Source organism: Leucoraja erinacea, chromosome 7 (assembly GCF_028641065.1).
Source record: "Leucoraja erinacea ecotype New England chromosome 7, Leri_hhj_1, whole genome shotgun sequence".
NCBI classification, from domain to species: domain Eukaryota; kingdom Metazoa; phylum Chordata; class Chondrichthyes; order Rajiformes; family Rajidae; genus Leucoraja; species Leucoraja erinaceus.
Genome location: NC_073383.1, coordinates 7178820 through 7296974, shown reverse-complemented (window position 1 = coordinate 7296974; position 118155 = coordinate 7178820). Strand labels below are relative to the sequence as shown.

The following is a 118155-nucleotide window of genomic DNA, read 5'->3' as shown; positions in this document are numbered from 1 at the left end:
TCTTATAGAGGTATACAAAATCATGAGAGGAATAGATCGGGTAGATACACAGAGTCTTTTACCCAGAGTAGGGGAATCGAGGGTCAGAAGACATAGGTTCAAGGTGAAGGGGAAAAGATTTAACAGGAATCCTAGGGGTAACTTTTTCACACAAAGGTTGGTGGGTGTATGGAACAAGTTGCCAGAGGAGGTAGTTGAGGCTGGGACTATCCCATTGTTTGAAACAGTTGGACAAGCACATGGACAAGACCGGTTTGGGGGGAAGTGGACCAAGCGCAGGCAGGTGGGACTAATGTAGATGGGACATTGTTGGCCGGTGTGGGCGAGTTGGGCCTGTTTCCACAGTATTGCTCTATGACTCTAATCATTATAAAAAGATCCATTGGAGTTAATATATATTTATTGGAAGTTATTTTCCATGTATTAACGTATTGACGAATTGGTTGCACATTGTTAGGATTCATAAGTGTAGAATGCAGGCAGCAGAGCAGCAAGTTGAACTTAACTCTTGAACACAACAGCCCAGCAGTGAGGAAAACCAGGCAGGGCACAATCTGCTGGCAGAAAGACAGCACTCAGGGTTCAGTTATTGTAATTAGCCAGAGTTAACAAAATGAATTTGCAAACCAGGCTTGTTGATGGTGTTCTTATGGCGTGGATGGTGTCAGACAAATATTTGCTGATAACTATCTCCACAAATCAATCTTGGCTGCTGAACCCACATGTGCATCAAAATGGAGATGAATCCTTTGAATAACTTAAGCAGCAAATTATACATAGAAATAAATCTGTTTATAGAATGATTTCCCAAACATTGTAGTACTACATTTTCTTCCACAGATTAAAATATGTTTTCAAGTATTATAATACTCAAGCTTTACATCAAATTCATATGTTTATTTGGATTTACACAAATTCTGGTAGACTGGGATCCAAATGCCCATAGTTTAGTTTGTTATTGCCACGTGTACCGAGGTACAGTGAAAAGCTTTTGTTTGTGTACTATCTAGTCAAGAAAAATACTATACAAGAATGCACCCACAAGCCACCCACCACACAAAGATTAAGGATAACGGGTACACAATTTAGTCCAAAGATATAACATTGAAATCTGATTAAAGATAGTTTAAAGGTCTCAAATGAGGTAGATGGGAGGCCAGGACTGCTCTCTAGTTAGTGTGAGGATGGTTCTGTTGCCTGATAACAGCTGGGAAGAAACTATCTGAGCTTGGATGTGGTCAGAGGGTCTGAAGAAGGGTTTCGGCCCGAAACGTTACCTATCTCCTTCGCTCCATAGATGCTGCTGCACCCGCAGAGTTTCTCCAGCATTTTTGTGTACCTTCGAATTTCCAGCATCTGCAGTTCCTTCTTGAACACATGAGCTTGGAGGTGTGCGTTTTTAAACTTCTGTACCTCTTGCCTGATGGTAGAGGGGAGAAGAGAGAATGACTGGGGTGAGACTGGTCCTTAATTATGCTGCTGGCCTTGCCGAGGCAGTATGGTGTTGACAGAGTCAATGCGAGGGAGGTTGGTTGTGTGATGGTCTGCGCTATGTCCAAAACTCTCTGCAATTTCTTGTGGTCTTGGATGGAGCTGTTCCCAAACCATGCGGTGATGCATCCTGATAAAAAGTTTTCTACGCCACATCTGTAGAAGTTGGTGAGCGTTGTTGGGGACATGCCGAACTTCCAAGGCTTTCTAAGGAAGTAGAGGCATGGGTGTGCTTTCTTGGCTATAGCTTGCATGTGGCTGGTCCAGGACAAATTGATGGTGATATTTATTCCTAAGAACTTGAAGCTTTCGACCATCTCCACTGAGGCATCAATGCAGGAAAGCCAATCTTACGTCTGACATAGTGGCTATTGCTACAGGAGCACCTGAGACAGGTGGGGCAGGCAGCATTCCACCACTAACCTTCTGTTCAAAGTGGGTGTAGATGCATGGAGGTCACCGGGGAGGGACCCGTTATGCCAAGTGATACTCCTCCCGTACAAGCCTTGCCACAGTCTACAGGTATCATATCGTTGCCTCGAGACTCCATGTTCGTCCGGAATACCCTCTTGTCATTCTTAATGCCACCGCGAAGGTCGGCAATAGATTTCTTGTACCACCTCACGATTCATCTACATTCTGGTTGGGGAATCCATGGATCATCTTTGGTACTGTCCTCTACGCACTTGCTGATAAAAGTTATCAATTTACCTCCCCATCCAGTCAGGTGGACGGGGTTTTCAGTTTATTGTCACGTCTTACCGAGGTACAGAGTAAAGCTTTCACTGTAAAGTGGTGTAGCAAGTAGGGACAATGGCTCACAGGCCAGAAACTTGATGTCAGTCCTGCCCTCAGATGCTGGCTGTGTGGAGTTTGCATGCCTCCTGCCCATGCAAGTTTCCTTCCACAATCCAAGGAACGCGGGAGTAGGCCATTCGGCCCTTCGACCTTTCTGTCCAGGGCCTCCATTGTTAGAGTGAGGCCCAGCACAAGTTGGAGGAACAGCACCTCATATTTCGCTTGGGTAGTTTACACCCCAGCAGTATGAACATTGACTTCTCTAACTTCAAATAGCCCTTGCTTTCCCTCTCTCTCCCAATTCCCAGTTCTCCAACCAGTCTTACTGTCTCCAACTACATTTTCCCCTGATATAGAAACATAGAAAATAGGTGCAGGAGTAGGCCATTCGGCCCTTCGAGCCTGCACCGCCATTCAATATGATCATGGCTGATCATCCAACTTAGTATCCTGTACCTGCCTTCTCTCCATACCCCCTGATCCCTTTAGCCACAAGGGCCACATCTAACTCCCTCTTAAATATAGCCAATGAACTGGTCTCAACTACCTTCTGTGGCAGAGAATTCCAGAGATTCGCCACTCTCTGGGTGAAATTTTTTTTTTCTCATCTCCGTCCTAAAAGATTTCCCCCTTATCCTTAAACTGTGACCCCTTGTTCTGGACTTCCCCAACATCGGGAACAATCTTCCTGCATCTAGCCTGTCCAACCCCTTAAAAATTTTCTAAGTTTCTATAAGATCCCCCCTCAATCTTCTAAATTCTAGCAAGTACAAGCCGAGTCTATCCAGTCTTTCTTCATATGAAAGTCCTGACATCCCAGGAATCAGTCTGGTGAACCTTCTCTGTACTCCCTCTATGGCAAGAATGTCTTTCCTCAGATTTGGAGACCAAAACTGTACGTAATACTCCAGGTGTGGTCTCACCAAGACCCTGTACAACTGCAGTAGAACCTCCCTGCTCCTAGACTCAAATCCTTTTGCTATGAATGCTAACATACCTAATGATAATGATAGAATCTGAGGGGGGAGGGAACCCACATGAAAAGATAGTCTGGAGGTGGGGGTGGAGGAGGGAATCTATATGTGTATGGGTGAGTCATAAGTGTCTAGCGGTGGAGGGGGGTGTCCACATGTGCAGGCGAATAGATTCTGGTGGTTGGGGGAATAGATGAGAATGTAGTAAGAAAAAAAAAGTGGATTAATGTAGTATTAGTGAATGGGTAGCGATGGGTGGTGCAGGTAGGGTGGGTGGAGGTCCTGATGGTCACTCCCTAGGATATGATTATTGGGAAATGTGGATAGTGGGTGAAGACAGAATGATGTGTTATGATCTTTGTCGATTGTAATGAATCATCTGGCCATAAATACCAGTGAAATAAGGTACTGAATTATTGGGAGTGGCTGAAGAAATAGACTTTGCCATGAATTATTGCTGTGCAGGGGTGAAAGATTGCAACCTTCGAAACCTGTTTCGAGTCATGCAATCAACTCGACGTGCACACACGGAAGATCAAATAGACCAAGTTGCCCAACAAGTTTAGGCTGTGCACGCAACACAAAAGAAGATTGCTGTGAAAAGTAAAAGAAAACATTTTAAAATGCTGCTCCCTTTATAATAGTCATATTATTATTATAATATACTATTATTATAGGTATAATATATACATTATAACAATGATTGTCTATTATAGAGATAATTGTTGCTTTCACATTCACTTGTTTAAATGCTCAAAGTAATTTTTCTAGCATTGCAATTTTCTACCAAAAATCTTGAAAAAAATCAATGTTGTTCGAAGTCTTACTCTTCTTCTTGCGTACGGCGAGCACAGGCTAACGTTGTAAGACAACTTGTTCCGTTTGATCTTCTGTTTGTGTGATTGCATTCGTCGAAACAGGGTGGACCACGTGAAGGTTGCAATCTCACACCCCAAGTGAGAACCCTTTGCTGTGGAGATCTTCCATTCCTACTCTAAATTAAGCTTTTACCTACCTGGGTCTCTACCTTTCAACCTGGAGCTAAAGGGCCTGTCCCACGAGCATACGACTGCATGCGGCAAGCGCGACCAAACCGGAAGCGGGGGCTGCGCGGAGGTCGAGTGATCCCGTACGAGTTGACGTGAAGTTCGAGCGAAGTCCGCGGGAAGTTCGCGCTAGGCGTACGCCGTCAAGATGCTGCGTACGGCGTCGAGACGGTGCATACGCCCGTCGAGGCGATGCGTACGGCATCAATGCAGCTGCGGGCCGGCAGGCCATCGCCGCGCAGAATTTTTGAACAGTGTCAGTTTTTCGGTGCCCGATGTCGGGACCAGCTCCGCACAACTCCATACGGCTCTGGCGATCGAAGTGGGACCAGCCCCGCTTGGCCGTACGGCTCAGGCGACCACGTTAGGTCGCGCTTGCTGCATGCAGTCGCATGCTCGTGGGACAGGCCCTTAAGGCTCTGACTTGCAGAAGCCTACAGGCAAAGGGAATGTGTGGACTGCACCTTCCTCAAACTGGGGCATCATACAGCAAATTTACATCTTCAAGAATGAATGGAACTTGGAAGGAGACAACGTTTTATCGAGATGCCTTTCATCTTTAACAAAAAATAATGACAGAATGCTTGTAGTGTTTCAAATAATGAAGCCACAGCATTCCTGCCCTCCAGGCTGACGGGTTGAATTTATGGAAGGAATTTACAATCCAGCACATGCAGCAGATTAGAGGCACTGTGCCTGCATCACATACAAACACTGTAAAGCAAGGTCATTACACTTGTAATTCACACCTCACTTTTCGATCCATAAAACATTGTCAGAAATGTTATTGAAGCTCACAGACAGTGTGAGACTTTAGCTTTCTACAGAACAGGACAGATAGTTGATTTATTCACCAGGTACAGCGACACGGATTTGCTGCGGAAAATGTAGTGGCGTGCATTTAATGCATGTTTTCTGTGGCAAAGATTTACTGCTTTGCCATGACGAAATTCCTTTTGCTACTGTAGTTGAAAGCAGAGGAACCAGTAATTCCTGCCTAATGACCCATTATGATATATTTAAAGAAATATATGAATCTGTGTATGTAGATCTATCTGCACTGTATTTTCAATGTGGAACTGTATTACCTTTAAAGCTACTTTTAAGGTCTTGTTCTATATCTTTCATTTTTGCAAATGGTTCACAATGCAGTTAAGATCCTTATTAAACAGTCAAAAAATATAGCACCAAATGGTACCAATAGCAAATAAGCTGAGGTATTTGATAGCAGTTAATAGCATTCAACCATTATTTTGGCGAATGGTTTCAAGAAAGTACTTATATTGAATTACAAATGTAATTAAGAATGATTAGCTGAGAATGTATATAAGTTCCCTCCCATAACATACCCAGAGTATGGTCCTGACCTTCCATCTACCTTGTGTCGGAAAGATCTGAAGATGCTGGTTTAAATCAGTTTGAAGAAGGGCCGCAACCCAAAACGTCACCCCTTCCTTCTTTCCAGAGATGCTGCCTGTCCCGCTGAGTTACTCCATACCTTCCATCTACCTCATTGAAAACCTCCAAACTGCCTTTAATTGGACACTATGTGGTGAACCCTTTATGCGTATACAATGCACAGCCGATTGTCATTATTTATAGTCTTTCCTTTGAATGGATATACGCAACACAAGCTTTTCACTGCACTTTGGTACACGGCAAAGAACTAAACAGACAAGCTGCTCATGCAGCTGCTATGCATGCCTAGCTTAAACTGCAACGTGTTCAAATCTGCACCATCTCCATTTTGTGTTTGCTTAAGTCAGTGAAATTAAACAAATAATCATTAAAAACAGGGTTCAAGTGATTGAAGACTGTGTGTTCATGAACATGCTACTGTTACATGTTACATTGGGGAGTATAAAAAGTGTTTTCAACCTATTATATCTGTTGGTATTTTGCTGGTAACACAAAGGATTCCAGTTCCGTCGTAAACCATGAAAATCAAACTCGCATGCCTCGCTGTATTCTGAATTCTGACGTTTAAGTTACTTTTCCTTCTTTACTCTGTAAAGGTTGTCGTGGAAAACCAAAATCAACTGGTCTCTGGAATGTCATACATAATACTTTGTAAAATTCATACCATCACCTGCGGTTTATGTGTCTTGCAATGAAACATGACTGAAATTAAAAATATTTCTATGTATCATGAGATAAGTACTGTTGGGTGCATGTCTATATTTAAGCTGTTTTAATTAGTGTTTATTTTAATCTAATAAATACATTTTAGTATGTTGCCTATCATATTTTATTCAAGAACCACTGACTTACCGATGCTTTACTGAAAACCAATTAGGATCGCTGTCATCGTATTACAAATGTTTCATGAAATACACTTACATCTTCATGCAAATGAGGATCCCAAACATTGGGGTTGATTATTATTGGTAGCTATCTGGAGGGAACCCAGAATTCAGGGCCAGAAGCTACAACACTTTAACATCACCTCCACATTGGTACCAGAACACCTTGTGAAAGTATATAAACTCTGGGTTAATTTTGCTCGAGTTCAGCTGTGTGGTGCCTTCTACCGAATGCAAGCTTGCAGTTGCAGATGAAGCGTGTTGTGGATCAACTTGTTCACCCACACCTGCTGCGAGGTTCGCAGTGCTCAACTGACCAGAGTCACAGAGACGCAGCATTGTGGTGAATCTCTTCGGAAACAGTAGTCAGCAAAAACAACATGCAGGAGTGCATGCAGCAATGATTTAAAGGATCAAGATGTGGTGCCTGCGGAGGTGGATGCGGGAGACCCTCCTGCAGCTGGGCGGGTGCTGGAGCGCAGCCTGCGGCAGCTGCACGGAGCGGCGGTGGATGGAGCCGACGGCATCTCGCTGGGCCAGGCCCACCCCTACTTCACCCATCCAGTGCCGATAGGACACCGGGCATTAACATGAGGAAATAAGGAATTGTAGATCTCCTTGGGACAAGATCAGACTTTTCACAGTCTTGGACGTTGCAAGATGGCGACTCCCTGCTGTTCCAGAAGAGCATCCATTGTACTCATATACAGTGTGATACGACTGGATAGCACCCAGAACAAGCTCTTCACTGTATCTCTGTACATGTATTAAATAAAGTAAACTGAAGGAGATCTTAATATTTTTCTCAGTTGTAATGCTTCATAATTAGTTTAAATACGAGCAAGAAACATTTACTTTTACACCTTTTGTATGGAAATCAAAGAAATAAGAGTGAAAACGACATCATTATTTTCAGGGGAAAAATATTAGTTTTATGAAATATTTTAGCAAGCAACGCGTTGAACGCAGAAAAAAATATCAGATTCATTAAAGTCTTTTCCAGAAACAAATCTATTGTTATTATTGGACAGCATGTGGGTGACAACTGATCTTCCCTGCCACCAATGTGCTGATGACAGTTACTGAGAAATTAATAGGCACTTGAGAATGGGCATTAAATGACAAGTCTAAAAGCACCATATCCTGCAAATAGGAAGTTGATGGATACAAATTAATCAGTCTTCCCGATGCAATGCAATGGCAGCACGTCTGCACATCTGATGTTAAAAAAATGAAATCAATTCTGGATTCATACTACCAAACTACAGGTGTAGTCAGAGTTTAAATAAGAATGCATTGTACACTGGAACGTGCTCTTAAATAGAATATTTCATCACAGGAACAGGTCCCTCTGCCCATATCTGTGCCGAACATGATGCCAAATGAAACTAATCCCATGTGCCTGCACACAATCCATACCCCTCCAAATCCATGTGCTATCTAAAAGCCCCACCATTGTATCTGCCTGAACCACCACCTTCAGTGGGTCAGGCAGCACCTCAGGTGGTGCTTTTTTCCACGAGTGGTAACTCTACTCAATAACCGAAAATCTGTAGCCTCCTTTTGCTCTGGTATTTTATTGAATTCACATGTTTAACCGATATTTTATTATTAACGTTGAATGTTTTATGTGTAATTCCTAACTGTCACCGTATGTCATGTTGTCACTTGTGGGCAGAGCACCAAGGCAAATTCCTTGTATGTGAATATACTTGGCCAATAAACTTATTCATTCATTGAAAAGGAATAGGTGACGTTTCAGGTCAAGACCCTTCTTCAGACGGATAGACAGATGAAACGGAATGTTCCCCCACTGTTATAGAAATGTTCGTTAGCACAACTAATATTGATCAATTACATTGTCGGCTGCCATTGTTAAGTAACATGGAAAATGAAAAATCTTAAAGAAAATAATCATAACGATGGCAGGTTTTGCAGAATATTTAATTCAACTTTTTGCACACTGGCTGCTACTACTACAACAGGAGTGTCAATTTGAGATTCCTTCAGTGCATTATACATGATTGCAAAATATACAGGATTGTAGTATCAAAGTGGTGCGAGATAATTGATACACTTTGACTTCCATTTCAAAAACAATGAGCAGCGATGTTTTCTGGCTTATCCCACCACTGAGGCCATAGAATGAACTGTCTATGGACAGGACTATGTTCCGCTTCCCGAATATTCCTGCAACAAGGCAAAGTCTTTCCAAGTTCAATCTATTCAGTTCATTACAATTGAACTTTAAAAAAGGTGAAAATGAAGTTTCACACAAATGAATGAAAACTTAAAGGGCCTGTCCCACTTGGCGGTCATTTGCGCGTCATTTACGCGACACCATTTACTCGTCACGACGCGCGCATGGTGCGCATTACGCACGCATGGTGTGCAGTGACATAGACAGTGACGCGCGGTCGTGCGCAGTGCCCCAGGATTTTGGAATGTACAAAATCTTCGCACGCCATCTGCATGACGCGCAAATGGCGCCCAAGTGGGACAGGCCCTTTAGATGACACGGAAGTTGAGTTGATAAGCTATGCCTTACACAAAATTAGAAAAACAAACATCTTTCATTTGTGGTTACATGGAACATAAACAGTTCATGACCGGTGAACAGTGCTCTCATTGTCACAAATCTGACAAAGTGAAAATAAATCCTATGACTTAACATTAAATGCTCGGTAGCAGCTTGCAGCTTGTGGTAATTATTGCAACACTCAGAGCCACACATTAGAGAATCAGCAAAATAAATCTCTGGAGTGATAGTGGGTACTTTCATCAGTGAAAGTGTAACATTTACTTTGTGCCATTAGTAGTCACAGCTTATGGAATTTCTACACACATGAAGCAACATTTTTGTTCCCTTGAACGAAATTCTTTTAAAATCGCTTCCTCTTTGTAAAGCTCGTCTTGTCAGAAGTTTGCCTACCAAGCAGTTTCAGCAAGAAAGTTGAAATAAAATTTATAAAATTCATTACATTTTCAGTACATGATGAAAATTAACATCCACAATTAAGCTACAACAGATAATGCCATACATACTAATTGGAAGTCTATACTAAAAAATAACACAGTGTAAGGCACGCTTTGGAAACAAGTATTCTCGGCTTTCTATCCGCCTCCCTTTATGGGGGGGGTTATTTCTTAATTGCCCGCAATTTTTTAAAGAAATGTACCTAAAGGAACTTCATATGACCAATTCCTCCTGGATAGACTTTTTGTAAAAAAAAAAGCATCTTATGCAATAGATTAAGCCAAAGGGTCACTCTGGCAAATTGTTGTTGCAACAGTTCCACAGGCCGATCAACAGTCCAGCACTTCAGCCGCTTGTCAACTTGTCGAAAGAGCACTCCACTGTGCCAGTTAGAAATAGGTTTTTGTTCGGAGGCAGCAATCATTAACGTAATACTTTTGTCAAATACAGGTGTCAAAATAACACAAGATCCTTGCCAAAAAGTAATTGCCAAAAGGCTTCAGATAAGGTATAAAATGTAGTTGAAGATAAAAACTCACTCATTTTTCCTGTCATTTTAAAGAGTCCTTTCTGCTAACATTCCGAAGTGTGAAGCACTCGCAACATTATATCATAGACACACAATATTGAATAAAAGCAGCTGAGAGATTTACTGCATTTTACAATTTAATATGAAATCAACATTGGTCACAACTCTAGTCGTGATAGCTTTATTACTTAAAACCATGTTGCTGTACTCCAGTTGCACCGAGTCTATGGTGTTGGTGAAGCTACCTCAGTGTTGCCTCTTGTGGATTTCCACAGGGGCTTGTAATAGATCCATCCATCACCCTACAAAAGATAGGGCAAAGAACAACATTTAAATATATTAAGTATAAAACGGATTGTGGAAATGTAGACTATAAAAAGTTGTTTCAGCAGAGTGGTTAATTCACCATCCAAATCAGGCAAAAAATAGCTGGAGAAGTGAAGGAAAAAAGAGTCCACAGAAACCTTCGTCCCAATTCCCATTCCTTCTCTCTAGAGATGCTGCCTGTCCCACTGAGTTACTCCACCATATCGTGTCTATCTTCAGTTTAAACCAGCATCTGCAGTTCCTACATACACAACCTTCGTTCCAACTTGTCCACACCGACCAAGATGCCATCTAATCTATTCTTATTTGCTTGTGTTTGATCCAAAATCCTTCCTATTCGTGGACTGATCCAGGCAACTTCAGAATGCTGTTAACATAGAACAGTACAACACAAGAAAAGGCCCTTCGGCCCACAATGTCTGTGCTGAACATGATGCCAAAACCATCTCATCTACCTACACATAATCCACATCCCTCCATTTCCTGCATTAACACTTGCCTATTAAACACCACTAGCATATCTGCCTCAACCACAATCCCTGGCAGCACATTCCAGGCACTGTGTAAAAAAACATTGCCCTGCATAAGTTGGCAGTAGGAATTAACAGGTCCCTTGCAGAATGGCAGGCAGTGACTAGTGGGGTACCACAAGGCTCGGTGCTGGGACAATATACATCAATGATTTGGATGAAGGGATTCAAAATAACATTAGCAAATTTGCAGATGACACAAAGCTGGGTGGCAGTGTGAACTGTGAGGAGGATGCTCTGAGAATACAGGACGACTTGGACAGGCTGGGGGAGTGGGCAGATGCATGGCAGATACAAATAAGTACAAAGAGGAAGTACAAGGGGAAGTACAACAGAAAGTAAGCATGCGGGTACAGCACGCAGTGAAGAAAGCGAATGGCATGTTGGCCTTTATAACAAGAGGAATCGAATATAGGAGCAAATAGGTCCTTCTGCAGTTGTACAGAGCCCTAGTGAGACCACACCTGGAGTATTGTGTGCAGTTTTGGTCCCCTAATTTGAGGAAGGACATTCTTGCTATTGAGGGAGTGCAGCGTAGGTTTACAAAGTTAATTCCCGGGATGGTGGGACTGTCATGTGCTGAGAGAATGGAGCAGCTAGGCTTGTACACTCTGGAGTTTAGGATGAGAGGGTATCTCATTGAAGCATTGAATCTCATTGAAGATTGTTAAGGATTTTTTACACGCTAGAGGCAGGAAACATGTTCCTGATGTTGGGGAAGTCCAGAATCAGGGGCCACAGTTTAAGAATAAGGAGTAAGCCATTTAGAACAGAGATGAGGAAACACTTTTTCTCAAAGAGAGTGGTGAGTCTGTGGAATTCTCTGCCTCAGAAGGCGGTGGAGGCAGGTTCTCTGGATGCTTTTAAGAGAGAGCTAGATAGGGCTCTTAAAAATAGCGGAGTCAGGGAATATGGGGAGAAGGCAGGAACGGGGTACTGATTGGGGATGATCAGCCATGATCACATTGAATGGCAGTGCAGGCTCGAAGGGCCGAATGGCCTACTCCTGCACCTATTGTCTATAAACTTTAGCCTCAACCAATTAATTCCATATGAGCACCACTTTCTACGTGAAACATAGAAACATAGAAATTAGGTGCAGGAGTAGGCCATTCGGCCCTTTGAGCCTGCACCGCCATTCAATATGATCATGGCTGATCATCCAACTCAGTATCCCGTACCTGCCTTCTCTCCATACCCCCTGATCCCCTTAGCCATAAGGGCCACATCTAACTCCCTCTTAAATATAGCCAATAAACTGGCCTCAACTACCCTCTGTGGCAGAGAGTTCCAGAGATTCACCACTCTGTGTGAAAAAAGTTCTTCTCATCTCGGTTTTAAAGGATTTCCCCCTTATCCTTAAGCTGTGACCCCTTGTCCTGGACTTCCCTAACATCGGGAACAATCTTCCTGCATCTAGCCTGTCCAACCCCTTAAGAATTTTGTAAGTTTCTATAAGATCCCCTGAAAAAGTTGCTCCTCAAGTTCCTATCAAATCTTTCCCCTCTCATCTTAAACCTTTGTCTTACAATTCTGGATTCCGCTACTCTAGGAAAAAAGACTGTTCATCCACCCTATGTATTCCCCTGATTTTGTAAACCGCTATAAAATCAGCCCTCAGCTTCTTATGCTCCAAGGAATAAAGTTCTAGCCTGCCCAACCTCCCCATATAAATCAGTTCTTTAAATCCAGGTAAAATCCTCAAACGCCTTTTCTGCACATGTTCCAATTTAATGGTATCTTTCCTATAGACCAGGAACAGTACATGAACACAATAAGCAAGTGCGGCCTCAACAGCATTATGTACAACTGCAACATAATGGCCTGATTTTATCCTCAGATCCCTGACTGATTCAGGTCTCTGGTGCTGTGAGGCAGCAGCTCTACCACTGCGCTGAGTCTATGGATCACATCGAGTTTCTTTGAGTTCACTTACAAAAAAACGCTGAAGGAACTCAGCAAGACGGGCAGCACAGTGGTAGAGCTGCTGCCTTACAGCACCAAAGACCCAGGTTCGATCCTGTCTATGGTTCTGTATGTATGGAGCTTGTACATTCTCCCTTGAACATTCTAAGGGTGCTCCGGTTTCCTCCCACATTCCAAAGACATGCAGGTATGTAGGTTAATTGGCTTCTGTAAATTTGAATCTTTGAACCTTTGTGTGTTGGATGGTGCTAGTATACAGCTGATCGCTGGTCGGCGTGGATTTGGTGGGCTGAAGGGCCTGTTTCCACACAAAATCTCTAAACTAAACCTGTGGAAGAAGAGGGAGGGTCTACGTTTTGGGTCGAGATCCTGCATCAAGATTCCGCCTTTCAGGTGACGGGACCTGCCTTCTCATTCGGTCTGAAAATAAAAATCAATGTAGCCCAATTATCATTGACTTCTACCCACCCATTCCAACTCCTTCTGACATTCTAGTCGACTGGTCCAACTACAAACAGGCCAACATCGTAGATAGACAAAAATGCTGGAGACGCTCACCGGGTGAGGCAGCATTTATGGAGCGAAGGAAATAGGCAACGTTTCAGGCCAAAACCCTTCTTCAGACTGATGTAGGGTGGGGGGGGGCCGAAGACGCCTGAGGGAGAGCTGAGAAGGGGAGGAGATAATAAGGGCTACCGGAAATTGGAGAAGTCAATGTTCATGCCGCTGGGGTATAAACTTCCCAAGCGAAATATGAGGTGCTGCTCCTCCAATTTCCGGTGGTGCTCACTTTGGCCAAGGAGGAGCCCCAGGGCCGAAAGATCGGAATATATCGTAGATCCATCCTGCCTTCTTTCCCCCCTTTCCTGCCCTTGTTTTTATTTGAGATCCTTATATTGTTGATTCTTTACCACTGATGAGAGTTCAACGACCTTGATTGGTTTTGACACAGAAACAAAGCCCTGTATTATCAGGAGAAAATGATGATGAATGGAAAAGAGATGAGAGACATTGTGAGCGAGAACACGCTACCTGAAGGTTTAAAGGAACCAGAATCAACATTTACAGTCAAAAGATTTAAATAATCTACGGAACAACAATCCCTGTGAACGCCCCCCCCCCCAAATAAAAAGGGATTAATGAGGTATCTCAGCCAAAGAGTTGGCTTAGCCCCAGAGGGCAAAACATTGTCCTTCTGAACCACTATTCTATAAATAATAAATCTGAGGAAGGCATTACGTTGATAGAGAATGCTAAACGTTGGGATAATTTTACACTGGCACATATCAAAAGGCCTTCTGTGTTATAATTTTCCATCATGTTTCATGATCTCATTGTCCAGAATGCAACCTACATCTAGTGGGTATGCATCAGCAACTACCACACAACATGAAAATTAATCTGAGAAAATATGTCTGTACAGAAAATTGTCAAACAATTTAAAAGAACAGCTGGTTAAAATTCTGTATAAGTCGAACATTTCTGGAAATATTTATTGTATTTAGTGTGGAACAACCAAAAAAAAAAAATCAGAGAAGGAAGCAGGTACCAAAGCAGCAGTATGGCCATCCTGCTTTAAATGTTTTATGTAAAGTACTTTGAATTACCTTGTTGTTAAAAGTGCTATACAAATAAACTTGCCTTGCCTTGCCTTACTGACTCCAAAGACCAACAGTGAACGGAGAAAAATATACACAATTCAATAATTTGTTGTTACTGTGAATGGTGGGGCCCTGGGGAGTGTTGTAGAGCAGAGAGATCTAGGAGCACAGGTACATCGTTCCCTGAGAGTGGTGTCACTGTTAGATCGGCTGTTTGAAGACCTTTGCTACATTTGCCTTCATCAGTCAAGGTAATGAGTATTGAAGTTGGGATGTGTAGGAAGGAACTGCAGATGCTGGTTTAAACCGAAGATAGACACAAAAAGCTGGAGTAATTCAGCGGGACAGGCAGCGTCTCTGGAAAGAAGGAATGGGTGACGTTTCGGGTCGAGACCCTTCTTCAGATTCAGGGTTGGGATGTTATGTTACAGTTATACAAAACGTTGGTGAGGCCGCGCTTGGAGTACTCTGTTCAGTTTTGGTCACACTGCTACAAAAAAAAGGACGTAATTGAGTTGGAAAGAGTGCAGAGAAGATTTACCAGGATGTTGCCAACACTTGAGGGGCTGAACTGCAGGGAGAGTTTGGGCAGGTAGGAATTTATTGCTTGGACCATTGGAGGATGAGAAGCGATCTTATAGAGGTGTATAAAATCATGAGTGAAATTGATACGGTGAATGAGTCTTTTACCGAGGGTAGGGAAATCAAATACAAGAGGTTTTTGATATATGTGTAAGGTGTGGGGCAATATTTAATACAACCCCGATGGGCAGCTTATTCACTCTGAGTGGCGAGTATATAGAACAAGCTGTCAGAGGAATAGTTGAAGCAGCTACTATAACAGCATTGAAAATACACTCAAACAGGTATAATGGATGAGAAAGGTTTACAGGAATAAAGGCCAAATTGGGCAAATGGGATGAGCTTGAATGGGGTATCTTGGTCAGCATGGATGACTGGGCCGAAGTGCCCGTTTCCGTGCTACGATACATCTTGCTGCAATTGTGCAATGGTAATATTTATCTATGGTTATGTATATATTTTCCACGAGTAATAGTGTTCCATGTCTAAATGCTTACCTCTTGATAGAAATACTTTGTCTTCCAAAGTGCGCCCGTCTCTGCACGATGACGTGCTTCTGACCTCTGGCGTTCCTCTAGTAAGCTCTTATGTTCAGTGGCCTTCTCTATGTTTTTAACTCTCAAAGCTTCAGTCACATGCTGCCACAAGTGCCTGGTAAACACACACAAATTACATTAGTGGAGACACGATATTGAAATTTGCAGCAACCATTTGTCAGCTGGGAAAGCCTCTATTTATTTCCCCATCTCAAATCACAACCATCTTGAATGCAAACAATCTTGGTTTAAAATCACAACCGCATGCTACTGTAGGGTAGGGAGTTGCAGAATTCTGACCCGGCAACAATGAAAGAATTAATAAATGACCGAATAGTCACTGCAGGGCAGATGAAGGAGGGTGGATGCCACTAATCGACCCACAAGGTAACAACGACCACAATTAGTGTCTAAATTTCTTTCAGGACATTGTCCAAGTATTTTTGAACATTCCAAAGAGCCTCACCACTAATAGGTGCTTTTGCATTATGTTAACTGTTGTACATCGCAGAGCGATTAATTTGCATACACCAGAACATCAAAATGGCACTGCGATCACGTCCAAAATGTGCTTTTTATAGTGATATTAATTAGGACACGGTAAATCTTATCTGCTGTTTTAAAGTTAAGGCAGAGAGTTTTCAAATGCCCACACAAGAACTATTTAATTTTGTCTTATTGAGCATATTACCAGAGAGCCAGTCTATAATTCTGAGCTCAAGACTGTGCTACACTAATGCAGAACCCCCCCAGCTGAAGGAAGGTAGATCCCTTGGTGAGATGGTAATTGGCACTCACGCTGGTGTTCAGAGATGGTGAGGTTTGTGGAACAAAAAAGGCCTGGGCAAAAGCTATTAGGAAGCAAGGCTGCAGTGAGCAAAAAATGATTGGAGTGGTGTGGGGTGATGGGCCTCTGGAGTTCTGGGCAATAATCACAACATACATTTATTTGGACACAAAATAGGTGTTCAGACAAAGTAAGCAACTTAGAAATCTGCTGGATGAAAAATGTTACAGCATCTATATCAATGAATTGGATGAAAATATACATGGCAAGATTTGGAAAGTCTAACATGGGCAGGACCTACAGAGTGAATGGTAGGGCTCTGGGGAGTGTCGTGGAGCAGAGGGATCTAGGAGGTACATAGTTGAAGGTGGCGTCACATGGAGATGGGGTGGTCTTTTGGCACATGGGCCTTCATCAGTCAGAGTATTGGGTATGGACGTTGGGAGGTCATGTTGCAGTTCTATACAACGTGGTGAGGCCGCATTTAGTGTATTGTGTTCAATTCTGGGCACCATGTCGTAGGAAAGATGTTGTTAAGTTGGAAAGGGTGCAGAGAAGATTTACAAGGATGTTGCCAGGACTAGAGGGCCTGAGCTACAGGGAGAGGTTGAGCATCCTGGAACTCTATTCCCTGGAATGCAGGAGGATGAGGGGTGATCTGGCAGAGGTGTATAAAATCATGAGAGGAATAGATTGAGTAGACACACAGAGTATCTTGACCAGAGTAGGGGATTCGAGAACCAAAAAAACATAGGTTTAATGTGTGGGGGAGATTTTATAGGAACCTGAGAGACAAATGTTTACACAAAGGATGGTGGTTGTATGGAATGAGCAGCCAGAGGAGAAAGTTGAGGGAGAGACTATCACAACTTTTAGCAACAATTAAATAGGCACGTGGATAGGGCAGGTTTAGAGTGATATGGGCCAAAGACAGGCAAGTGGGACTAGCGTAGATGAGACATGTTGGTCGGTGTGGGCAAGTGGGCCGAAGGGCCTGTTTCCACGCTGTATCACTCTAATGACTATTGTGAGAGTGCCCTGAAGATTTACCAGGATGGCGAATTTTGGTCAGGAAAAAAAACATTAGTGAAAGTGCTTTATTTTCTTTAGCAACAAAGGAGACCAAGGAGAGTCTTATTTTATATGCATGACATTATTTGAGCCTGTGATGAACAGGAAATACTTGCAGAAACAAGAAATTGGTTTATAAAAAAACTGTTCGAGTAACTCAGCAAATCAGTCAGCGTCCCTGGAGAACATGGATGGGATTGGGACTCTTCGACAATCTTCAGACTGATTGTAGGGGGAAAAGATAGCTAGAAGAGACAAGGGCCAGGACAAAGGCCAAAATTCTACTTGCAGTGGAGTGGTCCATAAATAAGGGACATAAATATTGATGGAGAAGGGTAATGTGGCAGAAAGAGGATGGTTGAAAAACGTTTTCATCTGACAGGGTGTGTGAAGTCTAAATGAAAGCAGAGGTGTGGACCCTGAAACAGCTGTAAGTTACGAAGCCACGATCAAAAAGCTGTACAATGGGATTGTCCAGGGTGGACACAAAATCCAATGCCCAAAGTATTTTAATATTCTGGTTCTATGAGTACGTTGAAAGTATTGCATTTCCTTTAACATGCTTTAGAAAGCACGTGAAAAATGTTACATACAGTAATGTTTTCGATCAGTCTTTTTTTTTTTTAAACACAGCTGCTTCAAGCCTGATAGACACTAGAAGTCTAAAGAAGGGTCTCAAACCGAAACGTCACCCATGCTCCTTCTCTCCAGAGATGTTGTCTGTCCCGCAGAATTACTCCAGCATTTTGTGTCTATCTTCGGTTTAAACCAGCCACTGCAGTTCCTTCCTACATGCTTCAAGCCCGAGTTAGGAAATAATTCCTTGTGGTCAGGAATCCGTCAAAAGACCAGCAATGTCCAATTACTGCCTGCAGTATGAGTTTTCTCCTGCCATTTTCAAGCATTGTCTGCCACCCAAAGGCAGAAAAATGCCATAGTGCAAAGCAATTGTATCAGCTTAGTTCTCTCTAGGAGAAACCAATGAAATTGTTCAAATCAGCTAATCTTTCTGTTCTCAACACCAAAATGATAAAAAAAAAAACATTAAGAATGCACACAGGTATTTTAACAGCACTGTAGGATATCGGTTGCTAAGAGAAACAACAGGACAGTTTGGAGGAGTAAATGATAATTCTGCTCTATAATGAAATCATTTAAAAAAATGATTCACTCAAGTCAAGTGACTGATTTGATTAAAGTAACAGTGAGAAACTTCTGTTAAAACACCCCAATTTTCCCCCCATTTAAAATGGTGGTCCCATTTCAACTGCTGCCTAGTACAGGCCCACCCCCGATTTTCCAGCACTCTTGGTTCCAGAGCCTTTCCGGATTATCAGTTTTGCCAGACCCACAGAATTCACGGCCTCCGAGAGGAGTCCAAAGCCCCTGTCCCACTGTATGGGGTAATTTAAGAGTTCTCAGAGTTTTCCCCCCGAACGCGGAGAATGTCCCTAGCGGGTCCGTAGGAGTTCGTGAATGTCTCGTGGCAGCTTGTACCAGTAAAAAGGTAAAAAAATTTCATCACGAGTATTTTTTTACTCATGGACATTTTTTGCAGGGATGAAAAAACGTCACGAGTTTACCGGATTTCCCGAGTACCTACCATTAGCGTTACGAGTCACTACAAGACATCCACAAACTCCTACGGACATTCTCCGAGTTCGGGTCAGGGGAAAACTCGGGAGAACTCTTGAATTACCTCGTACAGTAGGATAGAGGCTCAATGGTACTGGAACTGAGGTGCCGAGATACCGGCCTGCAAAAGTGACCTCGGAGGTCGGTTATGGGAATGGATCGGTAGCTCCGGTCAGGCCGTAGTTCCAGAGCCCTGGCTGTAGGGGGCAAATTCGACTTGTTGATCAGCGCGGAAGTCTCATATAGACCGAGATCGGCCACCTCACTGGGCCTCGGCCTAAGCACCACATTTTTAGGGGGACTTCCAGATGGAATTTCAAGTGCGCACTCATAATATTGCCCAGAATAAAGGTGACGCCAGACCATCGGTTACTGGAAAAATCAGTTGTGGACCTGTACAACTTACTAAGTATCAAATGAAGATGCTAGGGAATAATGAATTTGGCAAAAGATCATAACCTATTTAATCTGTGTGCCAACTATATCTCCAGATGTCGACAACAACATTTATTTCAGCAATTTTAAAACTTGAGTAATAGATACCATTGCTAAATATGAGGTCTCAATAGGAGAATGAAAGGATAAAAAGCAGAGGAATATTTTTCTTCATTTATATGCTTTATCTGGCAAAATGGTGTGGGATTGATGAGAAAGTAGCTGGCTTCAGCACCTGAGCAGAGATACACTGAAGTGGAGTAACTAACCCAGTTCAGACAATAAAACTCATGTGGTGATCAACATCTTCGACAAGAAACTGTAGCAGAGCCAAATAAGATCTGGCACATCTCCAATGTGTCACCATTCCCAGTAATTACTGCTGCTCATAAGTGCTGCTCAAGAGGGTAAAATCAGTCCTGAAAAACTCAAGGCATATTACAAAGATTTGAAAGTTTTGTATTAAACAGTGTACATCAGTTTAAAGTGTGAAGTCTATTTGCCTTGGGTGTGCCAATACTTTCGGCAAAGATTGGTGTATGCTACAGCTGGATGGTCAATGATTTCTATTGATAACATTGTAGTTCCTGAAATCACTGTTCTGAGTACCACAAAATTAGTTTTGTTACCTGGACTCAAATGGGCCTTGTTTCTCAGTTGGTCGCACTCGCTTTCTGGTGACGGGAAGTTTAGTTACATCTATGACTCTAGTTTCTCCATTGCTGTAAGTGAATTCAAGCACACCGTTCCATTCACCCTGCACTCTGCACACCACCGTGTTTGTTGCATGATGCTTCACTTCAGCAGTCACTCTGGCGGAGGAAGGTGAAATTACCACATCACATCATTATGCCACAACACAGATTTACATTTAAAGATCAATGTTAGTCCCAGCCTCGTCCAATGTGCTATGAGTGTGGCACGGTGGCTCATCTTGGAGAACTGCTGCCTTGAAGTTCTGGGGGCCCAGATCAATCCTGACCCCCAGTGCTGCCTGTGTGGAGTTAGGACATTCTCCCTGAGACTGTGGGTTTAGTTTAGTTGAGTTTTTAGATACAGCGCGGAAACAGGCCCTTCGGCCCACCGGGTCCGTACCAACCAGCTATCCATGCACATTTACACCATCCTACACCCACTAGGGACAATTTTTACATTTACCAAGCCAATTAACCTAGTGTAGGAGAAAACCAAAGATCTGTGAGAAAACAGGGATAATGTACAAATTCCGTACAGACAGCACCCGTAGTCAGGATCGAACCCGGGTCTCCGGCGCTGCATTCGCTAGTAAGGCAGCAACTCTACCGCTGCGCCACCGTGACTGCCCAAAAGCTGGAAACCTGGAGTTTCTTCCGGGTACTCTGGTTTCCTCTGTATCCAAAGAACTATATGGTTGGTAATTTAATTTGCACTGTAAAAGTTTCCCTAAAGTGCAAGTGAGTGGTAGAATCTGAGCAAGAATGGGAACGTGGGGAGAGGTGTCTGCTTCCATGCTGAATTACTCTATGATTATCTGACTCGAACACAAAAATAAACAGCAATTAAATGCACAACTGAAAACCCTGAACTTCTGCTTTGGGGAAAAAAAAAAATTAATGGCAAGACCTGTAACATCATTGATGTAAAAAGGGATCTTGGGATCCAGTCCATAACACCCTGTATGCTTGGCTTTATTGGTCAGTACATTGGAGTCAGGAAGTCACAATGTAGTTTTATAGAACTTAGCTCAGAATGCATCTGGAGTAGAGAAGGCAATTCTCTTCACCCCAATACAGGAAAGATGTGAAGGCTCTGGAAACGGTGCAGAGGAGGTTTACCAGAATTATGCCTGAATTACAGGGTATTAGTAACATGGAGAGGTTGGACATGCTTGGGATTGTTTTCCCTGGAATACCAGAGGTTGTGGGGAGACGTTGAGGAAGGTATATACAATTACTATAAACTAGAACCGTTGTGGATGGCTCCATTGTAATCATGTATTGTCTTTCTGCTGACTGGTTAGCGCGCAACAAAAGCTTTTCACTGTACCTCGGTGCACGAGACAGTAAACTAAAATAATACTAAACTAAAACTTGTTCCAGGATGGAAATATCAAATCCATGAAGGTATAGGTTGCAGGTGAGAGGGGCAAAGTTTGAAGGAGACGTGCAAGGCATGTGCGTGCTACTGGGGGTGGTGATGGAGGCAGATATGATGCTGGCATTTAAGAGGCCTTTGGATAGGTCAGTATGGGATTGGGACTCAGACTAGTGTCAGACTAAACTCTGGGCCTCCTCCATTGCCAGTGAGATCACATGCAAACTGGAGGAAATGCGCCTCATTTGGGCAATTGACAACACAACGTTATGAACAATGAATTCTCCAATTTTAGCTAACTTTCCAACAAACGCCGCACCTCTTTCCCAATTTCATCTCCTCTCTTCTGTGCCCCATCTGCACATGGCCCTTCTTTCTCCCACGATCCCGCTCCCCTTCACCAACCTTGTCCGCTTCCACCTATATCCCTTCATCTGGCTTTACATTTCATGCCTGTTCGCTCCTTATCTTTGTCTTTTCATCTGTGACCTTTGTCCAACAATCTGCCAATCGAGCATCAGCGCAAGAAATAGGTGTACTCCTCTCCTGCCTCCAGCTATCACTTGCCAGGCTTTGTCCTGCCCCCACCGCTCTTCCAGCTTTCTCACCCCCTTCTACAATCAATCTGAAACTGGGTCCTGGCCCAAAATGTTGCCCTATTCATATCCTCCAGAGATGCTACCCGAGTTACTCCAGCACTGTATTTTTTTCCTGTCAATTAATTATGCTGACTCGGCTATGCCACCTCTGAAGGCACAAGGAACTTCAGATGTCGGAATCTGTAGCAAAAGGACAGAGGCTGGGGGAACTCAGTGGATCAGGCAGCATCTGGCCATTCCCTCACAGATGTCAATAGACAATAAACAATAGGTGCAGGAGTAGGCCATTCGGCCCTTCGAACCAGCACCGCCATCCAATGTGATCATGGCTGATCATCCACAATCAGTACCCCGTTCCTGCCTTCTCCCCATATCCCCTGACTCTGCTATCTTTAAGAGCCCTATCCAGCTCTCTTGAAAGCATCCAGAAAACCTGCCTCCACCACCCTCTGAGGCAGAGAATTCCACAGACTCACCACTCTCTGTGAGAAAAACAGTTTCCTCGTCTCCGTTCTAAATGGCTTGCTCCTTATTCTTAAACTGTGGCCCCTGGTTCTGGACTCCTCCAACATCGGGAACATGTTTCCTGCCTCTAGCGTTTCCAAGCCCTTAACAATCTTATATGTTTCAATGAGATACCCTCTCATCCTTCTAAACTCCAGAGTGTATAAGCCCAGCCGCTCCATTCTCTCAGCATATGACAGTCCCGCCATCCCGGGAATTAATCTTGTAAACCTACGCTGCACCCCCTCAATAGCAAGAATGTCCTTCCTCAAATTAGGGGACCAAAACCTGCACACAATACTCCAGGTGTGGTCTCACTAGGGCTCTGTACAACTGCAGAAGGACCTCTTTGCTCCTATATTCGATTCCTCGTGTTATAAAGGCCAACATGCCATTAGCTTTCTTCACTGCCTGCTGTACCTGCATTTTTTTATAGACTGATGTACAAGGACCGCCAGATCCCGTTGTACTTCCCCTTTTCCCGCCTGACCTGCCATGTTTCTCCAGCCGCTCCCTTTTTGCTCTCTCCTCCACTGACACTTTTCCCACCGCAAAACTAATTTTCACTGGCCTACAGGATTGAAAGTTGGAGTGTTAACGTTACCCTTGCGACTACTGATACCTGTAAGCAGGAATAACTACCTGTGAAGCTTTCCACCATAAAATGGCTTTGTGTGAAATGTTATAGCGGCAGAGTAACCAGTCTTTGCACAGTTGACGTTGACTTTCCCTCCGAGCTCCACCCAAGGAACGGTTAAGATAGAACGAGCGTAGGCGCAAGGAAGGGTAAAGGTGTACTCCTCTCCGTGGTCCAAGAGACATAGAAGACCTAAATGATAAATGGATATTCATTAACAACTGTTTAAATCCAAAAGAACCCGTTACAATACAACGTAACAAAAATATTCTTCAATTACTCGGGTATAGTGGAAAAAGATACTAGAAATAACAGTTCAGATTGATAGCTTTGTTAAAACTGAAACTAATCCTAAATTGGGGCAAGGCTAATTTTGGTGGAATTAGACAGGAGGTAGGCTGTTAGCAGGTAAAGGGGGGGTCAAGGAAAGAGCTTTCACGTTGCGGTCCTGTTTCCACCAATCTTTCCATTACCACGCACAAGAAGCGACAAGACAGACACCATTGTACGCAGATGCCGAGAGGTGTGTTCAGCTCTGGCTGAACAACTTCTAATCCTGTGTGTGGACTCGTTAAGAAGCAGCAGCAGGTAGAGGAACACGGAGCACGTGGGAGGCTTTTAAAAGCGAGATAGGGAGAGTTCCAGTTAGAATGAAGGGCACGCCTGGCAATTTTGGGGAACCCTGACTACCGAGGGACATTGAGGCTGTGGTCAGCAAAAAAAGGGGGGCATAGGTCAGGTGCAGGCAGCTGGGAACAAGCAAACCTCGACTCTGAGGGATGTAGCAGTGCAGCAAAGAAAGAAATCATGAGGATAAAAGGGAACATGAGATGCCTTGGCAGATAAAGGTCAAGGAGAACCTCACGTGATTCATGTATATTAATAGCAAGAGTAATCATGCAGAGAATGTGTTCCATCAGAATCACTTTGGCCAAATCTGGGTGAAGCCACAAGAGATGGGCAAAGCCTTAAATTAATACTTCACCTGCATTTACTGTGGAGAAGATCATAGAAGCTAATGTATTCATGGAAGAGGACAATGATTCCCGAGGTATTACTGGTAATATAACGATGTGAGATGAAGGCAGTCTTGAGGCACAAAAAAGGTGAATAAGTCCCTGGGGCCTGACCAAGTGTATCTTTGGACTTTGAGCAAAAAATGCAGGTAATTGCATGTGCTTTGGCAGAAATCTTCTTGATTTTCCTTTGCCAGGTGTGAGGTATCAAAGAACTGGAATGTGCCTAATGGTGTGCTGTTATGTAAGAAGAGCTTACATAACGGAAAACCCAGGGAACAACAGACTTGTGAACTTTCCATCAGAGGTGGGAATGCTACTAGAGGAGATTCGAAGAGACAGGATCTGTGAGTGTGTTTTTTTGAGGAGGTAACCAAGATGATTACTTTGATAGGCGATAGAAGACTTTGTTTACATGGACTCCAGCAAACTTTTGCCAAGGCCCTGCATAGCAGGCTGGCCTAGAAGGCTGGATCACATGGAATCCAGGGCAAGCTAGTCAATTATATACAAAAAAAAATGGACTTGGTGGACAGAGACAAAAAGTAATAGTGGAGGGAAGGTTTCTTTTCCCAGATTTGTGGCCTGTGAGCCGTGTTGCGGCGATCGATACAAAGCTTGTCGTATATATATTAAGGATTTGGATGAAGATATAGATGGCATGATTAGTAACCTTGTGCTGACAGCAACATTGGTGGCATGGTGGACTGTGAAGAAGGTTACCAAGGTTACAACAAGATCTCGATCAAATACAAAGGTGGACAAAGGAATTTACCTCAAGTGCAAAATTACACATTTTGGGAAATTAAACCAGGGCATATACAGTGAATGACAGCACCCTGAGGTGCTATAGGATAGAGGGGCTTAGGGGTACAAGTACGTACAGGTTTGAAACACACAAAACTGCCATTGCTGAAGTCTACAGCAAAAGAATCCTGGTGGAACTCAGCCTGATCCAAGAAGCATCTGTAGAGGGAATGGATAAATGATGATGTCTCAGATCAGGACCCTTCTTTAGTCTGAAGAAGGTTACCGACCCAAAACATCTATCTGTTTCCCTCCACAGATGCTGCCTGATATGCTGAATATTTAAAGCAGTTTTTTTTTGTTTTTTTTAAACACAAAGTCCCCCTCCGCAGGTTAAGGATATGGATCCATCCCCGAGAACAGTTCATAACACAGAACAGTTTGCAAATAGGAATCACAACCCAAACCAAACTCTAACATGGTAGAAGATGCCTGGTTGGCAAAGCCATCCCTCTGTTCTCATGAACGACCGATCCCACATACAGGACATGTGTAACTTGAAACGTTCCTGACCTGGGGAGGACCTGTAGTTCCCCAAAAGTAGACAAAGTGGCAAAGGAGGCATGTGAAGTGCTTGCCTTCATCAGTCAGGGCATTGAGTACAAGGGGCGGACATTATCTCAGATGTACAAGATGTTGGCGAGACTACACCTGGAATATTGTGCGAGTTCGAGTCATCACACTATGAGAAGGATCTAATTAAGTTAGAGGGGGTACAGGAAAGATTCAAAGCAATGTTGCTGGGAAGAGGAGATGGTTAAACTGGGATTTTGTTCCCTGGAACATATGAGGTGCAGGGGTGACCTTCAAGATTTATAAAATCATAAGGGACACGGACAAAATGGATTGTCACACTTATAGGGTAGGGGTGTGTATAGCAAGAGGGTTTACAGTGAGAAGTGAAGATCCAAAGTGATGCAAAGGGAACATTTTCCCACACAAAAGGCAGTGGGCATCTGGAAAGAGCTGCTGGAGAAAGTGGTGGAGGGGGATACAATTCCAATGTTTCTAAAACAATATCTCAGATAAATGGTCAGGACCTGTTTAGAGGGATGTAGGCCAAGTAGAACTGGCTCAGGAAGGCACCTTGGTTGGTGTAGATGAGTTGAGCCAAAGGGCCACTACCTGTGCTGCACAACTCTGACTCTAAAGATAGAGAGAACAAAAGAGAAGCTCTGTGACAGGATGGAGATAGAAATACACAAATAGCGTTGCAAAGATGCACCCTAAGGAAGTGTAAATTTAAGTTAAACAAAATGTGAAATTAGCAGTAAGAGGTAAGGTAAGAGGCACAAGATTTGGAACGACTGGTTATCAAAATGGTTGCATTCAATGTTGAATCCTAATGGCTGCAATGAGCCCAGTTGACGGATAAGGTGATGCTGATCAGGCTAACATTATGGTTTGCTGGAACAGTGTAGGAAGCCCTAGTCAGAGGGGTCTGTGTGGCAATGGGATGGAGAATCATGTACATTTCTTCATTCTGTGCATCGTGTACATTCAAATCAAGGGAGAAAATATGTCCAATTCTTGGTGCAGTTTCTGAAACAGAAACTAATTTGTCAACATGGAAAACAGAAGTATACATCAGTTAACTCTCATAGCATCGTGATCCCAACTTTAATATGGAATAAATAAAGGCACCGAAGGCAGGGGCCATTGCACGACAGGAATTGCACCGAGTCACGCAAGAAAGGTCTGTACTGCTCGATTGTCAGGTTAGAATTATGCCATTGAATTCTCAATTGGCTTATTTAAGGAGGGTGAGAGAAGCGTGAAGTGGCATTTAGATGCCCTGCAGACATTCTCAGCATTTTGAAACTGGTTTGAGAATGGGCAACGGACAGAAAGACAGCCATGATTTATGCACTTCATCAACTTGCCGGAATAGTGTGAACATTTCAGACTTAAAGAAATGTGCAGACTGTAACCTGACGTCACACCAGAAGTCACACTTATAACGTACATCAATCAGAAGTCAAGTCCGAGACACATAACATAGATCAAACACCACACAGTACTCCTGACTGGCAGTGTGATTCACTGCTTTGAGAAGAGTGGAAAAGGCAAGGCAACTTTATTTATATAGCACATTTCATACACGAGGCAGACTCAAAGTACTTCACATAAAAACATGTCATACAATAAAATGAAATAAAATAGAACTAAAAGAAAAGAAAAGCAAAATTAAAAATGCATTATAAAAAGTGCAAAAGTTAAAAGTGCAATGTAGTTAAGATTTAGCTGAAAGCTAAAGTAAACATAAAGGTTTTCAGTCTTGTTTTAAAAGTGGTCAAAGTTGAGGCAAGTCTTAAATCTTCAGGAAGTTTATTCCAGCTATTTGTTGCATAGTAACTAAATCCTGCTTTCCCATGTTTTGTATATACTCTGGGAATCACTAACAGATTGGTTTCAGAAGATCTTAGCGGTCTAGAAGGCTTATATAGTGGAAGCATGTCAGTGATATACTTTGGTCCTAAACCATGTAGTGATTTATAGGTGAGCAGCAGGATTTTAAAATCAATTCTCTGACATACAGGGAGCCAATGTAAGGATTTAAGAATTGGTGTAATGTGTTCAAATTTTTTGGTCTTTGTTAGAACTCTAGCAACAGCGTTCTGAACAAGCTGTAGCTGCCTGACAGTTTTTTTAGGAAGACCTGCAAGGAGACCGTTACAATAATCTAGCCTGCTATTAATAAAGGCATGTACAAGTTTTTCTAAGTCTTGAGCTGACACGAGTCCTCCTAATCTTGCTACGTTTTTGAGGTGATAGTAGGCCGATTTTGTTACTGATCTAAAATCTAAAAGCAACACCCCGACCTTGGATAGCATTCTTCATTTGCATCCTCAACCTATGGCAGGGTTAGCCCAGGTAATCAATACATTAATAAAAATTACAAAGCCCTTTAAGATAGCTTTGACATCCTGGGATCTTTCCTTGTGCCACACCAATGCACCTCCTTGGGCTACTTTGTAGCTTTTAACATAGAAAATCGACCAGGAATAGGCCATTCAGCACTGCTCCAGTATTTAGCATGAACATGGAGGTTCACTTCAGTATCCACCTTCTTCACATGTTCCTTGATCCCCATCACCATTTAGAAATAGATCTACCTCCAGCAATACATGTAATAACCTCCTCCGCTTTACGTAGTAGGGCACTACAGAGGTTCACCCCTTCAGAGTGAAGACTTTTGATGTTGATTCTAAAATGTTGTACACTGTATTCAGAGGTAGCCTGCTGGTTCAAGACATCAGGATCATGTTCCCTGCATCAAGACTGTCTGGACCCAAGATCCTTTCAGTCTTCCGCACTCCTGTGGACACAGCCCTGACCGACTCAACATCTCCTCATATGTCAGACCTGCCATCTCAGGAATCAGTCCATTGCTACACTCCTTTTAGAACAAGAACATTCTGCCATGCACACAGACCAGAACTGCACACAAACTCCACGTGGGGTCTCACTAAAGCACTGCACAACGGCAGCAAGCATTTTTGTTGCTCTATTCAAACCCGTTTGCAATGAAAGCCATCACACCGTTTAATCAGAGGAAGAACAAAGAAATTGTAAAGGCAAAAATGCAGTTGAGCTCACTGTAGATCAAACAGTATTGCTGAAGGTAACCAGTCCCATATCTTTGCAGGCATCATAGCCGAAAAGTGGAAAAACATTGCGGTTGACAACAGATTCTCAACCTGTATGGTTGATCCCCTAAGTGGCACTGCAGCTTCACAATACCGACCATAGTGACCTCGCTTCACCCATATTCGGGATGAGTAACATTGCTGGGTTTTAATAGCTCTGCCTTCCTCAGACGATTAAACTGTTCCCGAGATACAACATTGCATTTCACTCCAGTGTCGATTTTCATCTTGATCACTTTATTGTTTACTGTTACGGTGGCCATTGGCTCACTACTCTGCACCTTTGGCCTCTCGTCCATGCTGCTATCGGACAAATGTGACAGGGGCTCAGTCTGCAGCAAATGTATGGGCTGCTTTGCCTGCTCTGTCAGGTTGGGATCTGCAACATCTCCAGCGAAGGCGCTTGCACCCATGGCAGACTTGACCAAAGGCAGGGCACTTCTCTCTCATAACCAAGTGGGCACCACCACAGTTATTAAATTCTTGAATAAAACGAGCCGCCAGATCATTAAACTGTCTCTGCCTTGTTAATTCTTGCCTGGATTGACTGGGAGACAAGGCCTGAGTGCTCCCAAGTTGACCTTGTAATGCTATCTGCTGCTGCCTTCGTTGCCTTGGAAACTGAGCTAGCACGCTATCAACCCCTATAGGGAGGTTTCACGGCAGTCGGGTCACGACCCATTACCCGTGCTGTTGCTACACTACGCCAAGTGGAGTACACATGATGAACTGCACGTAAGCACTTACCAATGTTTCCAGCGTAGCGGCTTCCGTTAAACCCCGCCAAAATTGTCAATTTTTGCGCTGTAAATAATTATGGAAATCGGGATAAGCGTGAGAGACATTTAGCCTACTTCAGAATTCCAAAAGTGAGGAGAAATGACGGTAGATAGAAGCGAGAGCTGAAAGGACAATTGACCGTTTGCAGACATTTGGCAGACATTGACCGTTTGCTCACTGCATTTCATAGAAACATAGAAAATAGGTGCAGGAGTAGGCCATTCGGCCCTTCGAGCCTGCACCGCCATTCAATATGATCATGGCTGATCATCCAACTCAGTATCCTGTACCTGCCTTCTCTCCATACCCCCTGATCCCTTTAGCCACAAGGGCCACATCTAACTCCCTCTTAAATATAGCCAATGAACTGGCCTCAACTACCTTCTGTGGCAGAGAATTCCAGAGATTCACCACTCTCCGAGTGAAAAATGTTTTCCTCATCTCCGTCCTAAAAGATTTCCCCTTTATCCTTAAACTGTGACCCCTTGTTCTGGACTTTCCCAACTTCGGGAACAATCTTCCTGCATCTAGCCTGTCTAACCCCTTAAAAACTTTGTAAGTTTCTATAAGATCCCCCCTCAATCTTCTAAATTCTAGCGAGTACAAACCGAGTCTATCCAGTCTTTCTTCATATGAAAGTCCTGACATCCCAGGAATCAGTCTGGTGAACCTTCTCTGTACTCCCTCTATGGCAAGAATGTCTTTCCTCAGATTAGGAGACCAAAACTGTACGCAATACTCCAGGTGTGGTCTATCAGTCTGAAGAAGGGTCTTGACCTGAAACGCCACCAATTCCTTCTCTCCAGAGATGCTGCCTGTCCCGCGGAGTTACTCCAGCATTTTGTGTCTATCTGCATTGTATGCAAGGTAGCTTTAACATCTCCTTCTCTGTCCTCCCTCTATGGCAAGAATGTCTTTCCTCAGATTAGGAGACCAAAACTGTACACAATACTCCAGGTGTGGTCTCACCAAGACCCTGTACAACTGCAGTAGAACCTTCCTGCTCCTATAGTCAAATACTCATTTCATCAACTGGCATTATTTGTGTTTTTTCTTGATTCCTTTGGCATCTAAAAAGTTTCAGAAGTGATAAATCTGGCTGTAAATGTTTTAAATCGCCCATGGTTCTCAAGTGGGTTTTTACATACAAAATGAAAATGCATCTGAAGACAAATTTACAGCCAGATTTATCACTTCTGAGACTTTTTAGATACCAAAGGAATCAAGAAAAACCACAAATAATGCCTTGCTGTTGATGAAATGCAGTGAGCAAACGCGATAATTCCCAATATTTGCAATTCCGATATCTGCACAGCAAATGTTCACCAAGCACTTTAGCTGCTGTTGTCCCTTCAGCTCTCGCTTCTCTTTATCTTCATTTCGCTTCACTTTTGGAATTTTGAAGTTGGGGACATGTCTCTCACACTTACCCCGACTTTCACAAATTTGTTCAGCGCAAAAATTCAACATTTTGGCGTTTTTTAACAGGTAGGAAGATACACGTTTCTTGCAATAATAACATATACTGGAAGTTACGGATGTCCTCCAGATGGATTGAGCGGCTCCGTGCGTCAAGCACTCTGACCCAGTGACCTTACGTGCAACCCCCCTAAACAGGAAAGTATCCTATCTACTCCCATGTTGGAATGCTGTGCTTGAGTGAGCGCTTGAGCATTGCAAATCGACAGTTCGTAATTCGCAAAGGAATGGGATTTTAAGCACATCACCAGCAGTCCGGAGTACCCCCAAACAGGCTGGCTGAGCGAGCTGTCCGCAGTCCAAAGGAGCTCATGGAGAAGTCGAGCAGGGCCAGGTTTGACGTGTTTTTAGATGTTCTCAATCTCCGCAACATTCCACGCGATCCCACACTCGGTTTGCCAGCTAAGCGACGCATGTCCAGACAGACCAGGACTACTCTTCCCGTTTCGAAGTAGCTGCTCCAGCCGCAAGTCTGCGAGCCGGAGGTGCACTGTAAAAGACTGATGCCGAAGGCATAGTATTACCGTTCTAGTTGTCCTCTCAACCATTGTCGGAGGGCCAGGTGGTCAGTCTCCAAACCCAGACAGCGTATGACTGTATGGGCACGGTCAAGGCGGTGTGACCGGAACCAAGGTCTCATTTGATTCAATCTGGTGGTGGAGGTCTCTACAGACAAAACCAGACCCAGATCAAATCAGCAATAATGCCCCGAGGCAGGATGTAAACTGCAGCCAGGATGACAGCAGTGATCTCCCTCGGTAAGTGGAACAGTCGCCGCTTTCACAAATGTCTGGCAGTCACAACTGCCAGACATTTCAGGCCAGGGAAACATGTACAAGACAAGATTGCCACGTCCGAGCACCTCGATTGATCTATCATGAAGCAGGTGCCACCACCTCCTCCTTTTCCTGACTTTGCATTTGGCCCATACGGCTAGTGGGAACTTTGCTGTCATTTCCTGTTTGTTACATGCTGTGTCATTGCAAAGATGCATAAATAATTTTATGAACAACTGAATGCTAAGCTTACCGATATGCTCTGAAGGGTGGTTATTAGATGGATCGTGTATTTTTCATGAATATAAAACAAGCATTATTCAAAATATCTGTTGAATCTGGGATAAGTAATTCTGTTGCAGAATATAGTGCAACAAAAATATTTATCCTACATTCTGTAGACATTTATGATATTCCAAGTCAACCAAAGTAAAAAAAAAAATCATAACTTTACCTCCATGTTCTCGTTTTCCTTTCATAACTTCATAAGTCATAGAAGCAAATGTAGGCCATTCGGCACGTCGAGTCTACTCAGGGGCGGAAACCCCGGGGGGCCCCACCCCCCATTTTTTCTAATCCGGATTTTTAAAACTTGGTGAAATCTCCACTTTCCGCGAGACAGTGGGGGTGGGACTGCTGATCGAGGGCGCCGATGAACGAGAGAGACGCGGTCAGCAGGCAATGGGGGCGGGACATGACGATTCAGTGTGATGATTGGAGGGAGGTGTCGGTCAGAGGCGGAAGTAGGGGGGGGTCGGACTGATCATAGAGCGTGGTGATTGGAGGAGGGAGACGTCCTGGTGGAGCAAAGATCATAGAGCGGAGCTTGAATTGCATGCCCAGGTCATAGGTCACAAACAAAAAACACACTCGACAGCCCTGGACACAGACCTGCGCCTCATCCGCAGCCAGGATCGATTCCGGGTCTCCGGCGCTGTAATTTCTGCCGAACCGCAACTGGACCATCCCCGTCCCCACCCGACTGCCCCCAACCCCCACGCCTGGGGGTGGCCAGAGACGTTGGTAGTCAGACGGGAGCGGTGCCCCCAGGCCCACAGCCAGCACAGAGATGCAACGCTAATTCCGGCTCAACTCTGCCTGTCCCGCCAGGTTAACCTACAGCCCTGCCTGAACTTACGGGAACGTCGGCCCAGGTTTACAGCCAGCGCGGAGAAGCAGAGCTAGCTCCACGCAGGGCTCTCGCTTAACCTTTTTTCCCTGTGGCCAGCCGGGCAACCTTGGTAGCTTTTTAGGTTGCCAAATGACAGTTTAGGTGGTCATTTAAGACGGCTTGCATGATGCGTGCGATAATGTGCTCGGACAAAGTGCGTAGTTACCAGACGGAATTATACTCAATGAAACATTCACATATTATTTCTGCTTCAAATAAAGTCACAAACTAAACATTCACCAATCAAGACATGATATTTCCCACAATGACATGCAGCAAAATTATAAGGTAGTATCTCAACTCTTTTTACACATTGCAATTAATGCAATTTCTATTAGTTCTTTCCACTTCCAAACAAAAATGTGGTTGAATTATTCAGCGTATGATCAACCTGTGTCAATAAATCCTGGACCATGGTAACAAATATGCGTACGTATAGTTGTGAATGTTGCTCATTAAATAACTGATATTCCATATTAAGAGCATTGATTTGCCGTTAAAATGAATTCTGTAATAACGTGTCAATGGTAGCAGTGACAATCGAACACTGCAGTTTTAATGTTTCATGTGTTCACAATTTAGAAACTCAGCGGGTGAAGCAGCATCTATGGAGCTAAGGAAATAGGCAACGTTTCGGGTCGAGACCTTTCTTCAGACTGTTCCCCCATTCTTCTTGAATGGGAGGATCAGTACAGGATGGATGGGGGGAGATCAGCGCAGGATGCATGGGGTGGGGGTCAATACAGTGTGGATCGGAGGGTCTGTGCAGAATGAATGGGGGATCGCTACAGGATGAATGAGGGGAAGGTGCAGGGTAAATGGAGGGTGGGTCAGTATGGGATGAATGCGTTAATTAGTACAGGATAAATGGGGGAGGCAGGATGGATGGAGGACAAGTGCAGGATGGATGGGAGGGATAAGTAAGAGTGGGATGTAGGGGATTGAGCACAGAAGGGATGTCATGTTAAAATTGTACAAGGGGGGGTGAGGAGAGGTCTGGAGTATGGTGTACAATTTTGGTCGCCCAATTATCGGAAGGATGACAACAAAATAGAGAGAGTACAGAGGAGATTTGCTAGAATGTTGCCTGGGTTTCAACAACTAAGTTACAGAGAAAGGTTGAACAAGTTAGGTCTTTATTCTCTGGAGCGCTGAAGGTTAAGGGGGGACTTGATAGAGGGTTTTAAAATGATGAGAGGGATAGACAGAGTTGACGTGGAAAAGCTTTTCCCACTGAGAGTAGGGAAGATTCAAACAAGGGGGCATGACATGAGAATTAAGGGACTGAAGTTTAGGGGTAACATGAGGGGGAACTTCTTTACTCAGAGAGTGGTAGCTGTGTGGAATGAGCTTCCAGTGAAGGTGGTGGAGGCAGGTTCGTTATTATCATTTAAAAATAAATTGGATAGTTATATGGATGGGAAGGAATGGAGGTTATTAGTAGCGCAGGTATATGGACTAGGGGAGAATGTACAGTTCGGCACGGACTAGAAGGGTCGAGATGGATGTTTCCGTGCTGTAATTGTACATGGTTATATTTGGGAAAGTACAGGGTGAATTGGGGAACCAGTGCAGGATGGATGGGGGGGGGGGGGGGGGGGGGGAGGTTTCGGCGTGTCGGAGGGGTTTGTATTGAAAGCGCGGATTTGCAAGCAGCGGCCCTTATCAGGGCGGGCGGGGAGGGAGGAGGAGGAGATGAGCCGCTGTCGCTCGCAGTTCAGCGCCCGTCATTCGCTCCGACCCTTCCTCACCCCGCACCTAGAATCTTTTCCACGCAATTTCCAGCCATCACCGCCGACACAAAACGTCGCGGTCTTTTGTCCAGGGATGCTGCCTGACCCGCGGAGTTAGTCCAGTTTTTTTGTGTCTATCTTCGGTACAAATCAGTATCTGGTTGTCAAGCCGGGCAAAATTACTTGGTGTTAAGTTGCCCGGCGGCGCTTTGTGTGGTCAATGGCACCTGGGCAAACCGTTAATTTCGAGCCCTGTCCACGGTTCTGGACTGGTATCCCGTCAGTCCAGGCAGGGCTGTAGGTTTACCCGGCGAGACGGGCAGAGTTGAGCTGATCTATCGTTCTCACTCAACTCTGCTCTCCTGTCTTCTCCCCATAACTGTCGACACCCTTACCAATCAAGTATCTGTCAATCCCAGCCTTAATAATACTCAATGATTTGGCCTCCACATTTTTCTAAGTGGTCACCCTACAATTGCATTCCACAGAACTTTATATGTAACTGCCATGAGAAAAAAGGAGAAATCCAGTCCCAACACCAATTTGTGCTTTGAGGCCATCAGTGCTCAGGGTGACTAGTTTCCTGACCTACAAGCTCCTTAGAAGATATGTCATAAGTGATAGGAGCAGAATTATGCCATTCGCCCCATCAAGTCTGCTACGGCATTCAATCATGCCTGATCTATCTCTCCCTCCTAACCCCATTCTCCTGCCTTCTCCCTACAACCTCCTACACCGCTACTGATCAAGAATCTATCTATCTCTGCCTTAAAAATATCAATTGACTTGGCCTCCATAGCCTTCTGTGGCAAAGAATTCCACAGATTCATCACCCTCTGACTAAACAGATTCATCCTCATCACCTTCCTAAAGGAACGTCCTTTAATTCTATAACGAAATATTTCAGAAAATGAGAACTTCAAAATATCTAAACGAACTCTTTTTAGCAATGTTAGTGAACAGTAAACTCTTTGGGTTTTCATTAAATCACTTATTTCACGCAATGGCTCTGCACTGAGCTGCAAGAAAAATGGTGTCCAAAATCACATGCTCATAATATTGTCGCAATGCCAAAATGGATTAATGATTCGTGGAGCTAGTTGGGAAGTAAGACTTGAACATTAAAATAATTTTACAGAAATAATTGTTGATTTCCCAATGTACCAATTCAGACAAGGTCACCTGACCACCAAATATAATGTTAGCAGCAGTTTTCTATTTAAGCATCAGCAGAATGCTAAGCATATTTTTTTCCTTATGTTTGAATATTATGTGAAACATGATAACAGACCACAACACTGCCGCCCTCGGCATAAAATTAAAATTAAGAAACCAAATTATTTCAGCAGGATTGTCTCAATGAAGCATAACTTCATTCCTCTTTCGGCCTTTTCACCAATGCGAGTGAACATCAGTTCACAGAAAGGGCATGTGTCCCCTTGGATGAGATCATTTTGGTACAACTGCTGAGTTTATAGACAGCAATTTATGGAAGTATCTTGCCATTTCCCATTCACTGTCTAATCTTCACAATTTTGTTAACCTTTTGAATCATAAGGTTTTCTCTTGACAGAGAGCAGAGGTTATGAAAAAGATATTGGCCTTATTATGACCCATCACATTTATTCCCCTAGAACTTTTCTTATAGATCATAGGCCCCAGAAGCATTCCTTAAAGCTTTTGGGTCTTCAAGATTCAAGAGAGTTTATTGTCATGTGTCCCTGATAGGACAATGAAATTCTTGCTTTGCTTCAGCACAACAGAACATACCAGGCATGACTACAGAACAGACCAGTGTGTCTATATACCATTATATAAATATATACACACATGAATAAATAAACTGATAAAGTGCAAATAAACAGATAATGGGTTATTAATGTTCAGATTTTGTCCGAGCCGAGTTTAATAGCCTGATGGCTTTGGGGAAGTAGCTATTCCTGAACCTGGACATTGCAGTCTTCAGGCCCCTGTACCTTCTACCTGAAGGTCGCCGGGAGATGAGTGTGTGGGCAGGATGGTGTGGGTCCTTGATGATGCTGCCAGTCTTATCGCATGAAGCAAATTTTAGCTTCCGTTCGAGTATCTCAACACATAGAATTATTATATTAGCATCCGCTCATGCTACTGCCGCTCATGGTCACGTGAAAATTAAATTTAATTTCTATTTTTGTCAGTAAGCCAGCTATTGTAAATTTGTCATTTCATAACCGATACCCAATTTAATAAGAAACATTTAGTCACTATTTCTTACTTTGAGACAGAAACAATGCATCTTACCTTCGCCAATCATTACAACTCCAATGGACATGCCCATGAACTTGCTCTTTGTCCATACATGAGTGTTTGCACATATGTTTTTCTCTTCGCACTCGACATAAAATCCTGAGACAGGTGGGTGATGAGACACCTGTTCTGACACAAATCTTAAAAGATAGTCTGCTTGGCCTCTTCCCTCTGAACCACCGGAGCACTCTGTCGTTTGCCAGCAATTCTGTGGTGAGCTGCTACATGATTTGCCACTTGTGTTTCTCGGTACATTCCATGAGCAGTGAAATGTTTCACCAATAATTGGATTGTACGGTTTCTTGGCCACAGCTCCTTTACGCCCTTCGTGGAATGAGGTGAGGTAATACTCGACAAAGCGGATCATTCTCTCTTCAGGATTTGCACCATCCGTGATAGCAATGAAGAGATCTGGGTGGGACATAAAGTCTGCATACATCTCCAGTAACGAACGTTTCTCCAGAATAAAGGTTGGAAGAACCACCTACAGGGGAACCAGAAAAATAAACTTTTATATGCACCCTTCATAAGCATTCAATTTTGGTAAAATTGTTACTAAATGATATCCGACAACTAACGACACTTCGCCAGGTAATTATAGACTAGGAAAGTTATTAGTTTATTCCAACATTTCACTGAAGTGCCATTACTAGCTGCAATAAAGTTTCATTGCAAAGTCCTTCAGAAATCAAGTTAAACCCCTGTCCCACGGTACGAGTTCATTCCAAGAGTTCTCCCGAGTTTGCCCTGATTCGAATTCGGAGATTTACGGTAATGGCCACTCGTCGGTACTCGGGGCTCTCGTGGACATTTTTCAACGTTGAAAAATCTTCACGAATCTTCCCGTGCTTACCTGCCGTTAGCGAGTCTTCTCGAGTACCTGCCGTTAGCGTAACGAGCCGTCCCCGAGCTCCAATGTACCCGCTACGTTCATTCTCCGTACTTACCACGGGTTTGAGATTTTTTTAAACTCGGGAGGGCTCTTGGAATGAACTCGCACCGTGGGACAGGGCTATTAGAAGTCCAATCAGCTCAACATGCTATTTCCTTGAAACAGTGAACCAGTTCACCTCCTGGTTTCTGCCCACGGACGTGAGTTTGAATACAATAAACCCTTGTTATAACGGACCACAGAGGGGGAGGAATGGTGTCCATTATTGCAAATTGTTCGCTATAACCGAATAAGGTATTATCATTGTATGTAGTTGAAACAAAGAACTGCAGTTGATGGTAATACACAAAAGGACACAGAGTGCTGGAGTAACTCAGCAACTCAAGCAGCATCTATGGAGAACAAGGATAGATGCATCAGGACCCTTCTTCAGGCTGATACGGATTGCTGTTATCCCAGCACCATGTGTCGTTTCACCTTAAAACTAGACGCCGATGCCGCTAGTCTACACCAACGAGCCCTTCTTCACCGGTTGATGCGCCTGTTGTTGCGGCTTACATTGTAGACCCCGTCAGGTTGCCGCTACCGACAGGACACACTCGGTCACCGTGAGGTTTCCCGCACCACCACCGACTCCTCCTCTATCTCCCCCACAGTCTCCGACATCTTCCCAGGTGGAATATATCAGCAACTCCAGGGGGGAGAGAGGACAAGGCGAGGGTGGGGGGGGGGGGGGGGGGGGGGCGAGGTTGAGTGGACAGAGCGATGGTAGGAGGAGGAGGAGGCAGATGCTGTGGAGGAGGGGAGAGGCTGAGTGGACAGAGCAGCGGGAGAAGGTGGAGGAGGCGGTGAGAGGATGAGTGCACACAAGCGACGGGAGCAGGAGGCGGCGGCAGTGGTGGAGTGGACAAAGCGATGAGAAACGGAAAAGGCAGTGTTGGAGGGAACAGACGCTGAGTGGACAAAGCGATGGCCAACAGAAAGAAGCAGCAGCTGGTGAGAGGGGAGGGAACCCCACAGTGACCAAGCTACAATGTGAGCTGCAACAACAGTGCTGTCAACCGGACGGTGGGTGAAGAAGGGCTCGCTGGTGCATGTTGTAAGCTGTGTGTGGCGTGGAAGCCAGGGCTATAAGTGGACGGAAGGTTTTCAAGTTTTCGTGTACCTTGTTGTGTGTTGTGACTGCTGACAGACCAATTTCCCTCCGGGATGAATAAAGTTCTATTGTATTATATCATAAGTGAGAGGCGAAAATAGAAAGTAGAAAGTTACTTTGGCAGGTGGAAGGGTTTGTGGGAGGGGGTAGGGTTGGTAACCAAGATAGAAGAAATGCGAGATCGACACAAAAAGCTGGAGCAACTCAGCAGGTCGGACAGCATCTTTGGAGAAAAGATGCTGTCCGACTCCCAATTCCCCTACTCCCAATTCCTTCGCCTATGCCGCATCTGTTCCCAGGATGAGACGTTCCACACCAGGGTATCGGAAATGTCCTCGTTCTTCAGGGAACGGGGGTTCCCCTCCGCCACCATAGATGAGGCTCGCACCAGGGTCTCATCCATACCCCGCAACACTGCTCTCTCTCCCCATCCCCGCAACGCAACAAGGGCAGAGTCCCCATGGTCCTCACCTTTCACCCCACCAGCCGGCAAATACAACACATAATCCTCCGCCATTTTTGCCACCTCCAACGTGACCCCACCATTCGCCACATCTTCCCATCTCCCCCTATGTCTGCCTTCCGCAAAGACCGCTCCCTCCGCAACTCCCTTGTCAATTCTTCCCTTCTCTCCCGTACCACCCCCTAACCGGACACTTTCCGTTGCAACCGCAAGAAATGCAATACCTGTCCCTTCACCTCCCCCCTCGACTCCATTCAAGGATCCAAGCAGTCGTTCCAGGTGCAACAAAGGTTCACCTGTATCTCCTCCAACCTCATCTACTGCATCCGCTGCTCTAGGTGTCAGCTGATTCACATCGGGGAGACTAAGCGGCGGTTGGGCGATCGTTTCGCCGAACACCTCCGCTCAGTCCGCAATAACTTACCTGAACTCCCGGTGGCTCAGCACTTCAACTCCCCCTCCCATTCCCAATCCGACCTCTCTGTCCTGGGTCTCCTCCATTGCCAGAGTGAGCAACACCAGAAATTGGAGGAACAGCACCTCATATTCCGCCTGGGTTGCTTGCGTCCAGATGGCATGAACGTTGAATTCTCCCAATTTTGCTAGCCCTTGCTGTCTTCTCCCCTTCCTTAACCCTCGAGCTGTCTCCTCCCATCCCCCCGCCCTCGGGCTCCTCCTCCTCCTTTTTTCCTTCCTTCTCCCCCCCACCCCCCATCAGTCTGAAGAAGGGTTTCGGCCCGAAACGTCGCCTATTTCCTTCGCTCCATAGATGCTGCTGCACCCGCTGAGTTTCTCCAGCATTTTTGTGTACCTTCGATCTTCCAGCATCTGCAGTTCCTTCTTGAACACGAATAAATGACTTTTCAGGTCGAAACACTTCTTCAGACCCTTCTTCAACGTGACCCCACCACTCGCCACATCTTCCCATCTCCCCCTATGCTTGCCTTCCGCAAAGACTGACTCTAGGGGAAAGGGGAATGTGAGATATAGACGGTGCTATAGAGAGAGAGAGGGATATATAGAACAAATGAACGAAAGATGTTCAGAAAAGTAAAGATGATAAAGGAAACAGGCCATTGTAAGCTGTGGTCTAAGTTACAGTGAACGAAACTCAACAAGATGGCTTTGAGGCTATTACAATGACATGGGTGATGGAGAGAGGGGAATGATGGAGAGAGAGAGAGGGAGAGAGAGAGAAAGAGAGAGAGAGAGAGAGAAAGAGGGGATGCAAGGGTTACTTGAAGCTAGAGAAATCAAATTCATACCTTTGGCTTGTAAGCTGCAACAAGCGAAATACGAGGTGCTATTCCTCCAATTTGTGTTTGACCTCAATCTGACAATGGAAGAGGCCCAGGATAGAAAGGTCAGTGTGAGAAGGGGAATTAAAGTGAAAGTGTTTGGCAACCAGGAGATCAGTTAGGTCCAGGTAGACTGAGCAATGGCCTTCAGCAAAATGATTGCCTAGTCTACATTTGGTGACGCTGAAGTCCACACCTTGAACACCAGATACGGTTGGAGGAGGTGCGGGTGAACCTCTGCTTAACCTGAAGTGACTGTCCGGGTCCCTGGACAGAGTCAAGGGGGGGAGGTATACCGACAGGTGTTGCATTCCCCGCAGTTGCAGAGGAAGGTACCCGGGGAGGAGATGGTTTGTGTGGGAGGGATGAGTTAACCAGGGAGTTGCTGAGGGAACGGTCTCTACGGAAGGCAGATAGGAATGGAGATGGGAAGATGTTGCTAGTGGTGGGATCCCGTTGGAGGTGGCGAAAATGTCGGAGGATTATGTGTTGTATGCATCGGCTGACGGGTGAAAGGTGAGAACGAGGGGGACTCTGTCCCTCGTGCAACTAGGGGGAGGGGGAGCAAGAGCGGAGTAGCGGGGTATCAAGGAGACATGTGTGAGGGGCTCATCTATGATGGAAGATGGGAACCCATATTGTCCTGGTATGGAACACCTCATCTTGGACGCAGATGCAGTGTAGACGGAGGAATTGGGATTTGGGGAGAGAGTCTTTGTAGGAAGCAGGGTGGGAAGAGGTGTAGTCTAGGTAGCGTGGGAAGAAATGCAAATGAATAGCTATGTGGGTGATGGGCAGCTGCAACCAGAGGAGGTAATGCTTGCTAATGAGCAGTGTGGAGAGGAATGAACAAAGTGACCAGGAACCTGGATGGAGACGCAAGGAACTGCAGATGATGGAATCTTGAGTAATAGAACAAGTGCTGGAGTAACTCAGCAGCATCTGTCCAGGGAAAGGATAGACAACATTTTCGGTTGGGACCCAGCCTGGGTGTTTTGGGAAGAGTGGGTAGGGACATCAGGGGTATAGGTTACCTAAATTTTTTTTTTAAATCAATGTTCGTACCATTGTGCTTTATGCTCCCCAAGCAGAATACGAGATGCTGTTCTAGTTTTCATGTTGGTAGTGGAGAAGGCTGAGGTCAGGCATATCAGTGTGTGAATTTGAAGGGGTTGCAGTGACTTGCAACTGGAAGATCGAGATAGCTTTTGCACACAGAGAGGAGGTGCTCTGCAAAACGGTGGCTCAGTCTACACTTGGTCTCACCAAGGAGGCCACATCGTGATCAACAAAAAGTTGGACAAGGTGCATGTGAATCGCTGCCCCACTTGAAGGGCTGGTTATTCCAGAGATGATGATAGCAAGTGCTGCATCTCCTACAGTTGTAGGGGAAAGTGCCAAGGGACAGGGTTGGGTGGATGGGAAGGGATGATTGGACCAGAAAGTCACAGGGAGATTAGTCCCTCCAAAAAGCATAAAAGGTTTAAGAAGACGCAAAATGCTGCAGTAACTCAGTGGGTCATCCATTCCTTCTCTGGAGAGAAGGAATGGGTGACGTTTCGGGTCGAGACCCATCTTCAGACTGATGTCAATGGAGGGGGCAAGACAAAGATGGACTGATTTAAACCAGCATCAGCCGTTCTTTCCCACGCACTAAAGGTTTAAGTTTATTGTTTATTATCATGAGTACTTAGGTACAGGTACACTGTACCTTTGTTCTGCATGCTATGTAATCAAATCAGATAATGCTCTGCATAAATACAATCAAGCCACATTCAATCATCTGCAGTCTGTATTATTTTTATAACTCTGTGATGTTAAAAGCAACACACATCCCCCAAAAAATCTTTGTAGCACTTGGAATATTCCGAGTTGTCATGCTTACCACACTAGTTTCGTTTATTTTAGTTTAGAGATAACAGTTTAGAGCGTGGTAGTATGCACTTCGGCCCACCGGGTCCGCACCGACCAGCGATCCATGCACATTAACACTATCCTACACACACACACACGGGATAATTGACATATACACCAAGCCAATTAACCTACATACCTGGACGTCTTGGGAATGTGGGAGGAAACCAAAGATCTCGGAGAGAAAACCCACGCGGTCACAGGGAGATCGTACAAACTCCGTATAGATAGCACCCGTAGCCGGGATCGAACCCGGGTCTCCGGCGCTGCAAGCGCTGTAAGGCAGTAATTCTACCGCTACGCAAGATGTACTTACTCGTGTCAAATCCATACCCAGCTTCAGCTGAGATAACAAGTGTAGAATCACACTACGCTGTTCTTCAACAACTCCAAGATCATCTTCCTCCTCATCCTCAATGGTAACTTCAGTTTCGTCATCTGGATTTATTTCTTCCGGCTCCTGCAGACAAAAGTAAGTTAATAAAAGTGATGAACAAACTTTTGTGAAATGATTCTAAACATGTACATCATTGAAAAGATTGTTACGATTATGTATCAATATGAATGTTTTGAAAGGAACCAGTATTTCATATACTGGGACTTAAGAATTATTAAAAGACTTGATCCAAAAACTGTAACCAAAAAAAACTTGTCCAACTTATATTAGATGATTGTAAGATAAATACCAAAATGCAACATGGCAATCACGTTAAATTAAAATTTGACACTCCAAAATAGTTTTTGATCAGAAACCTGGTGGCTTGCCTTCTGGAAACTCGTGCCATGAGTGGGGTGGGAGATTGCAACCTTCACGTGGTCCGCCCTGTTTCGACTAATGCAATCACCTCGACGTGCACAATCAAATAAGATCAAACAGAACAAGTTGTCGGACAATTTTAGGCTGTGCACGCCATATGCAAGAAGAAGATGTCATGAGTCATTTTAAAAATACAAACCTGGAGAGTGGGATTCAGTAATATACCACAGAAGCCATTACATCACCATGTAAGTGATATCCACAAATATGCTTTACCAAGCAGGAGCTGTCAGTGAGTACAATTGATAATCATGGCATCTTCAGCCAGACATTGGCTCACACACCACTGCCCACGGATTTGATCTGGTACTTTTACAGTTGTTTGCATCATTCACCTTTACTTATTGAAGCATCGTGTGACTTTATTATAAATATTATAAAGTCCGTGTGACTTTATTACGTTTACACTTACTCCAGAAGCGGTAACTGAGGCTTTTAGCAACCCCCGCACCCCACAAAGTTGCAGTTCCTGTAGTGTCAACATAAGGTCATGGATAGGAGACTTGGAATAGGAGGAAGAAGTTTTGTACTGAGGATGGTTGAAAGCTGAAAGATGTCGAGGGAGAGGCAAGTAATCACAAAACGTTAATATTTAGATGCCATTGTATCGAAGGCTATGGGTCGGATGCTGGAAACTAATATTGGTACAAATAGATATTTTATGGCCAACACAGTCACAATTGGGTGTTATATTGGCTGCCATTTTGAGGCAGCGCCTCCAAGAGGTAGATCCCTCTGATGGTGTGGAGGTCAGTACCGGTGATGGACATGGGCAATATTTACTGTCCAATTTCCATGCTGTATAACTTTACGTGCAGAGCAACTTCAGGACAGGATTGCAGACCACTATCGTCTTTTCCCATGTGTTCATTTTCAGGTTCTTACATACACTGATTCTCAAACGATAAGGCAATTTTATAACAAGTTAATTTTCCCCTCTATTACATCTCATGATTTTCTGTTTATTAATAACAAATTGCATAATAATTCATAAATGAATGGGAATGTAATCTTTAAACTCTTTGTCAAATGGACGGCACGGTGTCGCAGCGGTAGAGTTGCTGCGTTACTGCACCAGAGACACAGGTTTGATCCTGACCACGGGTGCTGTCTGTATTGAGTTTGTACGCTCTCCACGTGACCTGCGCGGGTTCTTTCCGGGATATCCTGTTTCCTCCCACAATCCAAAGACATAAAAGTTGGCAGGTTAATTGGCATGGTGTAATTTGTAAATTGTCCCTGGTGCGTGGTAGGATAGTGTCAGTATGCGGGGATCGCTGGTCAGTGCAGACTTGGTGGGCCGAAGGGCCTATTTCCGCACTGTATCACCAAACTAAATAAAATGTGACATAAATTGATTAAATTATAATAAAATAAGCAAACAAGAGTGCAAAGCAAAGAGCGTTTAGTGGATGGGTGCAGAGGTAAGAAATGGAACAAATGCCGGAGAGCTCTGTCAACAACTGTGGAGAAGCCACGCTGAAGAACTCACTGATGTGGAAGTCGTTATTATCAGAAAAGATGTAACTGAACCACTTGTAATCCAAGTTACCTAATCCCCTGAAATACAGTAAAGAAAAGAATCATATGGACCACACAAAAGTGAGAGTGAAGTGGAAATCGACAATAAAGGGGGCAAGGTGGTGCAAAGGTCTTTGCTGGAAATTAAACAAGGACTGTTCTACCTAATCCATGAATGCGGGGGCATGAGGGTCCCATATGGGTTCCCCACAGCTATAGCTTTGATATGTAGAAAAAGAGCACTCCATAACATGAACATGTTTAACCAAGTGAACAAGGATGTTGCTACATTGGTTCAATCTCCATTCAAAGCAGCATTATATTTACAAAGATGAAATCAGTCAGGGCCTTAGAAGAAAATAAAATGAGCAGAAAAGGACTAAAACAGGGAATTAGGAGCTCCAAGGAACCTTAAAAAAACACTTGGCATGCAGGATGAAAGAGAAAAGATAAAAGGACAAGGTATTTTATATATATATTAAAAACAAGAGGATAGCTAGGGAGAGAAAACAATATTTTACCTTTATTAAAAAGGGAAAGGAGAGTTAGACACAAATTTACTGGCAAGTGAGCTTCACATTAGTGATAAGGAAGAGGATTCTTAGGGATAGGATTTAATCACATTTGGAAGAGAATGGGCGGTCAAAGGATGCAGAAAAATATAGATTAGTTAATGATATGGCCAGAGAAATGGGAGGTGGAGTTTAATCTGGGAAAGTATGAGATGCTGCACATTAAGAGGTTAACTGCAAAGGGAAAGCAATTAATAGCAGGACGTGGAACAGCATTGCCATACAGAGGGATTGTGGGGTCCATGTCCATAGGTCCCCAAAAGAGGCAACACTAGTCAATAGAATGGTAAAGAAGGGCATGATATACTTGCCTTCAATCAGACCGACCACTGAGTACAAGAATCAGGAAGTCATACTGCAGCTTTATAAAACTTTGGTTAGGTTGCATTTGGAATATTGCATGCCGTTTTGGTTGTACCATTACAGGATAGATGTGAAGGGTTTGGAAAGGGTGCAGAAGAGGTTTGGCAATATACAAACTGAATTAGAGGCTATTAATAACATGAAGAGGTTGGGCAAACCTGGATTGTTTTCCCTGGAGTGGCAGGGGGGAAACCCAATAGAAGTTTATAAAATTATGAGGCATAGCAAAAATAAATAGAATTTTTTTCCCCATGGTGCAAATGTCAAATAGTAGAGGGGACGTTTAAGGTAAGACGAGGAAAGTTTTAAAGTGCAGGACAAGGTTTAGTTTTATGTTGAGTTTTCTTTAAAGAGTAGCAATGGAAACAAATGAAGAAGGGTCTCGACCCGAAACATTGCCTATTTCCTTCGCTCTATAGATGCTGCCTCACCCGCTGAGATTCTCCAGCATTTTTGTCTACCTCCAGAAACAAATACAATAGTAGGATTCAGGGGGTTTTATATCGCTCGAGTGCATGCAGATGGGATTCATTTAATTTGACATCATATTTGGCACAGACACCTCAGTCTGAAGGGTCTCGACCCAAAACGTCATCTATTCCTTCGCTCCATAGATGCTGCCTAAGTGTGATGGAACAAGCCAATTACGACAAAAGAACTGTTTTACTGAAAACACTAGCCAGTAGACTAAACAGGTATGTTAGTAGATTAATAAATGGAGATCAAACAGGATTTATACCTAAGAGACACTCATTCAATAATTTGAGACGTTTGCTTAACATAATGCACTCACATAAATCTCACGACCAAGAGTTATCTATTATCTCACTGGACGCAGAAAAAGCGTTTGATCAAGTAGAATGGGATTATATGATTAAAGTATTGCAAAAATTCCAATTGGGAGAAAACTTTATCGCATGGATAAAACTATTATATAACAAACCTACGGCTAGAATATTAACTAATAATATCTTATCCTCGAAATTTGAACTATCAAGGGGCAATAGACAAGGATGCTCATTATCACCGCTGTTATTTGCTTTGGTAATTGAACCCCTTGCTGAAAAAATAAGAACACATCCGGATATTTATGGTTATAATACAAAATACTCAAAGAATAAAATATCCCTATATGCCGATGATGTACTACTGTACATCACAAAACCACAAATTAGTATACCAAACATACTAAACTTAATTGAGGACTTTGGATCCTTTTCAGGATATAGAATAAACTGGAACAAAAGTGAAATTATGTCGATAAAACCAAAAGACTCAACACAGCTTCGGAAATTTCCCTTTAAAATAGCTACAGAAAAATTCAAATATTTGGGAATTGAAATTACTAGAAATTACCAGGATATGTTTAAAGCCAATTATAATCCCTTACTCAAGAAATTGAATAATCTGATTAAATTCTGGAAAACACTTCCGATGTCCTTAATAGGCAGAATAAATGCTATTAAAATGGTTTTCTTACCACAAATTCTATACCTATTTCAATCAATACCTATATACCTCCCAAAAAAGTTTTTCAAAAAATTGGACTCAGACATTACAAATTTTATATGGGATTATAAATCCCATAGAATACAAATAGCACACCTTAATAAACGAAAAGAGCTGGGGGGTCTAGCGCTCCCTAATTTTATGTATTATAACTGGGCAGTAAATATTAAAAATATGATCCACCTGCTGGACAATTCTACACAGCAGGCGGACTGGATGGTAATGGAAAAAGGGGACTGCTCCCCGAGTAATATAGGAGCGACCATCCTCTCACCAACAAATTTGAATAATAAAAATTATAATAAAAATCCAATTATACATAACACAATAAGAACATGGAAACAAATAAAACAGACTTTAAAATTAAGAAACCTATCTCTTTTAATACCAATAGTCAATAATCCATCGTTTAAACCATCAATCATAGACAAATCATTTATACATGGGAAAGAATGGGAATTAAAAACGCTCGAAGATTTGTATGAATTGGGGAATTTACTATCATTTCAACAACTACAACTGAAATATAATTTGAAAAATAACCAATATTTTAAATATCTTCAAATTTGTGATTATCTGAAAAAACACACAAAAGACTATCATAATATGTCTTCCGACTTATTGGATGAAGCAATGAAGACCAAGGCGGAATCAGCTAATTTAATATCGTACCTATATAATATCATTTTAAACATAGAAATACCCACAACAGATGGAATTAGAAAAGATTGGGAACAAGAATTAGCTATAAAAATATCAAAAGAGACCTGGGATAATCATTTACTACAGGTGCATAAATGTTCGATCAACGTACGACATACGCTCATCCAATTTAAAACATTACATAGATTATACTATTCAAAAACTAAATTAAATAAAATCTTCCCTAATGTTTCACCAATCTGTGATAAATGCCTATGTCAAGAAGCTACCATAGCGCACTCTTTTGTTTTTTGTACAAAAATCCAAAAATTCTGGTATGAAATATTTGATATTTTTTCAAAATTGATCAAAATAAAACTGGTACCAAAACCAGAATGGATTATCTTCGGAATATCGGAAGGTAACCCTGAATTAAACGTGTTTCAGAAGAATTTATTTAATTACGGGCTAATAATGGGAAAAAAGCTTATACTTAAATTCTGGAAAAATGCGCCGACACCAACAATAAAAATGTGGATATCAAATATGTTTGAAACATTACATCTGGAAGAGATGAGATTCCTCCTAGCAGGTAAAGCAGACCAATTCCAAAAGACGTGGTCTATGTTTCTGGACCTATTACAAGTATGAGGTGCAATAGTAATCTAAAAAAAACAAATATATAAATAAGCGGAATCAGGACCTGGTAACGGGAGGTAAAATAACAAAAACAGACTTGGTAGTCCCCTTTCTGCGGAGTTTAATGTTATAATAGAGCGATTGTTTCTATTTTCTCTTTCTTTCTTTTCTAGGGTCTATCTTCTCACTTTACTTCCCTCTCTAACTTCTTTCCTAAGGGGCTTTCTTTTCCCTACACTCTTGCACTGCACGACTCTCTTGCACTTTCTTTACTTTCCTTACTTCTACCTTTTTCTTAAAGCTCAAAAAAAAATGAAGCGGTACAAAAAATGTATTAAGATATATGTGTTGTGTAGGATTGTAATTTACCGTACTTCTAATTAAAAAAAAATAAAATAAAATAAAAAATAAAAAAGAACTGTTTTACTGAGCTGATGTTACATTCAGCACTGTGTACTTCAGATTTCCACCAATTGTTGTGTAGACTCTCACATCACCAACATTTGCACTTTTTGAACTCATCTGCCCTTGCTCATCTCCTCCAAACAGATCAGTTGCAGTTGACATAGTTTCACCACTATCGCAATCCTCTTCTCCAGTTTTTGTCCCATTCAGTCTGTTTTTCCAGCATATCACAGACATTCATTTCATTTCGTTGTCTCAAATTGAGACAATGACAATAAATTTGAATACAATACAATAAGAATACATTCATTCCCATATCCTTTCCACCCTCCCCCTTTTCTGCAGCTTAAAATATAAACGTCTTGGTAGTTCTGATGAAATATTATTAAAAAATGAAATTCCACCTCTTTGTCTTTACAGTTACTGCCTGATCTGCAGCGTATTATGAGCATTTATTTGGTGTTTATTCTGTCAAATATTGTTTTTTTCCCCTGCTTAACATCACTATTGAATTGGATGAAACATACTGGAGAAACACCTGAACAAATATGCCAGAGTTATTACTGACCTCATTAGGATGTGTGGACGAGTGTGTTCCCACCAAAACCACCTGAGTGTTCCCCAACCAGAAGGCTTGGATTAACCAGGAGGTCCATAATCTCCTGAGAACCAGAGCAAGTCTGGTGACACAGACTCATATACAAAGTTCAGATATGACCTCAATATTACCATTAAAAAAATCTGAAAGAGGTTTATCGTTCTAAACTGGAGGATGCGATGGACGTTCAGCAACTGTGGCAGAGCTTGCATGCAATCATTTCATGCAAAGCAAAACCAGGGGACAGCTCAGGCGACAGCGAAGCTTCACTCCCAGACTAATTAAATGCGTTTTATTCACTTTTCGAAAGAGAGAACGTTGATGTGTCCTCCAGGACCCTCAGAGCCCCCTGATGGTATTGCAATCACAGTCACCGAAGCCGATGTCAGAAGATCTTTCTGGAGAGTGAACCCTTGGATAACATCTGGACCTCATAGAATACCTGGTCTTCTTCTGCTTCTTCTTGCGTTTGAGGCAGCAGAAGTTACGTAACGCCCTCCAGGCGCTCTAGCCAGTTAGGCCTTCCGCATTCAGCTGTAGCAGGGTGATGCCATCTGGTTCAATATCCGTAGGTGCTTGCCCTATAAAGAGCGCATGCTCCGGGTTGGCGCCAAGCGACTGAAGTTGCATTAGGGCTGCAAGCTGTGTCGACTGAGGTCGCATTATCTCTGCTGCTGTCTCTGTTTGTTGTCGTTCGCCTGACTGAGGTCAGTTGACAGGTCTCACCACGAGGAGGTCGCATTCTTAAAACCTGTGCGGACCAACTGGCTGGAGTTTTTGTGGACATTTTCAACCTCTCATTACTGAGGACTGAAGTTCCCACCTGCTTTAAAAGGGCATCAATAACATAGATGCCCAAGATGATTAAGATGACCTGCCTCAATGACTACTGACCGGTGGCACTAATGTCCGTAGTGATGAAGTGCTTTGAGAGATTGCTTTATGGTACATATCAACTCAGACCTCAGCAACAACCTGGACCCGCTACAAATTACCCACTGCTGCAATAGATCAACAGAGAATGTGATCTCGCTGGCTCTTCATTAGACCACTTGGACAATAAAAATACATACGTCAGGCTATTGTTCATACCACAACTTGGTGCCCAGAACTATCATCTGCTCCAAAATTGTTACCAAGCTCAGGGAACTGGGTCTCTGCACAACCCTGTACAACTGGATCCTATATTTCCTCATCAACCGGACACAAACAATATGAATCAGCAACAAGACTTCCTCCTTGATAACCATCAACACAGGAGCACCTCAAGGATGTGTGCTCAGCCTCCTGCTCGACTCACACTATACCCATGACTGTGCAACTGGACACAGTTCCAACTCCATCTTTAAATTCGCCCACGACACCACCATTGTGGCCGAATTACGAATAATAATCCAGAGGATGGGAAGGAGATCGATCGTCTGACTGCATGGTGCCAGAACAACACCTTGTTCTCAACGTCAGTAAAACCAAGGAACTGATTGTTCATTTTAGAAGAGGAATGCCAAGGATCCACAAAACTGTCTTCATCGACAGGCCAGTGGTGGAGAAAGTTAACAACTTTACATTACTGGGCGTGCATATCTCTGAAGATCTGTCCTGGACCCAGCGCATTGATGCAATTATAAAGAAAGCCCATCAACGCCTCCACCTCCTTAGACGATTGAGGAGATTGGGTATGTCGACGAACACTCTCTTACACTTCTTCAGGTGTGTGGTAGAGAGCACATTGAATGGTTGCCTCATGGCCAGGTTCGGCAATTCGAATGCTCAGGAAGGAAGGAGTTTACAAAATGTCGTAAACATCGACCAGTCCACCATGGGTACTGGCCTCCCCACCATCAAAGGCCTCCCCATCAACCCATCGCCATCTACAGGAGGCGCTGCTTCATAAAGTCCGCCAGCATCATCAAGGAACCACACTCCCATTTCTAGTGAGTACCACGTTTACATACTTATATTGGTGCTGAAAGTAAGAATTTCATTGTTGCATTTTGGGACATAAGACAAAAAACACTCTTGACTTTCCAAGTGTAAACACATAACTTCACCTTATACCTGTGTGCATTCAGAATGTAGGGCACCCTGGTTGCTAAACACTAACTGCCCCTCCCATTCCCACTGATCTTTCTGCCCTGGGCCTCCTCCATTGTCAGAGTGATGCCCAATGCAAATTAGAGGCACAGCACCTTATATATCACATGAGCAGCATACATCCCTGTGGGATGAATATTGATTTCTCTAACTTCAAAAGTAACCCTTGCATCCCCTCTCTCTCTCCCCATTCCTCCACCTAGTTATCTGACCAGTTTCACTCTCCTTCTGATTCATTTTACTGATTGAATGCCTCGTCAGCTTCCCCTCAGCTAACAACGAACCATTCTACATTTCCTTATCATCGTCTGCTCCGAACTGTCGTTTTCACAACTTCCCCCACCATATTTCGAGACTCCCTCTTCCCCTGACTCTCAGTCTGAAGAAAGGTCTCGACCCAAAACATCACCCATTCCTTCTCTCCAGACATCCTGCCTGCCCCACTGAGTTACCCCAGCATTTTGTGTCTATCTACGGCAACATGGTCCATTGAATGAGTCGCTGTGATTCAAATGTACATGAAACCTGAAATGTACAGTGAAGTTGAATCAGTACAAAGACCAATTCTTAGCTTGATAATTTTATCAGATTGTCATGTAGGTGAACAGAAAGACTAAACATAGAAACATAGAAATTAGGTGCAGGAGTAGGCCATTCGGCCCTTCGAGCCTGCACCGCCATTCAATATGATCATGGCTGATCATCCAACTCAGTATCCCGTACCTGCCTTCTCTCCATACCCTCTGATCCCCTAAATATTGCCAATGAACTGGCCTCAACTACCCTCTGTGGCAGAGAGTTCCAGAGATTCACCACTCTCTGTGTGAAAAAAGTTCTTCTCATCGCAGTTTTAAAGGATTTCCCCCTTATCCTTAAGCTGTGACCCCTTGTCCTGGAATATTAGTCATCGTTCCTACTACTCACAGCAAGCTTGTACAACTGATACATCATAACTCAAAGGATTGCAGCAATAAAAGTGAATACATTTTAGCACGAAAATGTGGAAGGGAGTTAAATAGATACTAGAGACACAAGAGACTGCAGAAGCTGGGACCTTGAGCAATAATCAATGCACTCAGCAGGTTATGCAGCATCGATGGGGGAGGAGGGTTGCGGGGGGGAATGAATTGCCAACGTTGAGAGTCGAAACCCTGCATCAGGAGTGAGCGTGAAGAGGGGAGACCACCGGTGTAAATTGGAGGGGGAGGGGGGGGGGACGGGACTTTGATGCTGGCTTGTATTTATAAACAGCAGCATCTATCATGGGTTTGCTTGTCATGGATTTTGCAATGTAGCTCTCCGTTCAAAAACGAACAAGAAGCAATCAAAGAAGTAGACATGAATAAATAATTTGCAAGACTATCATGGCTCACATGCTCATATAAAAAAGAGCAAATGGATTTACATTTGGTCTTTCTAATTATATTTATCCATCTCAACAAAACCTGATCCAGATCAACAGAGACAAATTACTATACAGTTAGCTATACAACACAATTAGCTATACAAGCTTAGAACATAGAACAGTATAGCAGAAGAACAGACCCTTTGGCCCACAATGTCTGTGCTGAACATGATGCCAAAACCAATTCCCAGCTGCCGGAACATAATCCATATCCCTCCATATCCATATGTCTATCCAAAGGCCTCTTAAATGCCGCCATTGTATCTGCCTTGGCCACCAGCCCTGGCAGCACATTCCAGGCACACCATGTTTTGTGTAAAAAAACCCTACTCCAGGCAACTTGCTTTCAAAACCGAAAATGTGATAAAGTTTAACTAAAATTTCAATCAACAACAAAATAACGATTTCTATAGAATAGCAATATCCAATTGTGCTAAAACCTCATGCTGATAAAACATTTAAAAGTACTGCGTCGGAATAATGACATCAAATCCTTTTGTGCAGAATATCGTGTTGCAACGGATTCAGTGACGATGAACCTAGGACCACAAGGTGCCTGTTGTAAACTGTCTTCATGTAATGGGTGTTGACACTCCTTCATATTATGAGCCTTATCTTTTAAAAAAAAGATTGTTTGATTACTTACAATATTAAGTAATATTAAGTTGCTAAAATCATAGGTTAAGAAGAAAGGAACACGAGAAGCCAGGGAAGATTTTTAGGACTGAACAGAACTGGCCTTGCATTTCCATCGTGTTATAATACTATTTAATTGCATTAGACAGCCACGAAGTCACAAAATTGCTGTACTGAGCGATGCAAAGAGTTGTGACATGTATGAAGTACAGGCCATCCTCAGTCACGCAGTTCAGGTAACAGACATTTGCTCCAACAAAATTCACAAACCACAATCTAAAAATCTGGGATCAGAAATGTTCTCGTACAAAATGTGAAACGCAATAAACGAACAGATTTTTCTCAAACTTGCATTTCTTGGTGCATGCTTTACATAGCAAATAATTTTTGTGACTAAAACCCCCAGTAACGCAGGGGTCACTTATAATGAGCTGAATGAACGAGTTATGCAAAAACCTAGGAAAAAAAGTTAATATCAATGAACAGATATCAAAAAAGCAATAGCAAGAATTATAACAGTCTGAGTTTCATGAAGATTCTTCTTTATGCTGATTGACTCTTAAAGCTAATGAACAGCAAAGCTGGTCAATATTCAAATAAAAGGTTTAAATTTAAAAATATCTAAACTTTGTGCGTCATTTCTCAAAGAAACATAATGTACATGAGAGTAATCCACAATAAATTGCAATATTGCTTTTATCTTCCTTTTCCTGGATTTAATGCCTCTTTGAATTGTTAGCTGGGGAAGGACAGGGTAATGGATAACCATTCCTGCATTTTTCATGGACTTCGGTTAATATAAAATGTAACAATGCGTTTACAATTTTGCACGTTTTACAGGATTACAAATTTGTGAAAAAGGTCAGTGGCCACAATCCTACATTTTGCCATTGGCAGTTATGACCAAAGACCTTACTTTTTCTAATACGTTCTAAAAAAAAAGTAGCAGTGATTGTTATTAGTGCCCTGAAAATTACAGGAGGGAAAGAAAAGTGGGGGGAGGGGGGGGGAGGAGAGGGGGAGGGATCCTTTGATGTACTGGAAATAAAAGTACAAGATTTGAAATGAAAAATTACTTCAACATAATGATGCTAGGAGTTGGAGTATGGAGGGCATATTTGAAAAGTATAAGAAACAAGGAAAGAAAGTTAGAGGACTGCATCAGCTACAATAACAAAGCAGTACAATCTTTTAATAAGTTAGCTGGCACAACAGGAAACAGCTCAAGCAGCTCAAATAGATAGCCTGGTGATTCCTGAGAATACAGACCTTAGGAAAATGGTAATGAGGTACCAGAGGGAAAGCTACAGCTTTCTTATTGCCTAATGCTTTCTCCTGTAACCCTGGCTCAGCAAGATTGAATTGGTCATTCCACTTCCCAAAATGATGAAAAAGTATGCATGGGCATTTCTGTAAGGAGAGATTGGATTTCAAAATGTATAATCTTTATTGCATTTTAATTCACATACAAAATTACTGTGCCATTTTGTCTTATGCAGAGTGAAGGCAAAAGGAGAAAATATTAAAAAGTATTTCCTTTACAGTATTTGTGATGCAATTTGGCAAACTTGATTGATTAACTTGAAGATAGACACAAAATGATGGAATAACTCAGCGGGCTAGGCTGCATCTCTGGATAGGAGGAATGGGTGACGTTTCCAGTCGAGACCCTTCTTCAGACTTCTACTTCAGTCTGAACAAAGCTCTCAACCCGAAACATCACTCATTCCTCCTATCCAGTGATGCTGCCTGTTCCGCTGAGTTACTCCAGCATTTTGTGTCTATCTTCAATGTAAACCAGCATCTGCAGTTCCTTCCGACACATTGTTTAACTGGTATTTTGTTGAAATTTTGAATATTTTACTAACAAGGATAGGCTGACAAAATGTTTTGCTATTCTATAATAATTCCTAAATAAATACTTGGCTTTTAAATTGTTAAAAAAAAAGGGAAATTACCAAGCAATAAATGTAAATAACATACTTCAAATTGCAGCTGGAATCAGAATAAAAAAATAATCTTTAAGAATTTGTAGTCAGCCAAGTGAACTTTAAGGTTGTAGGGGATCTTCTACTTTGCCCCAGGGTAAAACAATTAGATGCTTCCTCAAGTAAACCACACCCAAGAACCATCCTACAACAGGAATGAATCCGAAACAAAAGTAAATTCTGAACCATCAAAGACTTTGCAAAGCAAAAACATTGCTAGATTTGAAATATTTGTAAAAAGGCTCAATAGCATTTTCTTGGAATGGATGTTGTCCATCTCAGTAATTTAAGATCAAAGAAACATAATAAGATAATGAAAATTGTGGATTTACTTTGAGAACTACCTTACCCGTGATATTTGGTATTGTTCAGAAATTGGCTGATCTCCGCAAGCAGCGTTTGACAGGGCCTTCTCAGTTGACGACTGGTGTTCGTTTCCATTCTTGAGGTTGTCCGATATTGATAATTTGGGTTCCAACCATTCAATTGTTGTGCCTGAAACAAATGGGAAGCTAGCTTGGAATTTTTTCATAATCGCAAACAGAAGAAAATTGCTACCATTGAAACTGATCACATTTTTTAGTCACCAACTAAAACCTACAAAAGGAAACGCTACGAAAGACTGAGGCAACGCCTACTATCGTCACCAAAGGTATCAAGATACTGACTGGTGCATCCATTTCAATCTCTGTCTGTCACACCTACTGAAACTTGATAGTATCAAGCACAACTTGTAAATCAGCCATGAATGGAAGTACAGTGCAATGCATTAAAGCATTTAGGAACCAGTCAAAAAAAAGATACAGTGTACACTAAAAATATCTAAAATGCAAAACAGATGCTTAAAAAACAGAAAGTAACGTTATAGTTTCGGTCACCGTTATTATCACGTATTGCTAATCAATAATTCATTTTTTTCAGTCACTGCCGGTTGAGCATTACAATTTGGAACTCTGGCAAAATAGCCCAGTTAATGTTTCATGGATCTCAGGTTGCTTCAACTGTTATCAGAGTGGCCTTGCTTTCTAATGAATTATTAAGCTTTCAGTTTCAAAGACACATCAAAATGACAAGGTTTTTCATCTATTGTCAATATAATCCGTATAATTCAAAAATACATAAGGCTTGAGAACGTAATTGTGCACGTATAGAGAATATAGGGAATCTGAAGACCAAGAACTAGCAGCTTATTGGTGGGAAGACCAAGGATACCCGGGAACCTGTATTATTTTCTGTTCTCACGGGGAAACATTCCTCTGCTTTCATTTAGTGATTGTGCAGACGGAAGGAAAGTGAGTGGAAAAAACAGGGGGTTCTTTCCAGACTTCCCACATCGAGAAAAAAAAACTATCCAAGTTTACCAAGGTAACAAAAAACAGAAGTGCTATCAAGGTCAGTCCTGTGCCTCATCTATTTTCAGTGCCAGAGCAGCATGGCAGGTCCTGTTGCCACACAGCTCCAGCAACGACAGGTTTGGTTCTGATCTTGGAGGCTGTTTGTATTGAGTTTGCATCTTCTTACAATGACTATCTGGCCATCCCACCTCATCCCAAAGATGTGGTGCTTAGTCGTTAAATGGTTCCTGTAAATTACCTCTCACGTAGGTGTGTGGGGGCTATTGGAGTTGAGAGACATGAAAGAGGGAATAGGTTGTAGGGAAAACATTGAGGAACTCAGACTAATATGAAAGGTCCGAGAGCCAACATAGACGGTGAATTAATGACTGCCTCCTATGTTGCAAAAATGAAGATGGTGTGGAATCATGCACAGTACTTTCCACATTCAATTCCCGTATGTTGCCTGACGAATCTGTTGGAATTCTTTGAGGAAGTAAATAGCAGGACAGACAAAGGAGAGTCAGTCGATGTTATTTACCTAGATTTTAAGGAAGCCTTTGATACGGTGCCACGAGTGAGGCTGCTAAGGAACATGAGCCCATGGTAGGAAACAGAAAACATGTTCCCGATGTTGGGGAACAGCATCAGGGCCACAGTTTAAGAATAAGGGGTAAGCCATTTAGAACGGAGATGAGGAAACTTTTTCACACAGAGAGTTGTGAGTCTGTGGAATTCTCTGCCTCAGAGGGCGGTGGAGGCCGGTTCTCTGGATACTTTCAATAGAGAGCTAGATAGGGCTCTTGAAGATAGCGGAGTCAGGGGATATGGGGAGAAGGCAGGAAGAGGGTACTGATTGTGGATGATCAGCTATGATCACGGTGCTGGCTTGAAGGGCCGAATGGCCGACTCCTGCACCTATTGTCTGTCTATTGTCTATTGGTATCAAAGGGAAGATACTAGCATGGATAACAGGTTGGCTGGATGACAGAAGACAAAGAGTGGCAATAAAGGGGGCTTTTTCTGGTTGGCTGCCAGTGACTAGCAGAGTTCCGCAGGGGTTGGTGCTGGGGCCGCTACCCTTCACGTTGTATATTAATGATTTGGACAAGGGGATTGAAGGTTTTGTGGCCAAGTTTGCAGACGGTATAAAGATAGGTGGAGGGGCAGGTAGTGTAGAGAAAGCAGGGACTCTGCAGAAGGGCTTGGACACATTGGGAGAATGGGCAGAGAAGTGGCAGTTGGAATACAGTGTTGCAAAGTGTGGAGTCATGCATTTTGGTAGTAGGAATAAAAGCATAGACTATTTTCTAAATGGGGAGAGAATTCGGAAATTAGAGGTGCAAAGGGACTTGTGAGCATTGGTGCAAGATTCCCAAAAAGTTCATTTGATGTTGAACTGGTAGTAAGGAAGGCAAACGCAACGCTAGCATTTATTTTGAGAAGACGAGAATACAAAAACAAGGATGTCATGCTGAGACTCTATAAGGTGCTGGTCAGACCACATTTGGAGTATTGTGAACAATGTTGGGCCCCATATCTGAGGAAGGATGTGCTGGCATTGGACAAGGTCCAGAGGAGGTTTACAAGAATGATCCCAGGAATTAGTGGGTTAACATATGATGGGCCTGTACTCGCTGGAGTTTAGAAGGATGAAGGGGAGACCTTATTGAAACTCACCGAATAGTGAAAGGCCTGGATAGAGTGGATGCAGAGAGGACATTTCCACTAGTGGGAGAGTTTAGTACCAGAGGTCATAGCCTCAGAATTAAAGGACGCTCCTTTAGGAAGGAGATGAGCAGGAATTTCTTCAGTCAGAGGGTGGTGAATCTGTGGAATTCATTGCCACAGACAGCTGAGGAAGCCAAGTCAATGTATATTTTTAATGCAGAGATAGATAGACTCGTGATTAGTATGTGTGCCAGGGGTTATGGGGAGAAGGCAGGAGAATGGGGTTAAGAGGGAAAGTTAGTTCAGCCATGATTGAATAGCGTAGACTTGACAGGCTGAGAGGCCTAATTCTGCTCTTAATACTTATGAACTTATTATCCCTGCTTAGAGTATTAAATGTAAACAGACGCCTTCCAATAATATTTCAAGAATGTGGTGAAAAATAATTCTACCTCTTTCACATGAAGGAAAATAACTTTTCTGGTTGGCTGCCTGCTGAAGGTGAAGAATGTGGAAACAATCACTTAAACAGTTCATTGTTGCCATTGTGGTGGCTTTAAGCATGAGCAGATCTTGGTCCAGTGATGAGATTTGTTCTCCAAAGGGAGGAAGTCCTTCAATAGTTCGGACCAATTCCTTGTGCTGTCCTTCGGCCTGGTTCATCATCTGCTCAAAGCAAAACATAATTGAACAAAACATGGTGTATAATATATTAAATTCCATTGATTCACCTAAAAAACATTCTCCATTAATCAGGACACAGAACCACCTTCACAACTTAAAGCACTTCCTCATTTACAATAACCCCAAACATCTCATATTCATTTTTCAGTTCATGTATCGACACTCCTAGCACATTTCACGATAATAATAGATACTGCTATTGCTGAAGAAAGGAAAACAAAAACACTAAGTAAAAGCAACGAGAAAGCAATTATCATATAACCATATAACAATTACAGCACGGAAACAGGCCATCTCGGCCCTACAAGTCCGTGCCGAACAATTATTTTCCCTTAGTCCCACCTGCCTGCACTCATACCATAACCCTCTATTCCCTTCTCATCCATATGCCTATCCAATTTATTTTTAAATGATACCAACGAACCTGCCTCCACCACTTCCACTGGAAGTTCATCTATCGGAAAATCCAAGTAAGCCAATCTAATATAGCATTAGCATCCCAAAGACCACAACATTACGCAAGAAACTATGAAACTATCAAGATACCACAACATTTCTGCAATTAATGGAGACAAGTAGATGGATTTAAAAGGTTTAGAGGGATATATGCCTGGTACAGACAAGTAGGCCTAACCCAGATCAGCAGCTTGGTCAGCGTGTGCATGAAAAATCTATTTTGACTCCCTATTGCTTCATTTGTCTTCCTTTAACATTAATGCCATGGGAAATATAATTGACATGCCATCAAGAACTACTTATTGTAATCTGCTCAACTGGGTTTTTAAATACCATTACACTAACAGTCCAAGTATGAATAAAAAATTCAATAGCTGAGATAAAGTGACTGATCCTTAACATCATGACAGCCTTAGAATGAGGGTTCACTCATGGAACCCGAGCCAAAATCAAGTTAATAGGAATACTTTGTTGGATGTTCCTGGTACAAATGAAGATTGCTGCAGATGCAGAGAACAATCATCTCAGTTAGAAACATAGAAACATAGAAATTAGGTGCAGGAGTAGGCCATTCGGCCCTTCGAGCCTGCACCGCCATTCAATATGATCATGGCTGATCATCCAACTCAGTATCCCGTACCTGCCTTCTCTCCATACCCCCTGATCCCCTTAGCCACAAGGGCCACATCTAACTCCCTCTTAAATATAGCCAATGAAGTGGCCTCAACTACCCTCTGTGGCAGAGAGTTCCAGAGATTCACCACTCTCTGCGTGAAAAAAGTTCTTCTCATCTCGGTTTTAAAGGATTTCCCCTTTATCCTTAAGCTGTGACCCCTTGTCCTGGACTTCCCCAACATCGGGAACAATCTTCCTGCATCTAGCCTGCCCAACCCCTTAAGAATTTTGTAAGTTTCTATAAGATCCCCTCTCAATCTTCTAAATTCTAGAGAGTATAAACCAAGTCTATCCAGTCTTTCTTCATAAGACAGTCCTGACATCCCAGGAATCAGTCTGGTGAACCGTCTCTGCACTCCCTCTATGGCAATAATGTCCTTCCTCAGATTTGGAGACCAAAACTGTACGCAATACTCCAGGTGTGGTCTCACCAAGACCCTGTACAACTGCAGTAGAACCTCTCTGCTCCTATACTCAAATCATTTTGCAATGAAAGCTAACATACCATTCGCTATTATCTATCAGTTCTATTATCTTTATGCAGAGGTTTTGCATGGTAGGCCCAAACATTTTCAATTTCTCATCCATTGATCCTAACGCAAGAATTGGGAAAGCTTATGTGTTTAAGAAGGAACTGCAGATGCTGGAGAATCGAAGGTAGGGTTTGAAGAAGGGTTTCGGCCCGAAACGTTGCCTATTTCCTTCGCTCCATAGATGCTGCTGCACCCGCTGAGTTTCTCCAGCCTTTTTGTGTACCTTGGGAAAGCTTATGTTGTCTGTACGAATCAATAGTTGCCATTCATTACTCAGCTAACAAAGCAGTTTACATCTGCTTGCTGCGAGAATTGGGGAGCACTTATACACAAGGTGCTAATTGACAAGTAGCATGCTGCATAAACACCAAGTTGCAAACATTTCATAGAAACATAGAAAATATGTTTCTGATCATCCAAAATCAGTAGGTAGACAAAATTGCTAGAGAAACTCAGTGGGTGCGTCAGCATCTATTTCCTTCGCTCCATTGATGCTGCCACACCTCCTGAGTTTCTCCACCAATTTTGTCTACCTTCGACTTTCCAGCATCTGCAGTTCCTTCTTGAACATCCAAAATCAGTACCCTGTTCTGGCTTTTTCCCCATATCGCTTGATTCCTTTAGGCCTAAGAGCTAAATCTAACTCACTCTTGAAAACATCCAGAGAAGTGGCCTCCACTGCTTCTGTGGCAGAGAATTACACAGATTCACAACACTCTGGGGAAAAAGTTTTTCATCATCTCATTCCTAAATGGCCTACCCCTTATTCTTAACCTCTCCAACATCTGGACCATTTTTTTCTTGCATCTACCCTGTCCAATCCTCTAAGAATTTTATATGTTTCTATTAGATCCCACCTCATCCTTCTAAATTCCAGCGAATACAAGCCCAGTCGACCCATTCTTTCATCATACGTCAGTCCCGCCATCCCGGGAATTCTTGTGAACCTACACTGCACTACCTCAATAGCAATAATGTCCTTCCTCAAATTAGGAGACCAAAATTGCACATAATACTCCAGGAGCAGTCTCACCAGGGCCATGTACAACTGCAGTAGGATCTCCTTGCCCCTAAACTCAAATCTTCTCGCAATGAAGGCTTTCCTCACTGCCTGCTGTACCTGCATTTCAGTGACTGATGTACAAGCATTCCCAGGCCTCGTTGCACTTCCCCTTCTCTTAATCTGACACCATTCAGATAATAATCTGCCTTCCTGTTCTTGCCACCTAAGTGGATAACCTCACATTTATCCACATTATACTGCATCTGCCATGCTCCTGCCCACTCACCCAACATATCCAAGTCACCGTGCAGCCTCATAGCATCTTCCTCGCAGCTCACACTGCCACCCAGCTTTGTCATCCGCAAACTTAGAGATGTCACATTTAATTCCCTCGTCTAAATTGTAAATATATATTGTAAACTGGGGTCCCAGCACCGAACCTTGCGACACCCCACTAGTCACTGCCTGCAATTCTGAAAAGGACCCGTTAATTCTTATTCTTTGCTTCCTGTCTGCCAACCAGTTCTCTATCCATGTAAATATCCTACCCCCAATACCATGTGCTCTAATTTTGCACACAAATCTCTTGTATGGGACCTCGTCAAAGGCTTTTTGAAAGTCCAGATAGACCACATCCACTGGCTCTCCTTTATCCATTCTACTTGTTGCATCCTCAAAAAATTCCAAAAGATTAGTCAAACATGATTTCCTCGTCATAAATCCATGCTGACTTTGACCGATCCCGTCACTGCTTTCCAAATGCGCTGCTATAACATCTTTAATAATCGACTCCAGCATCTTCCCCACTACCAATGTATTGGTCTATAATTCCGTTTTCTCTCTCCATCCTTTCTTACATAGTGGAGTTACATTGGAACATTGGAACTGATCCAGAGTCGAGAGAACATTGAAAAATGATCAGCAATACATCCACGATTTCTAAGGCCACCTCCTTGAGTCCTCTGGGATGCAGACAATCAGGCCCTGGGGATTTATCTGCCTTAGTCCCAACAGTTTACCCAACACAATTTTTTGATTAATGTGGATTCCCTTCGGTTCCTTCCTACCACTAGATCCTCGGTCCCCTAGAATTTCCGATTGTTTGGGTCTTCCTTAGTGAAAACAGAACCATTTATTTAACTATTCTGCGATTTCCTTGTTACCCATTATAAATTCACCTGTCTCTGACTGTATGGGACCTACATTCGTCTTCACTGATATTTTCCTCACTACATACCTAAAGAAACTTTCACAGTAAGTTTTTATATTCCCCGCAAGCTTTTTTTCATGCTCTATATTTCCCCCCTCTTAATTAACCCCTTTGTCCTCCTCGGTTGAGTTCTAAATTTCCCCCAGTCCTTCGGTTTGCCGCTTCTTCTGGCCAATTTATATGCCTCTTTCTTGGATTTAACACTATCATTTCCAATTTAACACTTCATTTCCAATGAAAACGGGATATGGCCAACTACCCGACATTTTGTAGTAAAATCCCGGGCACCAACATTGATGGGGTATGACAGAACAGAAAGCTGACTGGGCCGTCCAAATAAATATTGTAGCTGCAATAGCATGTCCAAAGTTGGTCAACCTATGGTGACTTATAATCGACTCCAAAGGTCGTTCCACCATCTGCATGGCATGTTGAAAGAATTAGAAAAACTCCCCAGTTGCCTTGATTATGCAAATGCAAAACACTTCTTGACACCAATACAAATTATTTAATAGGAGTATGGATGACTTTCTACCTAAATGCCAATTTCCTACACTATCCATTCATCCCGTTAATATCCAGAGAAGGTAATCTCAAGCAGCTGTGAAAATGTGCTGCCTGGGCACATAAAGTGTATTCACTGATGAAAGGTAGGGTGGGTAGGAGCCACTTGGGCAAAGTAGGTTCCTGTAAATAACAATTTTCTATTGCTAACTGAGCAATAAATGTTGAAAATAACCAGCAAATTCTTTGCATTTGAGGGCAGACAGGACCTTTGTTTAATATTTATTTTGGAAAATATGACCTGACATTCAGCAGTTTACTTAAGTCTCATCCTAGATGTTATTGTTCAAATTCCTGGGTTGGATTTGAACACTATTGTGACTTCAAAGAGAGACAGTTGGCCAAGGAACCTATAAAATTGCAAATGTTATATATACACCAACCTCTCGAACATCGGCCAAATGGTCTGGTTGCTGGGTGTGGGATCGCTTTGACAATCCTGGAGCCTTATGATGAGTAACACCAAAAAACGCCGCAGCATTTTGACTTGCTCGTCTCTGCGCGCCTGGAGAACTGTTTCCTTGAGAAACCAAGGGGAAGCTTCTCGATTTCAAGGGTGGATTATTCTAGAAGGCAGGAGTAAAACAAGGTGTGAATACTTATTGTTAGACAAAAATTATTTTGGGAGGGGGTCTAATTTCATCAAAGTACAGAGACGGAAAAAAAAGTTATTTAAGTTTTCGTCAAAAGGAATCATGATCAAATTAGTACAGGGTTTTACTTTATTCATTGGATGGCAATATTGAAAGAATGATAAGTAAGTTTGTAAATTGATGGTATTTCTGATAGCAATAATACTATAAGCTACAAGTTGCAGAACTAATGGAATTTAATGCTGGTCAGTGCAAGGTGATTCTCTCTGGTAGCATGAACACAGTGAATGCCAAGAGATGATTGAGGTTCATAGAGGCCTTGGTGTTGAAGTTCAAGGATCCCTGAAGGTGGCAGCACAGACAAGGAAGTGAAAGGGGCAGAAACTGCCGATGTCCCCACTCTCATAAAAAAAGTAGAGGCATTGCCATGCCTTCTTGGGTGTCCCTTTAATGTGATTCGTCCACAACAGATCATTGGTGCCATTAACACAGGAAGTTGAAGATCCCAACTGTTTCCATTCGGGACCACGGATGTTGATTGGGGCATGTTCTCCACCATGTTTCCCGAAGTCAATAACCAGCTCCTACATCTTGCTGACATTGAGGGAAGAGGTTATTGTCCTGACACGATGTTACTAAATTCTCATTCTCCTTCTTGCACTCCGTCTTGTCATTGTTAGCGATTCGGCCCACCGCAGCAGTGTCATCTGCAAACGTGTAGATGAATTAGACTAAAGTTAGCCGTACAGTCGTGAGTGCAAAGGGCGTCTAAAAGAGAACTGAAAACGGCGTTGAGAATTATTGAGGACAATAGACAATAGGTGGAGTAGGCCATTCGGCCCTTCGAGCCAGCGCAGCCATTCATTGTGATCATGGCTGTTCCTGCCTTCTTCCCATCTCCCCTGAATCCATTATCTTTAAGAGCCCTATAGCTCTCTCTTGAAAATATCCAGAGTACCGGCCTCCACCACCCTCTGAGGCAGAGAATTCCACAGACTCACAACTCTCTGTGTGAAAAAGTGTTTCCTCATCTCCATTCTAAATGCCTTACCCCTTATTCTTAAACTGTGGCCCCTGGTTCTGGACTCCCCCAACATCGGGAACATGTTTCCTGCTTCTAGCATGTCCAAACCGTTAATAATCTTATATGTTTCAATAAGATCCCCTCACATCTATCTAAATTCCACGGTATACAAGCCCAGCCGCTCAATTCTCTCAGCATTACGCTCCCGCCATTCCGGGAATTAACCATGTGAACCTATGGTGCACTCTCTCAATAGCAAGAATGTCCTTCCTCAAAATAGGGGAGCAAAACTGCACACAATATTCCAGGTAGTGTCACCTCTCCTCACTGATTGTGGTCAAAGCTTCTGTGGCAGAGTGTGAAGCTGATTCCTAGGTCCCAGAGTTTAGGATTGAGATTAGATGGGATTATGGTGTTGAGGGTGGAGCTATAGTCAATACATAAGAATCTAACTGAGGAGTCCTTTTTGTCTAGGTATTCCAGAGATGAGTTTATGGCCAGGATGATGGTTATGTTGTTAGCTGTTGTGTGGGTAAGGATGATGAGAGGCTGGATGTAATGGGCACCACCACCACTCTTGAAGCACCTGGATGTCAGAGCCACTGCGCAGTGGTCATTAAGGCACCCTACCTTACTTTTCTTTGGTACCGTGATGATACTGGTCTTCTTGAAGCAGGTGGAAACCTCGGAATGGAGTGGTGAGAGCTAAAGAAGTGACGAGCATACAAAGGCGAGATAATACAAAACCTTTCCCATGAGATCTGGGTAAAAGGTTCAGAGAGATTCTGAGGACAATTATTTTTAGGAGGGTGGATTGAATCTGGAATGTATTGCTAAAAGGGCAATGGAGGCAAAAGCAACATTTAATAATCCAGATGCATACGAATCACCAAGGCATGGAAGGCAACCTACCGAGTGTCAATAAATGGGTTTGATTTTAGTATCAATATTTGTACACTATATGCAAAAATAGTGAAACATTTAATCCATTTGATAACACAATGAATTGTGCCTAGATATTTATTGGAAAGTGTTACAAAATGCTACAAAATGTTAGTTAATAAAGAAAATATAGAAATATTAAATTCTGGATTCAATACAAGCTCATCTTACCTTCCCGATAGCTTCCGTATGGTGCTGAGTACAAATCTGAAGTCTACTGACCCAGTGTTGACGTTCTTTTGCATCAGTAGCTGGAAAATATATTTTCTTAGAGTAATTAAAAGTAATTGTTTCTCAGTAACATTTATCTTGCTACCCAATGTCAAATAACATTCCAAAAATGTGCTCCATTAGAAACCAAGTACAGAAAAGCAATAAAATACAAGTGCAGCTCAGGATCGGAAAAGGACAACCGACAGTGCCCTGCATAATGTGTGGGACAAAGACTCCTAATTTATTTATTTGCCTCTGTACTCCACAATTTGAGATACGTAATAGAAAAGAAAAATCACATGTGGTTAAAGCGCACATTGTCAGATTTTATTAAAGGGTATTTTTATACATTTGGGTTTTACCATGTAGAAATTACAGCTGTGTTTATACATAGTCCCCTTCAGGGCACCATAATGTTTGGGACACATGGCTTCACAGGTGTTTGTAATTGCTCAGGTGTGTTTAAATGCCTCCTTAATGCAGGTATAAGAGAGCTCTCAGCACATAGTCTTTCCTCCAGTCTTTCCATCACCTTTGGAAACTTTTATTGCTGTTTATCAACATGAGGACCAAAGTTGTGCCAATGAAAGTCAAAAAGCCATTTTGAGACTGAGAAACAAGAATAAAAATGTTAGAGACATCAGTCAAAACTTAAGCTTACCAAAGTCAACAGTTTAGAACATCATTAAGAAGAAAGAGAGCACTGGGGAGCTTACTAATCACAAAGGGACTGGCAGGCCGAGGAAGACCTGCACAGCTGATGACACAAGAACTGTGAAGAAAAGATGGGATAGCAGCACATTTGGAAAGTGGTGAAATCATTGGACAAAGTCAGCATGGATTTATGAAAGGTAAATCATGTCTGACGAATCTTATAGAATTTTTCGAGGATGTAACTAGTAGAGTGGATAAGAGAGAACCAATGGATGTGTTATATCTGGACTTTCAGAAGGCTTTCGACAAGGTCCCACATAAGAGATTAGTATACAAACGTGAAGCACACGGTATTGGGGGTTCAGTATTGATGTGGATAGAGAACTGGCTGGCAGACAGGAAGCAAAGAGTAGGAGTAAACAGGTCCTTCTCACAATGGCAGGCAGTGACTAGTGGGGTACCGCAAGGCTCAGTTCTGGGACCCCAGCTATTTACGAAATATATTAATGATTTGGACGAGGGAATTGAATGCAACATCTCCAAGTTTGCGGATGACACGAAGCTGCGGGGCAGTGTTAGCTGTGAGGAGGATGGTAGGAGGCTGCAAGGTGACTTGGATAGGCTGGGTGAGTCGGCAAATGCATGGCAGATGCAGTATAATGTGGATAAATGTGAGGTTATCCACTTTGGTGGCAAAAACAGGAAAGTAGATTATTATCTGAATGGTGGCCGATTAGGAAAGGGGGAGATGCAACGAGACCTGGGTGTCATGGTACACCAGTCATTAAAAGTAGGCATGCAAGTGCAGCAGGCAGTGAAGAAGGCAAATGGTATGTTAGCATTCAGGGTCTTGGTGAGACAACACCTGGAGTATTGTGTACAGTTTTGGTCTCCAACTCTGAGGAAGGACATTATTGCCATAGAGGGAGTGCAGAGAAGGTTCACCAGACTGATTCCTGGGATGTCAGGACATTCATATGAAGAAAGACTGGATAGACTCGGCTTATACTCGCTAGAATTTAGGAAATTGAGGGGGGATCTTATAGAAACTTACAAAATTCTTAAGGGGTTGGACAGGCTAGATTAGGAAGATTGTTCCCGATGTTGGGGAAGTCCTGAACAAGGGGTCACAGTTTAAGGATAAGGGGGAAATCTTTTAGGACCGAGATGAGGAAAACTTTTTTCACACAGAGAGTGGTGATTCTCTGGAATTCTCTCCCGCAGAAGGTAGTTGAGGCCAGTTCATTGGCTATATTTAAGAGGGAGTCAGATGTGGCCCTTGTGGCTAAAGGGATCGGGGGTATGGAGAGAAGGCAGGTACAGGATACTGAGTTGGATGATCAGCCATGATCATATTCAATTGCGGTGCAGGCTCGAAGCTGCCGAATGGCCTACTCCTGCACCTATTTTCTATGTTTCTAATTCTCGAATATAATAAAGAAAAATCCCCAAACACCTGTCCGACAGATCAGAAACACTCTTCAGGAGTCAGGTGTGGATTTATCAATGACCACTGTCCGCAGAAGACTGCATGAACAGAAATACAAAGGCTACACTTCAAGATGCAAACCACTGGTTAGCCGCAAAAATAGGATGGCCGGGTTACAGTTTGCCAAGAAGTACTTAAAAGAGCAAACGCAGTTCTGGAAAAAGGTCTTGTGGACAGATGAGACGAAGGTTAACTTATATTAGAGTGATGTTAAGAGCAAAGTATGTAGGAGAGAAGGAACTGCCCAAGATCCTAAGCATACCACATCTGTGAAGCGCAGTGGTAGGGGTGTTATGGCCTGGGGATGTATGGCTGCTGAAGGAACTGGCTCACTTATCTTCATTGATGATACAACTGCTGATGGTAGTAGAATAATGAATTCTGAAGTGGATAGACGCATCCTACCTGCTCTAGTTCAAACAAATGCCTCAAAACTCATTGGCCGACAGCAAGACAATGATTCCAAACATACTGCTAAAGCAACAATGGAGTTTTTCAAAGCTAAAAAATCGTCAATTCTTGAGTGAACCCAATTGAGCATGCCTTTTGTACGGTGAAGAGAAAACTGATGGGGACTTCCCCACCAAAACAAGCATAAGCTTGATGGCTGCAATACAGGCCTGGCAGAGCATCACCAGAGAAGTCACCCAGCAATTGGTGATGTCCATGAATCGCAGACTTCAAGCAGTCATTGCGTGCTAAGGATACGCAACAAAATACTAAACATGACTACTTTCATTTACATGACAATGCTGTGTCCCAAACATGATGGTGTCCAGAAATGGGGGGGACTATGTATAAACACTGCTGTAATTTCTACATGGTGAAACCAAAATGTGTAAAAATGGCCTTAATTAAAATCTGACAATGTGCACTGTAACCACATGTGATTTTTTCTATTACAAATCTCAAATTGTGGAGTACAGAGGCAAATAAATAAATGATGGGTCTTTGTCCCAAATATTATGGAGGGCACCGTATGCTTCAACATAGAACAGAGAACATTACAACCAAGATGTCAACCAAGATGCAAAATTAAACTAATTCCAATCTTCGACATGATCCATATCCCTCCATTCTCTACATGTTTATGTGCGTATCTAAATCCCTCTAACGTATCTGATTCAACCCAGCCGCTAGCGATGGATGTGACATCGCCCCCACCCTCGATGCCACTCTCATCCTTATCACTAGCTGACAGACCAGGGCAGGCCAATCCTCAGCATCATTGCTGACGGCTGGGTTGAATTAGCTGACATCGGTTTGGCCCAACTGAACTTCGTCAGCCTACTCCTTAAAAAACCTAGGGTTTCCAGCCAGAGGGGAGAAATGGGAGAGTGAGTGAAGAAGCAGGATAGAGAGAGGAAGGGGGAAAAAAAAAGAGGAAAGTTGGGCGCCTCCCTGTATTCCCCAGTCGCTGGTTCAAGAGAGGCCGAGAGACTGGGCAAACCCATGACCACCAATGGCCCTGGACTTTCTTGCCAACGTAATTAAAATATATACGCAAGTTCATCCTACAGCGAGTGTCGGTGTGGTCATTGCCAAACCCGGCTTTGTCCCTGACACCACAATATAGATGAAATATTTCTCCGATAGAGGAAATCCAGAACAAAGGAACGTAACCTCGATTGTAGGCCAGATTGTAAGAGTAGGAGGAGGTGTTGGGGAGCAGAGGGATCTAGGAGTACAAATAGAGATCGATCCCTGAAGGTCGTGCCAGAGGCAGAGAAGTTGGCAAAGGCTGCTTATGGCACATTGGCCTTCATCAGTAAGGGAATTGAGTACAAACATTGCAACGTCATGTTGCAGATGTACAAGATGCTGGTTATGCTGCACTTGGAGTATTGTGCTCAGTTTTGATCATCCTGCTAGTGGAAGATACCATGAAGCTGGCAAGTGTACAGAGAAGATTTAGGAGAATGTTGGCAGGACTTGAGGAGCTGAGCTACAAAAAGAAGTTGGGCAGGCTAGTTTGGTAGTCCTTGCCTGGGTGCCTATTCCTGTTCACATTTCACAAGTTTGTTTCATCAAATAATATATTTTGTTCACAAGTTTAAGGAACAGAATGCCATTCGACCCATCAAATCTACTCTGCCATTCAATCATGACTGATCTATCTTTCCCTCTCAACCCTATTCTCCCGTCTTCGCCCCATAATCCCTGACATCCTTACTAATCAAGAATCTGCCAATCTCCACATTAAAAATATCCGTTGACAGTAAAAATATCCATCTCCACAGCCGTCTGTGGCAATCGATTCCTCAGATTCACCATCCTCTGATTAAAGAAAGTCCTTCTCACTTCCTTTCTATAGGTACATCCTTTTATTCTGAGGTTATGGCTTCTGGTCCTAGACTCTCCCGCTAGTGGAAACATCCTCTCCACATCAACTCTATCCAGGCATTTCACTATTCCCCGTAAGTTTCAATGGGGTCACCCCTCATCCTTCGAACCTCCAGCGTGTAGAGGGCCAGTGCCTTCAAACGCTCATCATAATCCTTCCTGGGATCATTCTCGTAAACCCCCTCTAGACCCTCTCCAACGCCAGCACATCCTTCCTCAGAAATGGGACCCAAAACTGCTCACAATACCCCAAATGCAGTCTGACCAGTGCCGTATGAAGCCTCAGCATTACTTCTATGTTTTTGTATTCTAGCCCTCTCGAAATAAATTCTAGCATTACATTTGTCTTCCTTACTACCGATTCAACTTGCAAACCTTGCACCAGCACTCCCATGTCCCTTTGCAACTTCAATTTCTAAATTCCTATTTACAGAATAGTCTATGCCTTTATTCCTGCAACCATAATGCATGACTCCACACTTTGCTACCCTGAATTGTATCTGCCACTTCTCTTCCCCACTCTCCCAACCTGCCTGTCCTTCTGCAGAGTCCCTGCTTTCTCTACCTTCCCTGCCCCTCCACCTATTTTCGTATCATCTGCAAACTTATCCACAAAGCCTTCAATTCCCTCATCCAAATCAATTGATATACATCGTGAACTGCAGCGGCCCCAGCACCGAACCCTGCAGAGCACCTCTAATCACGCAGCCAACCAGAAAAAGCCCCCTTTATTGCCAATCTTTGCCTTCTGCCATCCAGCCAACCTGCTATCCATGCCAGAATCTGCCCTTTGATACCATGAGGTTCCATCTTCTTTAGCAGCCTCACGCGCGGCACTTTATCAGAGGCCTTCTGAAAATCCAAATAAATCACATCCACTGACTCACCTTTGTCTATCGTGCTATTTACTTCCTCGAGGAATTCCACCAGGTTCATCAGGCAATATCTCCCTTCCACAAATTTATCATGTGTTTCCAAGTACCCAGATACCTCGTCTATTATAATGAACTCGAAAATTTTACCAACTACTGAATCAGGCTAACCGGCCTATAGTTTCCACTCTTCCTTCTTGAACAGCGGGGTAATATTCTCCCCCCCTAACTTTAGTGATCCTTGAAAGATCACGACTAATGCCTCCACAATCTTTAAAATCTCCTCTTTCAGAACCCTGATGTTTAGTCCATCCGGTCCAGGTGACTTATCCACCTTCAGACCTTTCAGCTTCCCAAGCACCTTCTCTGTCGTGATGTTTAAGAAGGAACTGCAGATGCTGGAAAAATCGAAAGTAGACAAAAAATGCTGGAGAAACTCCGTCGTGGTAGTCATTCTACTAACTTCCATCCCTTGATTCTCTTGAATTTCTGGCAGGTAGCTGGTGTCTTTCACAGTGAAGATTGGTGCAGAAACTCTTGTTATCCTCTTTCATGTAATCATGTGGTGTCTTTCTGCTGGCAGGTTAGCACGCACCAAAAGCTTTTCACTGTTCTCGTTACACGTGGCAATAAACTACACTGAACGTTTATATTATTGGCTCGCTTAATTTTGAATTTCATATTTTCTCCCCATATTCCCTTTTTATTTACTTTCTGTTGTTTTTTTTTTTTAATCCTCCAGCTTCCCATTAATCTTTGCTATGTTATATGCCTACTCTTTTAGTTTTATGCAGTCTTTGACTTCTCTTGTCAACCACCATCGCCTCATTCTCCCATGAGAATCTTTCTTCTTCTGGTATGAAAAGATCTTAAATCTTCCAAATTGCTCCCAGAAATTCCTGTTCCACCCTCATTCCTGCTAGGGTTCCTTTCCAATCAACTTCAGCCAGTTTCTCCCTCTGTAATCACCTTTGCTCAACAGTTTTATCTACACATTCCTACAACCAAATTGCAGATTGAATGTTATCATATTATGGTCACTGCATCCTAGTGGTTCCTATACCAGAAGCTCCCTAATCAAATCCAGTTCATTACACAATACCAAAGCCAGAATTGCCTTTTCCCTGGTAGGCTCAACTACAAGCTGCTCTAAGGAGCCATGCTGTATGCCCTCTACAAATTCCCTCTTTGGGTCCAGTACAAATCAGATTTTCTACCTGTATATTGAAATCCCCCAATACCACCATGACATTGTCATTCTTACATGCCGATTGTATCTCCTGATGTAACTTGCACACGGCTTCCTGGCTACTGTTTGGAGTATAAATAACTCCCATCAGGATCTTGATACCCTTGCAGTTTCTCAGCTCTACCCACAAGGGTTCTACATCTTCTGAACCAATGTCACCCCTTGCTAAGGACTGAACTCCATTCACTGCCAGAAGAGCTACCTCACCCCCACTGCCAACAAAAGACGTGTAACCGTGGATATTCAGCTCCCAGCTAAGATCCTCTCTCAGCCACGTCTCTGTAACATCGTACCTGGCAATTTCTAACTACTCTATTAGCTCATCCACTTTGTTCCGTATACTACGTGGATTCAAATATAACACCTTCAATTCAGTATTCACCATCCCTTATTGGTGGACTAGAGAAGATTCATCTAAAATCAATGACAATGGTAATTGTATTGTATTGTATATCTTTATTGTCATTTTCCTGAGTACTCACATACCCAGAGGAAACAAAAAAACGTTGCTCAACCAGTGACCATTCAGTGTGCAGTAAAAAATAAATAGAAATAAAAATACATATATCATGAACAAATTAACACCCTCTCTCTACTAAACATCAACAGGCGTTCCGATCGGCAGCGGCACGACAGTGGCTCTGCTGCAGCGTGTCCAGGTTGGTGCGCGATGCTTTGGCAATACTTTGGCAGTGGGCAAAGTCCATTTATCAGTCTTATAGCCTGTGGGAAGAAGCTGAGGAGCATCCTGCTGGTTTTGCAGCTAATGCTCCTGTACCTCTTCCCAGATGGCAGGATGGAGAATATGTGATGCGATGGGTGGTAGGGGGTCTTTGATGATGGAGATGGCTCTGCTGATACATCTCTTCCTGTATATGTCCAGCAGGAAAGGGAGTGGAGCACCAATAATCCTGCTGGCGGTCTTCACAATCCTGTCTAGTTGGTGCCGTTCGTACGCCTTGCAGCTCCCGAACCAGGAAGTGATGCCGCAGGTTAATGTGCTCTCGATTGTCCCCTTATAAAAAGTCCGTAGGTGTGTAGTGGGGAGACCTGCTTTACGTAGTCTTCGGAGAGGGTATATAATTATTGTTATATAAACATATTCCCCCATTGTTTTGATCGTTACCAGATAATTCAATGATTGTTCATTTAGAGGCATATACTTTTCAAAATTATAGCTTAAACCATGATGCTTCAGAGCCACCACACCAAAATTCAGCAACGTGTCACCTGTAGTCCTAAAGAAAGCAGGAACATCCGAGTGGATGCTGTGGGAGAGAGATGGGTGGAGGTGTGACTTCACACGCGTGCTCACTATTCTGTTGAGCACAATCCACATGATTGACAGCAGTGCCCAATACCACACAAATATACACCTCACCAACAGTCTACATCAAATGGACCACCACCCATATTACTGTACCTCTCAGTTTATACTGTTCTCCAATGGCTGCATTGACCGTAAATGTGTGAGAGTCTTCGTCACTTGGTGAGATGACTGCCCCTGCTAGCTGTAAAGTGCCCCTTGGCTTCAGACTTCGGGACTGCTCATTGACAAAGTATTCTAGAAATCCAGCTTCATGATTTAAAACAAAGAACCTGGTGGAGGCAAAAAGAAGGAATCAATATGAAGAAAAACAATGGCAGTTTTCTTGCTTTAACATTTGATCCAAAAGGATCATGGCATTAATTGAATATTTTCCCATTACATTTAATCTCTCAGTGCAACACCTCGCACGCGCTTGAACTAAACTCCTTTGGCCATTTCTCCACCCATTTCTGTAGCTGCAGTAGTTGTAAGAAGGGCGCCGCATGCAGCTGAAGGCTCCCAAAGGGTGCCATGGCCTACAGGGGAAGCCGTGGAGCCAGCGGACCACAGCCAAACACAAGCCCCGGGTCCACATGGTAGGAAAGTGACATCCCATGGGATCTAAGGAGTTAGCTGAATGGATAGAAAATTGGCATCATGGAAGGAAGCCGAGGGTGATGGTGGCAGGTTGCTTCTCGGACTGGAGGCCTGTGACTAGTGGTGTGCCTCAGGGTTCAATGCCAGGTCCGTTGCTGTTTGTCATCGATATCATTGATTTGGATGAGAATGTACATGGCATGATTAGCAAGTTTGCAGATGACACAAAAGTGGGTGGTATTGTATGTAGTGAAGATGGTTGTCAAAAATTGCAGCAGGATTTTGATCGGATGGGCTGAGGAATGGTTGGAATTTTATGAGAAATGTGATGAGATTCATTTTGGGGTGACTGACATGGGCAGGACCTACACAATGAATGGTCGGGCTCTGGGGAATGTTATTCTGCAAAGGTATCTAGGAGTACAAGTCAATGGCTCCTTGAAAGTGGTGTTATAGGGTGGTCAAATAAGCTTTCGGCACATTGGTCTTCATCAGTTAGAGCATTGAGAATAGAAGTTGCGAGGTCATGTTACAGTTATACAAGACGTTGGTGAGGTCACATTTAGAGTATTGTGTTCAGTTTTGATCATCATGTTATAGGAAAGATGTTGTCAAGCTGGAAAGGGTGCAGGGAGGGACAATTTACAAGAATGTTGCCAGAAACCGAAGGCCTGAGAAGAGGTTGGGCAGGCTCTGGGTGGGTGGATGAGGGTGATCTGAAAGAGGTGTACAAAATCATGGGAGGAATAGATCGTGTAAATGCAGTCTTTTGCCCGGAGAGGAGAATCGAAAACCAGACAACATTCGTTTAAGATGAGGAGGGAAAGATTTAATAGGAACCCAAGGGGCAACTTTTTTTCTTACACAAAGAGTGATGGGTGTATGGAACGAGCTGCCGGAGGAGGTAATTGAGGCAGGTACTATCGCAACATTTAAGCATTTATTTAGATACATGGATAGGATAGGTTTAGAGAGATATGGGCCAAACGCAGGGAAATGTAGATGAGGCATATTGGTCGGCGTGGGCAAGTTAGGCCAACGAGCCCGCTTCCACGGACCATAGCATGGAAGAAGGAGTTCGCCGAGGCGCCGCTGCTCGTCACCCAAAGACCACAGCCCTGGAGGACAAAGCCAAAGAGAGAGGATACATGGGTCTGGCCTACTGTGCCCTGGAGGTTGGCTGTGGGAGGCACCCCTGGGGAACGAAGGTGGGCATGCAAGAGGACGTTGGTTGCTGGTCGACCAAGAAAGATGATGACTGGAGTCCCACAGCAGTCTGGGGCTTGACTAGAATGGGCACCATTTATAACAACTAGAGCGTGGACTGGTCTTCGAAAATGGGGTCAAAATATGCCACCTCTTGCATGTGGCCTCAGTGAACTATTTCTGTACAATTGCTAATTGGGGATGGTATCATGATACTCTACAGGACTGTTTGAAAGAAAATAAATTCACTGTGCATTTGCACTTCGCACTTGTGACAATAAAGCACCATTGAACATTGATTAAAACATTGATCTATATCCCAGTGTATACTTTGACAACTTTCCTCGCAGTCCATGACACCAGCAACCTTGGTGTCATCTGCAAATTTACGACACAACTCATCTATGTTTAGTTTAAGTCATTTAAACCCCTTTCTCACGGGGCGACTTGACGCAAGAGGTAACCAGAGTTTAACATCGTGGGAACCTTGTGCGATAACAGTACGACATTCGTGGACCACCGTGGTGCTAACGGCAGGTAATCATGTAACTTGGTGACTCGGGAGAAAATTCAAGCAAGCTTGAATTTCTCCAAGAGTGACTTGTACACTTGTGGTTGAGCATTACAACATTTTATGAACGTAGTGGCCAGTGCGATATCCGTAATAACTCTTGTGGTTACCGTGGGAACTCCTGCGAACGGTGAACCCGGAAGCTGTACAGAGGGGACAGAAGGTGAGTAAAAAAGGTGTTCTCAATATCGCCAATGGAACGTGTCCATCGAGGAGGTCCCACCTCATTGTATACAGTATACATATAGGACATATGGATTGCCGCGTGCAATGGGAGCACATACACCATTCGTGCTGAACAGGTAAACAATTGTGTTTTGTGGGATTGAATTAAAATTAAAGATTTGCATCCGCATATGGACAACAACTTATTCATGAGTTATCTTAATGAGATTCAAGAAAAGAACTCAAATGTTTAAAAGGGACTTTAATGAAAGGTCCCGCAATTTTATGGTCCGTGAGAAAATGTTCACATATACTTCTTAATTTCCTTCTAGAGACACTCACCATCACCACTGACGTTTACAGAGCAGCAGCCTGCTAGAAATTCACCTTTGCCTTTTGTTTACGGAGAGGGCACAAACACCATTTCAAGAAGGGGCAGATTATTTCGCTGACTTCAATGACTCCAGTTAACCCTCCGACGTTGAGAATTATTTATGTGGTGTTTAAGTAACCGTTTGAGTTTTAGTTTATTTTAGTTGTTGGCCACTCAACATTTGGTGTGACATCTAGAGTCCTTTATAAATGTCTGTATGTTAACATGTGTGTCTTTTCCTCTTGGGCATTACTTTGTTTCTGTTGGTGGCTCCACATTTTATGATAGCCTGAAGTGTGATAAAGCTTTTACCCCAGCAGTTTGATTGTCAGTGCTTGTTTACCTCATTGTTAAATAAATATATTTTTTACTATCAGCTTGATGTCTGCAATTCTTCATTAACACATCACTACAAGATGAATGTCTCTAATGTTATAATCCCTCTCATGCTGAAACACAAAATAGTTGAAGGGAGGTGATATAATCACATTTTCATTTATTTTCATTTTTGAGTGTTCAGGTCCATCAATTGTTGAGCAATTTAAACGTTTGAAAGTTTCACCTCTCAGTAGAAAATATAATAAGCCAATCAGCACAGTAAATGTGAGACAAAGTCTTTATTCCTATTTGACAATATAAAAAGACGACTTGCACATATTGAGAGAAGGTGCATCACACCAAACATTTGTCTATAAAAGATTATTTTAAATACATTATATTAATTAACCTCCGCAACAAGCCCAAACTCGGGCATTAAAAGGGACAATGCAATGTGCTAAATGGCAGGTTTTACGGACGAACATCTTATAGGAAGCACTTTTCAGAGGACAACACTAGAAAGTCAGCTTATTTGCTATGCATTTCTGCTAACATGCAGTAGTGTTCCTGTGGTCAGCTACCTCTTAATTCCTCTTTTTAATTAATCTCACCCTTCTGCCTTCACGCAAGCGTCCTCGATGCACATAGTGGGCTGTTGCATACAGCGCGTCAATGAAAAAAACCACCACCCTGTACTCGAAACTACTTAGTATAGGCATGTCTCCAAATGAGCCAATTCAACCAAGGGAGGATATTTATAGTGTGTGAAAAAAAAAGTGACATCATTTGTGCCACGTGATGATTTTATTACACTTGACAGTTCACAATGTTCATTCAAGATTTAGCGGGAAAGCTCGGGAGACGGACAAGTCACTCGCACAAATAACAGAAATGCCGAGTACTGTGGGAACTCTTTATCTACCCCCCCCGTTATATCGTGTGATATCGTGCTAGACCACGACCACTTCACTCTGGTTACATCTTGCGTCAAGTCGCCCCGTGAGAAAGGCCTAATATATAACACAAACAGCATTGGTCCCAGCACATATCCTTGCAGAACTCCACTGCTCACAGACCTCCAGCCTGAATATTGTCCTTCCACGACCTTCTGTCTTCTATCAGTAAGCCAGTTTTGATACCACCAGGACAATACAATAAAATAATATTATTAGCCAAGTAAGTTTTGCAACATACGAGGAATTTAATTTGCCGAGTCAGTCATACAAATAAAAAGCAGAACACTGGTTAATCCCCTGGATCTGAATCAGCTACCATGGGGGACTATATCAAATGCCTTACTAAAACCCATGCAGATCACATCCACCAACCTACATTCATTGATCACCTTCACCACCTTCTCAAAAAACTACATCAACTTCGTAAGACCCGAATTACCGTGAACGCCATGCCGACTGTCCCTAATTAACTCTTTCTCCTCCAAATGGGAGTTACCGGAAATACTATCTTGGATACACTTCACAAATGCTGCGTCGTCTATGCCTTTGGCACTGAGCAAGTCCCAGTCAATATTGGGGTAGTTAAAGTCACCCACGAAGACAACCCTGTTGCTTTTGTATCTATCGGAAATCTGTCCACGTATGTGTTCCTCTGTCCCCTGCTTGCCTTTGGGGGGCCTATAGTACAATCACATCAGAGTGCTTGCACCTTTATTATCTCTAAGCTCTACTCGTATCGCGTCAGCAGACAAACCTTCCTGTATGTCCTGAGACAGTCTCACTGATTAGTAGAGTAACTCCACCCCCCTCCCCCCAAAAAATCTATTTTGCTTCTCTCGTGATCACATCTGAAATATCAAATCCCTGGAACACTGGGCTGCCAGTCCTGTCCCCTTGCAACGGGGTTTCCACAATGGTCACAACATTATCGTCCCAAGCGTCGATCCAGGCTCCAAGTTTATCTGCTTCTCCACAATACTCGTTGCATTGAAATAAAACACACTTCAGCCCATCAGCATCACCATATTCCTTCACCTCTCCCCGTCTGTCCTTCCTTTGATGGTAACTGATCCTGACCTCCACCTTCCCCTGGTCCAAAGATATTCCATTAATTTGCATATTGGATAACTAAATATAGTTTAAAGTCATACAGTGTGGAAACATGCCACGAAACCTACCAAATTCACATTGACCATCCAGCACCCTAATCCCATTCTCATCTCCTCACATTCTACCACTCACCAACACAGGCAATTTAGTCTACTAACCATCATATGTCTGCAACATGGGGGGGAAAGCGAAACACTTGGAGAAAGCCCATGCAGTTACAGGATTAAAAATGATCACAAGCGCAAAATACACACATTCAGCACAAGAGGTCAGGATGAAAGAGTTCACTGGAGTCGAGGCAGCAACTCTACAAGCTACACCACTTTGCTAAACTAAAAAGTTAAAAAGCCTTGCTGTTGGTTTCGAGTCCTTGTGATAATAAAGACCTCATACCATGTCAGGTATACACTGTTTATTTAGAATAAACAACTACAAGCTCTCACTTGAGAGTTCACTTCAGGCTGCGGAGTGCTGTAGACCGCGATGCTAATAAGCTAGTGGGTGTAACTACAAAAGCATGACTCATAACATGAGCCACTAATCTACACTTGCTAAACTAAAAAGTCATATAACCTAATTATCCTCAATCCTCACCTAATTAATTGTATAGAAATATTGTATTTAAAGTTTGTCCACACACTCACTTTGGCATGCAGATGACCAAAAATAATGTTTGAGAATAAGAAATAAGAATTAAGAAATAAGCTTCCTGTCCACAAACCATATTTCCTGATGAGGAGATTATGGTCACGATTCTATCACAACAGTCAGCCTACTACATCAATGCATCACATGCGACTTTGACCTTGACCACCAATGTAATTGCAGGCTCTGGCCATCAGATGGCTCAACTAATATTTTCACTTTTTATATATTTCACTGCAAGATTGCTGGGGTTGTCAACTGTGAGGAAGGCTGTCAAAGTATACTGTGGAATATAGTGCAGCTCAGAAATGAGCAGAGAAATTGTAGATGGAGTTAAATCTGAACAAGTGCAACATTTTGCACTTTAGGGAGGACAAATGTAATGGGGAAAATATACAATTAAAGGTGTGACCATCAACAGCATTGATGAACGGAGGGTTCTTGGGGGTCTTAGTCCATAGCTCCCTGAAAGTAGCAACACAAGAAGATAGTGGTAAGGGCGATATATGGTTATAAGAAGGGTCTCGATCCAAAACATCGCCAATTCCTTCTCTCCATAGGTGCTGCCTCACCCACTGAGTTTCTCCAGCATTTCTTGTCTACCTTCGATTTTTCCAGTATCTGCAGTTCCTTCTTAAACATATGGTTATAAGAGTCAGGATGGCAACTTGAAAGGACTTTGGTTTGGCAACATTTGGAATATTGCACGCAGTTCTGGTAACCACGTTACAGGAAGGATGTGGAGGCTTTGGAAAAGGTGCAAAGGTGGTTTAGCAGAATCTGGATTAGGGAGTATTGGCTGTAGTGAGAGGGTGGAGACTTGGATTGTTTTCTATAGATGCGTACATAACATTTAAGCCGAGAGGGGCAAAGTTTAATGCTGTTCAGACAGGTTTATCTTTTAAACACATACCTTGGTGAGTGTGTGAAAAATGTGGTCTGGGTTGGTGGTTGAGACAGATACAATAGTGGCAATAGAGGCTTTTGGACAGGCATATAATTATGCAGGAAATGGAGCGATTTGGATTATGTGCAAGTAGATGAGAGATGGTCTTGGCATCATGTTCGGCACAGACCTAATGGGCTGATGGGCCTGTTGTTTAGCTGTATGTTTCTACGTACTAACCATTCAACAGTCTACATGTGTTCAAATTAACTATTAACTCAAAACAAGCATTTGGTGGGCAGTCATTGAAAAGAGTTAGACTGCAGGTGGGCACATACCACCTTGAGTAATGTATTCCCAAACACCATTTGTCCTGATACGAGGGTAACCATTTGTCCCAGAATCCAGTGCCATGGAAGTCAAGTCGGCCCAACCCATTTTATTGAATTAAGTTTAGAACTTTGTGCATGGGAACTATGCCCCATGAAATTGAGCAAGTTTCTTGAAGAGGTGACCAAGAGGATTGATGAGGGTAGGGCTCAGACTTTGTCTATACATGGACTTCAACAAGGTCTCGCATGGGAGACTGGTGCAGTAGGCGAGATCACATGGGATTCAGGGGAGATAACCATCAGGATGCTAAATTGACTTGATAGAAGGAGACAGAGGGTGGTAGAGGACGGATGTTTTTCAGACTCGAGGTCTGCGGTCCGCCTCACAAATCAGTGCTGGGTTACCTGTTGTTTGGTCATATACATGAACAATTGGGACGAAAATGCAGGGGACATGACTGGTAAATTTGCACACTATAGCAAATTTGGTGGAGTGGTGAACAGTGAAGAAAGTTGTCCAAGCTTGCAACGGGATCTAGATCAGGTCTAATGGCAAAGAGATGGCAGGTAGAGTTACTTCACAATTAACTGAGATTAATACTATTAACTCAGACAAGTTGAACCATAGAAGACAGAGGATTGTGGTGGAAGGATGCTAATCTGACTGACTGTAGTGAAGTTCAGCAGGGTTTTGTGCTGAGTTTGGTTGTTGATGATTCATATAAATGGCGTGGATATAAATGTAAGTGAGTTGGTTAGTAAATTTGCCGATTACATCAAATTTACTAGAGTTGCAGACTGTGAAAGTATGCTGTGGATATAGATCAGCTGCAGAAATGGGTGGATGAATGGCATGTGGAGTTTAACCCTACCTAATGAGAAGTGTTGCACTTTGTGAGGTCAAATGCAAGGGAAAAGTATAAAGTTATTGCCAAGGTTTGCAACAGCTTTGATGTATAGAGAGATCTTGGGGACCAAATCCATAGCTCCCTGAATGTGGCAACACAAGTAACTAGGGTGGTAAAGAAGAGATATGATGTGCGTGCTTTCATATGTGGGTGCAGTGAGCATGAGAGTCGGGAAGTCATGCTGCAACTCTAAAGGTCTGGTCAAGGCGCATTTGGAGCACTGCGAGCGGTTCTAGTCGCCCCATTACAGGAAGGAGAGAAGGTGCAGAAGAAGTTTACCAGAATGCTGCATGGATTCAAGGTGTTAGCTAAAAACGAATGGGTGGACAAGCTTTATAATTGTTTTCTCTGGAATGTTTGAGGTTGACCTGGGTGGCACAGTGACGCAGCAGTGGCATCGCTGCCTTACAGCGCCGGAGATCCAGGTTTGATCCTGACTACAGGTGCTGTCTGCATGGACTTTATACGTTCTCCCTGCGACCACGTGGGTTTTCTTAGGATGCTCTGGTATCCTCCCACACTCCAAAAATGTACAGGTTGGTAGGTTAATTGGCTTTGGTAATATTGTAAATTGGCTCGTGTGTGTAGAATAGTTTTAGTGTACGGGATGATCGCTGGTCAGCAGGAACTCGGTGGACCGAAGGGCCCGATTTTTACCGACTGTATCTCACCTGATAGTAAACCGTCAGAACCTTTTTACCCCCCCAGGGTGGAAAAATAAAGGACTAGAGGGTATAGAGGCAGTTTAAAAGATGATCTGCAGGGCAAGTTTCTTTTTTTTTTTTTTTAATTTACAAGTACGGTAAATTACAAACCTACACAACACATATATCTTAATACATTTTTTGTACCGCTTCATTTTTTTTTTTGAGCTTTAAGAAAAAGATAGAAGTAAAGAAAGTGCGCAAGAGTCGTGAAGTGCAAGAGTGTTGGGAAAAGAAAGCCCCTTAGAAAAGAAGTTAGAGAAGGAAGTAAAGTGAGAAAATAGACCCTAGAAAAGAAAGAAAAAGAAAATAGGAACAATCGCTCTATTATAACATTAAACTCCACAGAAAGGGGACTACCAACCAAGTCTGTTTTTGTTGTTTTACCTCCCGTTACCAGGTCCTGATACCATTTATTTATTTATTTATTTATTTATTTAAATTACTATTGCACCTCATACTTGTAATAGGTCCTTTAAGTTTCTTTAAAATAGTGGGTGCCTGATCGTATTATTGTAATCATATGGCACAAATAGGTGCAACATTGAAGAAACGGCAATATGCTTCAATACAACATTTTATTGATAAAAGTACCCCAGATATTGAGCTTAATTGAAGCAACTCACCGATATTGCCAGCCTGTGACAAGGTTAGTATATTTCATCAAGTATCCACATACATTCTCCATATGATCACTGCAGGAGAGAGAATAAATTCCAGAGATGTTAAACTACACAAGCAAAGGAGCAAATACAGCATCAGATCACACACTGCACATAAGAACATTAATATCACCTCATAGTAGCAACGCAATGGAACAACAATAGTTCGGTTTAGTGTCAGGTATACCAAAGTACAGTGAAAAGCTTTTTTGTTGCGTGCTATCCAGCAAGCAGAAAGACTATATGATTAAAATCAAGCAGTCCACAGTGTACAGATACAGGATAAAGTGAATAACATTTACAGCAAGATAAAAGTCCAGTAAAGATAGATTAAAGTTATTTCAAGGCTGGCCAATGAGGTAGATGTTAGGCCAGGACCACTCTCTGGTTGGTGGTAGGATGGTTCAGTTTCCCTACAACAGCTGGGAAGAAAGTGTCCCTGAATCCGAGATGTTCGTTTTCACACTTCTCCACCTCTTGCCTGAAGGGAGAGGGGAGAAGAGGGAATGAGAAATGTCGCTAATTATGTTGCTGGCTTTGCCAAGGCAGCGTGAAGTGTAGATGGAGTCAATGGAAGGAAAGTTGGTTTGCCTGATGGGCTATGCTGCGTCCACAATTCTCTGTAATTTCATGTGATCCTGGGTGAAGCTGTTCCCAAACAACGATGTGATGCATCTCAATAAAATTCTTTCTACGGCATATTTATAGAAATTTACGAGTGCTGTTGGGAACTTCCGAAGCCTTCTAAGGAAGTAAAGATGTTGGTGTGCTTTCTTGGCCATTGCTTCGATATGGCTCGTTCAGGACAAGTTGCTGATGATGTTTATATTTACTCCTGGGAACTTGAAGCTTTCAAACATCTCTACTTTGCCGCCGTCAATGTATACTGGGGTACGTGTACTGCTTTGCTTCCTGAAGACAATCACCATCTCCTTTGTCTTGCTACCCCTAACATAATATGAAGTTCAACTTGGTTTTGGCAAATAGAGACATTGTAAACAGGCATTAAACTTTAGACATATAATAAGACCCGATTTTGAATAGGCGTATAGATTGAGGATATAGGATTTAGCTCACAGTATCATTCAAAGTCAAGCCAGAAAAAACATTGCCACCAACCTGCCCAAATGTTGATGCTGGAGGCACAGTGTGTTCTTCCTGCTGCACACACCAGCACAGGGACAATATTCAAGCTTGGGCAAATATTTAGCAAATGGCTTGTGCAAAGAGGCAAATTTCCACACCATCATGAACATACAGAGGTGATCCTTCACCAGCCCTTTATTGAATCAGCATCATTCATTCTCTAATATCTACAACTGATCAGAGGTCAAGAACTCGACGACAAAATATTCAACTCTTAATTACCAAAGTCTTTCCATATCTACAAAGTGCAAATCCGGAACATAATTGAAAAGTGATCAATTTTCTAAGAAGTGCATTTGAGAAGCTGTGCCTCACCCAAGACATGCAGCTGTATGTAGTGTGTTGACGCATAAATTACATCAGCAATGCTAAGTGGCCTCACCAGCCACAACTTCCTCACCAGTAATAGACACAAAATGCTGGAGTAACTCAGCGGGACAGACAGGCATCTCTGAAAAGAAGGAATGGGTGACATTTCGGGTCGAGACCCTTCTTCAGATTGCTGAACAGTCTGAAGAAGGGTCTCGACCCTAAACGTCACCCATTTCTTCTATCCAGAAAATGCTACCTGTCCCGCTTAGTTGCTCCAGCATTTTATGTCTATCTTCGGTGTAGACCAGCATCTGCAGTTCCTTCCTAACATTTCATCTGCTCCACTGCGATATCTCCTCAAGGTATGTCCACTTTGAAGATGTTTTCCTCCTCTCTTCGACGAGAGTTCTGCAACATCCTCTCTTGCATCTCCCCCTCTGTGAATCCTCCTGTTCTCCGACCACGTTTTAACTCGGACTACCAGTCACGTGTGTTATCTCGGTGCTTGCCTGCTGCTCCATCTTCTACCTCGGGGATTCCAACGCCGGTTCCAGACATCCCAGTTCGGACTGAACCCAGATTACGGGTACCGACAGTCAATCCACCCTTTTTGTAACACCTCTCCTCCTGCGTTCTACACTGGCTGCAGCAGGCCCTCGCTCCGACTCTCCCGCAGCTCCAGGCCTCACTCACCCAGACCTGCAAAGGATCCCAATGTTTTTTTATAAAAGCAGTCTGAAGAAGGGTCTCGACCTGAAACGTCATCCATTCCATCCATCTAGAGATGCTGCCTGTCCCGCCGAGTTACTCCAACATTTTGTGTCTATCTTTGGTGTATCTGCAGTTCCTTCCTACACTTTCCCGACCAATAATGTCCAGTATCCAGAAGGGTGAGATGGGAGAATGGGAATCGCCAGCAAGTTATCCCACAAGGCATACAACATTCTGATTTTGAAATGTAATCTGTTTCCATTACAATTTTGGCTTAAATTCCTTGAATGCTCCCAAACATTACCAACGCTGTACCTTTGTCACAAAAGTTAAGGGTCTGTCCCACTGTATGAGGTAATTCAAGAGCTCTCCCGAGTTTAAAAAAAAATCAAACTCGTGGTATGTACGTAGAATGTACGCAGCGGGTACGTCGGAGCTCTGGACGTCTCTTAGCGGCTCGTAACACTAACGACAGGTACTCAGGAAACGCGGTAAGCTCGTGAAGACGTGTAAAGATTTTTCAACATGTTCAATCCACCTGTTGAAACATGTTGAAAAATGTCCACGAGAGCCCAGAGTACCTACGAGCGGCTATTACCATAATTCTCCGAGTTCGAATCAGGAGAAACACGGGAGAACTCTTGAATAACCTCGTACAGTGGGACAGGCCCTTAACAGCAGTATAAAAGTACCACAGCTATTCTTAGGGACTTTGGGGAGGACATAAGACGGGAAAGATTGAATATGAACCTTAAGAGCAACATTTTTCACACAGAGAGTGGTAGGTATATAGAACAAGCCGTCAGAGGAGGTAGTTGAGACAGATAGAATAATAACATTTAAAAGCCATTTGGATAGGAACATGGATCGGGAAGGTTTAGAGGGATTTGGGCCAAATGCAGACAAGTTGGGCAAGTGCAGATGGGACTGTGATTCAACTTATATATTGAAATTATAACATATCTGAAATTGCAAACCAATTTTGTGAACCCATCCCTTACAGCAATTTTTTTGCAATCAGGAAAATCAACAAAATTTAAAGTAGACAATCCAGGTACAACTCGTGAAGTGCATTTTGGACCTGAAATCAAAATCCAGTCTTCTCTGGAAGGTGCTGTTTTGGTACACTGCTGGGTCCTGATCTCAAAAGCTCAAGTTAATAATTAAGTCCTCAGTCAACATCACTGAAAAAAGAAAGCCATTATCATTTGCTATTTGTTGCAGTTTCCCCAAGTGTAAAATTGCATGCCACTTTTATAAGATTAATTTTGCAGATTACAACAGTAATTCTGTGCCAAATGTACTTCATTGGCTGTAAAGCAAGATGCTTGGGGTCATAAAAGACTCCACTAAGTGTACCATGTTTGATTGGCATTACTTAAAAACAATTCCTACATTGGACAAACACCAAAAACAACTGATTATTTTTCAATTCTTCAGAGGATATTTGGAAGAACATCATATTTCCTTCAGTGTAATGAGCCACCATCTAATGTTCCATATGGCTTTGTACACGCTGACATACTTTCTCTGCTATTTATAGGACCTCAACAATAATTTAATGGGCAACCAATTTTGCTGACATATCCTGGTGTGAACTGCAAGAAATAATTAGTTGACCATGAAGTTTTTTGATTTAAGGACACGTGAAACAGCACCCATATAGGGCAGCCATCTTCATTTTATCAATCTCGAATTTACTCCCTTTATCCTAATTCACCATATCCCAATTAATTATAAATCCGCACCACAGACAGAATGTAGAACATTGATCAGTACAGCACAGGAATGGGCCATTTTAACCCACAATGTTTGTGCTGAACATGATGTCCCGCTAAACTGATCTCATCTGCCTGAACATGACCAATATCCCTCTATTCCCTGCACTTCCATGTGCCTACCTAAAAGCCTTTTAAATGCTACTATTGGTTCTGCTTACAGCACCACCCCAGCAATGCATTCCAGGCCCCAGCACAGTGTAAAAAAAACTTGCCCTGCACAAAGTCATTAAATTTTCCACCTCTCACTTTAAAGCTCTGCCCTCTAGTGTTAGACATTTCCACCCTGGGAAAAAGATTCTGTCTACCCTATCCATGTCTCCCATCATTTTATATACTTCTATCAAGTCCCCCATCAAATTCTGACATTGCAAAGAAAACAATCCAAGTCTATCCAACCTCTCCATGTAGCTAAGGCAGTGTTCTGGATACCTCTGCACCCTCTCCAAAGCATCCACATCTTTCCTGTGGTAGACAAAAGTGCTGGAGAAACTCAGCAGGTGCGGCAGCATCTATGGAACGAAGGAAATAGGCAACGTTTTGGGCCGAAAACCACCTCTCGAATCGTTGCCTATTTCCTTTGCTTATGAGACAACTCAGACTGCATGCAATACTCCAAATGCAGCCTAACCAGCTCCTATAGAGCTTCAACCAATACATTAAATCATCCATCCATACTACACTACCTGTAACTTTATTACCACATATCAAATCTGATTGTTAATCAAAGCTTAATGAGGGTTAGCTGAGGTAATCAAATATTGTTTCCCAATTCCTTGATTTAATACTAGTTATCTATCAACCTGTTCTTATCCATCGTTTAGAAGTGATATCTATTAGGTTTTTTTAAAATAAGAAAATAGCAAACCTAAACTTGAAACCAATTTGAATGAATATCACTTCAAGCTCTGAGATTTCCACCTTCCTAGCTTGAAGGTGCGTTGAACAATCCCTATTCCAGGCGTACACTGGCCTGATCCCCAAACTCTATCTCCGCTACATTGACGACTGCATTGAGGCCCCCTCCAGCACCCATGCAGAACTCATGGACTTCATTAACTTCACTATTAATTTCCATGCAATCTTGCATTCAAATTCACTTGGACCATCTCCGACATCTCCCGACCATTTCTTGATCTCACCGTCTCCATCACAGGAGATAGATTATTGACTGACATCTATAATAAACCGATTGACTCCCACAGCTATGTAGACTACATTTCTTGCCACCCTGCCTCTTGTAAGGACTCCCAGGCTCCCAATTCCTCTGTCTACGCTGCATCTGCGCCCAAGTTGAGGTGCTCCTTACTCCTCATTCTTTAGAGAACGGGGGTTCCCCCATCATAGAGAAGGCCCTCACACGTCTCCTCAGTATTCAGCACCTCCGCTCTTGCTAGGCCCTCCCCTCAGTAGCAACAGGGACAGGGTCCCCCTAATCCTCACTTTTCACCCCATCAACCGTCGCACACAGCACATAATCCTCTGACATTTTTGCCACCTGACGGGAACCCGGCGTCCATATCGCTGCTGACATCTCCTGGACGGACAACACGACAGCGGTCATCAAGAAGGCTCAGCAGTGGCTGCACTTCCTGAGGGTCCTCAGGAAGCACAACCTGGACTCTAACCTGCTGCTGACCTTCTACCGCTCGTCCATCGAGAGCCTGCTGACATACTGCATTACAGCATGGTACGGCAGCTGCACCATGGCAGACAGGGAGAGGCTTCAGAGGGTAACCAGGACAGCGCAGAGGATCATTGGCTGCCCTCTCCCCTCCCTGATGGACATCTACACCTCCCGCTGCCTTAGCAGGGCAAAGAAGATCATCAAAGACAGCTCCCATCCTGCGTTTGGACTGTTCGACCTGCTGCCCTCTGGAAGGCCCTATAGGTGCATCAAATCCAGGACAAACAGACTCAGGAATAGTTGCTTTCCAAGAATTATATCTACTATAAATTCAAATTCACACATGCACTGACTACACCGCCCAACACGGACTTCCATCTGTATATATGTATATATGTATGTAGCGCCGCAGAATTTGTGCACCTATTCCCCCCCCCCCCATCTCCCTTCTGTTTTTTGTTTTTTCTGTTTCTTGTTTTTTGTGCTAAATTGTATGTATGCACTGAGTACGAGCAGCTTTCAGTTTCACTGTACATGTATAGTGACAATAAATGGCATATCATATCATATCATATCAACCCACCACTAGCCACATCTTCACATCTCCACCCCTTTCCGCTTTCTGCAGAGAACATTTCCTCCACAACTCCCTGGTTAACTCATCCCTTCCCACCCAAACCACCACCTCCCCAGGTACTTTCCCCTGCAACTGCAGGAGAAGAAACACCTGTCCTTATAGCTCCTCCATCGACTCCATCCAGGGACCCCGACAGTCCTTTCAGGTGAGGCAGAGGTTCACTTGCAACTCCTCCAACCTCATCTGATGTATCTGCTGTTCCAGGTGTGGACTCCTGTATGTCGGCGAGACCAAGCGCAGGCTTAACGATCGTTTCACTGAACACCTCCGCTCAGTCCACTAAGACCGACATGATCTCCCGGTTACTCAACACTTTAACTCTCCCTCCCATTTCCACACCGACCTTTCTGTCCTGGGCCTCCTCCACTGTCAGAGTGGGGCCCAACGCAAATCGGAGCAACTGCACCGTATATTTTGCTTGGGCAGCTTACAACCCAGCAGTATGGATCTTGACTTCTCTAACTTTCAATAACCCTTGCTTTTCCTCTCTCTCCATCCCTCCCCATCCTAGTTCTCAGACCAGTCTGATTATCCTCCCAATTAAATTTTATCTTTGTATGCTTCACTAGCTAACAATGATCTATTCTACATTTTCCTTGTTCTTCATTCCCTTTGATCTCTTTTTGTTCACTTTACCCTTCCATATCTCTGTGTCGCCCTCTCCCCTGAATCTCAGTCTGAAGAAGGGTCTCGACCCGAAACATCACCCATTCCTTCTCTCCAGAGATGCTGCCTGTTCTGCTGAGTTATTCCAGCATTTTGTGTTTATCTTCTTAGCTTGAGAAATCTGTCCCTCTGTCAGTTTCCTGGTGTTATTTGGAGCTCACTGATGAGAATGCTAGTTAAATTTAAACTTTTAGTAAATAGCCCATTAGTTATGGAAGCCGAACAGTTGTCACTCCACACAATTGCTGTGCTCTCATTGGAGCGTTTTGGACAATCCACAGTAACTAGATTATCCATTCCTCCTTTCATCAACTAACATTGAAAATAATTAAAATTGGGAGTGTTTGTGACAGGTTTAGACCCATGACGATTACTATAAAAGAAAACTAAAGACAGCTGTAGCACTATTTAATTAGCCACAATTCTGCTGCCACTGCAAAATAATCTGCTGAAACTGGCTCCCACTTTCCTTCCATTGTGAGTGTTATGGATTTAACAGATTTTGATGATAATGGATAACTCGACAGATTTACTGATTAGCTTGCATATATTTAAAAAGATAGCCAAGCAATGATGACAGATCCAATAACAGCGTGTGCCGAACTGAAAGGCCTGCAGTTTTGGGGTTTTACCTTCTTCAGGGTTAACAATTCTTTAATGCAGCAACAAGCAGACATCCAGAAAGGAGTGGTTCACAGCTGACTGAGTGAGGGCTGTGTGGAATATAACACTATCAGTGCCAACAAAAATCCCACACTGACAAAGTGGACCTCCATTTTCAATGAGAAAGCAGCTTTGCAAACACAATGAAACGGAAGTATTACTTCATGAGTTTATGTGGACTATAATTCACCAGTAAAGATTGCTTACTCCAAATGACAAAACAAATAAAATTAAACTCGGAGACAACACAGAAGCAAAATGAGGCTCCTTTTGATCCATTAAAGTATTAATTCACAATTTTTTTTAACTAGTCCTTATAATCCATTTTTTACTACCACATGACATTATGCAGCTACCCATATACTAAAATTAATTAATTATCCAAATCAACTATGTCCAACATGGGTACATAAAAATCCCCATTATTAGTCAGTAACAGGAGTGTCAATGTAAAATTCAAATAAAACATAGAACACAAGAGCACAGGAACAGACCCTATACAGATGACCCTCATCATAACTGACCATGGAGAGGAAATGGTGTCCGTAATTACTGATTGTCCGCTATAACAGAGTGTGAGTGTGTGAGTGTGAGTGTGTGTATCCATCCAGCCAAAGAACATACACTAAACAGGACACAATAAACAGGAATATACACAATACATAATATGAAGAAGTCCGTAATAATGAGGGTAGACTGTCGTTCTATCTATACTAATTGAGACCTTAGATAAAATAAAATCCAAAACTGTGACACCATACGCACAAGAATCTGTACAAAATATAAACCAGACCATGAAACTATAGTGTACTCGATATACAACGCAGCTAACTGCCCAACATAAAAGAACAAAGATTTGGTACACAAAAATAATGCAAAGTAAACAAGATAATCCCTGTTAAAAGCAAACCTTTCTGCAGCCAGAACACTTAGCCAGTCCCTCAAACACTTTCCCGCTCCTATCTGGAAACTCATATGATGCATTAAAACCTCGGGAACCACCAAAACATTCTTGGTCACCTTTTTGTTTTCCTGGTCATGTACTACTGCTTCAATACTAAACTAAAATTAGAGCTCTGCTTTTGTCCATGGTTGTGTAAATCCTCAGAGATCTGAAGGTTCTCCACAAGGATATATGAAGGAAAGTAAAACAAAGCTGTGTACAGCTCAGTACAGGCTGGCTGTACGCACCTCCATTAGTCAACTCAATATCTTTACAGGGATCTGCAATACATCATACGCCCATCCTCTCAAATAGCCTCAACAGGCAGAAGAAACATAACATTACAATTTTAGAATTGTACAGCAAAAGTAATGTTTTTTTTAAAAACTGGTTCCACAGGTTTTCGGAAATTGGGTTATCGTAAATTGCATCTTAGCTGCTTCCTTCGCTCTGCCGTTTATGTTTTGAGATGCAGCTGGTATCTGACAGTTTAGATTTGAGAGATACTGTATGGAAACATGGACTTCAGCCCACTGAGTCTGCGCCAACCAGCGATCACTCCGTACACAAGCACTATCCCACACACTAGCATGGTTATAATTTTACCAAAGCCAACTAACCTACAAATCTGTACGTTTTGGAGTGTGGGAGGAAACCAGAGCATCCAGAAAACCCACCGCGTCACAAGAAGAACATACAAACTACAAACACTTGTAGTCAAGATCAAACCCTGATCTATTGCGCTGTAAGGCAGAGTGTTGCGCCACTGCCACCCCTCAAGTTTAGGGGAAATGATTCTACTCATGCACAAAAAGCAAAAGTAATTTAGCAAATGCCTGTTTTGAAGTGAGATATGAATTAGGTTCCTTCCTCTTCTAAAAGAAATGCCTTAAGACCATTTAAGCACTTACTGACCTTGTTAATGTTTGATGGGACTTTACAGTACGTCCTTGCACAAGCCAACATGCTTGTAGTTTATATTACTTCAAATTTCCAAGAATATAAACAACCACAATATCTATAAAGCAGTCTGCCAGAAATTTGCCTAGTTGAGTTTACAGCTACGATGTTTGAGGAGAAAAGGAAAGTTGAAAGGAGATGGGGACTATTTTCTGCACTCGTTATCTTCCACGTGGCTCTACCTATTGTACTTGTGTTTGACTTAATTGCATTTATCTGTGGTAGCGGGCCGGGACGCCCCCGGCAAGCAGGCCCCTCTCGACCGATGTGGATTGCCGGCGCAGGAACTGCCTGGTAGTCCAAGCTCACCTGTCACCGTCTCCGGCAGGACTGGGAACCCGTCCGAAGGTTCGTCAGTCGACAGGGTCGAGAATCCACCCGAAGAGACGGGGCACTCGGCGTGACCAGGAGGACTGGGGGTCGGACACGAGGACCAAGGACTGGTAGGAGGGTGAACCGGGGTAATGCCTCTGACCTGGCTACCTTCTGCCTTTGAACGTTAGCCACAATGTGCGCAATGTGAAGAGCACCATGGAATGTGTCAACGCCTTGCAACACCTGGCCATGGACAAGGCAGATGTGACCTTGATACAAAAGTGTGGGTTGCCACACCTCCGCACTATCGGTGGCGATTGCGATGGTGGCCCCACGGACTGTCGGTATGTTCAGGAGGCAATGACTGTCGTGCTTCTGGCCTGGGGAGGGAACTTCAAAGTCATTAAAGTCAGGAAGGTGGTTAGGGGTGGGGATGCGGCAGCGTCTCTTTGTGGTGGATGTAATGTAGCGTAACGCTCCACTCCAGCTGATTAATGTGTACACCTCGCCTGCGTGGAGCAAGCGGCTGGCGAACCTACTGTAGCTTCCACACTGCTGGCGTCATCCTAGCCGGTTGTTCTAGCCGGTGACTTCAACTGCATCATCGATGTGGCTGGATGTTCCAGCGATACAGACAACAAACTGGACAGCACTTCCAGGCTCCTCATGGAAACGGTCAAAGGTGCAAAGCTGTGCGATGCCTTCAACAACCTTGCAGGTGGATCTCAACAGCAATTCACCTGGTCGAGACCGGACGACCCAGCCCCGTCCTGGATAGATTTCCTCTTCACATCGAAGGGCATCACGATCAGACATACCGATAGAACTGTGTTCTTCTCCGACTACTGCCTCCTTTGAGATTCCTGTCACTTACAGGAGGCAAACAGGGGGACATGGAAGTTAAATGTCAAGCTGCCGACCACAGAAAACATTGAAGAGCTAAAGAAGAAGTACGCAAGTTGGAGAACCATGCAGCCACTCTCTGACTCCCCGACACCCTGCTGGGAAACAACCAGGGCAAACATCAAGAGTGCTCCATCCTCAATGGTGCTCAGAACAGATTTGCAGCAACTCCTCCTCCTCCTCCTGCAATCGAGGGGGGTGGATGTGAGGGAGGAATTCGGAGAGGGGAAGAGCTGGCATGCCATGCTCTTTGCCTCAGAATCCTCCAAGATCATCTTCCAATCCAGAGTCTCTATCCTGGAGCAAGATGAGACATGCTCACGTTTCTTCTTCCAAAAGGTTCACAGGTGAAGCTCAGTGATCCACAGCATTACGGAAGAGGACGGCTCAGTAACATCCTTGCAGACATTCATCTTGAAGAGTTGCAGACCCTTCAATGCTGGTTTATATGGCAGAGAGGCCACAGGCAGCACAGCCTCCCAGAACTGCCTGCCCTGGGTGGGCCCAGACCTGCTGGAAGTGTACAACATTGTGCTTCTGGCTGGCAGCATGTCAGATTCCATGAGGAAAGGCAGTATCATCCTCATCTACAAGGTAAAGGGGGAGAAGGATGATATCAGGAATGGAAGGAAGACAAAAATGCTGGAGAAACTCAGCGGGCGAGGCAGCATCTATGGAGCGAAGGAATAGGTGACGTTTCGGGTCAAGACCCTTCTTCAGTGATGTGTGGGTGGAGAGGGGGGGGGGGGGGGGAGAAGAAGCGAAGAGGCGGAGACAGAAGGCTGTTGCTGCTGGGAAGGGGAGGGTGGGACTCAGCTCTGGCTACCTGAAATTAGAGAAGTCCAGGCACACCGCTGGGTCAGATAAGCGAAATATGGGGCGGGGAAGTTTGAAGTGGGATTCACTCTGGCCAGTAGGTTGGTAGGACAGAAAGGTCACTGTTCGGAATGGGTTGGGCGAAGTTGAAGTGCTGAGCCACCTGTGAGTAGGTTGGTCAAGCGAACTGAAGAGGAGGTGTTGGGCGAAGCGATCGCCAAACCTGTGCTTGGTCTCACCGATGAAGAGCAGTTGACACCGGGAATGTAGATGCATCTCACTTGTAAATATGGATTGTAAGATCCTGGCCAAGTCAAGTCTGCTCTAAGACAGGTGATCCACCAAACCCCATGGCAGCCTGGCGATGCTCAAGGATACCACCGCCTACGTACAGACAAATGTCCAGTTAGCTGGACATTGCCGTACCACCTGTCCTGCGTAGAAAGGTTCTTCCAGACCAACACCTTTGACGACGTCCATCAGACAGCGGTTAGCACGGAACATCCTGCAGGACAAGAACTTGATGAATCCTGTGGCGTGGTTCCCTCAGCAGACTGCCCAGTTTGTCCCGTGAAGTGCATTGCCGAAACTCACCAACAAGCACCGAGAACTTGCTTGGCTGGCAGTGAAAGGGGCCCTCCCAGTCAGATCCTTCCTGCACTAAAATCTTACCACCATTGTACAGCTGCTGCAGAGAGGAGATAGTTGCCCACCTTTTCATACAGAGCGACTTTGTGAAGAGGTTCTGGAGAATGATGCAGTGTCCTTGTCACGGTTCATCCGAACAAACCTTAACGGAGGACTCCGATTTACAAGCTGTTCCCAGGGACACATTCAAAGATGGACATCCAGAAGTGCTGCTGGAAGATCATCAATTCGGTAAAAGACTCTGTGGTCCCAGCAGAGTGAGATGTCCATCAGAGAAAAGTTGCCGACCGGCCCACTCCAGACTCCAGGAGTACGTGCTGAGGGATGCACTGAAGCTTGTTGCAGCCATCGCCAAGGCTCTGTGAGAGAGGATCACTGCCTTGGGTCCCTCTGCTGCAGGATATTGAGGAGCACAGTCCAGTGGGGACACCCTTCAAATAAGGAAGGGGACATCACCACAGAGGCCCTCATGAGTGGCAAGGATAGTTGCGAACACTACTGAGTATGACACTAATTAATGTAAAGACACTGAGAATGTCTGAAGAGTTTTGGCACGGTTCTGGTTTTGTCTGGATTTTTTATACTGAACAAAGTTTATTTTTGGTTAAAAAGTGTTCAGTGAAGGTTTGCTGGATCGATACCAGAAATAAAAGGTTTGTCACATGAAGAATGATTGCCATCTACATTATATGTAGCTCAGGCCAACCTGGGGCGATTTCATTAGAATGAATGATATTTAATAATTAATGAAAATATAATTTGCTCCAGACTTTCTAGATTTAATTTAAATTTAAGAAAGACACAATGAGCTATGCCTCAACGTTGCCACCTGTGAGCATAAGGGACACGCCGGGTCCCCACCTACCCATTGTTTAAGGTTATGCGGTGACGGTGGAACATCATAAATAGCTGCAATGAGGAAACTTACCTGACCCACCTCCATGCACCACAGGTCCCTCCAGCTAAACCTCATCTTTTCCACACTTTCCCTGTTCATCTACTGTCCCTTCGTGACCTGAGCCACTGCCCTTATACATCTCACTGCTTCCTCCTGACGACGTACCAGCTACTCAACCAGTTTCCTCCTCTCTATTGGCCTTACTTCACACTCCTGTGGTCTCCTTTCCCTTGCTGCACACTCCAACAGTGTCTGTATGCCTCAGTGTTGCTCGTGCTTCTTGTACTGCCTGTTTTGAGTTCCACTTCCTCCCTCCAGTTATATTTAGCACCAGGTTACTAACTAAGGTATCCTTGCTCCCTGATAATTGCAACTCTACCCTCACCTCAGCACACTTAAACACCTTTGTTGGGCTGGACAATGGTAAATACAGAATACTTTTCCATATAAAGCCACATTAATTAGACATCGTGGAACTCGGAAACAATCTCCTAATATATGAACTAACCAATCTCTCAACCTTCCACTTAGCAGACACAAGAAAAGGCACTTCACCCATCAATGTCTGTGACAAGCATGATGCCAAGAGCAACTCTAAGCTGCCTGCACATAATCCATATCCTAATTCCTTCTCCCGAGATGCTGCCTGTCCCGCCGAGTTAATCCAGCATGTTGTGTCTATCCTAATTCTCACCTACTGAAGAGCGAAATAGGATTTAGTCCCATTTGGAAGAGAATTGGCTACTTGTTAATGGCAGGTTGTGTTTTAGTAATTTGCTTGAGTTTTTTTGAGGAGGTGTCGAAGGAGATTGAGGAAGGTACGGCAGTGGATTTTATATACATGGATTTTAGTAAGGCTTTTGATAAGGTCCCTTATGGTAGGCTGATGACTTGGTAATATAGATTCAGAACTGGCTTGTTCATGAAAGAGAAGAGGTTGCAGTGGAAGGAAGATATTCTGGCTACGGGCTGTGACCAGTGGATATCTGTGCTAGGACCTCTGCTTTTTGTGATGTATATAAATGACCTGGACGTAAATGTAGATGGGTTGGTGAACAAGTCTGTTGGAGGAGTTGCCAACTTGAACACAGTGGCATAGCAGTAGAGTTCACAAGTTATAGGAGTAGAATTAGGCCATCCGGCCCATCGAGTCTACTCCGCCATTCAATCATGCCTGATCTCCGCCTCCTAATCCCATTTTCCTGCCTCGTCCTCATAACCCTTGACACCCATTCTAATCAAGAATTTGTCTATCTCTGCCTTAAAAATATCCACTGACTTGGCCTCCACAGCCCTCTGTGGCAATGATTTCCACAAATTAACTACTCTCTGACTAAAGAAGTTCCTCCTCACCTCCTTTCTAAAAGAGCGCCCTTTAATTCTGAGGCTATGACCTCTGGTCTTAGACTCTCCCACCACTGGAAACATCCTTTCCACATCCACTCTATCTACACCATTCAATATTGTGTAAGTTTCAATTATGTCCACACACAACCTTCTAAACTCCAGCGAGTAGAGGCCCAGTGCTGTCTCATCATATGCTAACTCTGGAATAATTCTTGTAAACCTACTCGGGCCCTCTCCAGAGCTAGCACATCCTCAGATATGGGGCCCTAATTTGCTGCCTTTCAGGTCTAGACCCAGGTTCAATTTGGACTATGGATGCTGTCTGTATGAAGTTTGCATGTACTCCCTGTGACCGTGTGAGTTTTCTCCAGGTCTCTGGTTTCCTCCCACAGTCTAAAGATGTGCAGGTTTAAAAATGAATTGGCTTCTGTAAATTGCTCCGTGTGTGAGTGATAGAACTTGTGACTGACGGCCGATTATGGACTCAGTGGGTGGAAGGGCCTTTTTCCACACTGTATCACTAAACTAAGCACCAAACTAAGAAATAACGGGATTATAGATCAGTTGCCGAAATGGGTAAAGAAATGGCAGATGTAGTATAAACGGAGCAAGTGTGAAGTTTTGCATTTCGGGAGGTTGACAGTAAGGGGAGAGTATACAATTACTCAGAACTCACGACTCAGAACTGCTGTAGATTTGGGAGCAACAGCAGTAGGAGATTAGCAAGAGATACGACTGATTGGCTCTAGCCCAAGTGGGAGGAGAGGGGTGAAAACAGTTAAAAGGAAAGGCCAAGGACAGGCAAGTCTTTACTCAGAACTGCTGTAGATTTGGGAGCAATCAGTGCCGGGAAGCGGGGTGAAAACAGTTAAAAGGAAAGGCCAAGGACAGGCAAGTCTTTACTCAGAACTGCTGTAGATTTGGGAGCAATCAGTGCCGGGAAAACAGTTGAAAACTGAGGAATTTGGTTTGTAAATTGGTAAATCAGGCAATTTATCAGTCAATTTAAGCAAGACGGCTCTTGGGGAGCTGCAGTGAGGAGCGGCCTTGTGAGGGAAGTGTGAGTCTTTGGCTCGACAGTCTTCGGCGAGGAGGCTGAGGAGAAGAGACCACGCAATACGCTTGAGAGGTAGAGATGAAAGAAGGAGATGTCAGGCAAGCTGATTCAGTGCGATGCTTGCAGTATGTGTGAGGTCAAGGACACTGCTGGTGCCTCTGGCTGCTACAAATGCGAGAAGTGCATCCAGGTAGAGCTCCTGAAGGGCCGTGTTGGGGAACTGGAGAAGCAAGTGGATGGCCTCCGGTTCGTCCGAGAAACGGAGTTGATCCTTGACAAGTCCTACAGTATGATTGTTACACCTAAGGTACTGGAAGAGAGAAGGTGGGAGACAGTGAGAAAGGGAGAGAAGCATGGAATGCCAACGTCCCCGGGTGTTGTACCTCTTGTGAACAGGTTCACCCGCTTAGAAGCTGTTGGGACAGAAGACGTGTTTACACTGAGCAGCGGACTGGCTTGCGATGCGAATAGGGCTGTTGAGCCAAAACCTAAAAGGCCTAAGGCAGGCAACGCCATTGTAGTGGGAGACTCCATTGTGAGAGGTACGGAAAGGGGTTTCTGCGGCAACAGACGGGATGCGAGGATGGTGTGCTGCCTTCCTGGTGCCAGGATCCAGGATGTCACGGACAGAGTGCAGAAAATCCTCAAGGGCGAAGGTGAACATCCGGAAGTGGTAGTGCATGTCGGCACAAACGATGTCGGAAAGAAGGGGATGAATATTCTGCAGCGTGACTTTAGAGAGCTCGGAAAAATGTTGAAAAGCAGGACCTCCAGGGTTGTTATCTCCGGTTTGCTTCCAGTTCCCCGTGCTGGCGAGAGCAGGAACAGGGAGATACGGGACCTGAATGTGTGCTGAGGAACTGGTGCACGGGGCAGGGATTTAGATTCTTAGATCACTGGGATCTGTTTTGGGGTAAGGGGGAACTGTACAAAAGGGACGGATTGCACCTTAACAGGTGTGGGACCAGCATTCTGGCAGGCAGGTTTGCCACTGCTACACGGGTGGTTTTAAACTGAATAAGGGGGGTGGGGTGTCGAATGGGATAGTGGAGGATGGAGTTAAAGGGAAAGGGTTTCTTAAATGTGTGAGCGTAGAGACAGAGGGGTGTAAAATGAGGGTAGAAGCAATAGGTAGCAAGGTGAAAAGTAAAAGTGGCAGGCAGACAAAACCAGGGCAAAAATCAAAAAGGGCCACTTTTCAACATAATTGTATAAGGGGTAAGAGTGTTGTAAAAACAAGCCTGAAGGCTTTGTGTCTCAATGCAAGGAGCATTCGTAATAAGGTGGATGAGTTGAATGTGCAGATAGCTATTAATGACTATGATATAGTTGGGATCACGGAGACATGGCTCCAGGGTGACCAAGGCTGGGAGCTGAACATCCAGGGATATTCAATATTCAGGAGGGATAGAGAGAAAGGAAAAGGAGGTGGGGTAGCGTTGCTGATTAGAGAGGAGATTAATGCAATGGAAAGGAAGGACATTAGTTTGGAGGATGTGGAATCGGTATGGGTAGAGCTGCGAAACACTAAGGGGCAGAAAACGCTGGTGGGTGTTGTGTACAGGCCACCTAACAGTAGTAGTGAAGTTGGAGATGGTATCAAACAGGAAATTAGAAATGCGTGCGACAAAAGCAAAACAGTTATAATGGGTGACTTCAATCTACATATAGATTGGGTGAATCAAATTGGCAGGGGTGCTGAGGAAGAGGATTTCTTGGAATGTATGCGGGATAGTTATCTAAATCAACATGTAGAGGACCAACGAGAGAGCAGGCTATTTTAGACTGGGTATTGAGTAATGAGGATGGGTTAGTTAGCAATCTTGTTGTACGTTCCCCCTTGGGCAAGAGTGACCATAATATGGCTGAGTTCTTCATTAGGATGGAGAGTGACATTGTTAATTCAGAAACAATGGGTTTGAACTTAAAGAAAGGTAACTTTGAGGGTATGAGACGTGAATTGGCCAAGATTGACTGGCAATTAATTCTAAAAGGGTTGACGGTGGATATACAAATGGCCAAGAAATTTAACTGGGAGACTGCATGGATGAACTACAAAAATGGCAGGGAACATAAAAACTGACTGCAAAAGTTTTTATAGATATGTGAAAAGAAAGAGATTAGTTAAAACAAATGTAGGTCCCTTGCAGTCAGAAACAGGTGAGTTGATCATGGGGAACAAGGATATGGCGGACCAATTGAATAACTACTTTGATTCTGTCTTCACTAAGGAAGACATAAATAATTTGCCGGAAATAGCAGGGGACCGCGGGTCAAAGGAGTTGGAGGAATTGAGTGAAATCCAGGTTAGCCGGGAAGTGGTGTTGGGTAAATTGAATGGATTAAAGGCCGATAAATCCCCAGGGCCAGATAGGCTGCATCCCAGAGTACTTAAGGAAGTAGCTCCAGAAATAGTGGATGCATTAGTAATAATCTTTCAAAAGTCTTTAGATTCTGGAGTAGTTCCAGAGGATTGGCGGGTAGCAAACGTAACCCCACTTTTTAAGAAGGGAGGGAGAGAGAAAACGGGGAATTACAGACCAGTTAGTCTAACATCGGTAGTGGGGAAACGGCTAGAGTCAGTTATTAAAGATGGGATAGCAGCACATTTGGAAAGTGGTGAAATCATTGGACAAAGTCAGCGTGGATTTACTAAAGGTAAATCATGTCTGACGAATCTTATAGAATTTTTCGAGGATGTAACTAGTAGCGTGGATAGGGAAGAACCAGTGGATATGGTGTATCTGGACTTCCAGAAGGCTTTCGACAAGGTCCCACATAAGAGATTAGTATACAAACTTAAAGCACATGGCATTGGGGGTTCAGTATTGATGTGGATAGAGAACTGGCTGGCAAACAGGAAGCAAAGAGTAGGAGTAAACGGGTCCTTTTCACAATGGCAGGCAGTGACTAGTGGGGTACCGCAAGGCTTGGTGCTGGGACCCCAGCTATTTACAATATATATTAATGATCTGGATGAGGGAATTGAAGGCAATATCTCCAAGTTTGCGGATAACACTAAGCTGGGGGGCAGTGTTAGCTGTGAGGAGGATGCTAGGAGACTGCAAAGTGACTTGGATAGGCTGGGTGAGTGGGCAAATGTTTGGCAGATGCAGTATAATGTGGATAAATGTGAGGTTATCCATTTTGGTGGCAAAAACAGGAAAGCAGACTATTATCTAAATGGTGGCCGACTAGGAAAAGGGGAGATGCAGCGTGACCTGGGTGTCATGGTACACCAGTCATTGAAAGTAGGCAGTGAAGAAAGCGAATGGTATGTTAGCTTTCATAGCAAAAGGATTTGAGTATAGGAGCAGGGAGGTTCTACTGCAGTTGTACAGGGTCTTGGTGAGACCACACCTGGAGTATTGCGTACAGTTTTAGTCTTCAAATCTGAGGAAGGACATTATTGCCATAGAGGGAGTGCAGAGAAGGTTCACCAGACTGATTCCTGGGATGTCAGGACTGTCTTATGAAGAAAGACTGGATAGACTTGGTTTATACTCTCTAGAATTTAGGAGATTGAGAGGGGATCTTATAGAAACTTACAAAATTCTTAAGGGGTTGGACAGGCTAGATGCAGGAAGATTGCTCCCATTGTTGGGGAAGTCCAGAACAAGGGGTCACAGTTTAAGGATAAGGGGGAAATCCTTTAGGACCGAGATGAGAAAAACTTTTTTTCACACGGAGAGTGGTGAATCTCTGGAACTCTCTGCCACAGAAGGTAGTTGAGGCCAGTTCATTGGCTATATTTAAGAGGGAGTTAGATGTGGCCCTTGTGGCTAAGGGGATCAGAGGGTATGGAGAGAAGGCAGGTACGGGATACCGAGTTGGATGATCAGCCATGATCATATTGAATGGCGGTGCAGGCTCGAAGGGCCGAATGGCCTACTCCTGCACCTAATTTATATGTTTCTATGTAATTAATGGCATGACTCCTAACAACAACGATGTACAGAGGGGTCTTGGAGTCCAGTTCATAGCTCACTGAAGATGGCAGCACAAGTAGATAGGGTGGTAAAGAAGGCATATGGCATGCTTGCCTTTATTTCTAGGGGCATTGAAGAAGTTTACCAGAATACAGCCTGTATTACAGGATTTCACCTACAGGGCGAGGTCGGATAGACTTGGATTGTTTTCTCTGTAATGTTCGAGTTTGAGGGGAGGCTCGATAGAAGTATATAAAATTATGAGAGGCATAAATATTGAAGTCAGACCGTTTTTCCCCAGTGTGGAAATGTCCAGCATAACTATAAGGCCAGATGGTGGAGTTGTGGAGTCTAATAGAGATGCACTATGAAGTGGGTTTTTTTCCCCACACAAAGTGGTGGGGGCCTGGAACACATTGCCAGGGTGGTGGTAGAGGCAGATGTGAATGTGGCATTTATGAGGCTTTTAGATAGGCACATGGAAGTGCCGAGAATAGTGGGATATGGATCATATACAGGCAGATGAGATCAGTTTAACTTGGTATCATATTTATCATCAACATTGTGCGGCAGAAGTGGTAGTTGAGGCAGGTACGATAACAACATTTAAAATATATTTGGACAGGTACATGGATAGTGAAAGCTTAGAGGAATATGGGCCAAATGCAGGCGTGGGACTAGCGTAACTTCGGAAGGGCCTGTTTCCAAGCTGTATGACTCTATGATTCTATGTTCCAAACCATAAATATCATTAATTTGTCCTGGTCCAACTACATTGACAGGACACCAAGCTTTAGTTCCTCAGTGGGCTGTAGTAACTCAGCGGAACAGGCAGCATCTCTGGAGAGAAGGAATGGGTAACGTTTCGGGTTGAGACCCTTCTTCACACTCCCTCAGATAAGTAGCAAACATAATCGAGGACTGCTCAAACCCTGGTCACTCGCTTGTCCTCTCTCCCAACAGGCAAAAAATACAAAAGCTTGCAAGCACATACCACCAGATTCAGTATCAGTCTCTTCTCTCTGTCGCTATCAGACTCTGAAATGGACAAATCGCATGACTAGGATGAACTGATTTCACAATCCATCTCGTTGCAACGCTTGCACTTTCTTTGTAGTTGCAACCCAACATTCTGCATTTCTCTTTTGCACTACCTGAGGGACCTGAAGATGGTATTATTTGCCTGGAGAGTTAAGGTTTTTTCACCTCAGTACACATGACAGTAATAAACAAATACAGGTACGCCACTGGTTTTTCAGCAACTGTACCATTACAAAATAAAAATAGAAAATATTGGAAATAATCAATTGGTTAGAAAGTATATATGGATAGAGAAACAAAGCTAACCCTTCAAGTTAATCATCCTTCATCGTTGATCAAGAAAGAGCAGAGTGGGGAAAAAAAGTGATATTGTTACTTGCTTTGTTGAAACAAGGCACTGCAGATGCTGATTTTAAAAAAGACACTAAATGCTGGAGTAACTCAATGGGTCAGACAGCATCTCTGGAGAATACGATTAGGCAAGGAATGAAGGGTCCGACCAAAAACATCTTCTGTCCACGTTCTCCAGATATGATGTACTCCATCAAGGGTTACTCCAACACTTTGTGTCTTTTTTTACTTGCCTTATGTGGTGGATCGATATCAATCCATCATATCATTCAATATTGGTCAAATTACATCCTTCAAAATCTTTAAAATCAAACACTGCAATAAAACGGAAGTATTATCCCGACAGAATGTTGCTTTAATAATCAACCAAACCACACAGCCAGAGAGCCACCAGATAGATCATAACCGGGAAGCGCTCAGGCTCCAGGCGCTCTGGGCGGGCAGAGGCAAAGATACTAGAGCTCCTCTGGAAGATGTTTGGGCAGAGGTTTCTGCAACTGGAGCCAGCATGTTCTGAGAGGAGACCCTGACCCCGGGCTCCGGCCCCTCACCCCCGGCCCGTACCTGTACTGCCAGCCCCGTGTTCTGGCCGCCGGCCTGTGGACAGGAGTCTCCGCTTTCACTTCCACTTCGGTCACAGGGGCAGAGTCGGGTGCGGGAAGGGGAGCGGCCACCGTCCCGTCTCCTCCTTGCATCGTCAAGCGCCAGGTGCCCCAGGGTTGGGCTGGGCTGGGCTGGGCGGCGACTCGGCCTCGGCCCCGGCACTGGGGGCAGGCGTCCAGGCCGCGGGCTGTGTGTGGGGGGCGGAGCGGAGCGGAGCGGACCAGGCCGGGCGGGGCCGGGCGAGGCGGTGTCGGAGCCGGAGCCGGGCCAGGCCGCGCTGGGCCGAGAGGGGGCGGTGTCGAGGGCGGGTTGTTGTCGCTCGGGGACAGGCTACGGTCGCGCGGACCCCACCCACATCCCGGGGCCGGCGACTTATTAACCCGGAAGCTGTGAAGAGCGTTGCGCGGCCGATCCCGCCCACAGCTTCACAATAGCCGGCGGGACACGTGACTGACATGATTCCCTTCCGGGTTGGGACGGGGCAGGGCAACATCAACTGGTTGCTTCTCGCCAGCCGCCATGTTTGTGCGGGGCAGGGCAACATCAACTGGTTGCTTCTCGCCAGCCGCCATGTTTGTGCGGGGCAGGGCAACGTCAACTGGTTGCTGCCCGCCCGCCGCCATGTTTGTGCGGGGCAGGGCAACATCACCTGGTTACTGCCCGCCAGCCGCCATGTTTGTGCGGGGCAGGGCAACATCACCTGGTTACTGCCCGCCAGCCGCCATGTTTGTGCGGGGCAGGGCAACATCAACCGGCCGCCAGCCGCCATGTTTGTGCGGGGCAGCGCCGGGCCTCCACACAGGTACATGATCTGCGCTATCGTTGACTAACACCGGCCGCCTCGTTTTTATTGCTGCCAGTTTACGCGAGTGACTTACATGTGCTGTATTATGTCACCGCACTTGTGCAGACGACAACAAGCTCCACCCGATGTCCAAACTCGACTCTGCTTCATCCTAACTTTACAGGTGTTTCTAAAAATCATACATGGGTCTGGTCTCCAGATAGGAACACCGGCTTTACTCAAAACACTCCTGCAAACCCCGACTGATTGAGGTCATACTTGGGTTCTTCAGGTATTGATGCATGGAACATAAAATGGTGCAGCAAAGCAACAGGCCCTTCGGCCCACGGTGTCCGTGCCGAACAGGTTGCCAAGCCCAACTCTTATCTACCATCACATAATCCATACTCCTCCATTCCCTGCAGATCCATTCATGTGCCGAGCCAAAAATCTCTTAAACCCCACTACGGTATCCAAAGATCTTGATCGTATCTGTCTCCACCACTACCCCTGACAGTGCCTTTAAACTTTGCCCCTCCACCTTAAGGCCATGCTCTCTAGTCTTTCATGTTTCTATCCTGGAGAAAAAGGTTCTGACTGTCCACCCTATCTATACTTATCATAATTACATATGCTTCTATAAGGTTTCTAAGACCTCGCTCCAAACAAATTTAAGCAGATGTATTTTCATGTTTCTCAGCAAAGCTCTCTTTTGTGTTAAAGGTTCAAACACTACTAAATCCCCATAGGCGTGTGAATCAGTTTCATTAGCTTTGCGATTTCAAACCTCTCCAAGCCCAGCAGCTCAAATGACTCATCCAAAATAACAAGCCCTTCAATCAAAGATCCTGTAACCTTCAATAGCATAGCATCCCCTTTGTAAAAACAGAGTATTGGCCTTTGACAGTGCAACCCTCTATTGGCACTGCAAAGAGTGGGAAACCTGACAAACTTTGTTAATGGGATCAAAATCAATTGCAATATAATAAATATTTTACCCAAAGGTAAAGTAAAATGTTGCAAATATGTATGGGAATTCAATAAACTTTAAGGAAATCCTGCATTATAAATTGTAGATTCATCACGCATGTCTTAAAAATAACTGAAAAAGTACAGAATTCATGTCTTTTGTCTCCAATCACGTGCAAAAATATCTGTCCCTACACAAAGCTATTCAGTTGCCGTCAAATGTGGACACTATTGGGTGTCTTTTGTTTAACTGAAGATAGACACAAAATGCTGGAGTAACTCAGCAAATCAGGCAGCATCTCTGGAAAAATGGATAGGTGATGTTTTGTTCGGGTCAGGACCGTTCTGTTTCACTCGTCTGGTGAGAATTAATAAACTGTCATAACTCTGATTTGAGAAGTGATAATTCAAAAGCTGTCAATCAGAATCTAGTTGACTTTTTCGTATCAACAGAATAATCTCATAATAGGAAAACTGGGCATCCTCATCAGGTACATGGGTGGGAAAGATTTTGAGGGATATGGGCCAAACACAATCAAATGGGACTAGTGTAGATGGCGCATCTTGGTCTGCATGGGCATTTTAGGCCAAATGTCCTGTTTCGTGCCATGACCCAAGAAACAGGAAAACATAATCAGCTCCAGAGCAACATAATGCACGAATGATTGTGCCCTTTCTTTTGATTTTTCAACCTTTTTAGATTATGTTATTTGAGTCATACAACATGGAAACATGCCCTTCAACCCAACTTGCCCACGCTGATCAACATGTCCCATCTACGCTACTCAAAACTACCTACATTTGGCCCATATCCCTATAAACCTATACTCCATGTACCCCAACAAATGTTTTTTAAACATTTTGATAGTACCTGCCTCAACTATCTCCTCTGGCAGCTCATTCCATATACCTGCCGCCCTTTCTGTAAAAACTGTTCCCTTTCAGGATTCTATTAAATCTTTCCCCTCTCACCCTAAACCTGTCCTTTGGTTCTTGATTCACCTACTCTTGGTAAAATACTTTTTGCATTTACCCCATCAATTTCTCTCATGATCTTATACACTTCTATAAGATCACTCCTTTGGGTGGAAGATTGCAACCTTCACGTGGTCCACCCTGTTTCGACAAATGCAATCAACCCGGCGTGCACAATCAAATAAGTTCATATAGAACAAGTTGTCCGACAACTTTAGGGTGCACACGCCTTACGCAAGAAGAAGAAGATCACTCCTCATCCTCCTGCGCTCTAAGGAATAGAGTCCTAGCCTGCTTAACCCCTCCCTATAACTCAGACCCTCGTCCCAGCAACATCTTTGTAAATCTGCTTTGAACCATTTCCTGCATGACAACATCTTTCCTACTAAATTTTGCCCTTTAATTTCTCAGTACAGGCACTCCACAACTTGCATAATTGGCGACTGACATAAACTTGCATTTTCATTAGCAAGTCTTTAGGCTTGGGAGCTCCCCTGTCGTCTCCGCGTCAGAGCTTCCACCATGTCTCGGCATCGGAGTTCCCCCATGGTCTCTGTGTTGGAGCTTCGCCGTGATCTCTGCGTCGGAGCTCCCATGTTGTCTCTACGTTGGAGCTCCCGCCATGTCTCCACGTTGGAGCTCTCATGTTGTCTCCACATCAGAGGTCCCCCATGGTCTCTGTGTCAAATGGTAAATTTACATGTGAACAGTACCACTTCCGTTTCTTACTTGTGTGACATCTGAATTATATAAGGGTCTGCAGGAAGCCTCTGTAGGTCAAGGTACATAGAACAGTACCGGACAGGATTGGAATGGGCCCTTCAGCTCACAATAGTTATGCCAAACATGATGTCAAGTTAAACTGATCTCATCTGCCTGCACATGATCCTCATCTGTCTATTCCAAATGCCTATCTAAAAGCCTCTTAAACCCCACTATCATATCTGCCTCCACCAAACTTGCCCCACACATTCCCATTAAAATTAGCCGTCCAGTGTTGGACATTTCCACCTTGCAAAAAGATACTGACTGTCTACTCTATCTATGCCTCTCATAATTTCATATACTTCTATCATTTTCCCTTAACATCCAACGTTCCAGCGAAAACATTCCCAATTATTCAAACTATTCCTGTAGTTGAAACCCTCTAATCCAGGCAGAATTCTGATAAACTTCCTCCGCACCCTTCAAACCATCCACATCCTTCCTATAATGGGGTGACCAGAACTGCACGCAGTACTCCAAATGCAGCCGAACCAAAGTCCTATAGGGCTGCATGATGACTTCATAACCACTGGGTGGCGCTTCGATGGCAGCCTCGCCTACAGTCTGTCCTTTTCATCTTTTTTTTGTTATTTTTGGTGTGTTTAAAAAGTATGTGTCAATGTTCCCTGGTTTGTTTTATGTGGGGGGTGGGCAGGAGGGGGGTCGGGGGAACCTTTTTTTCAATCTCTTACCTTGCCGGAGATGCGATTGTCGCTCTGCGGCCTAACATCGTGGAGCTGGAGGCCTTGTTTGGGACTGACTTTGAGCCCCACCGCTGAGGCTCAATCAGAGCTGATTCCTTGCTTGGGATTGACGCTCCAACCACGGCCTGTGGACTTTAACATCAAGGAGCTCGCGGTCTCAGATTGAGACCGACGTCAGGAAGATCGAAAAGCCGCACAACGTTCTACTAGCCCCGACCTGGGGTAGATCGCCCGGCACGGGGGAGCTTCGGTTTCTCCCCCCCCCCCCCCTTCCATGCAGGAGCTTGATTGCCCCGACTACGGAAGTAAGATCGTCCCATCAACAGAAGGTTAGAGGCCCCTGACCGCTGGAGGACAAAGAAGGGAGAGATTGACCTTTTTTTGTCTTCCATCACATTGAGGAATGTGGAGGAGTCACTGTGGTGGATGTTGATATTAAAATGTATTTTGTGTGTTCTGTTGCTTTTTATTGATATGACTGGCAGATCAAATTTCTTGTAGGTTGCAAAACATACTTGGCTAATAAAGTATGATTATGACTATAATATGCAATAACGTAGCAATGAAGGCAAGCACACCTTATGCCTTCTTTACCACACCATCTACTTGTGTTGCCACTTTCAGTGAGCTATGAACTTGGCTCCCAAGATCCTTCTGCACATCAATGCTATTGAGGATCTTACCATTTACTGTATACTCTCCATACACTCAACCTTCGCGCAGTGGTGGAGCTGCTGCCATACAGAGCCAGAGATTCAGTTTCACTTGACTCTGGGTGCTACCTGTGTGGAGTTTATACATTTTCCCCATGACTATGTGGGTTTCCTCCGGGTGCTCCAATTTCCTCCCACGATCCAAAGACGTGCAGGTTTGTAGGCTTCTCTAAATTGCATGGACTGTGAAGGATATAGAACTAATGTACGGTTGAGTGATGGGCAGCGTGGATTCAGTGGGCCGAAGGGTCTGTTTCCATGCTATATCACTAAACTAAAATTGAGTGCAGCTTCACACTTAGATTAAACTCCATCTGCCATTTCTCTGCCCATTTCTGAAGCTGATCTGTATCCTGCTGTATCTTCTGACATCCTTCTTCACTGTCTGCAACTCCTCCAATTTTGCTGTCATCAGCATACTTATTCAACAACCTATCTACATCACAAACAGCAGAGGTACGAGCATAGTTTCTTGCAGAACTCCACTGGTCATAGACCTCCAGCCAGAATATCTACCTTCCACTACAACCCTCTGTCTTCTATGAATGTCAGTTCTGAATCCGTACGAACAAGTCACCATGAATCCTGTACATCCTGCAGATGGCTCTAGTGAGAGAATATGCATTCCATAATTAGTCTCAGATAAGATTAGTGAGATAATGCTGTTCCAATTGGGGTCTACTTTTATATTTCCATCACTACTACACAGATGCAACTGCCTGTGATTTGCTTTGGTAAGGTTTAAACTGATTACCAGCACAAAAGTCAATGGGCCTTGTTAGTCGAGCTGCCACAACACTACCGATGAAGATTGAGAATCAGTAGAAACTTGAGCAGAGGCAGGTTAGTTGTGCCAATTCATGACACAATTTTACCAAACCCATTTGGCAGTAGACATCAAGACTGAGACTACCACCCCCAACCTCAATGTTCCCAGCAATAACCCTGCAGCATTAAGCTGCTAGATGTTTATTGACCCATTCTGCATTATGAACATCACCCTATCGGGATCCAAGTCCTTGCTGTTGCAACATCAAAAATGCCATATTTTTGTTGTTTACTTCCATTTCGGGAAACTAACGGGAATCTCACATCATTCCTTACTCCATGAACCTCATCCAGGAAATTTATCAGTAGAGTAAAAATATTGAATTGTGATATTATGAATGTATGGTGCTAAATGGTAATATGTATATATTACTGTTTATGTGCAGAGAGATACTGCATAGATTTAACTGAATTATGAGCCGAGACACCACATTGGGAAGGGAAATATATCTTTGGGCCTAGTTTCTATCCAGCATTCTCATTTTAAAGTTTTAGAAAGTAATAGTCAGTCCTCAGGCAGCCAATTTTGTATCATTGATGATTCATTGGCAAATTGGGATGGTGACAATTATTTCCTCTCCAAGTTATGCCAAGTTATGCTGGTATTTAGAGCCAGAATCCATCCCAAGCACTAATCAAGCCTGGGCCTGCTTTACTTCTACGATCACACCAGACCAAGTAGCAATGGCATTTATGGTGTAGATGGTGAAGGCACAATTTGACTTAGCAAGAATACTCTGCTGACTATCATTGTGTGTTAAGGTGACAAAGCTAGCAACATCCAAAAGACAATAGATGATGCTAAGTTCCCATGAGCCTGCTCTTCACGAGAGACAGTAACATTTGGAGAATTAAAAATAGGAACGGTGAGCAATTAATTCCATTGTTAATCCTTGTAATGCAGTGCTTGCTCTAGAAAATGTATTTGATATTATATGAAAGCTTTATTTTATTGTCTTTATAGTTGTTATTAATGTAGTAGTAAATTTTCACGATCACATTGAATGGCGGTGCTGGCTCGAAGGGCCGAATAGCCTACTCCTGCACCTATTGTCTATTGTCTATTTTGTCTAAAGCAGAAAACCTCACGTTATACTCTTTTGGATAATGTCTTGCCCATTTCTTAACCTATCTCTATATCAATTTTTCACATCTTGCTAACCCATCTACCTTCGTACTTTGAGGAAACCTGGCCTATTTAATTATTTTATCCAACGAGCCATATAGATAATAATTGATGTTGCTAACAACAGGGATACATTGATGCAAAGAGTGGAACTAGTAAGACGACTGAGGTGGGAGAGGGGAGAGAAGAAAGCAGGAGTTACTTTGCATCCTTAAGGACCTGTCCCACTAGGCGATTTTTTTTCAGAGACTGCCGGCGTCATATCAGTGTTGCCAAAAGATTTGAGGGTATGAGACAGGAACTCGCTCAAGTAGATTGGAGTAGGTTATTTGATGGAAAAGGAATGTCAGGAAAGTGTGATGATTTTTAAAGACACGAGTTCAGGATATGCACATCCCTGTTAGAGTGAAGGGCAAGGCAGTCAAATGTAAGGAAGCCTGGAGACGAGGGAAATTGAGGCTTTGGTCAAGAGTAAGAAGGAGGCATGGGACAGGTATAGGCAGCTGGGATCAAGTGTATCCCTGGAGGGGTTTCAGGATCTAAGGACTAAGCTAAATAAGGAAATCAGAGGCAAAAGGGGGGCAGGAGATAACTCTGGCAGATAGCATTAAGGCTAATCCCTAGAGATGTTACAAGCATATAAAGGCAAAAAAAGTAACCAGAGAGAGCGAATAGAACCGCTCAAGAATCAAAGTGGTCAACTCTGTGTGAAGCCACAGGAGATGGGCAAGGTCCTCAATGAGTATTTTTCCTGTTTTTACCGTGGAGAAAGACAGAACGTGGGATCTTGGGGCAGTCACTGGAAGTGTCTTGAGAGCACAGTATTACGGTGGCAGATGTGCTGAAAGTCCTGACGCATATGAAGATAGACAAATCTCCTGGGCCTGATCAGATATATCGGAGGACACTATGGGAAGCTAGAGAAGAAATTGCAAGAGCCACCGCTGAGATTTATGAGTCGTAGCTAAATACAGGCGAGGTGCTAGAAGACTGGAGGGAGGCAAATGTTGTGCCTCTATTCAAGAAAGGCTGCAGGGAAAAGGATGGGAACCACAGGCTAGTGAGCTTAACATCTGTGGTTGGAAAGATACTAGAGCGTTTTCTGAGAGATAGGATATAAATGTCCTTAGATGGACAAGGGTTGATTAGGGATAGTCAACATGTACATGGGAGGTCGTGTCGCGTGAATTTTTATTAAGGCATTTGACAAGGTTCCACATGGAAGGCTTCTATTGAAGGTTAGATCCCATGGGACTCAAGGAGGATCTAGGATTGCTGGTACATAGTTCGTTGAAAGTGGTATCACAGGTAGATAGGGTGATTAAAAAGGCTTTTAGCACATTGGCCTTCATCAGTCAGAGCATTGAGTATAGATGTTGGGAGGTCATGTTGCAGTTGTGTAAGACGTTGGTGAGGCTGCATTTAGAGTATTGTGTCCAGTTTTGGGCACCATGTTATAGGAAAGATGTCAAACATGCAGAGAAGATTTACAAGGATGTTGCCAGGACTCGGGGGAGAGGTTGAGCAGGCTGGGACTCTATTCCTTGGTGCACAGGAGGATGAGGATGTGATATTATAGTGGTGTACAAAATCGTGAGAAGAATCGATTGGGTAGACACATCGAGTCTCTTGCCAAGAATAGGGGAATCAAGAACCAGGGGACATAGATTTAAGGTGAAGAGGGAAAGATGTAATTGGAATTTGAGGGGTAACTTTTTCACACAAAGGGTGGTAGGTGTATGGAACAAGCTGCCAGATGAAGTAGTTGAGGCAGGGACTATCCCAACGTTTAAGAAACATTTGGACAGGTACATGGATAGGACAGGTTTAGAGGGATATGGGCCAAACGCAGGCAGGTGGGACTAGTGTAGCTGGGACATGTTGGCTGGTGTGAACAAGTTGGGCTGAATGACCTGTTTGCACGCTGTCAGACTGTATGACTAAGCCTTAAGTTTTTATTATGCGACTGTACACGCAGAATGAATTATTTGATGTTTATTTTTTGTTCTCGAAAATAAATGTGTAGATCGGCAAACGATTCCCCGTTTCGTAACAGGGAAAGCAGTTCGAGGCGATGTTGGTTACCGGCACCAACTCGGAGACCACAGCATTATCCCCTCTTCTGGACAATAATCGTTCTGCAGCGTAAAAAAAGATTCGCTGCATGATCGACAGAGACGTGAACCAATTACGGAAAAGGCAGTAAGGAAGTTCCACCGGGTCCAGTCAACCTCGCAGTGTAGAACTAGAAACACTCCAAAGATCAGCTGAAACGTAACCGCTGTGAACTTGCTCGCTACATCACGGACCATGTCTGACCGCAAGAAGGTGTGCATCGTCGGATCCGGCAACTGGTGAGTTGGACGTTGTGTGTGACATTTGCGTGGTGTGTAAGTGGAAGGATCCCTCCTTCCTACTCAGGATCTTGCAGGACTTCACTCTGAAGAATGTAATCCACACCCACAAAAACCGCACCGTCAAATTGTTTTCAAACTCCCAAGAAAAAAATGCCATGTTTTTCTATAATCCCTATAATCCCTTTATTATCATTTGCCTTTTTCTTCCTCCATGAATCGTTCCATTATTGGGTCACCGTGCTTCCTGCTGCCAGGGCGTCAACTCTCCCGAAACCTTCCCGCACCTTTATCTCTTATCTCCTCTTTCAGACTTTGGGCTAATCGCTCCTCTTGTGGCCTCAAATCAAATGTTCCTCAATAACACATTAACCTTGATACTTTTTGTTTACATGCAAGACCTTAAGTAGCTGTGGACCTTAAGAAACCCGTGGATTTCTGCTCAGTTGGATTGTGGTAGTGGGACTGCAGGGTCGTTAAATTAGTGTTTGCAGACTTCATCAAAAACTGTCACATCCATAATTTTGCAACAAATAAAGGGATCCTCCTGATATTGTCACAATAGATGGGGGGTAGAGTCGTGTGTGAGCAGACGTTGATGTCAAGGGAGAGTCATGTGTATCAGTAAGCAGACAGTTACAGCAACACATTCCAAAGAAACTGATCAATTGAGTGCCCATGACATCTTGGTGTTAAAACTTCAAAGCCTTCTCTCCAGTTGCTTTTGGACAAATTAGAGTAACCATACCACTCCAGATACTCCCTGCCACCCTGAATTATTTTGTGTCAGATCATTTGTGTCAAAATATTTAATTTACCCACTCCCAAAGTTAAGATGTCTGAAGATGTGTGAGCAGGAATGAAGTCAGTGAGGGAGGGGAGATGTGGAAGTTTGATTTTGTCTGGTGGGGTAGTTCAAGTTCGAGTTCAAGTGAATTTATTGTCATGTGTCCCTGTATAGGACAATTAAATTCTTGCTTTGCTTGATGTTGTGTTTGATGTATGTATGTATTTATGTATTTATTACCCTTTGTCATAGAGCAATACGACATGGAAATAGGCTCTTGCTCTAACCCTAAGCCCCCAGCTCTCCATGCTAAACAAGTTGCCTACTTAAGCAAATTCTGTCACCAAATTGTATCTTGTTTCTTTCAGGGGCTCTGCTGTTGCTGCAATAATTGGCAGAAATGTTGCAAAGTCAAAGCAATTCGATCCCATTGTCAAAATGTGGGTTTTCGAAGAACTATTGAATGGAAGAAAACTCACCGAAATAATAAACACAGACCACGAGAATATTAAGTACTTACCAGGTCACAAGCTGCCAGAGAATGTGGTAAGTGAAAGAGATGCATGGGAGAAAAAAAGTGGCTCAGAAACTAAGATGTTTTATCCATTGTTCTTCAGACCATGAGTAACTGTGCACTATTTGCAAAACTATTTCACCCGCTACTCTCCGCCTTTTTTTAATGTCACAATCAGCTTTTTAAAGGCAGATATTGCTGCCCTATTATGTTCAAGATGGATGCTTTCATTTAAAATATCTAGTATAAAATAATGCAACATATCAATAAAGCACAAGCAATGTTTGATATGATTTTGTGACAGGCATGATCAATGTTGAAGTGAAAGGAAGTGGTATCTAATTAGCAATTTGTTATTCATTTACACCACATTGCACAATGAAAATAAATTGTATCACTTTAAAAGATACAACATTTGTATTTAAAACAGATAATGAATGCATTTGAGGAGGTGCATAGAAACATCGAAAATATGTGCAGGAGTAAGCCATTCGGGTCTTTGAGCCAGCACAGCTATTCAATATGATCATGGCTGATCATCCAAAATCAGTAGCCCGTTCTGGCTTTTTCCCCATATTCCGTAATTCCCTCAGCCCTAACAGCTAAATCTAAATCTCTCTTGAAAACATCCAGTGAGTTGGCCTCCACTGCCTTCTGTGGCAGAGAATTCCACAGATTCACAACTTTCTGGGTGAAGAAATGTTTCCTCATCTCAGTCCTAAATGGCCTACCACTTATTCTTAAACTGTGACCCCTGGTTCTGGACTCCCCCAACATCAGGAATATTTTTCCTGCACCTACCCTGTACAATCCTCTAAGAATTGTATTTGTTTCTATAAGATATCCTCTCATCCTTTTAAATTTCAGCGAATGCAAGGCCAGTAGACCCATTCTTTCATCATACGTCAGTCCCGCCATCCCGGGAATTAACCTGGTGAACTTACGCTGCACTCCCTCAATAGCAATAATGTCCTTCCTCAAATTAGGAGACCAAAATTGCACACAATACTCCAGGTGCAGTCTCACCAGGGTCCTGTACAACTGCAGTAGGACCTCCTTGCCCCTAAACTCAAATCCTCTCGCAATGAGGGCTTTCTTCACTGCCTGCTGTACCTGCATACTTACTTTCAGTGACTGATGTACAAGCACACCCAGGTCTCGTTGCACCTCCCCTTCTCCTAATCTGACACCATTCAGATAATCTGCCTCCCTGTTCTTGCCACCAAAGTGGATAACCTCACATTTATCCACATTATACTGCATCTGCCATGCTTCTGCCCACTCACCCAACCTATCCAAGTCACCCTGCAGCCTCATAGCATGCTCCTCGCAGCTCACACTGCCACCCAGCTTTGTGTCATCCGCAAACTTAGAGATGTTACATTTAATTCCCTCGTCTAAATCGTTAATATATATTGTAAACCCAGTCGCAATACGTCACACGCATAACCAACCCATGGCAGAATATTGAATGATTAAAGGACAAAGGGACCTTAAAGTGCAGCATAAATATTTCAAGGATAGGTGAACTGGCATTTGATATGCTTTCCTTTCATAGTTAAGACAGATAATGTAAAAGCATGAAGGTGAAAGGTTCTGCCAGATAGCCTACAGCATGTTTGGCTATACTTGGAGTACTGCATACAGTTCTGACTACAGTGTCATAATATGGGATTGCACTGGAGAGAGTGAAGAAGTGATTTACAAGAAAGTTGGCAGAACTCGAAAATTGTAGCTTTGGGGAAACGATTGAAAAAGGTTGGTTTCGGTGGAGCCGAGGAACTTTTGTGGAGTCTCAGTCGGGTAAGTGTCCGTGGCAGAGATCAAAAAACAGCGGCCATATTATAGTGTTTAAGAAGGAACTGCAGATGCTGGAGAATCGAAGGTACACAAAAAAGCTGGATAAACTCAGCGGGTGCAGCAGCATCTGTGGAGCGAAGGAAATAGGCAACGTTTCGGGCCGAAACCCTTCGGGCCATATTATAGTAATCAGATAAGCATCAGAAGGGAAATGATGAAACATTTCTGCTCCCTGTGGATGACAAGGACCAGGAACTCATTGG

The 118155-nt window shown here is 43.5% G+C and overlaps 2 protein-coding genes across 4 annotated transcripts in view; one reads left to right on the top strand and one right to left on the bottom strand.

Moving 5' to 3' along the window:
* Positions 1-8540: 8540 nt before the first annotated feature.
* Positions 8541-105928, bottom strand: osbpl11 (oxysterol binding protein-like 11). Of its 3 annotated transcripts, none has more exons than XM_055637718.1 (14): positions 105535-105877; positions 84187-84255; positions 74904-75079; positions 66832-66911; positions 64485-64667; positions 59429-59642; positions 56321-56466; positions 55253-55393; positions 43099-43242; positions 37054-37543; positions 23367-23553; positions 20178-20360; positions 15582-15735; positions 8541-10420 (listed from the first exon to the last, which is right to left on the bottom strand). In XM_055637718.1, the coding sequence occupies exons 1-14, from the start codon at positions 105663-105665 to the stop codon at positions 10343-10345; spliced, it is 2376 nt and encodes a 791-aa protein (XP_055493693.1). In that variant the 5' UTR covers positions 105666-105877; the 3' UTR covers positions 8541-10342. The 3 variants fall into 3 exon arrangements, with proteins under 3 accessions (XP_055493693.1, XP_055493694.1, XP_055493695.1); XM_055637719.1 differs by lacking the exon at positions 105535-105877 and adding an exon at positions 92673-92752; XM_055637720.1 differs by lacking the exon at positions 55253-55393 and having other exon boundaries at positions 105535-105928.
* Positions 105929-114463: 8535 nt separating this feature from the next.
* Positions 114464-118155, top strand: part of LOC129698606 (glycerol-3-phosphate dehydrogenase [NAD(+)], cytoplasmic-like) — a 16438-nt gene continuing 12746 nt past the window's right edge. Inside the window, 2 exon segments of the mRNA XM_055637716.1 lie at positions 114464-114791; positions 115947-116124. Of these exon segments, the coding sequence (XP_055493691.1) occupies positions 114748-114791; positions 115947-116124 (222 nt within the window). The 5' untranslated portion in view covers positions 114464-114747.

Coding starts and splice junctions, on each gene's coding strand:
- osbpl11 (XM_055637718.1), bottom strand. CDS start 105,665: ATGCAAGGAGGAGACGGGACGGTGGCCGCTCCCCTTCCCGCACCCGAC. Junction 75,080..84,186: donor GTCACAGGCTGGCAATATCG/GTGAGTTGCTTC, acceptor TGCCTCCACCAG/GTTCTTTGTTTTAAATCATG. Junction 64,668..66,831: donor ATACGGAAGCTATCGGGAAG/GTAAGATGAGCT, acceptor CCTGCCTTCTAG/AATAATCCACCCTTGAAATC.